General features: G+C 44.9%; 11 protein-coding genes and 1 long non-coding RNA gene across 20 annotated transcripts; 5 read left to right on the top strand and 7 right to left on the bottom strand.

Annotated features, from left to right (window-relative positions):
• Positions 1-2,691: 2,691 nt before the first annotated feature.
• On the bottom strand, positions 2,692-6,106 carry LOC119218906 (uncharacterized). Of its 2 annotated transcripts, XR_005120442.2 has the most exons (3): positions 5,470-6,106; positions 3,720-3,792; positions 2,692-3,304 (listed from the first exon to the last, which is right to left on the bottom strand). It is a non-coding gene; the product is annotated as an uncharacterized LOC119218906 (long non-coding RNA). The 2 variants fall into 2 exon arrangements; XR_009942682.1 differs by having other exon boundaries at positions 3,720-6,106.
• Positions 6,107-6,863: 757 nt separating this feature from the next.
• On the top strand, positions 6,864-37,367 carry cdk6 (cyclin dependent kinase 6). The gene is made up of 8 exons (XM_037473680.2): positions 6,864-7,075; positions 7,915-8,306; positions 11,530-11,665; positions 16,449-16,616; positions 27,473-27,582; positions 33,676-33,726; positions 33,964-34,099; positions 34,203-37,367. Exons 2-8 carry the CDS (start codon positions 8,083-8,085, stop codon positions 34,353-34,355), a joined length of 978 nt encoding a protein of 325 aa, XP_037329577.1. The 5' UTR covers positions 6,864-7,075; positions 7,915-8,082; the 3' UTR covers positions 34,356-37,367.
• Positions 37,368-37,698: 331 nt separating this feature from the next.
• fam133b (family with sequence similarity 133 member B) lies at positions 37,699-42,825 on the top strand. 2 transcript variants are annotated; one of them, XM_037473683.2, is made up of 11 exons: positions 37,699-37,855; positions 38,550-38,647; positions 39,042-39,120; positions 39,303-39,422; positions 39,523-39,555; positions 39,728-39,799; positions 40,146-40,244; positions 40,370-40,408; positions 40,871-40,963; positions 41,872-41,922; positions 42,131-42,825. In XM_037473683.2, the coding sequence occupies exons 1-11, from the start codon at positions 37,832-37,834 to the stop codon at positions 42,272-42,274; spliced, it is 852 nt and encodes a 283-aa protein (XP_037329580.1). In that variant the 5' UTR covers positions 37,699-37,831; the 3' UTR covers positions 42,275-42,825. The 2 variants fall into 2 exon arrangements, with proteins under 2 accessions (XP_037329580.1, XP_037329579.1); XM_037473682.2 differs by having other exon boundaries at positions 40,367-40,408.
• Positions 42,826-44,082: 1,257 nt separating this feature from the next.
• LOC119218904 (progranulin-like) lies at positions 44,083-46,274 on the top strand. Its single transcript, XM_037473681.2, has 6 exons — positions 44,083-44,192; positions 44,492-44,632; positions 44,730-45,026; positions 45,154-45,327; positions 45,807-45,950; positions 46,130-46,274. Exons 2-6 carry the CDS (start codon positions 44,492-44,494, stop codon positions 46,256-46,258), a joined length of 885 nt encoding a protein of 294 aa, XP_037329578.2. The 5' UTR covers positions 44,083-44,192; the 3' UTR covers positions 46,259-46,274.
• Positions 46,275-46,701: 427 nt separating this feature from the next.
• LOC119219690 (zinc finger protein 234-like) lies at positions 46,702-50,696 on the top strand. Of its 5 annotated transcripts, XR_009942656.1 has the most exons (8): positions 46,702-46,957; positions 47,490-47,548; positions 48,043-48,189; positions 48,563-48,715; positions 48,823-48,948; positions 49,138-49,170; positions 49,469-49,621; positions 49,709-50,696. XR_009942656.1 is itself a non-coding variant. In XM_062558627.1 (7 exons), exons 1-7 carry the CDS (start codon positions 46,768-46,770, stop codon positions 50,362-50,364), a joined length of 1,455 nt encoding a protein of 484 aa, XP_062414611.1. In that variant the 5' UTR covers positions 46,706-46,767; the 3' UTR covers positions 50,365-50,695. The 5 variants fall into 5 exon arrangements, 3 of the variants coding, with proteins under 3 accessions (XP_062414611.1, XP_062414612.1, XP_037330927.2); XR_009942655.1 differs by having other exon boundaries at positions 46,704-47,548; positions 49,709-50,695; XM_062558627.1 differs by lacking the exon at positions 47,490-47,548 and having other exon boundaries at positions 46,706-46,957; positions 48,046-48,189; positions 49,709-50,695.
• Positions 50,697-50,959: 263 nt separating this feature from the next.
• LOC119218860 (serine/threonine-protein phosphatase 6 regulatory ankyrin repeat subunit A) lies at positions 50,960-66,361 on the top strand. Of its 2 annotated transcripts, none has more exons than XM_037473588.2 (29): positions 50,960-51,106; positions 56,841-56,924; positions 57,643-57,721; positions 58,377-58,447; positions 59,169-59,369; positions 59,449-59,536; positions 59,713-59,855; positions 59,956-60,063; positions 60,157-60,261; positions 60,728-60,806; positions 60,878-60,992; positions 61,162-61,244; positions 61,327-61,390; positions 61,561-61,629; positions 61,738-61,878; positions 61,984-62,095; positions 62,205-62,231; positions 62,527-62,601; positions 62,728-62,929; positions 63,050-63,137; positions 63,256-63,373; positions 63,451-63,667; positions 63,764-63,851; positions 63,941-64,024; positions 64,115-64,263; positions 64,353-64,435; positions 64,725-64,807; positions 64,897-64,988; positions 65,180-66,361. In XM_037473588.2, exons 1-29 carry the CDS (start codon positions 51,080-51,082, stop codon positions 65,476-65,478), a joined length of 3,174 nt encoding a protein of 1,057 aa, XP_037329485.1. In that variant the 5' UTR covers positions 50,960-51,079; the 3' UTR covers positions 65,479-66,361. The 2 variants fall into 2 exon arrangements, with proteins under 2 accessions (XP_037329485.1, XP_037329484.1); XM_037473587.2 differs by lacking the exon at positions 50,960-51,106 and adding an exon at positions 54,691-55,361.
• On the bottom strand, positions 65,678-69,517 carry btd (biotinidase). Its single transcript, XM_037473590.2, has 7 exons — positions 69,299-69,517; positions 68,406-68,730; positions 68,037-68,186; positions 67,736-67,884; positions 67,481-67,658; positions 66,799-67,398; positions 65,678-66,720 (listed from the first exon to the last, which is right to left on the bottom strand). The coding sequence occupies exons 2-7, from the start codon at positions 68,649-68,651 to the stop codon at positions 66,448-66,450; spliced, it is 1,596 nt and encodes a 531-aa protein (XP_037329487.2). The 5' UTR covers positions 68,652-68,730; positions 69,299-69,517; the 3' UTR covers positions 65,678-66,447.
• A 448-nt stretch (positions 69,518-69,965) lies between these two features.
• snx13 (sorting nexin 13) lies at positions 69,966-87,594 on the bottom strand. Of its 2 annotated transcripts, none has more exons than XM_062558673.1 (25): positions 87,419-87,594; positions 80,808-80,920; positions 80,589-80,691; positions 80,379-80,468; positions 78,749-78,870; positions 78,528-78,646; positions 78,090-78,194; positions 77,876-77,964; positions 77,550-77,633; positions 77,271-77,409; positions 76,886-76,974; positions 76,569-76,668; positions 76,058-76,251; positions 75,863-75,967; positions 75,580-75,750; positions 75,395-75,464; positions 74,691-74,869; positions 74,459-74,566; positions 74,242-74,352; positions 73,915-74,076; positions 73,514-73,585; positions 73,270-73,415; positions 72,729-72,797; positions 72,529-72,641; positions 69,966-72,268 (listed from the first exon to the last, which is right to left on the bottom strand). In XM_062558673.1, exons 1-25 carry the CDS (start codon positions 87,428-87,430, stop codon positions 72,033-72,035), a joined length of 2,901 nt encoding a protein of 966 aa, XP_062414657.1. In that variant the 5' UTR covers positions 87,431-87,594; the 3' UTR covers positions 69,966-72,032. The 2 variants fall into 2 exon arrangements, with proteins under 2 accessions (XP_062414657.1, XP_037329486.1); XM_037473589.2 differs by having other exon boundaries at positions 74,691-74,833.
• Positions 87,595-97,577: 9,983 nt separating this feature from the next.
• Positions 97,578-99,520, bottom strand: twist1a (twist family bHLH transcription factor 1a). Its single transcript, XM_037474573.2, has 2 exons — positions 98,425-99,520; positions 97,578-98,056 (listed from the first exon to the last, which is right to left on the bottom strand). The coding sequence occupies exon 1, from the start codon at positions 99,004-99,006 to the stop codon at positions 98,452-98,454; it is 555 nt and encodes a 184-aa protein (XP_037330470.1). The 5' UTR covers positions 99,007-99,520; the 3' UTR covers positions 97,578-98,056; positions 98,425-98,451.
• Positions 99,521-100,589: 1,069 nt separating this feature from the next.
• LOC119219711 (fer3-like protein) lies at positions 100,590-101,792 on the bottom strand. The gene has a single exon (XM_037475076.2). It carries the CDS (start codon positions 101,363-101,365, stop codon positions 100,943-100,945), a length of 423 nt encoding a protein of 140 aa, XP_037330973.2. The 5' UTR covers positions 101,366-101,792; the 3' UTR covers positions 100,590-100,942.
• A 7,163-nt stretch (positions 101,793-108,955) lies between these two features.
• polr1f (RNA polymerase I subunit F) lies at positions 108,956-112,875 on the bottom strand. Its single transcript, XM_037475075.2, has 4 exons — positions 112,574-112,875; positions 112,122-112,263; positions 111,819-112,027; positions 108,956-110,133 (listed from the first exon to the last, which is right to left on the bottom strand). The coding sequence occupies exons 1-4, from the start codon at positions 112,831-112,833 to the stop codon at positions 109,731-109,733; spliced, it is 1,014 nt and encodes a 337-aa protein (XP_037330972.2). The 5' UTR covers positions 112,834-112,875; the 3' UTR covers positions 108,956-109,730.
• A 1,529-nt stretch (positions 112,876-114,404) lies between these two features.
• LOC119219692 (transmembrane protein 196) lies at positions 114,405-119,725 on the bottom strand. Its single transcript, XM_037475033.2, has 5 exons — positions 119,084-119,725; positions 117,404-117,460; positions 115,720-115,855; positions 115,239-115,357; positions 114,405-115,073 (listed from the first exon to the last, which is right to left on the bottom strand). Exons 1-5 carry the CDS (start codon positions 119,246-119,248, stop codon positions 115,002-115,004), a joined length of 549 nt encoding a protein of 182 aa, XP_037330930.1. The 5' UTR covers positions 119,249-119,725; the 3' UTR covers positions 114,405-115,001.
• Between the last annotated feature and the right edge of the window lie 3,312 nt (positions 119,726-123,037).

Below are 123,037 nucleotides of genomic sequence, written 5' to 3'. Positions count from 1 at the left end.
TATAAACCCTATTTGACTGACTGACTGACTGACTGGCTTAGTAACAGCCTCAAGTAACCTGAGAGGTAAAGGTGGCCTTCTGCGAGGTAATAACAAAAAAAGTATACTTTTACTTTCCTGAAAGCAGAGTTCGGTATTTTGGAATTGCCACGGGAGGCAGCAATAACACAATAATAACTTTTTTCATACGGCACTTTTAAAAACAAAGTTCACAAAGAGCTTTGATAGACAAAGCAGCAAAAGCATGGCCAGGAAGAGTCAAAACACGCGGCCCTCAACACACACACACACAAACCTTTGGTTCCAACAGAGACCACCTCACTGCCTCTTCTCCCGTCATGGAAGGTGGTAATATTTATATTCGCTCCCACAAAGTAATAAATGCTCATGTGTCTACCAGTGAACAGGGAATATATCAAAAACATTTTGACTTTATGATGTATCCTGCATCCCTGCTGTGACGCCCAACACCAGGTGGTGTCTCGCTCACTACCCTCAGGTAGTCACGGTAAAAATTCTCCCCGCCGGTGCATTGTAGAAGAATGACATTACAAAGTGGGTTATCAAATTTGAAGGAAGTTTTGGTGTGATACCCGTAGCCACCTGCAGTGGTGATGCAATCAGCCAGAGCTGTAAAATAAATCTAGAGAAGGTCACCTGTTGCATCATGTGTCCACTTCCACGGAAAGCGGACAATCTTAAGTGAGCAGGTACAATGGTGTGGCTGCAGGAAAAGTCTCACAACTCATAGAGCAGAGTCGGAGTGAGCAGACAAGTGGACCCTCACCCAGAGTGACTAAATGAGAGGACAATTGCTTAGCAACAGTGCAGTTTCAAGAATTATCACTGAGTTGTATCAACACATCCAAATGATGATCAAATGATAATTATCCACCCTTCCCTATTTACTCTTGTGTGTGTGTGTCGTTTACACTATTTTGACCACCCCTGTATGCAAAAACAACAAAAGTTGGAATGTAAAGTATGTGTTGACTTTTTGCAAAGACCATAAACAACGACAGTAAAAAAGACCCTCTAATTGAAAGCGGTGTGGAAAACAACCATCATGTTACCTGTAATTTGATCCCGCCCGTCTCCAAGGAGGTTTGGTACAGATACACTATGCTGTTAAGCAACACAGCCCTGTACTCCCACAGCATGCAAATACTGTATCTGTGAGCACTCAACTGATTACAGACAAGAAGGCCTAATCGTTGCCATGTGAAACAAATTCTTCACAATGCATAACGTGCAAATGCGGCGGTGCCTTCAGAGGGTCCAATTAAAGTCCACTCCCTGCGGAGAGATGAACCGACTTTGATTCTTTTTACTACGGAGGTTGTAAAGCAGGATAAAACAGTTCATTGTTCATTGTATTGTTTGTTTTGTATTCTTTTTTTTGTACTGAATGATGAGCACATGTGACTCCAAATATGAGTGAACAACAACATGAAGCCATCTGTCTATCGACTTTAAATTATAGACACAATTACACTCATCAGAAATATGAATGAAGAACCTTTTTTGTGGAAAAAATGGAACCTTACAAGAGCCATAAAAAGTCTGTTCCAACCTCAATTTCCAGATTAGTGATATAAAATATATGTTTACATCCTTACAAAAATGTAATTACATTTTATCTTGACGATGATTGTTCTTTTTTACAAATTCCATCTTTGATTGGTCACTCACTGTGTTCTAGTTTGGTGTCTTTCATCTCAACCATCAAGTTGCTGAGTCCACTTGATTCACATCCCTTAGTGACTAAGCGCAAACACAGCAAACATGGTGTGTACCCCCCTATCCCTCAAACACACACACACACACACACACATCTTCCGCTTCTCTAACTATTATTGCACAGGCTTGATATAATCCTTCCGGTCCACCCTTTAATCGCCGATCCATCTCTTCCAGAAAGAAGACAACAGAAATTTGTCAGATATTATTTATTTGCTTCTAGCTATTTTTTTTTATTTTTTTTCATTCTGCATCTGAAGTTCATTTTCTGTGGAATGTGAAAAGCAGCTGTCACTTATGCACATGAATATGGCCAGTTTAGTAGCTCGGAGGCATCGGAGTGGATCACAGAGGAGGAGGGACAGCTTGGCCCGAGGGGACAATAAGACTCTCAGTTAATCATTAATAACCTTAATGGACAGCAACCAGGAACTAGAGGTTCACTCACCAGTCTCTCCACAATATTCCGCCTCCGCAAACTGACTCTTGTTGATCGGGGCCTTCAAAGGGGCCACTGGGGCTCCGAGCTGCTGTCTGTTTGATGGAGTTTTATGCAGAATAGACGCTCGGCACCTCGTCGTGCTGCTGGCGTTTGTGCCAGATCAAAGTACTCAGAGCTCCCATTGCAAATATTTATTTTTTTATACGCTGGCCTCAGGCAAAAACTGGCGGACACGGCCCCTTAAGAGGTTCTCTGCAAAGCCGGGCTAGCTGCTTCCTTCTTATTCCAGTGTTTGTGCTAAGCTAAGCTAATCGCCTGTTGGCTCATCTTTGAAAGAATAAGGAAGATCCACATTTGTATTTTTATCGAGAGTTAAATGAGAAGATGAATAACCCCTCTCATGTGGTTAGCTTGGATTAGCTTAGCGTAATGACTGACAACAGCTCTGGTCAAAGGTAACTCTTTTTGTGTATATACAGTATGTGTATATAGAACATCATGAGCTCATCAATGACATATCTCCTTTATTCAATCCATAAACAAATACAATACATGTGTTGATTTGCAAGCTTTGGATGTGATGCTGGAAGTAAAAAAAATAATACAAAATCAAGATGTTAAAATAAGAAAAGATGAGTTTTGTAGCCCTAAACCATCAACCTTAATAATAATGGATTCTTTGTTCCCAAAATAAACCTTTCCTTGTTTTTTCACAGAACATGAGTTAAGAAAGCCACCAAACAACCTGATGCTGGAAGATAAATGAGTTTCTAAAAGGCAGCAGATGTTAGCTAAAGCTCTCCTTCGTTGCACTGATCCTCTGTTTGTGTGTGTGTGTGTGTCTGCATTGGTGACCACATGAATTTGTATGTAAGTGTGTGTCTGCCTGTGGCCAGGCCACCAGCCCAGCCCTCCCAGTCAGCGAAGGTGGCAGGTGTTCCTGTGTCCCCTAAAAGAGCAGGTTTTTATGTCGCCCCCCTCAAGTTAGTGGCTTGGTTTCCATGGCGATGCCCCAACAGAAAGAGGCTTGTGTCTGGAGGCCGGTGGCGGGGAGAAGAGGAGCGCAAGGGAAGAGGAGAGAAGGGGCTTTACTCGCACCACACACTCTGGACTTCAGTCCCGCTTGACGAGAGGGAGGAAGAAAGGAAATCAAGTCAGAGACACAAACAGGCTCGGATTGTCTTCTGGAACCAAGGCTGGTTCTGTGTTCCCCTCCCGAAATGTCGCTCGAATTTTAAGCCGCTGATGGGTGGATGAGACCCGACTATTGCACAATGCGGACTAAGTGACGCTTATATATCCTCACAATGGGTTTGGTAACTTAAAAAGGAATCTAATATCACACGTCCTATCAGGTTTCAGGTGGGACAGCTGTCTACCTAAAGACCTTCTGGCATGGACATCCCACTCTATTAAGCTGGGACGTGGTAGACAGGCCCACAATCAATCTCTCATTTCCTCTCTATGTGTGCGTGGGTCCTCTGCTGTGTGTGTGGGTGGGTGGGTGTAAGAAGATATGAGAGAGACTGAGACTCACCTGTCCCTTGTTGGCCTCTCTCTCGTCCTCCACAGGAGGGACATAATTCTCTCTTGGCTGGACTGATCAGCAGCTGCCACACACACACACACACACACACAGTATAGTAAGTATAATGAATGAGGCGTTCAGAGGCACCCAAAATCTTGTATCTTGCACCTTTTGTGTGGACAGCCAGACACAAGGACCAACAACAGAGAACAGCTGTCTGCTGGGTGACAGTCCTCTGTTTATTCGACCCATCCCAAGTGGGCTTTTCGGTCTTCAAACTATGTCATCGCACCCGTTTCACAGGCTGCTCAGCTTTACGTTTTAGTGTCTTTTAGCACATAGTTTGGGTAGATAGAATTTGGAGGAAACAATAGCAGGCCTTAAAGAGTGAGCCTCGGAGTTTGATTGTCGGGTGAACAGAAAAACGACTGCAAATTGGGTGCTGTTGTTTCTCAGCTGGACGTTTGACGTTTAACTTTGCTGCCAAATAAACTTTATTTAATGCGATGCGTCAATGATCCCATGACGGCTTGCTCCGCTGCTCCAAGTTAATACAAAATAATTGAATGTAGCTTGAGTCTACCAATTAAGTTCTGACTACTGCTGTTATGAAAGCCTATTTTTATAAGGGATCGAAAATTATTATTTCATTACAAAATCTCAACCAAGAGATGAATGAAATATTTTTTGCAAGATATGTTGAATATAAAAAAAGGATTTTCCTTTTCATGCTATTTATTTTTGACTGCATGTGTTTCAGAGGAAAACTATGCACTTTTTTTCACCTCATCTAGCTGAGCTTTTGTTTCTAGGTATTAAAAAACGATACACTGATAGAAAATAAACCAGTGACACTCACATAATAATAAAAATTAGAAAACCAAATATAAGACGAAATTTGTTAGCTCTAAATGATCTGATTTCCCCCATCAATCATTTTACCAACCCCAGATTTACTCAAGCGCAATGTTGCATTACGATAAATTCAGAAGCTAAAACTAGCTCCAATTTCTACATGTTTGTTTTACTGTTTATTGAAGTAATTTCTTCCACCACATCACCAAGGCATCTTATACAAAATGCCGTGATTGGGTAACACTTGCAGGTGCACGTGCAGAAAGTCAACCAGTCCACATGAGCTACTTGTGTCCAAAAATCAGGACGAACCAGTTGCTGTTCTCGGCCTGCTCTTTGTGGCCGCTTCTCGTAAAAGTTACAAAATAAGGTGTCGCTTTTTTTTAGGTCCACTAAAAGCTCATGGTGTAACATGAGCAAAAACAAGTATATAATAATTGTTTAATCTTGTGAGGTATTACTGTTCAAAGTGCACCTTCAAGAACTCAAGAAAACAACATTACATTTTGACCATATTGTTCCAGAACAGGATGTTCTTTGCGGATCGTGATCCCACAACTTGTCCTAAATTAAAAAGTGAACTCACGACAAACACAAACAGTGGAAACTTTTTTTGAGAGTATTTCCCGTCAAATACTGACAAATCAATGAGTGTTGCAGAATGTGTGTCTCTTTCATCTCTGTACCGCAGACAACACATCTAAGTGTGCATGCTAATGTATTCAATCCGAGCAATGGCTCTCAGAGCTGATTTCACAAGAACAATGATGATGAAAAGATGTAAATGGCCACATTTACAGTAATTGGTCTGGGAAAAGTAGCCTGCATTGTGTGTTTTGTGATGCAAATGGTTTAAATGTGGGGTTGCCTGAAAACTTGGGCAGGAGAGATGGTCATACTTTACCTTTTCAGTGGAAATCCGTGGATTCTACAGGCAGCTTGCAAGACAATTTTGTTCTGTTAATAATGGCGCCGGGGGGAATGTCCTTCCTCTGATCTTCTGTGCATCTCTAATGCAGCCTCCCAATGAGGTGGTGATAATGCAGCTTGGTTACACGCCTGTAATTGGCCATTCATTGGGATGATCTGACATCAAGTCTTGTCATGTCTACACACCGTGTCCAGCATTAAAGAGAAGAAATAATGTAAAATAACTAGTTCATGTCAGAGTTTAAAGAACTTTCAGGAGAAAGTGTGTACATCTAACATGGAATGAAAGTTAGCTAGATACAATTGTACATTTAAGAACAAAGAGGTTAAACTAAAAAAAAACTCAATTTTGAAATTTTAAAATCAGATGAATCAGTTAAAGGCCACAAATTCAAGTTTACCATTTCCACGCATTGATTTAAATGTAAAGTTTTAGGTTTTAAAAAATGTTATTTTTGTTTAAAACATTGAAAAAAACTGTTTTTGTTGCAATTATTATTCATATTACAACTGCATGTTGTTCATTGACCTGCATTGCACTGCACTGAAATTGACATTTGAAAATATACCCCTGAGATGAATGATTAGATGTTGATGCTCGGCAGACCTCGCTTTCGGCCCCGAGGTCTTGCTGACGACCACCCGAGCGGATGCCCCCACCCTCCCCCCCCAGCCCCCACCCACACTACCGAACACACCGATCAAGCCCCCGGGGCCTTGAACCTGACACCTTAGGACCATTGCATCCCCTCCGTGGCTCTGCAGGGAGACAGATAGCGTGGCCGTCCATCCAATAAAAACGGCCCCTCTCTCTCTCTCTCTCTCTCTCTCTCTCCCCTCTGCGACCCCCGCGGCGCTCCCAGTTTTGACACAGGAGACAAAACCCCGCGTGAGGGTGTGGGGGGGGGGGAAGACTGCTGAATGGCGAAGCACCCGAGGAGGCCGAGGGGAGAGCAAAGAGGAGGCGGTTCGCCTTTGTAGTCGGGGAGGAATGCGGAAATGTCCTCGCTCCGTGTCAAACCTCTCTGAAGGGGGTCAGGCCACATTCAGCCGGCGTGGGAAAGCCAGGCGGAGACGGAGCTCACACGGGCGAGCAGTGGGCTGCGGCGGCATTGAGGGCCCGTCCGGGGATATGCGGCAGGGAGGAAGAAAGAAAGGAGAAAATCCTAAGACGAGCGTTGGTTCTGGAGGGCCGTATCACGCTTTTGCCTTTGTCCTATGACCCCCCCCCCCCCCCACACACACACACACACACACATACACACACACGCGCGCGCACAGAAAGTGGCAGTGAGAGTGTGGGTGTGGGAGTTGTTTCGTACAGCCCTCCTCCTCCTCCTCCTCCGTCTCCTCCTCCCTCGTTTGAGCGTCACTGCCTGGGCTGCTTCAGTCTTAGGGATGGGGGATTAGTGCCTGCACCGTCCAACTACCTGTGTGGCCCCCGCATGGAGGACAGCGGACAGGGAGATGCGTTTGATGCAGGACACTTCTTCTGGTGTATTATCCGGGCGACGAATGCCTCCGCAGCATTTCCTCGGACATGCCGAAGTTACGACATTTTATTGACAACATATACCAAGGTAAACACCGAAAGTGGGGATATTTGTGCAGAATTGTATGCCAAAAAAAATATCGCCGTGCGGCTCGAAATGTAACTTTAGAATCTGTTTAAGAACTGAAAATAGACTTTTTTTCCGACGTGCCAGTTTTATTTCGCCCAATAGAGCACGCGCACAATTAAATTAGAAAAAAATGATAAGAAGCCGTTTAAGCTCATGAAAACATCGTGTAAACCTCGCCAGCGCGTGACTCTACACAGTTACGGTCGTTTGGCGTGTGAAATGTGCGTTTTCCTGTGTTTTAAATGGACTGTTGCTGTAGGAAGTCCAGACAATGCAATCAGTAGACAGCCACGTGCTCGCCGAGTTGGTGTCGCCTCAAACAGAAACTGATAAAAAAAAACGGCACAGAAGGAGCTCTTAAGCTGCAGACTGGGGGGCTGTGGGCTCTTATTTAGCTGCTTTGTTTGCGTGTTCCCTTGTTGTATTTGAATTAACGGAGTTTAGACAGCCCACGTGAACATAACTTTTTTTTTAACAACACTGCATGTGGGGAGGTGAAGCGCCTGACCCGCGAGGCTGTTTATTTGGTGTAAATTAAGCTTTAAAAAGAAGAAGAGGCTGATGTGGCTTATTTTAATTATTTGACATTGCTATTAGCGTTAGGGGGACATGGGTTGCTGTGCGTAATAGGAGGGGGGGGGAGTGGAGGTCGGGACGCAACGGGGCTCTCGTGTTGATAGTCGGAATAAAACATAATGACAGTCCTGTTATTGCCTACCTGGAGCACAGCGTGACCAAATCTGATGTTTGCCCCCCCCCCCCCCCCCCCCCCCCGTCTGTGTCTCCCTGTCATCCAGGCATCGCATGTGCCCACTTTTTTTTCTGTGAATGCGCCTTTATGAGAAACCCTCAGGCTCGTCACCCTGGCCGGGATTCCCCGCAGTAGTTTCAACAAGAGACGAGGAGAGACAAGACAGACACAACGCACGCACAGACACACACATTCACACACACTCTCTGCAAAAATGGACAAAGAAAGTACGGGTACTCAGTATGAACCCGTGGCCGAGATCGGCGAGGGCGCGTACGGGAAGGTGTACAAGGCGAGAGATCTGAAGAACGGAGGACGCTTCGTAGCCCTGAAGAGGGTTCGCGTCCAGACGGAGGAAGAAGGGATGCCTCTCTCCACCATCCGGGAGGTGGCGGTACTGAGGCAGCTGGAGGCATTCGACCACCCCAATGTTGTGAGGTAAGTGAGGGGTGGAGGTGGGTAGCCCCGTGTGTGTGTGTTTCAGAGGAGGCAAAGTGACGCGGAGGTTGGGTATAGTTCACGAATAGGAACGAAATGCTTCTTCCCCTTTTTTTAAACGGTCTGTGGTGGTCTCCGTGCTGCCTCGTGGGACACTCTTCTGGGCCAACACTCATTTTTTGGATGCCTTTTACTGCTGGCATTATGGGAACGTGGAGTTGCCTCACAAGTACCCTCCTGCAGCCACTGTTATCGTTATCGACACACCTGTCGGATGAGAAGTGTCTTCATTTCTGTGCTGCGTCCAGTTAGAAGCCAGGCCCCTTTATTCATCACCATTGGTCTTCTTCAATTTCGCCGATCCGCCACATGCTCCTTCCTGTAAAAAGTGTGACCGGGTTCATTTTTAGAAGTGACTCAGCTCCGGCCTCAAAGATACAACATCCAACATGTGGCTTTCCAACCCCTTGCTGCCAAGAAAAGTCATCGGGTGGGACGGTTTTAAAATAAATGCTCACTTGTGATTCATTGATGCTTGGAAAATCGATAATGTTATCAATAATACTAGTTGTTTACTGCAGATGAACTCTAATCCAGTTTCAGGGGGTGTTTCTAATATCAGGCCTTTCCCTTCCTGTTTGAACTAATTATAGTATTTGCCTTGTTATATTCTTAAAGTCTACCTTTAAATATTCTAAAATCAAGGTTAACTTCACGGTTGATACTGGCTGAAAATAATAAGTCATTCTTGTCTATTTTCTAAAGTGTTTTAAATAGTTTTATCTGTTATATGTTTCCGGGGGAAACATTTTTTTCCATTTAATAGGGATCACATTGAAATAATCATGAGCCGTACCCCCAAAGATATTTAAGAAAAGACAAATATACAGACACATACATTTAAAAAGCTACAACCAGGAAATTTGTATTTTGTTGTTGCTAACTGTTGATTTCAGTAATGCATCTTTAACTATTATAAGTGTCAGAGCAATATATATATATATATATATATATATATATAAGGCCCAAACACAGGTGCGAAGTTAACGTCAATGGTTGCACAAGTCTATATACGTGTCTGTAGTTTTCCTTAAATTCACTATGCGCGGTAGAATATGTACATTGTGATAGCTATACAACCGATTAAAAAGCATGGCACATACTAACATATTCCATGTTAGTATGTGCCCACCAACACTGATCTCTGCTGTCCTATTGTCCTGGACCAAGGCCCCGCCACTCCCCCCAGACTGTAAGTCGGTATCATGTGAATACAGCCATTTTAAACTACAGCCGCGCTGGTTGCTCTGCTCTGCACACAGAGGTCGTTTTCTCTCGGTTCGTGATGAATGGTTCCTCTCCGAGGCCGGATGCCGCGTCATCTGTTGGCAATGGGCAAGGTCTGACCTTGTACTGTTTTTTTATTATGGGATATTGAGTGCTTTTAGATTGAAGGGGAAGTTCTAAATGGATGTTTCAGAAGCTTTCCTCGGGCCATTGTGACTCTAACAATAATACCCCAGCGTATTAATGAATAATAAAGGATACGGGATAAGATTTTCTCTTAATGGGATCCCAATGGGGTTTTTTCTCCCTGTGAAACAAATGCTTAGTTTTATTTAGTGGTTTAACCCGTTCTATGTGCTGCTGTGGAAGCATCGGTTTAGATAATATGCAGTAGCATTTATTCCCATAAATCGGATTAAGAGGGCAAAGCAGCTCAGGCCAGGAAGGCTGCATTGTGGGCCTTCTGTGGGACTCCAGGCAACCCCTGGATGTTTGTAATGACGCCATTATTCATTCCATATGTTCAGTGTCTGCTGAGAGCCCCCATTGTAGCCCAACAATCGAGCCGTGAGAGGCGTTTAACCCCAGCGCTTCAAGAGGAGGGTGCCGTCTATTCTGTGACATCATGCGCAGTACTAATACCATGAGTGGATCGCTTCTCACTCACTGACTGCAGCCCACTGGGGCTGGCAAGGACGCATGATGCCCTTTTGGATAGGATTGAGTTTTTGGAGAGTAATTCTACTCCTGAGCTGATTTTAAAACGGCTTATGCAGATCAGCTTGTTTGATTTGAAGCAGTAAATACACTGCAATTATATCGAGTGGCAATTAACTAGATCATTAATAATCAGTTGTCAGATCCCATCAATCTTTACATTATTAGACAGAAAGAAGCTGTCAACTAGTAGTACCGTCAATCCTCCAACATGTCTGGAAAGCTTTGCAGGGCGCTTTTAAGGTTACCGGTCTGAACAGGGTTTATTACACATCGCTGTATCGGGTCAATAAAGAAATTGTAGTTGTTGAAATGGAAGCGCCAAAAGCGACTTTACAAATCAAATGTTTCGCTTCGTCGGCTCATTCACACCTACTTTAGGACAATGCACTTTAAAGCTAATGTGATCGCGGCAACCCATCAGTTTGTAACGCAACACGTCGGCTGCAGATCCATCACGCCCCCCCCCTTCGTGTTGTTGCAATGCGAGTTGATTCCCCTGCAGCTACAGCCGGCGTCCCTTCGCCTTCCCACCGAGCATCGGGAGTTGTCATAGTACCGGTGGAGGAATGCCGCTTGTGGTCCCCGAGCTCTTTTGATGAGGACATTCTGGATAGGTTTGTTTTTGTTCCAGCTTTTCACCAAAGCCCGCCTTGGCAGGTCTGCAGGCATAATCTGGATTCTTTGCCATAGTTTGTTGCCTAGTGAAACACAGCCGCTTACTCTGGTGTTTGGTGCCTTCATGGTCTTGAATTTTTACAAGCTTTGCATAGAGGTGGCTTTTGAGGGGTGACCTAAAAGACTGTTATCAGCTGGCCTTGTAGCAGATGAGAGTTCTGCCTCAGTATGTGCATTACCAGTTCCTGTAAAAAGCTGAAAGTCATAGGATTTATTATCCAAGAATGGATGAACGGAAAAGCTGATCAAACACAATGTGTCCAACTCTGGTCAGCTTCCACGGGATAATATTCCATTTCCATGAAAAGAATAATGCATGTTGCATTTTAAAGCTTCATCATTCATCAGTGCACCGTAGCTAAATATATAAGGGTGAATCAGTGAACAATGGAAAAATAAGTCTGCAAAACAATGCAGACACAATGACAAGGAGACATCCGCCTGCGTTAGTTGTAGGCGTAAGCTCTGCAGCATGCCGAGCAGTGAGGGGCACCATCCACTCCGACGTATTGATCTCCTCCGCCTGTTCCTCCCGCTCCAGGTTGTTTGACGTGTGTACGGTCTCGCGGACCGACAGAGAGACCAAGCTCACCCTGGTCTTTGAGCACGTGGATCAGGACCTGACCACCTACCTGGAGAAGGCCCCCGATCCCGGAGTACCACCCGAGACCATCAAGGTAACCACCGGCGTTTGTTATCTCGAGCGGTCGAGGAAGACGGATCCTGTTTGAGGTGTTTTTTAAAAGTACGTCACGCAACATGTAAAAACATTTTACACATCATTATTAAGTATTAAGCACATAGAGAGGTTTTTGCTGATACTCCGGCTTGAAAGCTTCAGGGCTACCGGAGCATTTCGAAGGGCAGCACATGTGGCAGATGGGCTCCAAATTAGAGATAGGTCTGTCACAATTGCTTAAAAAAACACATATATTCGAACATATTCGAATATCTGGTTGTGCATTAGGCACGTCAATATAAGACATGTTTTTTTACATTTAAATAATAATTTTCACCTTCGAAAATATCTGTTTTCACAACTATTCGAATATATATTCAGATGTAGAATACTCCTTGACAGTCTTTTCCCTCTGCCCCGTCTCCCTCTGAGTTTTATACTCTGCGCTACACACGAAGAGGAGAAGACGACACGTGTGAGAAACAGGATTTGAAAACCGTTCCCTTTTGTGTATAAAAAAACTAAGAACTTAATTTGATGCCAACGATTGTACTTTGCAGCAGTCCCACCTCAACAATTCCAGTAAGACGATTCAAACTAACTACAACCTATCGCGTTCTCAGAGTCATTAAACAAACCCGCCGAGTGTCCGTTTACACTTTGCCAAAAGGTCGGAAGCCAGTGTGGCTTCTCCTTTTTATTTTAGTCTTTCCCACACTAAAAATCTCCTCCTGTTTCACCCCAAGGTCCGTAGCAGTATCGCGTACGGCATTATAAAACGTCCGTCCCTATATCTGGAACATGGCGCTGCGGGTTTAAAGTGTCACGCACTTGAAAGGGAGAAGTGGTGGAAGCTTGAGACGCCGCTGGTTTTCACCCCCAGGGCCAGGCTTATGTCGGAAAGGTCTGTGCAGGGCAGTGATGTTGGTGCGACGCCGTGCAAGCGTAGACGAGTCGGGCGGATCGCACCCGAGGGTTTCCCAGGGCTCCCGGGTCCAAGTCCGGTACGGGGAGTGTTTCTAGGGACGTGGCGCTGCGGATCGACTCCACCAGGACGCTCTGCCCCAAATGCTCTACTTGGTTGAACTGCGATAGGGGCTGTCAACAATTTCACATTTTTGTCGTGCGATTATTACACCAACATTTATTGCGCATATTATTGCAATTTTCTGACCATTTTATGCCACTGATATCATAATGACAGTATAATAGCGTAGTACAGGGCCGGGTCTAGACAGGCATGTATGAGGGGGCAGCCACAAATCTTGAGGGATATTGTGCTTGGGCATTGTGCATTGTGTTTGAGGGGGCACAACATTTATTTGAGGGGGCCAGGCCCCCTCTTGCCCCTGCCTAGACCCGGCCCTGGCGTAGTAACACATGTACACGCTTTCAAAGAATGTTTTAATCGTCAGAATAGTTAGACATTAGAATCTGAATGTGAAAATAAATATCCTAAAGATATATCCTAAATGAATAAAACAAAAAAAAATAAGTGCAGGCGACACAAAGCGGGCAAAGCATGCGGCTTGGTGCGATGCGGTCGGGTTCGAGAAAATGGGAGGTTAACAATTGAGAAAGTAAGTAATCTTGGTTATAAGTCATTTGTTATTTGTAGAAATGTCATTGTTCATGCAAAATAGTTAAAATTAGGTGATTAAAACATTATCATTTGCTGAATTTGGCCGCCACATTGCTCAGACGTTTTTAGAGGCAGAAGTTTAAACGGCTGTTTTTGTCTGGACTTGATGGCAGGCGAGAAACTTGCTCTCATACAAAGTCACGTGTGAGGCTGTAAGCAGATTTTGTAAGTCTTGATAATGGGTCAAATGGGGATGGCGGCAAATACCAGGTAATAAAGATGTTAGTAATAGGGAAGACGTAATAAATTATGTGAGACTCGGGGAGAATTGGAATTATTTTAGAAAAAGGACGTTTATATGTGTCAAAGTTTCATAACCGAGGGATTAAAAGTAACAGTCCTGACATTAAAAAAAGTTTTGGAGAGCCGGTCACTAACGATTTTCAATCATTCAACTTACTTTTAAAGCATAGGGAGCCCCTTCAGCCCCCCCTCCTCCTGCTTTCTCCTAACATCCATACAGCTGGAGTCTTGAGGGGACAAAGGGACAATGTTGGAGTGACAAGATGACACAGGCACCATCCCAGTTATTTCTAGGACAGTGGACACTGCACAGTAACCCCTCCCATATCGCCCCCTTTCCTAGCAACTTAATCCCCCCCCCCCCGGCTATACCAGATGACACTAGATAAAGGATCACATTCTAGAAATCCACTCCTCATCCCACTCAGTTTTAACCTATTGAAGCGTTTCCCCCTTGAATACCTAAGAATCGAGAAAAAAAAAACGTTTAGCCTCCGTTGAAGGCCAGAAAAAAGAACCTCCATACTTTTCCTTAAAAACAATCTGCCCCCAGCATCAGACCACCCCACCCTGCCCCGGCCTGTCTATTTTAGCCCTCCTCCCTCCACCACCCACTCAGCCTTACTCAGACTCGAGACCCACCGCATGGTCATTGATGAAAGCGGCCCTCCTCCAGGAATCAAATGAGCTGGAAGGACATCAAGGAGCCGGGCCGCCCCGGCACCGCCGCTACTCAGCCGGGTGCAGCGCTTGGGTCTCACCCCACCCTCCTCCGCCTGGCACCGTCCAAGCCTCCGCAGCTCCATTATCTGGGCCCATAAAGGGGGGGGGAGGGAGGTTAATGAAGCATGGGGAAGGAATTACACCAACGCTAACCGGCAGATGTCCCATATTGTGCCGAGCTACAATAAACAATATGGCTGCCTCTGGTAGATTTGCATCAGAAAAGGAGGCACACTCAGAAAGCCATGTTTTGACTGCATCTTGCAGAGGGCTGACGACTTTTTTTCGGGGGTCAGTTCTGTTGCCAAATTTGTGTGATTTTGGCCTAGTACTTTTTGTAGATTTTTTTCTTCTTTTTTTTTTAGCGAGCGATGTGTGTTTGGCTTCCCGTTGCTGCTGAAATCCACTTTGTGTGACGAGATGGCACCACGGTAGCTTTCCGTGCCACATGTGGTCTTAAATTCTGTGTTTAGTGTGGTAAATTGGGCCCCTAATAATTTCCAAAATTGGTACGCCCCCCCCTTTTTGAAACTCAGCAAGTTATGCCCGTTGAACCTCATCTGAATCCTTGTCATCGCTCAGCTGTGCGGGTAATTGATACAACGTGATTGTTTGTGTGTTTATCCAAGAGTCACACTTCTGAGATAATTAGTGTTTACTGGGAAATGCTGCTGAAAGGAAGCACGGTGAAATGGCTATTTAAAGCAGAGAGGAACTGATGGAAGGAGGGAAGGATGGGAGGTGTGTGTGTGGGGGGGGGGTGCTATTGTGTCAGCCCCCCCCCCCCCACACACACACATATACACCAAATAACCAACTGCCCGCCTCTCTCCTATGGCCCTGTCTGCCTCCTGCCCTCCTCTGTGGGTCATGGATGGATGGAGATGTAGAAAGAAAGGTCTGTTTGTGCATCCTGCCTGCCCTTGGTCAGAGGGTACACACACACACACACACACTACGGCACCCTTGCTCAGTTTAAGGGGTGTACACACAAATGGAAATGCAGATACACACACATATTATGTTAACACAAACCTAAAGGCACATCCAGTTTGTGTGTCTACACACACACACACACACACACATCTCCACAGCATTGTGTGGGGCGTCCCGTCTCCTCCTCTGTGGTCACCACAGCAGCTAGCCCCACGCCGTTTGCTAATGTTTTCTGCTTGAGTGTGCAGACCCCTTTGACTCACTCACCAGCTGGTGGGCCGGTGAATAGAGCTGCGGGCTCAGCTCCATGTCACTTGTGAGGTCTTGGTGGAGGCTTTTTGGGGGGGTGTGCCGGGGTTAATGTGTGTGCGAGAGAGAGGGAGAGAGAGAGAGAGTGGGGAGGGGGCGGGGGGCAAGGGGGAGGCACTGTCCAGGATACAACACAACATCACGTCCACCTTGTCTTCTGTGATTTTCAGAGTTCATGATTGGGACCTAAACTTTTTGCTCACATAAATAAGCTGTTTAAATAAAACATGAAGTAGAACTGAGTTAAGAAATAGCTGCCTCGCCACAATCCTTTGTAAAGACTTTTTGTTGAGAGGTGTGTTTGAGACCTGTTGACCTGTTTGAGAGTTCTTCGCTTTGAAAGGAACAAGTCTAAGCTGGTTGAGATGTCGCTCCTCCGTGTTGCTTTTGTCAGCGTGTGACGGACGCCGCGTCTACGGCCATTTCTGGGATCCGCTTTTGGTCATAAGAGGGGAACAAGTGCCAATCAACTGGAGCGGGGCAGCTGCTGAGAAACAGCTCCTTGGTTGTACAGCACAGGGCCTCTTTTTCTGTGTGTGTGTGTGTGTGTGTGTCGTCAAACATCTGCCACAGTCAACAAGAAAAACACATGCCTCCTCCGGTGAACTCCCTCCAATGCCTCAGCCTTTGTGCTCCTCACCTCGTTCAGGCCTTGAGTTGCCTGGTTTGACGGAGAAATACAATGTGCTCAATGTCGAGGTTTGGGGTCTTGAAGCCGTCCGTTGCGTTTTTGAAAAAACAATTACGGCCGAACTACTTTTTGAAAATCTGATTCTTGATGAGATTCATCGTATAGAGCCACCTTCGAAACACTTCAACCATGTAGTCTGTGCTGAATTCCTCACTGTATCAATTCTGTGTCCTTGCCATGTTAACACTACCCCCCCCCCCCCACCCTCTTTGCTTGGTCTGTCTCGTTGTCTCTCAGTATATGATGTACCAGTTGCTCCAGGGACTGGACTTCCTGCACTCGCACCGAGTGGTACACCGCGACCTGAAGCCCCAGAACATCCTGGTGACCAGCGGAGGGCAGATCAAACTGGCCGACTTTGGTCTCGCCCGCATCTACAGCTTCCAGATGGCGCTCACCTCTGTGGTGAGTCGTGCTCTTCATACCTCTGAACTGAACCAATAGGGTGCCTCAAATTAAACACTGCCAGACGCCGCAGGCCTAAATCCTGACGAAGGTGGGTCACGGGATGTTTGAACTGGGTCATAGACACAAATAGACTCAGACGGGGGGGGGGGGGGGGGAGATATTACGTGATCTAATATGTTGGTGTGTGACGTCATATCTGCACCTGTTCACTTTAAGAACGGAGTACTACGGCGGCATCCTCATTTCTTTATTTCGCCACTCTCACTGCATATCATAAATGGTTTTTATTGGAGGAATATGCAAGGTTCAGGTAGGTTTGTATCTCACTCTTGAGTCAGCAGTCCCCCCTTTCTTCTTTTAAAGTGAACACACACAACATACACAAAGAAATGATCAATGTAAAAAAGAGGAAGTAACAACAACATCATGTGTCCTTTTCCCCACTGTTGTCCTCCCTTTATCAATGAACTGCTTCTTCTTTTACACTCATATATCCTCGTTTTTTTTAATTGACCGAAACAATAGATGTTGTGGGATCTTTTTTGAAGAGTCAACGCAGCGTGTGGATGTCTCTGCACCTTTCCCATGCTTTTATCGTTGCACTTTTACATTTTTGCCGTACTCAAACTTGCGCCAGCATTCTCATCAGGGCACACTTGCGCGCACACACACACACACACACACACACAAAAACACTGTCTACCCTCCTCGCATCTCCAGGGAGTTAGATAAAAGCGTCTGATGTGATGGAGCGGGCACTGGCGGGGCATCGGCCGCTAGCGCCGCAGCACTGAGCCAAGTGATAGGGTTTCTCTGTGTAAAGTGAGGAGGCGGAGGGCCCCCGCGGCCCGTCCCACCGACCCCTCTGTGGCCGTCGCACACACAGGGATGGGGCAGATGAGGGGGGGACAGACACCCCTCCCTTTCCACTGGCGGTGCTTTGATGTCCGACTGTTGAGCCCGGGGCTCTGATGACCAGATAAAATGGAGAGGGAGACTGAAAGGAGTCTTTGGAAGAGGGAGAGATGAGACTTTTTAGATTAAGGTAGTCCGCCACAGTAGCTGAGTAGCTTGTTGTGAAGGAGAAGGGTTTCTCACATTCACTCCCATGCATGCAGCCACGACTTTAGCGGCTATGCCAATCACACCGGTGTGGACCTCTCGGGTTCATTTGGGGTTTTGCATATTGTCAGTATGTAAAAAGAGGAATTTCAGCAGCAACCTTCTTGACAATTTCCAAACTATGTGAGTGTTTTTTTCTTAATTTGGAGGTTTCAAAGTGGTAGAGCACGTCACTATTTACACGAGACATTGAATGACTTAATAATGCTTCTAATAAACTGTCAGTTACGGTAACTCACCAAATCTCAGTCCATGGGAGTGATGGGACAAAGTTTACGAGAAGGCCACTTTATTTTATTATGCTGAGTTAGCAAAGCTCCTGGGAACTTGAGTCAGGCTCATCCAGCAGTGCAGCATCTGCCCATCTAAAGCAAATACAAACATCCTCTGGGAAAGAATGCAATGTTCCCAGTGTCTCCATTAAGCTGTCGGCATAAGATGGACACGTGCAACTGTGCTCTTCTCACCACACAACAAGGGATGAGCCGCCGGGCGGGTGGACAGGAGCAGGTGACCTTCCCTCTAATTTCCTATGGCTTTTGGGTCTGTTTGACAAAAATAGAAATATTATCGTAACTATGTTGTACTGATTAATTCATACTGACCACCGAGAAGACCCCCCCCCCCCCCCCCTCATCACTCCAAGCCTTGAGTGTTAGTGTGTGACCAGTGTGGCCTCCAAGCTGTAATTTCTCTTATATCATCAACAGTCATTTTTAATCTTCCGATAAAACTCTTCAGTATTTCCACTGGTTTATTTCCACCGTTTATCATTCAGATTGATAGTGATATACAGTTAACTATCAAAGAGGAAGACGGGCCTAACCGTAGAATTTACATAGTGTTACACAACATTTGGTGTGTATGTGTGGTTTCACTGGAGGTTTTCGTCTTCATGGCGACGTTGTACTTCATTTATGACTAAACGAGAACGCTTTCTGCCCAGGCTGAATACTTAACTTGGGAATTCACCTTTTTGGCAAATATTTAGTCCCTGAAACTAATCGTTGCATGCACAAGGACACTAAATGTGTTTGTGCACCCACTCACACGCTTATTTCCTTTCTTGGCTGTACAGATTGGGCCACAAAAATGTGCGTGTGCATGCGCTGGAGTGGAGGGCTGCAAAGGGAGCACAGGATATTTTGGTTCTAGATGAATGTTCCTGTCTCTGGAATCCCCCTATCAGTCCAACACACACACACACACACACACACACACAATCTCCATTCACCCATTCAGTGTTTCCTCTTGCTAATAAAAGCAGATAATCTACGCTGTATGCGGCGCACATGTGCACAAACGCCGTTTAAGAGGATCTTCCTCTTTGCCCAACCGAACAGCAGTTGCTTATTTAGTCACCTAACGCCACCGTTACTGGCAGATGGGCTTTGGAGAACCGCAGTTGCTTAAGCGAACAAGACACTTCTCTCTCACTTTGTAAGTGATTCATTTAGCACCTCGACAGACAAGATGGCCGAAGTTGTGCATTTGCATAAAGTCCTCAAAAAGAGTCCCTTTCTCCCTTTAAAAAAATAGTTCTTCCAGTGTCAACAACTGAAAGCAGCCACTGTTTCCAGATGACTTTTCAGTGTTGCTTGAACTTTCACTTTTGGTAATGAATTTGCTTTTTCACTCAGCAACTCGCTGGGTTATATATTTGTCAGGACCAAAAACGTGTGTGTGTGTGTGTGTGCGCGCATACACATGTGACTGATGGCCCCGTTGCCATCACCCACCTACCATGTTGCGCATATTTCACCCTCCCTGAGAGAGAGGGAGAGGGAGAGAGAGATGGAGGGAGACCACCCATTGGTTTGGTACCGGGGTCCAGATTAGGCTGCAGCCCCCGGGCAGTCCCTGGAGATCCGTTGCTTTGTTGATGGTTTTTTTAATGACCCCAATCTGGCTCTGGGCTCATTGTGCGCCTTTGAGTGACAGGCAGATGGGGAAAGCTGATGGGTTAATCTGACATTCCAGAAAAGAAACGGAGAGGGGGGGGGGACTTTTTTTATTTTTATCCATCTCATTGAGATCCCATTTCTACCAAAGCACTTTAGGGAGAGACCATTTCATGTTGAATTGCAGGGGGGGGGCAGAAATAAACAGCCAGAGTGCACTTTCATGTGATAAAATGTGACTTATTACCCTAAAAACATGTGTTTTTAATTTGGGCATGTTTGCAAGTTAAAGACAAACAGAAGATTATTTGTCATATGATTTCAAGAAGTTACGACTGCAGCGTTGTTACTCAGCATCGCCTCACATGCAAAAATGTACACTTTAAATTACAGTGTCACCATTTTCAGGACTGGTGTTTGAGAGACACAATATCTTGATAAAGCTTCTTTTTTAAAACTGCATTTAACTGTTTTTTTTCCCACCAATGATGGAACATATTGATATCTTTGTGCTTGTGTTTGATGACGTCCGTGCCGTCATCGTAGCGTTGTAGTCATGGAAAGAAAGAATGTTTACAAAATATTTAGTACTGGTGTTCTGTAAATGAACACAGATTAATTCAGGATAAGGATCCAATCAGTTAACAATCCGATTGTAATACCTGCATACTTGCATAATGAGAAATGCAGTTTGAAGTGAAGACAAATGAGGAATATCTCTGCCGTTTGTCGGCACTATTCATTACATTTAAATCGGTGTCATTCATGTGCAAATCGTGGAACCCTCATTATTCTGTTAACCAGCTACACTTCTGCAAGTAGCCGGACCTCCAACAATCATCGTTTTCTACAACGACCACAGAAACAGTTGAATGTTTATTCTACTCTAGTCTTGTCCTATAATCCTACGCCTGTCCTTCAAGACAAAGAAAAAGCTGTAAAGTGGACTGTTATCCTGAGCTTTGAAGTGGTGGAGATGTGTGGTTTTCACGGGAGAGTGACGCACTGTTGCTCCCCCCAAGAGGCAACAGTAGACCTCAGATTCAATGAGGACATGAAATCTAACTGAAGCCCTAACTTCCACTCGGCAGGACTGAGCCAAATATTGGCCTCGGGGTTGTGGTATCAGGCCGACTCGATGGTCCTATGAGACCCATTAGCTTCCAGTCGCGGGCATGTCAGACGCATGCTGTTGCCTGTCCAGCTGGATTTGGAGAACTAGGGGCAATTAGGGATGGGTATCGTTTCGTTCTTTTCAGATACCGTGCCTAAATCGTGCCAAAACAAGGCATTTTTTCCTCTTCAAATTGAACTATAGTATATTAACAGTTTAAAGAATACTGTAAATATGAATAAATAAATAAAAACACTTGGCTTCAAACTACAGCTTAGAACTTTTTAATTTCAAACTATGAACAATATATTAACTGTTTACAGTATACCAGTGTTTCCCCTCTCTAAGAGCTGGAAGTTTATCAGTTCATTGGAATCTGGGGGAAATTAATCATGTCATTTTAGATTTATGCTCATTGTGCCGGAACTGAAGATATGTAGCATATATTGAAAAGCAATTATGTTGTATTGACGCTCCTCGTTTGTCTCGTTTTATTTTGTAGCTGTAGCTACACAAGCTGTATGCTATCGTTAGCTGTTGTGAGGACGATGTCATCATTTTCAATTGGCTCAGGCAATGAAAGCAGACACCGAAACCTGCGTTGGGTTTGGGTACGGTAGGTACCGTAAGGGCCATATTGGTACCGGCTCTGGGTACCCAACCCTGAGGGGAAGGCCACCTTACCATGGTGTGGACACTCGTTGTCGAGCCCCATTGTTTCTTTTAGGGTTTTCTTCTTTATGATTAAAACCAAAATGAATGTAGGGGTTTCCGTAAGTCACAGTAGATGACGAGTTAAGCTTAATAGTGAAAATGTATCTTGTCTCTGAGCCTAAGTGAGTCTTTTATTGAGTAAAGGGAATTTTAGAACTGTTTGCTGGGGCCCTTTTCCAGTAAATGAGGTGACTTCAAATGACCCAATTTTTTTTACCATTATTGTTAGCTTTTTAAAAATAGAATCTCTCTCAGGGAGGAATGAAATTGTGACCTGATCAAAGGTAACTTCCCAATTCTTCCCCCTAGTCGCTCTGCTCGTAGCCCTCCCACTACGCTTACCCGAATTAGACACCCATATCTCAGACGACATTAAACAAATTGAAACCAGATTTCCTGCCCACGCTGAACCAGCAGAGCGGCTTTAACAATGCAGAGCTTTCAAGAGTTCACCATGAACGTATCTCATGTTTGGGCCCGTGTTTGACTACGAGCTAACATCTGTCGGACTGGGTTAGGGGGGGGGGGGGGGCTGTGGATTCTTACACGGTGTTGATGATAATGAAGATGAGCTGCCTGTAAGTCGGCAAACCGCATGTTTCTTGATGGGTTGTTTCGGTCGTTATTTTTACATTTACATTTTTTCAATGCAGCAATTTGAAGAAAAAAAATCCCTTCGCAAAAAACAAACACGCCGTCTCGGGGACTCACACACAGTCGGGGCGCTACGCTGCCATGCATCCAGGAGCTCACTGGTGCAACAGGCTGCAGGATAACTCAGATTGGACCGCCGTTTCCGCAAATCTCTTCTCTCACCAGAAAATCTGTTTCCACTCTGGACAGACGGAGCAGAGGAGGGCAGGCAGAGCGAGAGGGGGAAAACCCTCGCGCTGCACGCAGGAGAGCACGTGCAGCGCTCTCTGGGAATGTTTAGATATCTCCTCAAACCGCTCCGCATGGGGAAGAAAAAAAAAAGGAAAAGGAAAAGTCCTCCTCTATGCTTTGACTGCAGCCGGCTGGAGCAAAGGGGGCTGGCCTCAATATGACATAGGCAAACAAACACACACACATTCATGGTTCTCACACACACATATGAGAAGGGATTTACTGTGCATACAGGATGATTACATTGTTATTAATGTTTGCACGGCACATATCGTAGATGCATATTTCAAGTACACGGTGCAGGTTTTTTGTTTGGTTTTGCGTGTTTGTGTGTGTGTCTGTGTGTGTGTAATGCATGTGCGACCTCCCGCACACACCGGCATCTGAATATTAAAGCCTCGTCTGTACCAGCAACGGGAAGAGGAGGGGAGAGAAGAAGAAGAAGAAAAAAAAAAAGAGAAGAAAATTACAGCATATATCAGGAATTTTCCAGCTAATGATGTGCGGATGTGGTAGCACTGTGGAGAGAGAGCCCCTGACTGTGCTGTCTTTGTTTCGCTCGCCGAGGGCCCCATGCAGCATTCCTGTACACGGTGCATACTTTGGCAGCAGTTGTAGTGCCCCCTTTTTTTTCTGGTTTACTGTATACAGTTGGTGTGCTGCTCTTGCACTTTTCTCACTAGGCTGGTGGCTCTGTCTCCCTCCCTCAGCCTCTACTGCCCCCCCCCCCCCCCCCTCTCGTCTATTCTTTTTTTTAAAATCTTGTTTCTCCTCTTCCCTGTTTCCTTTCTGGGCCCGTCGCTGTGGAGCGTAAATTGTCCTTTTTTCGCAGCACGAGGGAAAGTGAGGGAGGAGTGAAATAATGGTGTTTACAACATGGCTGACTGCTAAAGCTTCGAATGGGCCTCTGTGGAGACACAGCCTCATCTCCACTGTCCTCTCCTCACAGTGCATAGTTTTGCTCATATTATCATTTCTATAACATCCGCTCCCTATTCTCCCACATGGGGCTTGCTTATACACTGCGGAGCCCTGCGGCCTTAGATTCACAGAGGAAGACTTTAATTTGTGACGGGTTGCTTTAGTCAATCTAATCGAATTCTAGCTTAAGATCTCAAAGCTCGAAAAAGCCGAGCCAAATCTAGAAGGAGTTAACTGCACTCAACATGTACTCCACTTTATTCCGAAAATTACCAAAACTTCCACTCCTGCTCTTAATTACCGTCATAATTTGGTCTACAAAGTTCTTGTCTGTTCCGTGTGCACATATTTGTAGTCGGTATGCGTCTTTGTGCGCACTGGTGCTCTTTCATCCTGGGCTTCATCAGTGAGAGGGAATGTAAACACGGGCCCCCGGCCAAGCTCCATCAGCCCCAGTACCTCTGGCCCAGCAGCCATAAGCCCCTGGCCTCATCCGCGTGGCATCAGGTCGCTTTCCGAAGTCCACGTGCAGAATGACACGACAACGTTTCAGCTAGGATGGAGGGATGAAGAATGGACCTAATTGTCCCATTTATTTACTCCGGTTTATTGCAACCTGAAATCATTTCGATGGGTAATATATTTATATAGGTGGCACATAATGCATGCACCCCATTGTGCATGCTCCGTGTGCTGTGGTGGTGCACATCCAGATGTTGAAAGGCTGGCAAGTTTGGAGGTTTGGCCCAAGAGGTCAGGAGGTCCTCAGGGGCAGGGGAAGCCATTTCCTCCTGAAGCAGAGCAGGGATCAGCAGTGAGGAGGAAGAGGAGGAGGAGGAGGAGGGTGGTGGTGCTGAGGGGGAGGATGCTCTCAGCAGAAAGGAATTCCCAGCATGTTGTCCTTATAATCTGGAGTCAGCTTCACACACTGTCGGTCTCTCTCTCGCGCTCTCTCTCTCTCTCTCTCTCTCTCTCTAACGCCTCCCTTATATTCCTCCCTTGGCTTTATCTGACCCCCTTTGGCTTTTCTGTTACCATGCGGAAGGGGAGAAGGGTGTTAGATAGGCAGAGAGACGGCTTGAAAATTCAAAGCAGCTGACCTAAGAGCAAAACACTGTATTGCACAGTTAAGGGCTGACTCACTCTCTCATGTGCGATTGTCCCACATACTGTATGTGTGTGTGTGTGTGTGTGTGTGTGTGTGTGTGTGTGCATGTGTGTGTTTATGCGGCCTGTACAGAAGAGGGAGAGCAGGAGTGGGTAATGAAGGGAGATGTGAAGCAGAACAGAGAATGAGAAGGGTGAGAAAGAGACTGAGGAAGAAGGAATGCAAATGTGGTCAGAAGGAGAGGAATGAAGGGGACAGAAGTTCAGAACCGCGTTGCAACAGGGGAAAGTTTCTTTTTACAACAATCAGAGCACAGACCTTTTCGTAGGAGCATTAGTTTTGACGCTAAGTAGAGTAGATTTGAGACTTCCTTGACACAGAGACAGCTAGAGTATTTTATGGAGATCGAAACTGTGTGTAAAAAAATGCATTCATGGATATAACAGGCTTTCCAACTGTTATATAAAGACTTTACTGCATTTAAGTGTTTTACAGACTCATGAGCTCGCAGAAAGAGAGGGAGTTAATAGAGATCGGCGGCGGAGTGTGTTTTTGTATTTTTTGTTGTTCAGTGGATTAGGTGGAACATTGCAAAAAATGAGAGTTTATATTTGTGGTCCTTATTTTTGTTTGTACACTCCGATCATACGGTCATTCAGAGCCGGTGACCAACAGAATAACTGTTAAAGTGCAATAACATAACTGTTCGGCATTAATTGAAAGCACAATACCGCATTAACTTGCTTAGTCCTAGTCTTAATGTTTTAAATTTTTTTAAATGCTTGTATAGATGCATGCTAAAAAAAAAAAACATTTCCTCCATTGCAAGTAGTTAATCTGCAGTTGCGGCCGGGTTTTCGAGTAACTGTGCCTTGGAGCGGGGCGGATGTACCCCAAGCTCTAGCTCTGTGGTTCTTCCTAGAAGGCTCTCTGTGTTCAACCCTGCCCTGACTTTTGATTCTGCAGGTCTGCTGACTGCATGCAGCTGACAGGAGTCGCATAGATTTGAGCCTGCAGCTGCACGTGTTAGAGGAGGATGTTGATGAGGGAACTTATGCATCCATCCATAATTTACAACATTTTACCGGCCGGTAGGCAGATGTCAAGCAGAAGAACCTGAAAGATCAAACAAAATTGACCGCAGTGCAGCCTTTTCCTACCTCGAAGAAACTGAAGCAACCCCTTTCGTCGGGCAGATCTGCATCTTTCATTCATACTTGCTCGATCCAATGACTGCCTGGGTCATTGGTTCAATCAGTTCATTCCGAGCATGTGTCTCATATCTGGTCACGTAGTTCAGCTGACACATCTCACCCGACCTGCCTCAACTTCCTTGCTGTTTCCACTGAAGCAGGAAGCAGGAGACAAGAAAGTATCACACATCTGCAAAATGCTGCCACGGCTCTATTAATAGTATCCTTCAGTTTAGAAGAAAGTAATGTGACCAGACTCTTTATTCCTCTTATCAGTCTCTGTCTACTGCCTTGCTGAAGAATTCTAACTCGAGGTGATGTTTGGGCAGTTTGCGTCAGATGCCCAAAACTTCCCTTCAAGCTGGAATTATGAATAATGCCCCTTTCTGTAATGGAGCTTTTCTTATGGGTGGATTATGAAGCATCGGCGAACTGAAATCAACTCTGTGAGGCTGCTCCACTGAGACATGTCGGTGCTCTGAGCTAAATGCTAACATCAGCATGCTATGGTGCTCACAGTTACAGTGTCAGGCAGCTGATATGCATGATAAGCAGAACGTTGGCGGATGGAATCATCATTCGTTTTGGAAATGTTTGGTCATAAAACAAATAGTCTGACAATAATAACTGTTGACCGGATGATGGCACTACCGAGAAAAAAAAAGTTAATGATTTATCATCTGGGTACCATGAACATCTGTGACGACATCCACGCTGGTTGTTTTTGATCCATCCGGGAACAAAGTGGTGGACCGACCGAAAGGACAGTCATTGATGCTCACTCTGCTGGCACAGCTACACAAACGAATGGAAATGACATTAGGCAGGGATGAACAAGTGCACTTACAGGGAGGAAGTGAAGGGAGGAAAATCACTGGGAGGTGTATTACTAAAATAGACCTCCCCCAGTGAAGGAAATCTTGTCCAAAAGTATACAAACCATGACTGCTTAGTCTTAAGTCATTTCTCAGAGGGCACTTGAGCACTAGTTCATATTTGGCTAGCTCCATCATTCCAAGATCATTACACACACACACACACGCCCGCGCACACACACACACACACACACACACAATCCTGTGGGCGACATCTAAAAGCCACGCGGCGTCCTCCCACGGAGAGTGCAATAAAGATATCTAGGTGACATCGCACTCGTTTCGCTTCCAAACGTTTGCCTCAGACTCTGAGATCCCGATAAGCACTCTGCAGGGCCTTCTGGGAGGAAGCGCGGCCAAAAGCTGTTGGAAAAATGTGGAGTTTAGGAAAGCACCTGGAACCAGTCCACTCGGGGTCACTGAGTTTTGTCTGGAGGCTTTCCGTACTGTAGCTGTTAACAATGCTGCTGCTTTCCTGCAGGCTATGGCTGCACACACACACACACACACACACACACACACACACACAGGCACACGCACACACTCCGAGCTCCCAGTAGAGTTACAGGGACACATTTGGAAACCAGGCTTGGTGTGAAGGGGCACAAAATGGCTGCTGTAATACCTCAGGTGGGTGCAGGGTTGCTTGATGCGAGACTGAAGGGGCGGTGTTAACACCTGACGTACGCGAGGCATCTGCCAGGTTTAATCCACTGAAAACATTGTATCGTTGGTTATTGTAACAAGTACCACTGACGGCTGGATTTCCGTGTAAAGATTGTGTGATGTGTGGGAGCTGGGAGATCTCTCCTGCCAGATATGACTTCATGTCTTATGTAAGCTTAAGATGAGGGTGGAGAAGTACTAACCCTGCGTGTGTGTGCATGCAAGCGGTGACATCTACTTAATGATACTGGCAGCTACCTGTGAAAAACAAGAGGCATTCGGATTGTTTCTTTTGGTTTTAATGTGTGTGTGTGTGTGTGCATATTTTAACCTCCTTGGTGCTGTGTGTTGTAGGTGGTGACACTGTGGTACAGAGCCCCAGAGGTGCTGCTCCAGTCCAGTTACGCCACACCGGTGGACCTGTGGAGCGTCGGCTGCATCTTCGCCGAGATGTTCAGGAGGAGGTGAGAGCCAAGAGCGTTTTGGCGATGAGGCCAGAAACACGACATAATAGCGCAAAATGAACATGACGGTTTCGGGGGAAATTATGTCTACATGCATGCACACATGAAAAAGCAATCGGATTAAGACGGTAGTATCAGTTCAGATGACAGTAGTTATTTCTCTAAAATGTCATGGTCATACGATTCCATGCAAGGATCATGAATGGTCACCATTCTCGCTGGTCCAAGGATGTCACATCAGCTAAATGAACGTTGTTTTCGAGGGTTCTTGTTTAGTCCGAAACCAAGCCGCGGATGGTAAAAATCCTGTCTTGACTTCATTTTAGTCGATTAAGAAATTGCAGAATCACCGTATTCCCACTTTTCTCACTTTGCGTTACGTTCCTCCTTCATTGTGCTGGTTTTGCATTGAAAACGCAACCAAAAGTGTATCGTACACGGAAACTGTTGCACACGGAAACATGCAACAGCACGAGATCTCTGCTACATACAGGCCAGCGCTGCCGAATATGGCTTTTTGTGCTCTAATCATAGCTCAAATCTTTGTCAGCTTGGTGTGAATTGTATTGCAATGGGTGTCACCATTCGTCTCAATTTTCTTGTTTGCAGAAAACACAATTCACAGCAGTGTAAATGTCTTTAAAACGTGCACCAGTAAAGTGTATAAAACTGAGGTCAGGTCTTACTCGCCACAGCATCACCGTTCAGGCCGTCATATGGATTATCAGACCCTTTACTGAGGGTTCTCCATGGTTACTGTTCAACGGATTATGAACAGTGACGTGTGTGATCTGTATACACACGTCTGCTCACCCGAGTCTCGGCACAGAGGCAACGCCATCTCCTCTCTCCTGTGAAGGGGTTTTACGGCCTTTATCTCGAGCTTCATCCCACGACCCAAAAATGTACATGCTGTCTTGTCTGCACATTCGGTTCCCTTTGTCACAAACAACAAATGAGCTTCTAGGGCCTTCCTACGACATCCTCTCCGCTTAGACCCTCGTCTCTCGGGGTTTGTACCTCTTTCCTCTTTCAATCTGCCACACCTCTGTAGAGAAGGATTATCCAAGCTGTAACTTCCATCACAGCGGGTTTAGATCACTGACCTACACGTCTTGATGTCACCACCCCCAGCACACAAAGAACTGGCTACAACAAACTGAAATAACATCTGCAGGAGCCTGAGTCTCTTCAGGGATGAACAATCCGCTCCGTATCGGAGTCCAGTCCAGATTGTTGTAGATACTAGGAGGCACGTGGGGTCCGTGAGTGTGACACCTTCCTCCTCACTTCCTCTCCCAGGATGGCAGCCGGGACAGAGAGCCTCCTTTTCCTCCGGTAGTCCACAAAAGCATTAGGTGTGCTGATGATGTGTCACAATAGGGAGTGCATATAAAGAAGTGGAGGCAGTCACCGTGATGTCACCCATTGTTGTTTTCCTCCGAAATGAAGTCGTAAAGCCTGGGATCACAATTGACATGAGCGCGTACAAATGAACAGGACGCTGGATAAGACATTTTCAAGTGATCTAAAATAATAAAAAAAGTCAAGGACTGAACAACACTGCAGTAGTGACCTGTCAATCACAAGATAGCCACGCCCAAAAGCATTCTCTGCTTTGGTCTGTTTGACTCTAAATTGAACCAGATCTTAATAAATTATAAAGTTAATGATCTCAATCACTAGTGTTATGAATAAATCAAGGCAAAAGTAGTTAGTTTCTCATAGAGAGTCGCCCCATGACAGTCATTTGAGAAAATACAATTTTAAAACACTTCACTTTCAACATTTTCTTCATTTATCGGAGCGGAAAGTTGCTGCCCGCATAAGACAAAGTTCTCCATCAGTTCTCTGTACTCCGCTTCATCACACAGCAATATAGTGATTACTTCCATTTTGCCCAGGAATGCATTTAATACTTTTTTTTAAATTAAATTCCTTCAAAGCCTTCACCACACAATGAGTGGGACCCGGCCACGATGGCGACGCCAAACTGCAGTTAAATGTTTAATCGACATCAACCTGCTGCCGTCGTTGGGGAATCAGTTATTTGGGTGTTTCTTAAACGTTCCAATGTTTGCACATAATGGCACCTGTCAGATGCGTTTTGAGCAGTGAGCAATCACATTTCGGTTGACTTATCAAACCATTACAGAAATGACAGGCCGGCTGCTGTGGTTGCAGCATGTAAGTCAAGATCCTGCTTCTTTGGTCTGGGTATTTTGTCAGTTTGTGGTCGAACGAACTGCACTGCAAACTAATAACGGGACCCTTTTCAAAAAAGAAAGAGAAATATGTTCAACTGCTTGTCTAGGGAAGGAACCGCTATTTCCACGTGGCATAAGGACACACTTGAGTTCACATTAATGTATTTATGTACAGCCGTGTCTTCTACGCCGCAGCACGCCCCGGGTGTAGTGGTGTGTCTCGGAGCAGATAAGAACAGTCTTCTTGAGGTAGGGCTGAGTGCCAGGAGGAGCAGCCCTGCCTGTAATTCATGCTTCCTTCCCCAACCGTCCTCACACCCCAGCATGCACTGCCTTCGCGCAACAACTCTGCACGTGGCACTTAGTGGGGATAGAAAGCCCCCCCCACCCCCCGGTGGCATATGGTGACTCGGGATGAAGCAACTGTGTAGACTTGTGAGAAATGCACAAGAGGGTTATATGGAAGGGAGAGGCTTCTACACAGGGAAGGGGGGGGGGGGCACTGAATGGTTTCATGATTGATTGACCGAGCTGCGTTCATTAGTCGCATTGGGACCGGGGAAGGGTTTGCTATGCCGTTACCCCATTGCGGACCGACATGTTGGATTCATTGATACCTTTTTTTAGATTTGGGGCTATTTAGCTTAAAATGTTTTGTTTTTCAGATAAATGAAGAAAAAAAACCTAACATGGGAGGGGTCTGCTTTATTCGTGGTGAGCTGGTTTTAAAAAGACCTTTTGATGTACGTTACTCTCATATTAACAATATTAGTAGTGTGACACCCGGGTGCAGCCTTTGACTCACTGAGGTGAACGGCAGTTGGATGTACTTAATGCTGAACTTGACAAGTGACGGCGCATTATGAGGCATCACAAATCCCAACATTTCATGGCTTTGTAAAGTGTTCAAACATGCACCAAAAGGACTTGTGGCAAATGACCATGTAATTGACCACGTTATCGCCTAAATAGGCAAGTACACGGATGATGTAACATGTACCATTATGCATTATGTGCAGAGGATATAGTGTTGCTTTAAGACAGAGCCCTATTAGATAGCAGTGAGGTGTGTGTGTGTGTGCACGTTGGCCAGGTTGAGGTACTCTTTACCTCCCCCCTGACACAATAAGCCGTAAAAAGCTTTAGTGTGTGGATATGTGTGTTTTCGCAATCTGGCACCTGTCCCACTTTGCCTAAAGGCGGAAGGCAGGGCAGAGCCCTTTGATACCAACCAACACAAAATACACTCGCTCGCTCTCTCCCTCTCTGGAGTTGATTAAGATGGCTTTTTAAAAGGCAACCTGTTAGAGATTAAAGGGCACCTGGGAGAAACGGTGAACGAAAGCTAAAGAAAACGTGTGATCGAGGGAAAGGGCGGAACCAGAGAGGATGAGAAAACACTGTTTGTTTCCACTGCTGATTTTAATTCCCTACACAAATGGTTGGCATCTAATTGTAATGTTTATCGTTCTGGGAATGAACGAATTTGGCCGCACAGTAAGTAGATTGATCCAGCGGTCGGTCCATTTTTAAATTATTTTTTTTAATCTTTGATGGTTGGCCACAAAACGAGCAGTCTGAGGACATTACCATGACAATTTGCTTTTTTCCCACTGGGAAGTGACTGCTCAACTCCCCCTATAACCTTGTGTTACAGGCCATAACAGTGCACATCCAACCTCCGAATATCTGCTTTATGGCTCATGGAACCTCAAAGCTTCTCCCCTCCAAAAGCCACCTCCTCTCTCCACTTTCATCAGCAAACATGCAATTGTAACAAAAGGAACCTACTTTAATGACTGAGAGGAGTTGGCAACTGGTTCTCTGAGGAATTTGAGCAAATATCATGCAAGTCTGCATCTGCGTGGCGGGCCCAGTCAGGGTGAGTCACGGTTCAAATGAATGGGGGAGAGAGCGCCTGCTTGTTGACATTCCTCCAATCGAAAAAGGTCGAACGCGTGGTGTGTTAATGGTCTGGGATCGGCCCCACATCCGTGTGGACTTTCTCACCGCGCTCACTCATCAGTCGATGAATCCTCAAAGAGACAAAACACACGCCCACCCGTTACAGGCGGTCCGTACCTCTTGGCGGGCGGACCGGTGTATTCGAGCAACCTTTCAGCGTGACAGACCTGAACGCCCCCCCCCCAGCACACACTTGTTCTCCCTGCGTCTCCCGCCCGGGTCAGAGGGGCGCTCTCTCACGTCCAAACGTGCACAAGCGCATTCGAGAGGCCGTTTCAGGTGGAATGTGGGACAGAGCCGTGCTGGCACTAAAGGAAGCGTGACTCGGCTGCCTGTCCCAACCCAGTCTCTGTCCACCCCCCCCCCACCCCCCCTTTCCGCCTCGTGTATTGGTTCAGGTACATTTGGGCACATATCTCGTCTTTGGGCCTTTCGTGCGCCCTTTTTCGTGTGGAGCAACTTGATTGTTGTGATGTGCTTGGATGACAGTAGTCAGCGCTATGAGTTATCCTCATGCAACAAGCCATTCCAGGTTTAAAAATGGACCTACTTGTTCTGGCACGATGACATTTTTTTTTCTTCTTTTACAACACTCAGAACTGGTTTGGTTTGATCTTGAATGGCTTTCAAGCCTCAGATTATCCTGACAGACCCACGCAGTGCGTTCCTCTTTCAGTTGGATTTCGTTTGAACCGAGGCTTCAAGAGAAGAGCAAAACTGAGACATCCATTGGTTCAGGATGCCAGTTGCGAATCGCTGAAACAAACGTGTATCTGGAGTCCCCTTCCGAACCAAATCATGTGACCGAGAGCCTGCAGGCACTGGAGAAATGTGCAAAATGCCCCGTGTGACTAACTTCCCAGTGTCTCGGTCCGTAGGAAAACGTGGGTGTTGAGCTATGCAAAGCTTCCTGCCAGCGGGAAAACCCAGGGAGCCCGTGGTGGCTGGCTATTGTTTTGACTCCAGTGAAGTGGGGCGCACTCGAAGCGCCTTTTGTGCCTTAATGCAGAATGCAAAACGCACCTTTGTGACAGTATGCTGCGCTACATTGACACCTGCTGGCGACGAGTCCTTTCAGACGAAGTCGAACGCGACGGAAGGAAAGCTCCTCCGACTGTGCCGCCTTTCATTCGGTAACTTTGGAAGCAACGCATTTAGAAAGTCGTCCCTGTCGCCGCGCACAACGCGAGGGGAAATTCTTCTCCCTGAAAGCGGCTCATTTCTCATTTCCTGTCGGAGGAACTTGGGGTCTCGCTCCCCATACGTCTCTCTGTTAGAACAACCCAGAGTTCTCTCCCTCCCACTTTCCGTCACACGTCTCACACACACACACACACCGAGAGAGCAAAAGCAGACGCACATGGGGGGATAAATAGACTTTCTCATGGTGCGGCGCGGCGGCTGGCCCGCTCGTGCTGACGACGGCTGCTGGAATTCCTGCGGGTGCCAGAGCAGGCGCGGCGGGCCCACGGGCCCCTCCGAAGAGGGCCCAAAAGCCGCAGGAACCACCGGCAGCCCTGCCGCCGCTCTCCTCCCCCGGACTTTCATCCTCCTCCTCCCCTCCACCCCCACCCCCCACCCTTTCAGTGGCACTACACAAACCCGGCTGCATGAGCTGGAGCCAGTGTGTGGCCGCTTCAAACGCTCACATCGGAGTCAAACATTCTTCGTTGCCTCGAGCCAATGGCTTTAAAAAAAAAAAAAAATCGTTCTCTGAGCCGCTCGTCTGCAGTATTTACCGTGGGATAGTGAGCACGCCGAAAGGTCAACAAGGAACATGATTAATGCCGGACGCATTTGGCCAACGTGCATTTAACCGTTTCCTGCATTCATGTTTTTGAGAGGCAACGCGATATTTGATCTCAGCGCTGCAACGGTCGAACTAAGCTTGTGTTTGTTTTCTTTCTCCCCCCCCCTGCAGACCGCTTTTTCGAGGAAACTCAGATGTTGATCAGCTGGGGAAGATTTTTGAGTAAGTATTTCAATTGTTTGGCCTGGTTATAAAGCAGGGTCTGCACACTTTCCTCTAATAAATGCAGGGCCTAACCAACGTGGCCCTGCAGCTCTGCTCGGGGGTGAATATTTTACCTACTTCACATCCCTCCAATGGTTGTCAAGACACGTCACCGGAGCGTAAAACACAAGTGTGCAGACAGCCAAGAACACAGGATCACGGCATTTAATGATGATGATGATCTCCCCCCTGCAGCGTTGTTGGGGTACCTTCAGTGGAGGACTGGCCCCAGGAAGTGGCTCTGCCACAGAGTGCGTTCACATCCCGGCACCCGAAGCCCATAGAGGACTTGGTCCCAGACATGGACGAGCAAGGACGGGCCCTCTTAATGGTGGGTGGAGCTATACATCCTAACCATACATCCTTCAGTTATACCTTCATCCATCAATCTTCTCACCCGGTCCTCTTTTTGTTTCCCCCTCTCCCATTTGCAGCAATTCCTCGCCTTCAACTCCTCCAGGAGGGTATCGGCCTTCGTCGCGCTCAGCCACCCCTACTTTCAAAGTGTGGACAGCCGCAGTAGGAGTGCGTACGCCGCGCAGCCGATCCCGAGCAACAAGCCCACTATGGAGGAGAGGACTGCCTGACTGTCCTCCTTCACCCTTAATCATCCGTGCATCGTCGATAAAAAGTATTCCGCGCACCCCGCCCTGGTGTGTTTTTCAAGTTTTATTGTTTTTACAACATTAAATCAAAGTGTGTTAATAAAGTTTTTTTTTTTGGCACTGATATACAGATAAATCTTAAATGTCCAATCGAGAATAAATAGTTTAGATGGATGTGATTTAAGTCCAAATGTAAAAAATTGATGCGTTTGTCACGTTGACATATAGACGCACCTTTGGCATCTTCTACAGGCTTGAATCTATATGATTAAATCTTTTCACATGCTTCTTTGCGTGAGGCCTTAAGCTGAGGTTGCATGGTGAGTGTAAGTGAACAGCAATTTTCAAGTTTCTTAAAGAAATTCTGTCTGGATTGGGATCTGGCCATTTGAGCGTTGGGATTTCAAAGGCGGGTGATGTGCAGCTTAAAAATATTTTATTTTCTCCCATCACGAATGAAAGATTCTTGCGTATTGTGCTGCCTTCATTCGACCCTCTGCCATCACTACGACACAATGCCATCAGCATCAGGCCTATGATTGAGTTTGTTGGTCAAAAAGCTCTATCTTGGCCTCATCCCACAGTGGAGCCTGCAAGGGAAAGCCTCCAGGCAGCAGTTTCTGTAGGGTCGGGGCCTCCCATCTCAGTGAGGGGACCTTGTACCTTCTTAAGTGACGTCATTGTGGCCTTTAGGCCTCTGCACACATAACCTTTAGTTTTTGAGGACGACCTGCTCTACACAGATGTATACACTATACTTAAGTGCCTTCTTTTTTTTACTGGTACCTTAACTCAAGTTTTCTTTATACCTTGTTGTAGATGGGGTTCAGCTCTGCAGAAACGTTTAAATCCATTTTTAGAGATTTGTTTTCTCTACATCTTTAAAAGCGACTTGTTTTTTTTACGATGATCAGTGTCAAAAAAGCTTAATCAACACAGATTTTGCATTCGACAACATGAACCAAGGGGGGCTATTTTTGTATAGCCAATGTACACAACTTTAGGAAAGCACTCCTGAAGAGAGGGCAACAACAGTGCCAAGAAAGACGACACCAGCGCGCCCACCCACTGAAAAATGCACAAAAGCTATCCTCTTTCCATGAACTGATGGATTGTAATTGCTGCTTTTAGGTTGTTAAATGTTGACTGTGTTAACAATGCAAAAAAAAAAAAAGAGACTTGCATCGTTGACGTAGTAGTGGGCGAGCAGACTGTAGAGGCCATGAAGCAGAGGCCTCCTCATGACCAGTGTTTAGACACCCCCACCCACCCCCACCCCCCGTTGACTGGGGGACCGGACCACACAGGACTCTGGGTGAACGGCCTGGATCTCACCTGCTTGCCGTGGGTGTGTGCGGAGAGCAGTACAAGATATGTACAAAATATTTTTAATGTGTGTGTGTGTGTGTGCACTACCACTGGCGTTGGCACGCTTATGTACACACCTACTTATCGAAACCTTGCTTGGCGTCACGAGCCAGCCCCTCACTGCCATGTTGTGTCTATGATTCCAGTCCAGAACGCGGCCCACAGTGGCGCCACCTTGAGGATGTCCCGAGTAGCCACAGACCAGTAGCAGGATTCTAATGGTTTCTGCACTCTCCTGGGAAATAACGGGCTGATATCGGTCCTGCCACTCACTAGTTTGCCATCATGGGTTTTATCGTTATAAGATACAATTATTTACTATTGGAATGTTACAGTAATGCACAGGCTTGCAATGGGTGGAGAAAGTCCCACCAGCACTATTTGACATGAATACATTTGGCACAGAATAGTGTCGCCAATCTTCTGTATTTAATTTAAATTTTATTGACAAGTCTTATGTGCTTGTTTTTAATCAAGTTGATACTTGATTGAAAGATGCTGTAGCATAGAATGTTATTACATCAACTAGAATGTGTGTAAGTAAGAATTGTTTTGACAGTGTAAGAAATGTAGGATTGGCAGTGGTACTGTACAGTGTAGAGAGCTAAACTTTTGATATGCGCATCGTCAGCCTATAGAAGGGTCATACAAATGGATAGATGTAGGGTAGAGAGGGTCTGTGGAATGTTGTTTGGCAAGAGTATTTTGGTCCAGTGAAAATCTTTTGTGGCCTCTGTGGGTGCTTGTTGCATTTCATTTGCTTTTAAGCTTTTGATCATGAAATAATGCACAAATATTTAGTGTACAGTTTTTGCAGATTTTCCAGTCATGTCCAGTTGCATTAAAGTTCAGTTATTTTTTACCAGAAAGGAAAAAGCAAGTAATGCAGAATTGTATTTTTGTATGTAGTAGTTCTTTACAGAACAGTAACATATTTTAACACTGGTTTACCTTTTCTTAACAGGTAGTGCTGCTGGCACAGACACACACACACACACACACATACAGACACACACTCTGACTTTCTCAGGTTTTCGGGCACAGTTTGCACATCTCTGGGCTTCTAACTGACCGCATCACAACTCCTTCAGGTTTTCTTTTCAAGCTGTTCCATGATCATGTCATTGATCACAGTCTACTGTCATTGCTATTTATCAATTATATGTTACTGTAGTCATTACTGTCTGAAGATAACTGCCTGTATCAACAGTTTTTTTTCCCCACCAGAATCTTGTAATTGCTAGATGGGGCATCACAGTGTTGGTTCATGTATAATTGTCTGCTTGACTAAGCACCGTGTGAAATGTTTGATAACGATTCACATCTGTTATCCGGGGGGGCGCACAGTGTATTATTGAAAACAATGACTGTTAACACATTTCAATCTCAGAACACCAGCTGAAGTCAGCTGTTGAGCTTTCAAACTTGAACGTTTTTGAAACCAACGTGGCTTCATCCATCGTATAACTCAAATTACACATTATGTTACTGTGACATATTTCTTATTAGCATACGGAAATGGCAACTGGGAACAACATAATGGTGGATTTATACTTGTGTATGAATGCAGGCATTGGTGTCTTGTTATTGTGTCGCACCAGTTGAATAAAAAACCAGCTTTTGTGAGTATTGTATGGTGTCTTTTGAAAGTGTGATTGACATTAATTGATTAGTTGTCCTTGTAAATGTATAGGTGATTATTTTTTTAAATGAGGGAACAGAGGCAACATGATTGTGGTTGCAATTTGTTAAACTGTTGAATAGTTGCATTCTGCCACACATTGTTTTGTCAACAACTTTTTATAAAAAATTATTCATTTTTGAAGTGTATTATCAATGTTATAACATGTATTTCAAAACTAGAACATTTACAGTGAAGGAGCATATATACATACTGGTAATACTATTTTGGTGAAACTCCGGACCAGCAGGTGGGAGTGTTTCACCATTTTCTTTGCTTGTCAAAAAATATCCAGAAGAAACAGTCGTCAGCTTCCATGAACGAAGTCTGATGTGGCTAGCTCAATGTTAGCAAGGTAGCAGTAATGGTTGCCCTCTCCCTTGGATATTTTCCCCATCACTAACGCAACATGGGCAAGAGAGACAACCGAGTGGTGAGTCCCGTTACACGATTTTGACAATCCGATTCAGCATTGATGCACCATCATTTAGAAAGATGCTAAGCTAAACACAACCTACGCCTGGCGTTAGCGAAGCGGCTAGCTCGGGCTAGCCGACGTTAACGTATCCCTCCGCCGGGTCTTCTGATGCTAGCTAGGCCCGCACATTGGTCTCTTAACGTTAACGCCAGGGTGAACGTAGCCTTAACGGTTTTGAAGAAGAAGAAAAAAAAACACACATCATGTTGTCGTTAAGAGTTTCTAGGTGTGAGTTGCTTGGTTCATCGCCCTGAAGCCGAGCCTCGATCCACTCGATCCTCAGTGGTCGCATAGCTTCTGAAGCTAACATTAGCTCCCTTTGCATCATGTCTTTTTCATGCGGTGATGCTTTTCGTGTGTAAAGTTTGTGTTGTCGTTGTTTCCGGAACTCTATATACGGACTGGACATACTAGCAGGGCGCTGTTAAATTACTGCGAGGTAACGTAATAACAATAACGATGTTGTGTGTACCTAAATCGTGCAAGTTGGACCGTACACATATTCGACAGCTTAACAGTAACTTAACATAAGTGTTGCTGCAAAATCGTGTTGCCGTGTGGCGTTTAACGGCGTGATTGCTCATCCCAATGCGGTCTCTAGTATCTGGATGGATTTCAAACAATCTCTAAAATGCGTTTCTCTGTTCAGGCTTACATTAACCCCATCGCTGCTTCACGTTCAAGGGGACCGGCCAATAACGCCGGACCAACCATACAAGATTACTTAAGCAGACCTCGACCAACATGGTGAGTATGAGGTCAAACCCCCTTTCATGTCCTCGCATCGATGTCTGAGGGACACGCGTGCCCGATGGATCTGATGCTCTGATGTGTGTAACCCGGGGTTCTGTATAAAAACACTAATGCAGTGATTGGACGTTATGAATATTCATCTGTCAACAGCATCATGTCACCTTTTTTTTTTTTACATGTAGATACACATTCCTTTGTTCACCCGTAAAACATTCCAGGCGTTTCTTTTTTGCAAGAAATAAACGGTCTAGGAATCCTTTTATTAAATAATTATTAATAATGAAGCATTAAGTGGTGACATGAAAAGCTGCAGTTTGCTAGACGCCGTCCTCTCAAATAAGTCTCAGTTATGAGTTCTGTTTCACCGGATGTATTGTCTGTTCTTCAGGGAAGAGTTAAAGGAGCAGCTGGAGAAGAAGAAGAAGGGCTCTCGAGCCTTGGCTGACTTTGAGGACAAAATGAACGTGGTATGTTTGTTTTATTGAGACGGAAATCTCCACCTTAATGATCCCCATGTTTTTCATTACTTTTCTTCCATCTTTTTAATGTCAATAATTGACTCGCGTTATCAAAGTGTTATACCACAAAAAACATTCTCTATGTTTGGATGAAGGTAGAGATGCAAATCTTAAATTTGTGCTGTTTTCAGAAATGGAGGAAAGAACTGGCAAAAAACAGAGAGAAGTTGTTAGCTGGAAGTGAGAAAGAGAAAGACAAAAAGACAACAGAAAAGGAGAAGGAAAAAGAGGAGAAGAAAGAGAAAAAAGAGGTACGGTATCTCGCCTTCACAGTGGATGCATCATCATCATCATCGTCTTTTTTTTTTTCTTCTTTTTTTTTACTCACTTTGTCTTCTCATTTGTTCTTAGAAAAAGAAGAGAGACAAGAAGAAATCCAACAGGGTGAGGAGAGACCTCCAGTACTTTGATGGCCAGCATTACTACCCCCCCCCCCCCCCACACACACACACACACACACACACTGCTTGTACTCTGAGATGGTCTCTCATTCTGTTTCAAACAAGCAAATAACCTCAAATCTAATGAACCCTGCTTTTATTGTGTTTTGGTCAAGCATTCTTCATCTTCCTCCTCCTCCTCATCGAGTTCTGATTCCCCTAGCAGCTTCCTCACAGAATCCGAAGAGGTAAGTCATTGCCTTCAAAATATACTAGATGGAGAAAAATACATTGCAGTTAAGAAACATGGGGCTCCTGAAACCAGCACAAAACGAGATGCTCCCCTGCTGCATGTCAGTAATTAAACTTGACTTGATGCATTTTGTTACTATTATCTGCTGTTTTTCTATTGAAGCTACACTCTAGTAACAGCAGTACAGAAAGATAGTGACTCTTTCAAGCTCAAGTTGATCAGTTTGAAAACAATTATCTGTTTCTTGAGCCTTTTTTGCATCATCGGCTCAACGTCATCATTAATAATAGATCTTTTTGGAGCACTGACCTGTTTGATTGTATTTGGACTCGTGTGTACAGGATGAGAAAAAGAGTGTGAAAAAAAAGCGGAAGAGAAAGAAGTCATCGGCGAGGAGAGCGTCGGACAGCTCCGAGGGAGAATCCGATGCTGAAATCAAGGTTTTTCTCTTGTTTTAACAGTCCTGTAGAATCAGGCACAAGTGTTGAGAAAATTGAAATTAAAACGTTTTTTTTTTATGGGATACCTGTGTTTAATCAAATTGTTGTTTTTTCCTCTCAAGAAGAAAAAGAAAAGAATAAAGGAAGAGGGGGACAAAGATAAGGTAATTTATTATAATTCTGCAAACCCACCTCAAGTTACTGTTAAGAACTTTAAATGGGGATGACCTACATAAATAAACAAAAACCATGTACGAGGACATTAGCTATTTCTATATAGGTCTTCTTAGTGCTCACCATTGGCACCGCCGGCGCGGATTCTGCCCGAATTTGCGCACTAATCGTGCAGATTGAGCCCGTACTCCCTTTTTAACTCGGAATCGGCCTTCGTGCCGCCTTCGGCCTGCAGATCCTCCCTCCTCCCTCGGATCGGCCTGTTGGAGGCCGAAGCCGCACGACTGGGTCCACTAGAGAGAAAGGAGAGAGAAATTTCTTTGATGTGTTAGTTGTTTTAAGAAACATGTGAGCCCATTTAAAAAAAAAAATCAATTTGAATCATTCAAATAAAATTGAGTAGAATGATTATTTTAAAGTTCATATTTGTGATGCAAATCTTTGTCTCTCAGGATGACACGGGTCGTAAAAGAAAAAGGAAGGCGGAGCGAAGTCATAAAGACTCCTCATCAGAGTCATCTGCAGATTCTGAGGGGGAAGAAGGAGTAAGTATTATTCTCATAGTCTTGGATCTAACACATCCCTTTCACCACTGTTGCAATTTTTATTTTTATGAATAAACAAGTCATTACAAAACCCTTCTGACTCAAAGTAGACCTTGAGTGGTAAACCTCTCGCCTACACTCCTTGTTCCTCTTTTAGTTCTTTATTCCTCTATTTCTATTAGGTGGAAGGAAATTCTCTTTACAATCACGCAGGTATCCGTGTGATACCTGGTGCAACAAGAGTCTGTTTATTAGTATCAGTTACATTTCTGGCAGCTTTTATCAACTTTTGTCAGTTAAGTCATAAATATATAACGTTTAGTATATCAGTACAGTTCTTTGGACAATCAAACATTGTTCACGGCGGTCATCTGATGTTGTTTATTTCCTGTTCTACACACTAGGCTTCTATATTGGATCCATCAGTACGAGACTAATAACAGATAAATCTCTGTCTCTCATTTTTGCAAGACTTCCTTTTGCAGAGTAGTTGTGTAAGCCCGGCGGCTTAAACATACACCTACACAGCGTTGTATTACGCAACTGCCAAGATTAAATCTATGCTTAACGAGTGCATGCTAGCTCACGCCCTCGTCCAGGTGTGCACGCTTTCTGTCTGTCACGTTTCATTGGGAGGTCTGATAAATAGTCATTTAAAACAACAACAAAAAGTAATATTAAGTATATATTAATATTGTTTTCCAAGCAGGTACGTAATTGAATCAAAATGTCAATTTGTTTTTCCTATTAAGCCTGTTATTGGATGATAATTTTTTGTAATTACTCCAAACGGCAGTTGCTTTGTACACTCCATAGTTGTGAAATAATATTGTTGCATCAAGGGACTTTTCATGGTGGGATGAGACTTCCCTCAATTCGTAATCTCATTTCAACTTTCCCACCGATAGGCAGACGCCAAGAAGAAAAAGAGAAGTAGTGAGGAAAAGGAGAAAATAACGGTGAGAGATCCACTTCTTTATAGTTGGTTATCTTCACGATGAAGATTGGGGTTCGAAGTCATAACAACAGGATGACTTCACATATTGATTAAGATCTAGCACGTAGTATCCTCTGAAAGAATACGTCTCAAAGTAACCCCCTGTATCTGATGCCTACTTTTGAAGAGAAATGACTTGGACACAAACATCCAATGTTTTACGTTCACAGGACAAATCCAAGAAGAAACGGAAAAAGAAGCACAAGAAGCACGGCAGGAGCAAGAAGAAGAAGGCGGCGTCTCAGTCGGACTCGGAGCCGGATAAACAGCCGCGGCGTTACGGGTCGCTCATCCTCCTGGCGGTCCACAAGTAGTGTTATTTGGCTTTTGAGCAGCATCCAGCGTTGCTCCTCTTGCTTCATCGAGAGGCAGACTGACCCCCGTGAGGCTGTGGTTCGGAGGGGGGAGTTCATTAGAGGGAGGCACCCGTCCCTCTAGGTGGAAACTACCGGTACATGTCTTCTGTTGATTTCTTCACCACCAATGCTTTTTTTTTCTTCTTTTTTTTTCATTTTTTAGTAATGGTTCCTTCTACCATGGGACTGCTATTAACTCCTTCACCCCTCACTTTTGAGATTACAATGTGAACGGCACCCGTCTTCGTGTTCACACGTGCTGGCCCTCTCGGAGTCGCTCACTCCGCTTAATTCCCAGTGTGCCGGATGAGTCCGCCTCGAGGCGTGCACGCAGACCAGATGACCTGATGTCTCGCCAGCCTCATATTGAAGTTGGACTTATGATAAGAAATGTGAGCTTCCACATTCAAACACGGGATAATTGTTTTCCGATAGACGAGATTGTTGCACTGCAGTGTAAATGTATAAACAATTTCATTAATAAAGTATTGTTTTAGCTTTCCGCGCTGTTAAGTAGTCAGAACCATTTATCTCGAGACTCTTAAGTTATGTTGTGTGTTTGTGTATATATGTGTATGAATGGTCACCCTGCCCACTTAATACAATCTGTTACAAATACGGGTATGCAGTGTTTCACTTCTTTCAACTTTAAGGATCGATCAATAATATAGTGCAACAATAACAATATATCAGTAGTTTTAGACTCAGTTGCCTTGTTATATTCAGTCTATTAAACAGATTACATAACAATTTGTATATCTAATGTACTTTATTAACACTGGATACCGTCTGCATTCATCAGTTAGTGAAGAAAGTACTCTGATCACTGCCATACAAGTGCATTTGTGTAACTTTGTGTAACATGTAACTAGATTGGTGTAAATTGTAAGGTCCTATTTTATTCCTCACATGTTTTCAGTAGAGTAATCCTAATACGATAATGGACACATCACAGTTTCTTTCCCGTTCTGAAGGCCGAATCCATTGCGTGTGCTACATTTGATTCGCTGAAAAAGATGAGACCTCTTGGAAGATTATTTCCAATGCGTCGAAAATAAAGCAGCGTCTTGATGTAGGTGACGAAGGTGGAGCTCACTTCAACGACTTGGCCTTGCAGGTGGAGGGTCATCAGCTGAGTGGAAACATCTGAGCTCCTCAGCAACCAGCCCACTGGCACTTCAAGCTGGCCTCTTATGATGCCTTTAAAAAAAAAAAAATTCTTCTTTGTCTGCTTGGCTGTGGGAACCTCACTCGTGTCATGGCCGTGCAAACTGGTTTGTGACAATAGCCGTTTTCTTTTCTGAGCTGATCATATCTATGTGATGTCTTAATCAGCACGATAAGTAACGTTACAGAGGGAAATAGGAGGCAAATGGAGATACTCAAAGTACTTGTTCCTATGCATTTTAAAGTTCTTTAGTTTGACTGGATTCTTTAACTGCATTGATGCAGAACATTGCTTAATGACTTGTTGAAAGTTGCTTGGCTTGCTCAATTCCTCATTGAGTGGATCTAAAGGTTTATGCGGTTTGAGACATTTAAAGTACCTCATTTTTTTAAATCCATCACCATGAATACCTCTTTGCGCTTTTACAGACGGGTCTCCTGAACAGTTGTTTGGTCTCAACGGTCACTTTGCGTCCTTCATTCTGGTGCACGGGTGTGTTTGCAGTATCATACAATGACATCATAAAACATACATTTTTAACTTCCCAAAACTGAACTGTGATCTGCCATCTACAGGACAGGGGGGGGCGTTTTGACTTCAGATTCAGTTCGGAGGGAGTGTCCGATCTGCCTTTTATAAAGCAGTGCATTCGTGGTTCAGTTCAGAGGAAGTTTGAGACGAAGGGCAGTGAATCACTTGACTTGCAAGGTAAGTGATTAAAATAACCAACGTGTCTTACCCTATATCATCAATCGGCACATAATTGTGCACATAATCATGTCATTGTTTATAATCAGCAACAACTTATGAGTACTTTTCTGTTGTGAGTGAAAGGAAGATCATTATTTAGGCAAAAATGAAACTGAAACTTGCAAAGAACAAGTGAGTTTCACAACCTGATTTTTAAACCGAAAAAATTCTGCAATTTGTTTTCCCCAAACCTAACATAATGTATCACATTACAACATATATATTTTTTAAATGAGCCACATGCTTGCATTTTGCAGATGTTGGGGGTGACTCTGTGGTTGTTGGGAGCGTTTTTTTGTGCCTCCTGTGCCATCACGTGTCCAGATGGGAGCACCTGCTCTAATATTTCCACCTGCTGTAAGACAAAACACGGGTACAGCTGCTGTCACTACCCAAACGTGAGTCTCTCGATAAGCATTTCATGGTATTCGATTTTAAGCCGATAACGTTATTCAACGTGTCGCAAATGCTCCACCTTTTCACCTCTGTCCGTAGGCCGTGTGTTGCTCTGACTTGACCCACTGCTGCCCTTCGGGGTTTCACTGTAACTCGGTTTCCCAAGTGTGTGAGCGAACGCCGTGGATGATGATCCCCGTGGTGAAGAAGCAGGCCGCAGAGGAACCTGGTTCTCTCGTCCTACCTGTTTCTCCCCTTCAGGAGCCCGTGAAAAAACAAGTGCCAGGCCAAAAAAAGAGCTCAGTTGTTCATTGTGACAACTATTACGCGTGTCCAGATGGCACGACTTGCTGCAGACACCCCAAAGGTGCTTGGTTCTGTTGCCTGTACTCTCCGGTGAGTATTTTGCAGTAACTGCTACGATCCACTTATAACATGACTGGCATAGCCCTCTAACCCATTTTTTTTGTCATGTAGCAGTTGATGGTGTAATAACTAACCTTCCAATTTTTGTAAAATGCAGGGATGGTGTTGTCTGGATGGCTTCCACTGTTGCCCTTATGGCTACGACTGTGACCTCACTTACACGCACTGTGTGAGACAAGGCCTGCGCTATCCCTTCAGCCCCAACAAAGGTTTGGACTCAGTGCCGGCCTCTCTCATTTTGCCTCCAGAGGAAAAAAGCAGCCTGCAAGAGGTAGGAAAAACTATAAATGTATACTGCAATTGGATGCCAGAATGCCCATTCAGTTTTAATTTAAAGTTTAATATATGGGATCAGTTATGAAAAACACATTTTTTTAAACGAGCATTTTGGCTGCATTTAGGAAGAGGGTTTTTCGCATCTTTCCACGCAGGAATTTAGCGTCTAAATCAAGATGTGACCTCAACAGCGGTGGGCTTGTTGGCTTGTCTTTGCATTCCTGACTATAACATTTAATCTAGCTACACGTACAAAGTGTTAAACTCTTAATGGATACAAATCTTAATACTTTCCCAATGCTGTAATAAAATATCTCTTAACAATTAATTGACTCTGTATATTAAAGTTCCCTCGTCGTGACAAATCTTTTTACTTGGATTACTTTTTCATCAGATATTTAAAAAAATTACTGTGTGTCAATGAATATATCGCGATCCAGGGAATAATGTTTGCAATATATTTACCTTTTGCAGACACCAGTGACCGCTCTGACCGACGCAAATGGTGTCAGCGCCGTGGATGGAGTCATTCGCTGTGATTCATCGTTCTACTGCGCAGCAGGAACAACTTGCTGCAGAGCACAGACAGGCCAATGGAACTGCTGTCCCTACCCACTGGTATGAACTGGCCATGAGTTTTTCAAGCCATCATAAAGTAATGGCGCATTGATGGGAAGTAGGACCATTTGATAAACGCTCTTAGACAAATTGGATTGTAGAGGCGGGGCGAGTTTGAAAATGTCTGCTTTTAAAAATGTATATTAATTTGTCTAACGTCAAGACTTGTTTTGATTCAGGGCCAGTGTTGTGCAGATGGACGACACTGCTGTATGTATGGCTATACGTGTGACTCCACCTCCCAGTCATGTACTAGCGGCTACTCTGAGATCCCCTCAGGAACACAAGAAGCTGCCAAAACCGACTGAGGTTTTTTTTTTTTTTCATTCTCATACTTTTCTCCAGATCAAATCTAATGCGTCATCAGTCCTAAATGAGTGAATGATGCGCTCAATAAACAATGGATCTCATGGTTGTGTGTGTGTGTGTTTTTTTTTAATGATGATGAATTTAGTGTTCTCTGAATTGGTTCTCACATGGGATGGGATTTACACATTTTTTATTTTTATTAAGCAGTGTAGCAACTTTCCATTCAGCAGGTTGAAGCCCAACCATTTCTTTGGTTAAGGAAATATGTTTAATTTTCTTTTGAGATTGAGAAGTCATGACAAACTATGTGCTGACCACGAACCATTTCTAATGCAAGCAGATGATGGCATTCTTTAATTTAAAAAAATCTGACTTTAAAAAAATACATACTTTATAAAAGAACAGACGGTACTTTTCTCATCACATCCGGCTGGACTACTTCCGTGGTTCGCGGCCCGTTCGCGTGTGGTTCCGGGTGGAGGTGAGGACTTTTCAAAACGGTGGGAAGATGAGCCAACTCGAAGAGCTCAAAGTGTTCGTCTCCGAGCGGCTTCACGCTGCCGCCTCTGAAATATTCGGTGCTGTTGAAAAAACGATAACCGACTACGAGGAGAAGTGCGCCCGTCTGAAGGAGGAGAACGACCGTAACCGGTCCCTGTTGGACATTATTCTCAAAACAAAATCGCAAAAGAAGGAAGGTGGGTTTTATGGCGGAGCGACTCGCAAGTGTTGACGTTAATTGGTGCCGATTAACGTCACGTGTCTTTCTGTGGAAGTAGAACGCTGCAAATAACGGTCAGCTGACGTAAATTCTTTATCTTTATAACGTTAGCTAAGGGTAGCTAAATTAACTCGCTAGCTAGCTAGCTTAATCGATTCCTAGTGCCGATTATTGGGCCTCATTGAATATACTAATTCAATAGGAAAGTTATAACGTTATTGTTCAAACCGGTATTCCTCCTTCGGGCCAAAACCATCACCGCTGTTCAGGTTATCTTCCACGATGCGGGTAGTGGTTGCTTATTAAATGTCGCATGCCGGCCGTGTCAACACCATGGAGTAATGAAAATGCCATGTTTAAAACGTAAGAACAATAAAGGTATTACTATTAAGCATATTTTAGGTTTCCACCTGGCTACAAATTGGCCTAAACTAACGTTGGGTTTCCATGTTATGACAATATTCTGTGTGTATGTTATTTTTATGAGGTCAGTGTTTTGCACTTTTTAGAAGTCCCACCTAAAGTAACGCACACCTCAACAATCCGGTCATCGTAACACTGCCTACAGGTGAGTGGGGCTGAGATACAAAGGGCGCACGGTTCAAACTGCCTCTTCACCCGGATGCAAATCCACTATTTTTTTCTAACTTTATTGAGATTTGAGCACAACACAGTGACATGGAAGTAGCACAGCCTCTTAAATAAATCCATCTATCTTCTTTTATTTCAGTACTTTCTTTCTGTGGCTAAATGCGAGGCTTTAGTTAAGACGATAAAAGGTTTCTCTATTTGTTCATGTAGCCCATAACTGGTCATTTGGCCAATGTTTTGTCAACCTACCACATCCAGTCTGACTAATCAATGGTAACAACGTATTTGTATGTCCTCTGACTTACTTTATTAAGCTGTCACTGGGAAGTGGGTCCTCAATTTATTTTTTAGCACGCACAACATACATGTCCCTCTCTATTGCTTCAGCCTTGACATCTTCTAATCACGACATGTTCTGATCGTATGAAATAATGTTTTTTGGTATTTTTTGTGCTTCTCTTTACTCTTCAGTAGCTCAACCTATCAAAAGCAGCCCGGCTCCTCCTGCTGCTACAACTACTGCTACAACGGCTGCTGCTGCTGCTGCTGCTGGTTTTCCAGGTGCATCACATTTAAGTCCTCCCCGCAAGGCCAGAGACCCACCCCGCAACTCCAGTGGTAGGATTCAAGTAACGTCAGTCTATTAAAGTCCTCTGTAACGCTGGGGGGTGGGGGGTGGGGGGGGGACAGGATTGGGTGAAGTTGTGTTTCAAACATGCACACCATTAACCACTGTTAGTCACTCAAGTGTAATGTGCAGTCATTATGTTGTAAAAACATGATATTACTGTTCAGTACAAGCTGGTTCACCATTACTAAAATTATATTGATGTAACGTCATACTGTCATCTGTCTTATGCCTCCATTGAAGGGAGAGGCCATTTCCGTCATTCTCTATAAGGACCTTGTTGAAATGTGTCATAACTAGTAATTTTATGAAATGCCAACTATCTTGTAAAGTATTTAGATGTTATTCTAATGTATTTTGCAGAATTTCAGTGCTCCTTTACCTCACGCACAGACTTACTAAAGTTTGCCACCGGTGGCGACTGTCGCTTCTGCTTGAAGAAAATTCCAGCCACTGAGAGACATTTGACAAAGAAACATTATCTATTAGCTGTGAAATTCACTGCAGGTGGCACTGGTAAGTTTCGTTACCATTGAAATTCAATTCTACATCAATACTCTGTGAAGCGTCGAGTCATTTTAAGTGTTGGCATCTAGTAAGTAGGTTATCTTTTCTCTTTTCAGACAGATTTGTTGTACCATGCACATGCACAGACTTGATCCAGGGAAGAAGTCACTGGCACTGCCCGTATTGCTCGAAGATCATTTATCGGAAATGTAACTTTGAGGTGCACATATCTAAACAACATGGTGCGTACGATTTCGAAAACAAAACAAGATTTTGTTTTAATCATTCCTTTCTTGTGTTGTAAAAATGTTTAAGTTCTGCTTTAGTGAAACGCTTCCAAAAAAGCTGTGTGATTCCACTAATAATAAGGGTAATTTTTATTTTTTGCACTGACACTATGTAGTTGACTACACTGTCTTTTCAATTTACAGGTCATGCAATACTGCCCCAAAACCGGGACAAAGGTTAGTTTACGAAATATCTGATAAAAAAATAAATGTTCCCCTTTGAGATTTAAAAATAATTATTTAAACAGTGTGACATCACTAATTGTTAATACTAGTTTATGGTAACAATGTTGGCCTAACTACTTCTGATTTAAAATACTTTGCATCGCCATGACAACGGTGTTTGTCCTACTGGGGAAATATTCTGGGCTTTCCTTAGTTTTCATTCACAGCAGCTCAGAAATGCATAGTTTGAATTATTCTCCAACAGTCAGCTGTCTTTGTAATAAAATACATTGTTCTGTCCTTCCTGTAGACATTGATCAGCCCTCTGTCTCTGCCATTGAAGAGGAGGTTCCCCTGAGTCCAGAACCCTGGTGTAAGCAGGAACTTTGCAGTCTGGACCACGAGGACCAGCGGGCTTCACTGTTGCGTGATGTTAAAGAAGAAAAGGAAATCTGCACACAAGGTCTGGTCGAAGAGCTTGTCAACCTGACTCTCACTGCGTGTACAAACTTGTGAACCAATTGAAATGTTGTTTTCCCTTTTTCCCCAGTGAGTCATCCTGGGTGGCAGAACTCAGGTGATCTGCAGATTGAAGGTAAGCAAGTACAAAGCACTCAAAGTTCAGAGGAACATCACGCTCAAGGCTCTGAATTCAGCATTGCCTTTGCGGACGGTTACGTTCAAGACCTCAGCGAAGTGAACAGTGTGGAAAAAAGCAAGGGACATCAGCTTCCTAATTCTTCAAATGAACCACTGGAACCACTACCTAATAGTGAGGTTGTGGGAATGGGCAAGCCAACTGGGGAATCTCAGCAAAGCACACCTTGTTTAAAGGCACATAGCATCAAGAGGAAACTGCGTGTGAAGACAAACAAATCTTTGGCCACCTTGGGTTTGAGTACAAAGACTCAGTGTGTCAGTCAGAATCCCACCGGTCCCTATTGTTGCAAAGCATGTGGAAAAGCTTTTTATTACATGTACACACTGAAGACACATGTGCGAACACATGCCGGGGATAAAATCCGTGTTTGTGGAATCTGTGGAAGACATCTGGACTCTATGGAGAGTTTAGCCCAGCACATTCAAAACCACACAAAGAGGAACAAATGTGGTATCTGTGGCAAACAATTTTCTAATAATTCCCGTCTGAAGTGCCATCTGCGGTTTCACAGACCAAGGGGTCTAAATATCATGTCGTTGACTTAAATACCATGTGACTAGGGCAGGAGATTCCGTCCAGGAATATAGCTATGGGATAGTTCAATCCTTGAGATGCCGTCTAGGAATGTACCTATGGGAGCTAGTTCAATCCTTGTTTTGTTGTTCATGGTATGTACCTAATGGGATAGTTCAATACTTGTTTTGTTGTTCATCATATGTACCTATGGGATAGTTCAATCCTTGTTTTGTTGTTCATTGATTCCTACAAAATTTTGTATCGCTATACCATTTTGTAGTCTTTAATAAAAATAAAAAAACATATTTGAAGTTGGTCATCAGTTTCAAAGTGAGAGACTGTCACTATTATACATTTTGGTGCTATAATAAATAAACTATTGTTTTAATATGCTGTTGCCTCTAAACTGATTATTAGAATCCCAACACTGTATTTTTAAATTATTTCGAATAGTTTGACAAACCTTTAATAATATTACAATAAATCGCAAAATGCATCAGCCTGCCTTTTTATATGACTTAACGTTATTATTTTATATCAATAACGTCATGTTCAATGAATAATGACCAATGCAAAGAAAAGTTCCGAGTTTTGGTTCCAACTCTCCGGTACCGAGTCCGTTACGCTGCAGGAAGGAGGCGGGAAGCTCGAGCGGACGGCCAGTTTCTCCCGGTGAATTTCCCGTTACTCCCGGTCGAGTTACTGTCAACGTTACTGCCTCCTTTCGGTCTCAAGCGGGTGAACATGGCCGTGTTGAAGATACAAGACCAGGTAACGTCAAGCCGCCGTTTAACGTGAACTCCTCGGAAAAACGCTGTCACTTTCTGTGGAAATGACCGACGTTAACGTCACGTTGCTCTGGTTGTGAGTGTTCGTCAATTAAACTTTATCCAACGCCAGCTTGGTGTTGGTTATTCTGAGTCATTTGCGTTTATTCGTGACGTGACGTACGAACGAGTCTAGTAAAGGGCTGTTAAGCTCGGATTCGTTCTTACGGTTAACGGTTACTCGTCAGCCTGACGTTAACGTTAGCTAACGTCAACTAGTACCGTTAGCTGTGAGCTAGGGTGAACTGCCGTGCTAACTTCACGTCACCTGTTGCCTTACGTTACGCCGCCTTGGTCCGGTTTTTAAAAAAAACAACCTCTCGCCTAAACGCGATGTTAAGGCGTCCTGTGTTGACGGTGTTTTTCGGTGCTTTCCAGCGGTGACGGACCGGGGTCAAACGCGGCTGGGAGGTTAACGGCGTGGCTAGCTCCATCGATCTGCTAATGCTAATGCTGAGATAAGAAACGCTGTCACACCAAGAAAAACAAAGCAGGGGGTGCGCGAGTCTAAACTCTCCAGCTGTGGTCGTGAATTAGAAGGGTTCTAAAGGTTCAATCAGTTCATGTCAACCCTGCTGTGACCCAAAAGGGAACCACGCAGGGGATACCTGAGTGGACAAATACATCCCTAACAATAGGAGGATTACAATGTTGTTGTTTCAGGGGGGTTTGATTCACCCCACCCCCCCAATCTCAGCTATTCACATTTGCAATGTTCATTAAGGAAGGAAAGGTTCAATTTGTTCATTGTCTACAGCTTTTTAATGATGACACTTTGCCTTGACATTTTCACATCATAGTAATGAAGGCAGATGTTTTGTGATTGTTAGTCCAATAGTCAAAGCAACGATGTCTGGCGACTTGAATACACATGTGACAATATTTGTTTTACACAAACTTATTCTTCAAATAATGAAACCTCAAATAACTAAATTTTAACAACTTTTATTTGCACTAAATTAACTCATCACAGTAAACAAATGCCCCGGAAACCCTGATGGTTCAGAATTGGCTTAAATGGTTATAGTAAGATAGTTTGGATTGCGCTAACGATATAAACTTCAGTCTAATTGGGGGCTGTGTGGTCTGACCAGCCTTCCTGACACGCCAGCAAAAGACGGAAGATTGTATATGATTAGATCCCCCTCTCTATTCCCCATTGTTCTCTGTAGGGCCTGTTGACAGAGAAATCCCCCAAGGGACAAAAATAGTCCCACTAAGACAGACAGGGGTGAGTGTCCCTTTTTGGAAAAAATTGTCTGTATATCCTCTAGAGGGCATCCTGTACCTTTTTTTTAAATCCCCAGTAGAGTCATTTAAGGAAACGCAATCCACAAAAGCAGAAGGTCAAGCACCCGGTGGCTCTTTGTGGTTTTGTTTGTGTACACTGGCCCAGGGCTCTTCCGATGTGTCCACATTGCGTACATCAGCTATACACAGGTAATGTGGGAAATCAGCCCAACACTGTTTTAAGGACAACGTAACAGCTTGCTGATGCACAAGGGAAATGTGCAAAGTATACATTGAACAACTGCACCTGGCTCTGGCTCAGGAGGTAGCGCAGGTCTTCCACCAATCAGCAGTTCAATCCACAGCTCCTCCAGTCATTATGCCGTAGTTTCCTCGGGAAAGATACCGAACCCGGCTGAGCTATGGTTGTGTGAGTGTGGATGAGCATTAGTTTACATCCTGATGAGCAGACTGGCACCACGTAGTGCGAGCTTCTGCCGTCAATGTTTAAACCTCTGTGTGAATGAGAGAATGTTGGCGTGTAGTTTACTCACACCATGTAACCTTGACACTCATCCTCTCTTCATAGCATATCATATAGTGCATGTGATACCGGGACCCTCATGATTTTAAAAGCTGTTTTACATCTAGGTGTGCCAGCATCTCATAAAAGCATGACACAAAGTGGATTTTTCAGGTTTTGTTGTCGGACCGACAAGTAGTTTGTGTCACTTTTTAGTGCAGGTGAACCCCCCCCCCCCCTCCCCCTTGCCTTTTCCACATGCTTGCCTTGCTTGACTATGCTCTTGAGTCCTGATTACAACAATAAACAGACACTCAGTTCCCACAAAGACTGTTTGGGATTGGAAACAAATCCGCTCTATAAACATCTAGCGGCTACGTTCCTGAAAGCGTCCCCTGTTCCAGCTCGACGGAACATAGGTTGTTTGTTTATATGCTTGGCTTCCCAAACATCATCCTTTGTTTGTCATCCTTTGAAGCAAGACCGTAGCGTCAACTCAGTGACTGTCGAAGCAGAGAGATGGTTGGCATGTGTTTCCTTTACAATTTGTAAAAATTGAGTCCATTAGATTCGAATGGAAGCCCGGAAAAAAGGCTTCATGGACTAAATCTCTCTCCCTGTGTTTTTCTTTCTCTGTCAGTCCCTTGCATCGTCCCTCCCTCTGAGTTAATGGGGTCCTGTGGGTTGGCAAGATTGCTCTTTTCTGAATCTGTGTGGAATATGAAGGAGACGGAGACAGACATGCACATACAGACGGGTCTTGTTAGCTACCCTCACATTCTCTGGCAAAGCCAGTTTGTTCCTGTTTTATAATGAGGAGATGGGGACTTTTGAAGCCATGCCAGTACACCAAAGAGGATACTGAAACACACACATATATACACATGTACACACACACACACACACCAATCTGGTGTCCATTTTATTTGATTCCCTCACATTTAAAGGGAAAGGCTACTTCTACTTTGGCACCAACTTTATGAAGACTAAACCACTAAAATCTTATTCAGCAAACTCTAAAAACAGCTTAACAGTGTTTGGCACATGGTTTGTTTTTTACCACGCTGCGTGGGTTACAGCTTTTTAGATTGCCTTAAGCTTAGCCATCCTGTGAAGTATGAGGAGACCATCGCTGCTTGGTTCACACAATTTGTTTAATGCAAAACAGCAAAGAAAAGGAGCTTTGTTGAGTGACTGGGGCTCCAAAATGAGAAAAAAAACAGAAAGTTACAATAAGGCAGCAGACATTCAGATATCGGAACAGTATTGAAGCTGTCAACAAACAACATGGCGTGTATCGCTGAACGTAGCCGTGCTTTCAATAAAGAATCAATAGTGCTGGCTCATCCTTCTCTTCAGTTTCGTTGGTACACTTAAATGAACTCCCAGAGGACTGGTGGATTGGCACTGGCCAGCCAGTGACCTGACAACAATCAGGCATCGAAAAACTCAGTATCGTCTAGTATTTCTCGCTTACTTTGTCATTTTTCATTACCATTTTCTGGTATGTTGTGTCCCCCCTTAATCCCTAACTCCTTATATTCTGTGTTTTAGGCCGCTTTGTTTCTAGGTCAACTTTCTGTCATCAGTTTTGCACCTATTGCCGTCCCTAGCACCCTCAATGTCCTTTGCCTCATTCTTTATATATCTTTGATATATTCTAGCTCTCTGCCCTCTTTCATATTCACTTTCACCATCTCCCTCCCTCTATCCCCTCCCCCTTCTCTCCCTCTCTCCCTCTCTTCTTTTGAAAGAGCTGGCTTCAGCAGTCTGCCTGAAACAAGCTACGCATGCCCACACATACACTGGCTGCTGCGGCCCCCGTCCGCGCTAATCACAGGGTCCCTGTGTGTGTCTGTGTGTGTGTGTGTTTGCATCGGACGTGTGTATGCGCGTGTGTTCCTGGCTGCGGTACAGCAGAGAGGATATGTAGCTTCCTGTGCGCTGCTAAGCAGCCCAAGCTCATTCTGCCGCATGCCGCTCGCCGCCACCATTACGCAGAGGAATTCCCTGCCGTCCCCGCGGCTGCTGCCGCTGCTCAGGGAGAGTGTGAGTGCTGGATGGCGAGAGAGAAGGAGAGGAGACGCGCTGAGAAGCAACATTGACAGATAGAGGACACGGCCGGCTTTTACATGAAGATGTGCAGCGTTCGTCTCTGAGGAAATCTACTCTGTTCATGGGATTTATTGCTGACTTTTGTCCACCTCCCAAATTGCGCTTGTATGTAAGAGGGAACACTGTGTATTTATGTGTGAGAGAGTGTGAGGGAGAGTGCGCGCGAGTGGTCCTGATGCGGTCAGAACGAGCAAGTCGTGTGTGTATTGTGGTGCTGGAGGAGGTGGAGGAGGATGAGCCCTCCTGTTCACCCCCGCCTCCTCGGCCCAAACCATCCCCTGATCGCAGATCCCACCTCGCCTCTCGAAAGGCTGCAGCTCAGGGAGACAAGGTGAGATGGGTGCTTCCTTTTTTGGTCCTTGATGGACTGAATTACAGTATTTTCACCTAGCAGAGGTTTTGCGTATCCTTCGCATATCCTTAGGTTCTACACTTTCTTCAGAGAACGACAGAATCACCCTGGGGTTCTGAACGGACCAATGTCACACCTGACAGGAGGTTGAAAGCGGTGCTTAAGGTCGTGGTTACACTTTGTATTGCATGGAAACACAATGGCGCTTGTCGTGCTGTGCTAAATAAAGCACCGACTACAATCACCAATATAGCCTGCCACGTGAGATGACGAGTGGTTTGTTTGGATTAGATCACTGAGGACCTGGCCTTTTGTAGTCTGCGGTGTTTGCTGTATAATGGACAAGCCTACAATCGAAACCTGGTACCATGTCCTTTCATCTCATGAAAGGTGCTCTTTGAAGTTCATGCTGAGAAGGGGGAAGGCCAGAGAGGACGCGGCCGCTTTGCCCTCTTAATCTTTGTCTACCTTCTCTGGTCTGTGACGTATTTGTGGTCGTCGTAATGGGCACGAGACAGAAGCCGACAGGTCTTACAAAGCGCAACTTCTTTTTAGTTGGGATCGAACGAGAGAGAGATGGGAGGCGGGGGACTGAGAGGAACTGAAGAGCAGGTCAACATCCTGATACTCGCGTAGTACTAAATGCCTCTACTTGGCAGCCCTGACTGGAGTAAACAGTGACAATATGTTCTATGAGACCCACAGCACTTCCAAAAACTTAAATTCTGGATCTTTCAGCAAAATCCATTGTATGTCCCAGTCATACTCATTACTACCAAAGATATTGAAACAAGGAAACTGTGATTAGCCGATAATAAAAGTAAACAGGCAGCAGTGTGATTATAGTGTCTATCTTTGTGACATATCGTGACTTATAATTGAGGTCACAGAAACTAGCAAGTTATTGTTGTGTGGTTTATTGTCCAGCAAAATATTGTAATTGCATATAGAAGCTTTGACTAAATGATGTCTGTACACAGACACAGTTTAAAGACGGTCCCGTAAAGTTGTACAGTAGTAAAGCTTTTTTAAGATGAAGGAAAAATGCAAAATCTGGACCAAAATGTTCTTTTGTAGATTATTTTTAACATCAAAGTTACCCAAGTTAAAATGAAAGTCCCAAAATCAAGAGTTTGATCTTACATTTAGGATTTGAAACTGTGAGCTTCCAATATTGTTGACTTTCATTTGAATGGCTCTTCTGTTGCCCACCCCAGTAGCTTTTGAGCGTTATCAAACCCAACACGTGTGGTCACATATTTGTTTACCGTCATAAAATAATTAGTGACGTAAAGCCATTTGTGAGCTATGGCTCTCTTCCAGCTCAGTACTATATTGTCTCTCTGTGAGACATTTGCAACTCTCATGACTCCCACTGATAACACAGTTGTCAGCATAGACAAATGGAGTTTGTATTGGTGTCCATCAGCATTCTCTCGTCTCCCCTTGTCCCTGCAGCCGTCTCTGTTAAGAGCCATCTTCAACGTCGACCCGGATGAAGTTCGCTCCCTCATATTCAAGAAAGAGGATGTCAACGTTCAGGTCGGTCACTCTCTTCTTGCTATTTTCTCCCATTGTAGAAGCCTTTTTGTTGCAACCCCACCCGTGTTTATTTGCTTTACACCCTCCGGAGGACACACAGACCATGATGGATAGAAAAACAAGCAAGGGCAGCAGCAGCAACCCGGCAGGTCACAATTGATCGATTGGCCCCCTCAGAGTGACTTCCGGCAGCTTCCTCATCATATAAAGCTGTCAATCAGAACAGGACATGTGAACCTGTTCACAGCACGGCCCTCTGCTATCATTTGAGAACATGATTTTCTACAGAAGGTGTCCTCAGTTTACACCACATTCTTTTCTCAGTTATTCCTCTCTGTATGTCCGCCCTCTGTGGGTCTATAGTGCTGGTTTCATCACACTGAGTGTCTTTGAGTCAGCAACACTGGCCCAAACCTATTGCAGTCACATGACCTCTGTTTAAAGCCCCAGTTTGTTGCTCGCTACTGCACTGAAGGAGCAGGTGGTGTAGCTGCAGCAGGGTGTGTGGAAGTGGTGGAGCAAAGTGCAGAATTCAAGTGAACACATGATGCACATTTTTCTCCTTGTGGCTGAAGTCTCATGTTTCCTGTGGTCTCAGATAGTGTGAGGTATATGGATTTTGTTTGGTGTGTGTGTGTGTGTGTGTGAGAGTGAGAAAAAGAGATATGATGCACATGCTTATATGAGTCTTTTTCTGTATATTGGGATCACTTTTCAGGACAATGAGAAGAGGACGCCTTTGCACGCTGCAGCCTACCTGGGAGACGCTGACATCATCGAACTGCTCATCCTCTCTGGTAAACACTGCGGCCCTTAGAGTAATTACCTAATTGTTTTCATTGCACAGTAAATTGGTTGGATGTGTATATATATAAGTAACTGCCTTATTTTAGGTTTTCTCCAAGGTCAGGCTAAATTTGAAAAAATGTATTGACTGTTTTTGTCTTTTTGTTTGAAACATGTAAGTCCTTACATTTCAGTCATAATACCAAAAAACTTGCCATACTTTCCTATTTAAAGTAATTTCCCCCCCACTGCTCACAGCTCTGTGGCTGTCTACCTCTCCTGGTGATTTCATGAGTTCTCAACCATCTGATAGGGTTGGTTTAACCGTCTGTGAAGTCAACTGAGCATTTTAGGAGGTGGGCCCAACCCTTTTAGAAGCATAGTATGGAAGTGTGTGTGTATGTCGGTGTGTATTTGTGTGCACTGTTTTGCAGTAATGCGGCAACAGGTGCAGCTTCAGGGCTATTTTAACCCCTAGCTGTGCCAAAGAGTTTTAAATCTTCCACGCTCACGGGAGCCTCTTCCTGTGAGGAAAAGTGGGAAAAGCCTCTCAAACTCCTCGTGTCTCTCACACTCTTGACTGTATCTATTTGTTTGCCTTGGCCGTGTCGCCCGTTGTTGACGTACCGGATTTCTCTCTCCCTCGCTCTCCTTCTCTCTTCCAAGGAGGCAGAGTTAATGCCAAAGATAACAAGTGGTTGACTCCTCTTCACCGAGCTGTCGCCTCTTGCAGTGAGGTAACACATTATTACTCAAACACGTGCAAATGTGTACTGACATGCCTCCCGTTATTCTGTGACTAACCGCATCCCTCAGTAGCTTTAAAACCTAACAATTAGGTACCGACAGCTTTTTAAAACAGTGACAGTGGACAGTGGGAAAACAGGTGTCTTTCCCACTGTCCATAACACTTCATCAGAAATGTAGGGTTATACACAGGGTTGTTGCGCCACGCTGAGTACTAACACTCCTGAACACACACTGAGACTCAGGGCAGCCAACATTCTTGCATTTGACATAAAGGCAAATGTTTATTTTCCATAGTGGCTCTCCTGCGTATAAAAGGGACTGGAACGAAAACACAGATCAGTGCAGCAAGACACTGTCCAGATAGAACATCTGGTAGCTTACCAGACCTTACAGGCGTGAGATGCAAGGAATTATTGCTGCTTCACACATTTGTAGAATCTGGCCTTAAAGGGGTAATATTACATAACCACTGCACCGTGTGTTGGTATTTGATAAATACAATTCTAGATCTCGCTACCATTTCTGAGTGATCCTGGGCACCATGCCTATACAAACACAGCCCCCCACGTTTGTTATCCTTCTCGGGGCTATTGTTGGCATGTAAGCCCCCTAAGAATAGCAAAGACTTTAATAACCACCACACACGTGTGTACACACACAAAAAAAAAAACACCTCCGTCTGCACACTCATGCTCCCTCTCCGCCCAGGACGCAGTGGCGGTGTTGCTGAAGCACAGCGCGGATGTCAACGCCCGGGACAAGAACTGGCAGACGCCGCTGCACGTGGCAGCCAGCAGCAAGGCGGTGCGCTGTGCCGAGGCTCTGGTCCCGCTGCTCAGCAACGTCAACGTGTCCGACCGCGCGGGTCGCACCGCCCTGCACCACGCCGCCTTCAGCGGACACGTAGAGGTGAGTCTCCCGTGGACCCGGCGCAGAGCCGCTCTCGCGCGCCACGTCGGCCTCCGGTTTATTTGCCTGTGTGCGACAGATGGTGAAGCTGCTGCTGTCCAGAGGAGCCAACATCAACGCATTCGACAAGAAGGACAGGAGAGCCATCCACTGGGCCGCCTACATGGGTGAGGCCGTTTTTATGGCACGGTTTTGAATGCAAGCATACTGTTTTGTTTTTTAATTGCGCGCTCTCTCTCTCTCTCTCGCTCTCTCGCTCTCGCTCTCACTCGCTCTTGCTCTTTAGTTGTCCTTTGACTGTAGATGTCTTGACTCGCTGGTCTGCCCCCCTCGTCCGTTTCAGGTCACCTGGAGGTGGTGAGGTTACTAGTGGCCAGTGGAGCAGAAGTTGACTGTAAGGACAAAAAAGCCTACACACCACTCCACGCAGCTGCCTCCAGTGGCATGAGCAGCACCGTGCACTACCTGCTCGGCCTGGGGGTCCACGTCAGTACACACACACACGCACGCGCACGCACAAGCAGTCTATTATGTGCGTAACACTTTGACCTGCTAAATCTTTAACTGGACTTCTCATCCTATGTAGGTTAACGAGGTGAACGGCTATGGCAACACTCCGTTGCATTTGGCCTGCTACAATGGGCAGGACGTGGTGGTCAGTGAGCTCCTGGAGGCAGGGGCCAACGTCAACCAGGTGTGTGTGTACTTTGTGTTACCTTGTGCGCGGTAGTATGTGGTTGTGTGTGTTAGAGTTTGATTTTTTTGTTTGTTTCATACCTTGCTTCAGGTGAACGAGAGGGGGTTTTCTGCTCTCCACTTTGCCTCCTCCTCACGCCAGGGGGCTCTGTGCCAGGAGCTGCTGCTGGCCCACGGCGCTCACATCAACATGCAGGTGTGTCCATATGAGGATGCACTAAAGCAGCCATATTTAGCTGATGAAAAGAGGGTATATTTGAGTGGAAAACCTCATCTTGGAGGCCGGTATATTACCCAAAGAGCAGCGATTGGAAGAATCTAGTAGAAAGTTGAAATTAAAGTGTTGTTTAGGCTTTTGGTGGCAGTGATGGAAACTGATTTTAGGTCCCCACAGCCTCGAGATGTAAGGCCATATGGAAGATGGTGGGGGAGGAGGGCAGCTCCCTGGGGCTGCAAGCTGCTCATGGAATATATCTGTGTGTTTGTGTGGTCCATAAGGGGGTCTGAGATTATAGGTCTGAGCTTCTGTTCATGCTGGGCTTTCGTCAGTAATTATTTTAGACTCATTGAAGCTAGACATGCACTGCAGAACTGGTAAACTATATAGGTATAAACTTCACAATCATATTGGTGGTCTTTGCACCTCTCTTCTTTCCGTCCAGAGTAAGGATGGTAAAACCCCCCTCCACATGGCAGCTACCCATGGAAGGTTCTCCTGCTCTCAGGCCCTTATTCAAAATGGTGAGTCTCTGTAATGTATCTGTCTACTTCACACAATACATATATAATACCCTTTTTGTATGTGTGCGCAGGAGCAGAAATTGATTGTGAGGACAAGAGCAGAAACACTGCCCTCCACATCTCTGCCCGCTATGGCCATGAGCTCATCATCACAGCACTCATCAAACAAGGAGCCAACACGGCCAAGTTAGCAACAATCAATATTTAACCATCTGTCTTCCCACTGATCATAACGACGAGGAGCAAAAATTACAGCAGAACAATTTGATGATATGAGAGGTTTTCTGTCATCATAAATGCAGCCATTCTCTCACTCCTTGATGGCCTGCCTTCTTTGCCTCAATGTTATTTTCAGGAGAGGGATTCATGGGATGTTTCCTCTACACCTGGCAGCTCTTAGCGGCTTCTCGGATTGCTGCAGGAAGCTGATGTCCTCAGGTACATTCTTGCTGACACCATTCTTGCCCCTGGATTTACTTAGTTGACATCCTAATTGATGCTGATAACATATTTTTTGCAGGGTTTGACATGGACACCCCTGACGACTTTGGAAGGACCTGCTTACATGCTGCTGCAGCTGGAGGGTGAGTCATCATTGCTGCTCAGTGCCTATTGTTTCTTCCTGAGCGTCTTTAAAGCTTTTCTTTGTTCCTAACTGTTCCTCATTTTTTTCTACTTCTCTGTTATGCACTGAAATATTCTCTTTAAACTTGATTATCATTATTATCTCTGTTTAATCTGTCCATCCAACCAGAAACCTGGAGTGTCTGAACCTGCTGTTAAACATTGGAGCGGACTTCAATAGGAAAGACAACTTTGGAAGGTGAGCCGAGACTGTAGCTGACAGTCTGACAACTGATGGAAACTTTTGAGCTCATTTTGGGGAGTACAGTATGAAGTCATCCTGATATTGACCATGTGACCCGTCCAGGACTCCTCTACACTATGCATCAGCCAACTGCAACTACCACTGTGTGTTCGCCCTGGTGGGCTCTGGGGCGAGCATCAATGAGCGGGACCAGAGGGGCTGCAGCCCCCTGCACTACGCCGCCGCAGCTGACACTGATGGAAAGTACGTTCCCGACTGTGTTTGACTGGCAACGTCTATAGTCCGCTATCAAAGTGCAACAAATGGTCCTCTGCGCCAGATGAAGGCTTGAACAGTATTGTTTGTCAGGTGTGTGGAGTACCTGTTGAGGAACGACGCCGATCCGGGAATGAGAGACAAACAGGGTTACAGCGGTGTGCACTATGCCTCAGCTTATGGACGCACACTCTGCCTGGAACTGGTGTGTACAACTACCACACACAGTGGCAGAATATGTAACTTTTTGAAGTATTGAACACAAGTACACGCACCATAGTATCATAAACAGCCTTTGTCTGTGTTCCTTTCAGATGGCAAGTGAGACGCCTCTTGATGTGGTGAGCCCTTACATTGATTGATTGATCAATTTATTTTTTTAACTAGCTCCCTCTGTTGAAAGAATGGGGAACAGAGTGAATATATCAGGAAAACAATTGTCGGGTCAATGCTGCGTGCATTTGGGAGGAAAACACTTTTTAACCAAAAACTGCACATACCTTTACAGAAACAATCCCAAATCTTTCCCTTTAATAAAATTGAACCAATAGCAGCAGTGTGGCCATTGACCTAACTTTGCTATGTCTGCAAAACTGGATTTAAATGAGTAAAGTGGGAGCCATTCCTCTATTTCAGTTAATGGAGACATCAGGGACCGACATCATGAGTGACTCCGAGAGCCACGCCCCCGTCAGTCCACTCCACCTAGCGGTGAGTTCAAGATGTGTGTCTGTGTTTGGTTGTTTGTCTCTCTCGCATACAGGACTTCACTGTCCCTGCCCTGTCAATCACCATAAGACAGACGTGTCCATTGGTTTGTGTCTCCTATTGCTCTAGGCCTACCATGGACACTGTGGAGCTTTAGAGGTTCTGTTATCGGCCCTGCTGGAAGTGGATGTTTGCAGCCCAGAGGGCCGAACCCCCCTCAGCCTGGCCTGCTCCAAGGGTCACCAGGAGTGTGTGTCTATGCTGCTGCACCATGGCTCCTCACCCATGACCCGCGATTATACACACAAAAGGACAGCCATACACGCCACAGGTACATACAGGACCCATTCAAAACCACAACATCCATCATTGAGATGTATTTTCTGGCTTGAAATAGAAACATGTTGTTGCTTTTAGAAATGAAGTCTGTGTGTGTGTGTGTGTGCCGTAGCTATGAATGGCCACCCGGAGTGTCTGCGCCTGCTCATGAGCACCAACGACCAACACATTAACGTGGATGTACAGGACACTAATGGACAGTGAGTGTACACTAGTTCTTCCTGAGATTATTGGACTTTTTGTTTGCTGTAATCTGTGTCATGAATCTGTAAATAAACAGAAGCACTCCGGTCTGTCTCATTTCCCCACTGTGTCCAGGACGCCTCTGATGTTGGCAGTGCTGAATGGACACACAGAGTGTGTGTACTCTCTACTCAGCCAAGGAGCCGGTGTGGACTATCAGGACCGCTGGGGGAGGACGGCACTCCACCGAGGGGTGAGACCTTCACATGCACAGTTAATACTACAACTCTAGATATTTTGTTTTTCCCACTGTCTTGTTATTCCACACAGGCGGTGACCGGCCAGGAGGAGAGCGTCGAGGCTCTCCTGCAGCGCGGGGCCAGCGTGTGTGTGAGAGACATCCTGGGCCGCTCCCCTCTTCACCTGGCGTCCGCCTGCGGCCGCGTGGGCATCCTGGGGGCCCTCCTGCAGGCCGGCGGCACCACCTCACTCACGCACCTCACCGACAACCAGGGCTACACACCGCTGCACTGGGCCTGCTACCACGGTGCGGGGGACGCACAGCGCGACACTCGAGAAACGCGCCGGTTCTGTGTGAGAGCTTCCCTTTGTACCTCCATGCTCTCTCTTCTCTTCTTCCTAGGATATGACGCCTGTGTGGAGGTGTTGTTAGGCCAAGAGCTGATCAAGAAGATTAAAGGCAACCCGTTCAGTCCTCTGCACTGTGCCGTGTAAGACCATGTGTGCGCGCCAATCAATGCGGTTATGCCGTCAGACATCGGTGCGAAGGCGAGTGACGGTGCGTGTTGTGTATTTTCAGTATGAGCGACAACGAGGGAGTGGCTGAGATGTTGATTGACGCCCTGGGCGCAGCCATCGTCAACGCCACTGACTCCAAGGGCAGGTGAGAGACGATGCAATGATGGCGAGAAGATGTTTAGAGGGAGCACAAGCTCTGCTGGTTGTTGTGTCAGCTGTGTTCGTTTCAACACAGGACGCCCCTTCACGCCGCGGCTTTTTCCGACCACGTGGAGTGCGTCTCCCTCCTGCTCAGCCAGGGAGCGCAGGCCAACGTAGTGGACACGCACATATGCAGCACCCCGCTGATGATGGCAGCTCTGAACGGACAGACCAACACTGTGGGTCAGTGGCGCCATCGACACTCTCGTGCACTGTTGGGCCTTTCATTGCTTGACCTTTGACACGTGACCTTTGGCATTTATGTGTTTCAGAGATGTTGGTGAGCAGCGCTAAAGCAGACTTCTCAGTACAGGATACAAACAGGAACACGGCACTGCATCTGGCTTGCAGCGAGGTAAACATTTACAGAGACAGGAAAAGGGTTTTTATTCAGTGGTCATGGTGAATTATTGATATCTTTGACCCAAAGTATAGACTCATCCTAACCCAGTCATTAATAGTAATAATAAACATCTGTCATTCATACATCCAAATAAAAAAAATAATCCTCAAAATGTTTTAATCAATAATAGAGGGATATGCCATGCGTACAGATGTACAAAAGGGACAAATGATTAGGGAGTCATTTCCGTAACGTGTTAGACTACATACTCATTTTTTATTCCTTTCTTTGTTCCTCTGAGGGTCATGAGACGAGTGCCCTGTTGATTCTGGAGAAGATCAGCAATAAGAACCTCATCAACTGCACCAACACGGCTCTGCAGACGTACGTGGCGTTGCTAGGCGCAGGCAAACATTTAGCTCTGTTCAGAATGGATGTATTTTAAAATGTTCCTCGCTGCGCTGGGTTTTCAGGCCTCTGCACGTAGCAGCCAAGAAAGGTTTGACCGTGGTGGTCCAGGAGCTGCTGAGGAAAGGAGCCAGCGTTTTAGCAGTGGACGAGAACGGTCAGTTTCTCACTATTCACTTGAGCTCATTGATGAACTCCTCTGAATTTGGGGGGGGGGTCAAAGGCCAAGGTTACCTTGAACTCACAAAACACATTTTTGTTAATTATGACAATTTTACCCAAGATCTATAAAACGATGACGATCCTGCTAGGACAGTTTTCACTGTCGTGCCCGTCTCTTGTCCTTAGGTTACACTCCTGCTCTGGCCTGCGCTCCCAACCGGGATGTGGCCGACTGCCTGGCGCTCATCCTCAACTCCATGATGCCCACCTCCCCCATGGTCACCATAGCAGCTTTGCCTGCGCACTCTCTAACTCAGACGGTCATTAACCACCACCCCGTCAGCAACCACGTCTCCAAAGGCGTGGCCTTTGACGCCCCGCCCTCTCTGAGGCCCGACCATGCTTCCTGCTGCAGACCAGTGAGGCCACAGACATCCATCGTTGGGGATGATGAACTGAATGACTCGGATTCAGAAACATACTGAGGACATAACTGAACCCCACAATACTGACAAGCTAGCCAGCCACTCAGGAGCCTTAATAGATCATTCAAAAATAGAACCAGTGTGCAGAATATTTTTAGATAAGCTTCTTCAAATCTAAAAATAACCTTTGTTTTAGAACCCGTTTCTTTCCTTAAGGTACATACTCATGGGGTGATCTAGAAGATAGAATAAGGTCACACACTGTTTATCATATTTATTATGTACAACATCACTGTATGGTCAGTAACATGGCCGGTGTATTTAATTTTCAAGCAATGTTTTCCTTTTTTAAACCAAGTACCTACTCTTTGTAGTGGTTTTAAGCCTTTTAACAGTTTTTCCTTTTCACAAACACTAAAAGAGCATCTACGAGAGAAACGCTCAATAGGACTTTTTTGGTCACTGTTGTATCAAGAAAAGAATGGTGGATAATGGTATGGGACCAGTAGGAGCTGTTTTCCCTATACTTAAGTTTTCACTGATGGCGGTCACATACGCACATTGCTAATGCTGCATCAGTGTTAGCCACTTTTTAATTCCTTGGAGAGGAAGCCATTATTTAATCTTGTGAATTTATTCCAAGTGGAGACTGAACCCACGGGAACCGATTAGGACAGCAGGTAACTGTCAGACCTGTGTACTTTATGATTGGATAAATGACCTGAATGAGCTGCTTAAGGAACCTTTAACTAGAAATGCTGTAACTACTCTGACTGTGTACTGCACACACGACTGGGGAAAGTGGCTGACACTGTGTGTGTGTGATTGATAAATATCGCCTTTTTTTAAAGGAAAAAGCAGCTTTCATGTGGAGGATGGATGCTACTGGTGATGTTTGTAAAGATAAAGTAATGATCAAATAAAGGGATTTGTTTTAGATTCATAGCGGTTTGTATTTGAAAGAAGAGAAATGTCCAACCCCTAACTTGTCTTTAGCAGAAGATTTGTTTTAAAACGTCTGTTAACAGATCATTCCTGGTCCAGGTGATACATCCGTCCGTACAGACAGGCAGTGACGAGCCCATCCGTCATCTTTGAGTGTTTCATTGTCACTCTTCCATCCGCAGAGGTTTCCAGATGCTCCGGCTGCTCCAGGACGAGTCCGTTGACCAAAACCGAAGGGTACACATATCTGGTCCCAAACCATCCCTCCAACAGGAAGTCCATTTTGGACTGTGCCTCCTCCACCTCCTGTCCACAGGAAGTGACCTCCAGCCCTGCACAGCGGACAAGTGCGCACACCTGCAGCAGACACGTATGGTGAATGGAACGAGAGCATAACGACGCGGTGCTAGATCACCCCTCCCTTCTCGTCCTTACCTGCAAGGCGTAACGTCCGTTCACCGTGTGCGTCCCGGCAAACGCCCCCAATGCGTAGAGCTCTCTGCTGCCGCCCGGCGATAACCGCCAGTACTGCAGGCGACAGCAAAAGGTGCCATTACAGACCCTCGCTTCGCCCTGTGTCTCGTTCAGGAGGACGAAGGTGTATGGGTCGTACATCATGGATGAGATGAAGGTGGTGGAGGAGGAGGAGGGAGGAACTGAAGAAGGGGTTTCAGGAGGCGCAGTTTCAAAACAGTTTTCTTCGTGACAGTATCCAGAGGCTGTAGATGATGTGGACTGACCCCAAACTACCTCCTCCTCCGTGATGCCTCCGTGCTCCATCCGCACAGGGTCTAAGACCGGCACCCGGACTACCAGCAGCCTGCCCTCTTCTGGGTCCCCCCTCTGGGCGTGGTGGTAAGTGGCAGACGTTGGGGTGTAGATACCACTTCCTGTCATAATCAATCGGTCACTACGAATGTTGGCCGCCAGCAGGGTGACGTTAGCGCCGGAGCTGAACGCCCTCTGGAACTGGATGGTGTCCAGGAGAGGGAGCTGGTTCATCCAGGCTGTGGGGAAGATCATCTGACGGACACCCTAAAAAGGGGTCCAAGGAGAGGAAGTGAGGAAAACAGAAGGTCCACCATGGGAACGTAGAGTTTGCGTGGCCATTTCCTACCTTCTCCAACAGAGTAAGTGTGGGCTCCTGGAATAGGATGTCAAAGCAAGTGATGAGACCAAATGTTCCAGCAAAAGGCGTATCAAACGTCGTGATCTCGGGTCGTGGCGGCTTGTCGAAGGCCTCCTCGAAGTAGAGGTTGTGTTTATGGTAGCGGGCCACCAGCAGGCCGTCTGACCTGTACCAAAGGAGACTCTTAACAGTTCCTATAGACTTCAGCTAAACTAATCTTATTTCAAGTTCTGCCCACGGTACCTGAAAACCACATTGGTATTGAACTGCCAGCGTCCATCCGATGGACAGGACGAGGGTCCGGTCTTCGGGGGGCAGAGCTGCAGGTCTGCCATGTTGGCCACAAGGTAGAGGTTGTAACGACGGGCCATGCAGCTCAAACGCTGGAGAACCTGTGAAACGCATCCGCACTGAAAATGAGATTCTAGTCACAGGCTAGCGCTGCACGTTGTGTTGGAACAGCCTGGTGGCGTGTTAAGTGCACGTTATCGCGTCAGAACATTTGTTCAACGGCGGCGTGAATTCTAAATGTGCGAGTGTGCACCTCGGTGTTGTTGTGTTTGCCTGGCTCTGTGCAGGGGTTCCAGCTCTCCTGCTTGGGGTCAGGGATGGTTTCTAGGTAGCCAGAGATGGAAGAACGGCTGAAGTTGAAGCCCTGAAGCCCATCTTCTGGAAACACAAGGATCTGGGCACCCTGAGGGGAAGATGGAGTGCAGAGTATAGAGCTTAATACTTTATGTGCTCTGACATCAAGCGTGCACCCTTCTGCACACATAAAATGCAATCTCTCCCGTTGACTGACTTCATTCTTACTCAATATTATACCTACTTAAGTGTAGATCACTTAAGAGCTGCCTGATACACAGCAGTCTTACTTATGACGTCATAACCATCTCTTCTGACGTGAACACACCTGCTGAGCGGCCAGAGCCGCCTGCTGTTCGTAGACTCGCAGGTTGTTGTGCATGTGCTGCAGGGCCGCAGGGCGGGACAGGGGGACCCGGGGCTCCGGGTTCAGGACCACGCTGTGCTCGTACACAGCGGCCACGAACCAGGACCCCGCGCCTGGTTCCGTCCGACCCGCCAACGACGACGTGGAAGCGAGGCCGGCGAAAACGACCACCAGGCGAAACATGGTTTGTTCTTCCACGGGAGACATGAACGTTGTTCTCCGGGCTCACTTGTTACAACGTGGCTTCTGAGGGGTCAGGAGTCCTTCTGGTGAGTCAGCTCCTTCTCTGGTTTAGAGGTGATAAAATAATCACTGGTAAAATGTTAATGCTTTACACTGTGCATCTTGATCCATGCCTTCCTTTTTATGTTTGTATATAACGTCACTTGCCACGTCCTGAACGGCTGACAATGGTATTAAACTGGTTGACTTTTATTTTGAAAAGAAAACAAGACCGGAAACACCAAGATAACCCGGAACTTCTTTACAAATCTAGTGATATTCCTACATCCAGCATGACCGGAACCCGAGATGACATTTACTTAATGTGAATTATTTACATTCAATAGTGATCCTGAGAAACGAGCGTACGTTTAGGGGTTATTTTACGTGTTTTTCTGACGTCTGCGTGCGCTTTTGTTCCAGGAAGTCTATTAGCATTAGCATTAGCTCCTTGGTACAATGTCAACAGCAACAGCGGCACCAACAAAAGGCGCAGACGCCCCCGTGTCGAAGACCAATCAGATGTTTAAAAGCTGCTGGAGCTGTCGGATGCTCTCGGGCGGAGGCCTGATCCTCTCCGGCGGGTACGTGTACAGTATCGCCCGCAGGGTGATGCGACAAGGTGGGCCTACCTCCATGGGGACGGTGGCGCAGATTACATTCGCTGCTTGTAAGTGATCAGGTAACGCGACTCGTTAATGCTGGCTCGTCTCTAGTGAGTCATTCACGCGCAACCGTGTTCTGTCCTTCAGGTTTGGCTGCGTGGGGAGTAGTCATAGTCACTGACCCGGTGGGGAGAGAGCTGAAGAGGACGTGAAAGCGGCGTGGAAACTCCACGAGCGCACTTTGAAACTGGCTGAAAGACTCACTGCCAAAGATGTTAATGGACAACATGACAGCCAGTCAGAAGGGTGCGGGGGGGGGGGGGGGTGTCCAAGGATCCTACAATAAGATTAGTTGAATTAAAAGATATGTAATCCAAAATAAAACTGTCATCATTGAAATTGTTTGCATACTAACACAATTAGTACGTCTATCTTCGTTTATTGCAGAAACCATCTCCTCCACACCAATAAGTGAATACGTACTGTTGGAATCATTATGACGGAGTAAATAACTGACCCTAGAACAAAAATATATATTGTTTAATAACTTGCTTTCCTCAACAAAAATATTAGTCATTAGTAGGAAAGACACATGTTCTTACAAAAATAAAAATCACATCTAAATAAGATTCTTAGTGTAAGCTCAGCACCTACAAATCCCAAATGCATCAAACAAACAGCGTAGCCCTGAAGGTCCTTTAGTTTGAGTTACCTTTTATTAGTGTTGTACTGCGACGAGCACAATAGCTCACAAGGAAGAGTTTGATAAGCACGATGCAAAAGAACACCCTAAAGCCATTTTCAGTCGCATTAATGATCATGACATTCTGATTCTTTTTTTTTTTTTAGGTTAACGAAAAATATGAAAATAGAGTTCACGGTACATTTAGGCACACTATTAACACAGACTGTACACAGATATGCACAATTTTTCATAATCATAGATTCATAAATACTGGGGTTAAAAAGACAAGCTTTCCTGTATGGAGCGATGTGCAGAAAGTTAGAAGTGACACCTCCTCCCGCGTGGGAACACAACATTCCCCTCCCAGTAAGTGATGCTCCAGTTCATGTCCTCCTCGGCCAATCAGAATCCTCCAGGGCTGCTCAATGTAAGCAAACCAGAGCAGGCGAAGGAGTTCTATCCAGCGCCTGCAGCAGAGCGGGGGCTCCGTCCCACACACGGTTGCTACGGTAAGTGCTCATTACAGGGCACGGGTCCCTCCAGCTGTCAGTTAATAACCACAAAGATCTGTTCCCACTCAACAGAACGGGCCAGAATGCACGTACGAGTTTAAAAAGAAGCCGGTAGGCGCCCCTGAACTAACTATAGCCCATTGAGCTAATCATCAGGCTGCTACACAGAAACCCGCCCGATTGAGGCCCAAAACAGAAGATTCTGTACAAGTGGGCCAGAGATGAGGGTAAAATACCCCCCAAAATCAAAAGAAACGCAGACTTATAAAACAAGTCTGTAAAATAAACATAGTACTTTTACAACAACGGAATGTTAAGTTGTTGGGATGAGAAAAATTACTTCTTTTTTTTTTTTTTTTTAAGTATACAATGATTCAAAATGCACATGCATTCAAGGGAAAAAATATATTGCACAAAATGAAAGACATTTGCTGGGTTTATCGGTATCTTGATTTCCTTGTTCAGTCAGGTGAAGGGGAGCTACCTCTAGTGTGCGCCTCTTGGTCAGTATATCGTTTTAAGGCTGGTTCACTAGCTCACACCGTTTCTGACTGAAGACTGAATCTTCAGACCAGCACAACCATTCTCTCTTCTTACACACAATTCTACATGAGCCAAATACACTCGACCAGAAGGTACATTCTTTGATGGTTCGCTTGGACGGCCGGAGCCGAGGCTCCCACAGCTGTGTCCTCACAGCGTTTATGTTGTTAAAAAGTTAAACTTTGCGTTCTTTCCTCATCCGATTAAGGACATCCTGAACACCAAAACAAATACGTGCACGCACACACACACACACACACACACAGGTTCTGACCCTTGCGTTAAAGGGGATGTGGTTCTATTCTTTGAGAATCATGGGTGGTACATTAGATGTCACACTTTGGTGAAAACCCCGGTGCCCCCAAAAATAAACCTTCCTTCTCAAGAGTCATTGAGGCTGGAAAAGATGCAGACAATGAAAATCGAAATCAGCTCTTTCAACCCATATTTGTTCAGTCACATTTTAAAATCGGCGCCTTTTTAACCCCATTGACGTATTTGGTTGCTATGAACAAAAAAAAGTGTGCAGCCTTTGTAGATAAAGTGTCTACAGCGAGAGGGAAGGTGTGACTAGAGCCGAGGAGCCCGGTCACAGAGATGAGTGATTCGGCCCAAAAGACAGAAGCGGGAAGGTAAGGCAAGGTGTGTGCTATGCTATCTACTCCTGCAGTTTAAAAACAATAGGTTTTGTGGGCCGCTCTCTGGACCAGGAGAAAGCAGCATTGACCGGCCCAGGATAAAGCTAAACACAACTAAAAAAAAAAAAGAAGTCCAAAAAGGAGGAGGAAAATATTGAAAAGACTCCCGTCTCGGTGCAAATTACAGGATTTGTGTTTGCGCACGTTAGTGTGTTGGTCATCCTTCACTTCTGTCTTGACAGAAATAATCAGCTGGATAATTGGAGTGTTTTTCACTGAAAAGAATGTGTGAGGGAAGTGGACGGGCAGAAATCGCACACCTCAACGTTCACATCAAGCCCCTCCCACCCCCACTCTCAAGTCTGTGTCTCTGTCCTCTCCTGTCACCTCTTGAGGGAGGAGGATTTGAGTTTTTGGCCGTATCTGTGGATTCGTGGCGAGCGGGAGTGCAGCTTGACAAAGAGCTCGGGAAATTTGTACTGGGGGAACATTGTCTCCAAGAAGCCCTCCAGGAAAACGTAGACCAGCCGACGGTTCATGGGTTGGTACTGAAACATGTCGAAGACGCGGAGTATGCCTTTCCTCGTGGTGTCCGCTCCGATGATGTGCTTCAGCTCGTCTGAGGGGAATATAGCGGTCAGGAGCGAGCACAGACAGATTAAATTAACAATTAAAGGTGAAATGGACAGATGAAAGACGGTTGCTGCAAAAGACTCAGCGTGTGTGTGTTTGATTCAGTCCGTCCAATTTGGGCTCAATCCGTTTCCCACCCCTATGTTTCAGCCGACGATTATAAGACAAAATATGTTCTAACAATGTTTTTGCCGTGGCAATGAAGAGTGCGTTATAATAAAAGATCACAAGATTAAGTGTGTGTACCTGGCATAATGCCCAGCAGACTGGTCTTGGCAGCTATTCGTGTCCTCATTCGGATGCTCTTGTCCCGGCGGGGTAGCGTCTCAGCCAGGATACCGTTGGGCCAGTAGGAATCCCTGTACGGAGGCGGAGCCACTGAGAGTCACTCGGAATTCTTCTGACCAATCAGTTATTTCAAAAAAGGAAAACGGTGGTCAACTTACCTGAACTTCTTGACGTAGTCTGCAACCTGCTCAGGGGACGTCAAGTAGTCCACGTGGTCCACTATTTTCCTAGAGTGACAAAGGAGGATTCAGGTTGTGCGCCGTGTGACGCCGTTTACTTCCCTTTATTCTGCGTTCAAGAGAGAGATGGTCTGAAGCTCTGCACAGGTGTTGAGCTGTGAAGGTGCAACTGATTCTGCAGGGAAGATGTTTGTGCATCTTAAGGGCCATGAATGTTTGTCAGAAATTCCGTATTTTGGGGGGATTATATCTGTTACCAAGGGTTAGGGTTAGGGGACAGCTGAACTCACTGCAAATAGGACGCAGATTTCAATTAAGTTCAAGTCCTGGATGACACAGGTTGTACAAAGATCCTCCTGAGGAAAATACTAGTTCAGCATCGTTCTAAAACCAGACATCGTTGACCGGTCTTGTTGAGATTTATAGACGCAGAAGATGTTTACTAGGCGCAGAAGACGATATAGATAAATAAAACCTTTTTCCATGTATATGTGTGTGTGTTCTATATTGTGTCTCTTACCGGTTGATGGTGTCTCCATACGTGGCCCGGATGAGCTGCTGTAGCAGGTTCTTGATGTTCCTGCGCAGCCACTGGTTTTTCTCCTTGAGGTCAAACACTTCGTCCATCAGCAGCAGCATTACCCTCAGCGGGATGTTATCGTCCACCTGCAAACACGGATAAACACACGGATGAACATTTAAACTTTTTTTTTTTAACAAAAAAGGAAACAAAAGCAAGAAAGCAAAAACCTGCCACGACTCACGTTGTCATCGAGCTGCGCGGAAACCCGACAGTGTTCAGGGTCGATTTCAGACTTTGGGAGGAGGGGAGGCACCTGGATAAAAAAACAGAAACATCAGACATCAGACCTCTTTCACATTTTCATTGAAGAAGATCAGCCATCACACAGATTTTGAGTCCCATAGGCCCAATGGCCTCGTCTGTTTGTAAACTACTAAATCAGTTTGGGTCCTGAGTAAATATCAGTCTGGATGCAACAGGTAGTGATTACATCGACTGCACTGCATCCACATTTGTAACTTCCAATGTAAATTGTAGTATGGTTTTTATTCTTTGGTCAGAAGACTACCCCTTGAGACAAAAAAATATATATAAACTGAAAAATATATTGTGATGATGAAATCAACCATGTGATGTCGTTACCTTCAGTATGGACTGTTTAATGTCCTGACCCAGCCTTTCTGACATGCGGCCCATATTATCAGAGACCTTGGTCATGCCTTCAGCCAGACTGTCTGGGAGGCCCTTTACCGCGTTGGACACATTTCTCATGGAGCTCCTCAGAGGATTTACTAATGTGTCTATCTGATGGTGGAAAAAAAAACATTAGAACACAAGACAAAAGGACAGCCAAACACATCTCTGATTAAATCAACGAGAATAATATGTCATACAGTAGTCAATATATCACATATATTGACAACGGACTTGTATAACTAAAAACCTGTTAAAAAATAAAAAAGTAGAAACCTTGCGTGCAAAATCTCCCTTGCCCTTGCTGTAGGCCTTGTTCTCTAGGAAGTCATACACATAGGGAATCAGCGTTGGACAGCCCTTCACCATCTCTGGGTTCAGCAGCAACTGGCACAAATACACAAAGTTACTGGTATGCACTCAATAAAATGACGTGAGCCAACAAAAGCATTACAAATTTAAACAGGTCAACACGAAGATGGAAAATGGTTACCTGTAGGTACGCATTTAGGTCTTTTTTTCTCTTCTCCAAGAAGTCCCTGTCCATGTTGTTGAATGTCTTCTTTCCCGGCAGCTTGAGGATCAACGCCAGGTTCTCAAACTAAAATAAAAATTCAGGCGCCACTTAAAAAGGGAGATAACTAAGTTCATGAGATGTTGCGCCGGGCTTAAATACTAAGGTCACTGCTACAGAAACACCATCTCTCACACACACACACACACACCTGTTCAGTGATCCTCATGTGGAAGTCGTGAAAGTCAGAGTAGCGGCGATAGGTCTTCCAGCAGTCCTCACTGCCGTCGTGGCTGCGTCGGAACACGGTGATCGCGTACAGCGCGTAGGTCTTACCGTGGTCGTTGCACACCCCTGCAGCACCCCAGAAGCCGGGGAGAGAAGCGTCAGCTACGGCGCCCGGAGATACATCCGAAAGCGGAATGGTGGGGAGGGGGAGGCGGATGAAAGCGGAAAAGAAAGAATGTGTGTGTTCAAAGCAAAAGAAAAAAGGGTGTGGAAATGTGACAAAATGACAGGAAAGGTAAGGAAGGGGGGAGGATGAAGGAAAACGGAAGAACAGAAAAACAGTGAAGGGGATAAAATGAGGAAAATAAAGAATACTGGAAAACAGTGTGAAGTGACAAAGCTGACAGATTGAATGAAGCTGGGAGACTAAAAGTTGATACATGCAGAAGGGACCAACAGGGGCTAAGACATATACATACAAGTACACAATATACACAACAAATACCATAAAACTGCACCCAAAATCCAAGTGAGAGTAAACATAGCATGTTGTCAGAATGTAGAATAAACTTAAGTTTTATTTACAACCATTTTTCTGAAAAAGTGCCTTAGTGTTTCAATCACTCTTTTAGATGTTATTGCGACAGTGAGCTCACAAAAGGAGTGGACGAGACTCTGTGCGTGTACCTGTGTCGGAGATGAAGGCATGAAGGTGTATAGTTTCATCGTGAAAGGAGTTGGACAAGTCGTCCAAAGACTGAAATCACAAGAAACAAGTCTTCATTAAACTATATAGTTTGCCAACGACGTTGGGTCAACAAAACAAATCCAGGTTTTTCAAAGCCCTGCAGCAGGAAGTGAAGGAGACTCACTAGGTTTATGCTTCCTGTTGGAGAGCCATTAAATGATTCACCATCGCCGTCATCAGACCCCCGGTAGCTTGGCTCTTTCAGCATGTCTAACTCTGCTAGCATGCGGACGTACAGAGGACTCTGCTTGAAGGACGGGTAGTAGCGCTCATCACGCAGCATCATGTCATACACCTGGGATAGATATGTGTGCAACAATTGGTAGAAGAAGAAAAAGATATATAGTCTCTTAGTATTGGCATGATTCATTATTTCCCTCATACACAGACAGCAAGAGATTTAGTACATTTCTCTGGATTTCATCGAATATCTCTGGCGTGGGGTCGTCTTTCTGTATCTTCTCCCCTAGCGTTAGCACAGATGCTTCGTCCACCTGAACCCTGGGAGACGCCTGTGAGTGAAGGAAAAAAATAACAAGATTGATGAGTACACAAGCTAAAGAATGATTTCAGTGTTTTTTCTTTTACGTGATCGCTCCCACCTTGTCCGAGAGGTATTGCTCGTAGACACCCAGCGCAGCGGCCTTCAGCAGCCCTTTGGTGGCGCTGGGCTGCTTCTTGCCATCCGTCTTCCAGGCCTGCATGGCCTCCAGCTGCTGCTGTGCAGTCACCCTGTAGCCCTCCACGGTGAGCCAGAAGAACAGCTCCGCCTGCGCGCCCGCCAGCTGCATGAAGTCTGGACAGACAGACAGACACACGGGTTGGTGTTCGTCGGCCATCGCACGCGCGTGCGTAGCTAGGATGCCGGCACAGGAATACACCGTACAATCTACCGTAATCTGATTTGTAAAGCGGACCTAAACCTTTAAAAATCTCTGACGAGGTCATCTGGGACCCAAAGGGGCAATGTGCCTAGTGAGACGGGTTTGGGTTATGAATTCTAGAGCAATGGAATAAGTTATGGATTAAAGAGATGATTAACAGAAATGTTCAGGATTAGGGCCTCGGGATAACTTCAGTGACGTTCATGTGATGATGCATTTCGAGTATTACCCATGAAGAACTGCAGGGCGATGTTGTGGATGAGGATGTGATCCAGTGGGATGACACACAGCTTGCCAAAGTTGGCTGCCAGCTTCAAGGCATCCACCTCCTACACAACATATTAAAAATGAGAAGTAAAGGCCGATGCAAAGCAGAAGAGTATTCTTTGCCTGACTCCACATGTTAGAACTTAACCAACAAACTGACTTTGAGCACAAGCATCTGGGACTAGCAGACAATGATTCACTATCACACTAACTATGAGAGAAGGATTTTTTTTAGCGACGCTCCTGTTAGCACAATACAGCGCCGCTGCAGTCTCTCACCTTGCCGGAGTGTAGTCTCTGGATCCTGGTCTCACACACCTTCTTCACAAACAGAAGACTGTTAATCTGGTTTTTGATCACATTGATGTCTGGAGGAAAGAGAAACAAGGGAGAAGTTGAAAGCAGTGCATTCATTTAGCCATACTTTAACTTTTCACATTCTTATTCCTGAGTCTGTGTTATGTCCCTTTGAGCTAATGTGTGAACAGTGACCGCAGGCGCGTTTGTTGTTTTTATCACGGCAAGAAGAGGGATCATTTACACAAAGATACCATCGAAAACGAGAAGGATGACAACGTCAGGGAGCTTCTGTCTGTGGACCATGTCCAGTTGCATGCTTTGGTTTAATATGTGCAGGTGTCTGTATGTCAGTGAGAGTTCCCACCATCTCCGGCAGTGTCCAGAGAGCGGAGGTACTGCAGCTCCTCCAACACCTTGTCTTTGACGGCCTCCAGCTCAGCCGCTTTGTCTGTGAGCTTCAGGATGTTCATAAAGGCTTCATAGTTACAGCTAGAGTCCCGGATCTGTTTATTAAAATAAAAATAAATAAGTTATTTAATTTGGCTGTTACTGGGATAGTTTTATTTTAATATAATGTAGGCACAGAAAGCCAGTTGGGATACTCTCTAATGGGTAGGAAGTATGCACAGGTGTCAACTCTCACCATCCAGATGACAAACTGGTTGATGTAATCTGGGTCACTGAGCTGGTTGATCAGAGGCAGCAGCACACCACGGGCCAGCACCTCCTTTAAAATAAACAACGACGTGCATTTTTAAAGTTTTTTAGACTGTTAGGGCAGTGTAGCCTATTCAGGAGCCAAAGAGAAAGCATTTGGCTGGCGGCTCAACCATGAGAGGAACGCAGGTTGTACAACATATTGTGTGACTTCGCGACTCATATTTGCATTGAAGACCAACAAAGTCACGCGAGTTGTTCTTTGGCAGACGGTGCGAGTGAGAGTTTCCATGACTGTTTGTGTGGACTTACCCGTAGGAAGTATCTCATGTTCTTGTTGTGGAAATCTCCAGGAGGTAGTAACAGATAGAGAAGCAACTCACACAAGTCCCGAAGAAAACCTGTCACACACACACACACACACACACGCACACACGTTCAGTGTTTACAGCGAATACGGTTTAGTTGGACAGCGATACATTTTTATACAGTGTAAGTTGTAAAGGCACGTTAGAAAGGCATTTACCTTCTTCATCTTTGTGTGAGGTGCATACGACGTCTCGACAAATTTTCCTTTCCATCTCCACCTCGGCCTCAAAGAAGGAGTCCACCAGCTCCTCTGTTATGTCCCCTGTTCACACATCACTCTGCGTCATTGTATGATGTAGGCCATGACCGACAAACTCAGAATAAACCATTTTTTTAAACATTAGTTAGCCACCTGCACAAGTCTGAGTGTTCAAAAAAATCATTTTTAGACAAAAAGCCTTTGTGCGTTCTGTTTGGGATTATTCTGTCCGGTTTGTGTGAGAGTTACACAAACGTTTTGGTTTGGTTAAAACAATGCCTCCATTTACTTCAATTCAAAAAGACTTTTCTGTATTTCGTGATCATCTGTTCACTGAGGAAGCGTGAAGTGAAACGTTAAGAACTGAAGGTGGAACGGAGGGCGTAGTTGCCTTACTCTGCTTGTCCTCTCTGTCAGCGAGTCGGTCCTGGGCTTTCCTGAAGACACGCAAATGGGTGGCAAAGTCGTCCACCAGGCGAGTGGTGAAGTAAGGCTGCCAGTCCACCTCTTTGGACCTTTGAGAATACATTTTTTTTTTTTAAACACAGAAATAATGCAGGATGTTACAACATTTACAAAACACACAATATCTAGATGGACAAAGGTGTTGCTGGTACCGTGTAGAGAACTGGACGAGGGCGTTCTGTAGCGTCTGTCTGATCTCCAATAAGAAGGAATCATCCTCGCTCAGAGTGTAGTACCAGTACTGGATGTAGTCTCTCAGAGCAAACTGGATCACCTAAAATGAGAAATAAAGAAATAGGAGGAGGAGCAGCATGGAAATTAAAGTTAGTCAAAACAACACAATGAGCTGGACTGAGAGGGGTGGGGATTGGAGTGTGAATGAGTATCAAGTACTTAATTTAGGGAAAATGCAATCTCTTTATTGTCAGTGTAAAGTTTTATACCGGAAAATAGTTTGCTGGGCTGTTAGGTCTTAGGAAACCTTGGTAAATCCATAATTCTGTTGTGCATAATGCATGTGGTAGAGATCGAGCAGAGTAGTAGAATTAAGATAAGGACTCAGTCAAAGGATGATTTACTGCATATGAGAAAAGACAAAAGAGGAAGCGCCAGAATAACCATCAAGACCACAGCCATCTCGCAGAGAACTTGGCGCCGATTTACACGACGTCACGTTTTGCTGTGCTGAAGATGTCACGGTTCAGATGCTGCTGAAATGATTAATGTGCATTCCCGGGGAGGAAGGGAGAAACCAGCTCACCATAGCAGAGCCGTCAGTGTCATCTGACCATCACAAAACTGTCGTGTCTGCACTTAATTCTGTCAGCCACACTGAGATTCGTTGTGTTGTAACCACAGGATAGGGTGGAAAGAAAAACTGGACGTCCAGACAAAAGCCTGTAAGCTCTTCTTGCACACTTGTAATGCGGACAGACAGCCTCACCATCATTTCGAGGATCTAGTTGCGAATGTGTTAAGCTTAAGGACATTCTGAGTCAATCACCAGCGGACTCACTGTCATAGATTAAAAGATGAGAAGAGCTTTGGTGGAACATTGACCGGGTAACAGTATAGAAACTTTCAGTTCCACTTTCTGTTGGGACGATCCGTCTGATTAGAAGGCCACATAATGCAACATTATCTTCTGACATGTAATTCTCAATACATTTTAATCTTGTTTTGTAGACATTGTAATGAAATATTTATAAAAAAACACCAAAGCTGTTTATTAACCATTTTAAAATCATACAAAACAATATGCATTACTTTCACTGGAGGTAGTCAAGTCAGTGTTGAAATTGATTTTAAAGACGAATGACAATTAATAAAAGTTTAAAAGCAGAGCTGAAATCAATTCCGTTTTTAATCGAGATTGGGAATATGTTTTGTAGTACCTATTATAATTGAATAAAGCTGCTATTTAATACACACATTTTATAATTCTAATTGGTGGAAAAACATAGTTTTGAGGGGTTAAGGCTTGAGGTTTGCACTGTTTGACAGTGTCGTCTCTGTCAGGCTGTGCATACTCTCTGGCTTCAGGCGTTGCTGAGCTAGTTAGGGACTTAAGTGGGCCACAGTAAAAATGTGTGGATTGCTGGTATTTAAAAGTCATAAGCATGTTATTTTGTGTGGGCTTCTTTCCTCAATCGTCATCGGTGCAGTGCTTTTTATTACCGGGCACCTCATTCTGATCAAAGGTAAAATCGTGGCGCTGGTGAACCTTAGACACAGGGCAAGTGTGCAGGAAGTATAATGGAACAGACTAAACACAACACACACCTGTTGTAGTGGTTCATCAATGAAACTGGATCCAGTCAGTCTCCTGTCAATTTTGATGGGTTTCATCTCCAGCTTCATCTCATCCAATGTCTAAAGGGGACAAAAATAAGTCAACCAATAAAGACCATTATGATCTATATGGCAAGCTGACTTCAGCAACATGACTAATTCATTAGTTTAAATAGATGAGGTCAAACAGCATCCTTTTACCTTCAGTATACCAATTTGTGTGGGCGGCAGGTAAGAATGCTCGCACTTTTCCAGGTGTTTCTCTGAGTTGATCTTCCCGTAGAGCAGAGTCACCGCAAAACCCCTGGAAAACCGAAGAGTGAATGAGAGAACAGCCACAGACCATCCATCAGGTGGTTAATGAGGGCGAGCAGGCTCATTTTAAGACGTGCTGGATAGTGTGATGGTCTTCCTTCTCACCCTCCAATGAAGCAGAAGACATAAAAGGCCAGGTAGAATATGGCAAAGGGTCCAAAGGTGACAAGGAACAGCACGACTCCAAGACCCCCCCATCCCCAGATGGACAGACTGGCCTTAAAAAAAAAACAGCACAAAACAAGTCTATTTACACTTCAGTTTATACTTTAACCAGTCTGTGGGTCGTTACAGAGTTGCAGACACTCTGGATTGCATTCGTTTACGATCATGTTTTAGTTCTTCTGGTGCTCGGTCACCTGGTCCCGATTAGGGACTGATCTGATCACTTCCCACTCAGTGAAGGAAAAGCAACAACAAATATCGAGCAAGTCAGGCGAGACAGACATTGTACAAGGATATCATTCATCGATAAAACCCCATCCTACACGTTAGATGTTGGAACAGGAGACACATTGTGGTGTGTTGCATTGTTCGAATCAGGCTGTGTGTGTGTTACATCCTATGGTTTTCCTGTTATTGTCAATGGAGGAAACCAAGCTCTCGTTTCCATCCAGCAGCTCGTTGTCCCAGTTCTCTACATTACTTTAGTAAAGTGGCCATTTCTAACATTCATCTTACAGAGTCACGAGTCAAAGAATACAAAATGCAGAGTTTTCAGTCTGTTACACGGCAGGAAAATCTCTAAGCCAGAAGCAGAGGAAGTTTTTTTTATTATGAACTGTCTATTAGTGAACACAAACATATTAACACAAGTATTAGTCACTGGACAATGTGAAAGTTGTGTCACAATTATCCTTCCCAAAATAATTATTCACTTTATTATCCCACTTATCAAAACATGCGTAAAATGGCACTAAAATATACTAGAATAATTTGATTGGGTATTTCATTCATAGGTAAATTGTGAATTTCTTTAAAGAAAACCTTTTAATGAAAAAAACTTCTGCAGTCTGTCAATGAGCTCCACAAACTTGTTTAAACCAGCGTGTGCAAGCCGTAATAATGAAACCAGGCCATGCAAACCACAGCTAGTTCATTAATACATTAATTAATATACCGTGTTATGGGGTATTGTGAGAAATACAGTTATGTAGGTTAATTGTTGACCTGTAAAAATAGTCTGCCACACTATATAAAAGCTACGTGTTGCCCGCAGAGCAATCACATGGACGGAGTGATGATCTTTGGCTTCCCGACATTCAGTGCTAGAGTTCCTTAGATAAGCAGCTCCTCCGATGGCGCCAGTTAGACACGGAAAGAATTTCCTCTGGACACCGAGACATTGTCCTCTCTGCCACAGCCAGCTGTGGACAATCGGATGACACACGGTGTAAACGGTGATGGCCAGCTTTTAAAGTATAGCATGACCACGACACACAGGGAGCCTATTGACGATCAATGCGAAGCTAACTACTGGCGAGGAACATGGTCAGGAGCTAAAACTTATTTATTCACAGAAAAAGCCCCCATAAAGTAGAGCGAGAAAGGACCACTGAACTGCAACAGAACATAAACCTAGCTAATTAAAAGCTAAGAACGGCTAATTATACTTTGATTACAAATAAATCAATATAAAAAAGAATTTAATAAAACAGCAATTTTAAACATCCCATGAAAACCTAGAGGCAATGCTGAGCTCATGCCAAAGAGGCATGCCTCATGACTAGGAAAACCTGATGACGTTTCATCGTTTCCACTTCCAATCTGTGTAATTTCATATTGAGTATATTCATAAAGTATCTGTATCCAATAAATCAGTTATTAGGCCACCAACTGATCAAAGTAGGACGGTGGGCGGGCTGCACGTGGTACATCACATAGGTATCCGTTTGCATAGGAGACTGTAGTATTACACCTCTGCAATTGGTTAGTGTTATTGACTTTGGTAAATCCAGAATAACCCTGATAACACAACAGTCCCACACCAACACACACAAACTGAGAACACAATCTTTGTTTATGAACCCGATTAATGAGATCATGGAACACATTGACAGGTAATGCAATTACTCTGAAACCCTCATTTTCATGTAACTAGTCAGTAATTAGTTCTCTTCCTTACCACATCTTGAACAAAAGCTAATTAATGTATTTAATATGAGGTGTTCTTCTTTGTTGAGTAAACTAATTTATGACAGTATAATAAAATGAGATTCTTCTGTACACAAGAAAAAGGTAATTACAAAAAGCAGACACATTCTGAAGGTGGGTTCACATTCACTCAGTCACAAACTGGTTCAACTAGCCCCTCTCTCAAGTCATGACTTGCTGGGACAGAGTCTGCAATAGTAGTGTTAGGACTCTAGGAAGAGCTTGGCTGGGCGTAAGAAGATGACTATCATTAAAGTTGAGCTGGGAGTGGTTAGGAAAACAAAAGGAATGCCGGTCACAGTGAAGATACATGGAGTTTACATCCTGCCACAAATGTTACGTTGCATTGTCCTGAACTCTGACGCTTCCAAGTATAGCAGTTTAAAAAAAAAAAACATTTAAGGATACCAAAGTAAATGCTAAGTCATGACTGTCCACCAAACCTGAAGAACTTGACCTGAAGTAACACATCCACCCTATTTACCTTTGACCCTCAGTCATCAGAGAGAAGGCAGTTGCTTCACAAGCTTCCGGTGAACGCACTGATCGCTTTACTTTTATTACCAGCACGCACACGCACACACACAAAATCTGGGGAGCAGAAACTAGTCAATAAACCTCTACAGTGAATGTAGTAATGTAGAAACAAGTGTCTAAGAGCACACTGACAGAGAGAGAATAAATTGTAAAAAAAGTTCAGAACGCACAACTTTCATCAGATTGCCTGACTGTTCCCACCACACAGCTTGCTGTCTTGTAAATGAAGTCTTAAGTTTTTCACACTGCATTGCTGATCGGACACAGTCTCAGACACTAAAAGACACCCCACCCACTTGGAGGAAACGCAAGACGAGCTCTCAAAACCAAATTTAGTCAGGAAAACAAACACACACACAAGAAGTGACACAGGCGACCCATGCTTGTTCACATTATCATTGGCACACATCCACCTGTTTCCACACTCCTTTACTATTTCCCCAATGCAGATCAGTCACCCCGTTATGTTTATTCATGCCGACACCCAATATTCCAGGTGCACCAGAAACTACTAGTATGTGCTGCCATTGTCCCCATTGTGACGCCTCAGACAGGTTTTTCCCCTCAATCGGTGCCACACACTCATTGGTTACAGCTTCCTGACGGGTCCTGGTAACTAGGCCGCCAGGTGTATCTGGAATGTGTGTGTGCAATGAACCGCTGCCTTCGAACAGTTGACACACAGTGCTCAAGCACCGACACGCAAGCTGTGAGCCAACGCTGGTTTCCCTACGATGCCGGGCTTTTGTGTGGGAGCTCCATTATTCTTCACAGAGTGTAAAATCACATCTAAAGTGTTGTAGTATGAACTAGACCTCCATCCCTGTAGCGGTTTAATACATACTCAGACAACAGACATACATACACAGACAAAAACAGCTTTTGTTTGTACAGTATTGATTGTTTAGTTGCATTTTTTCTGGGTGTGGAGGCAATTTTCAAACGAAAAAGAAATACTGGCCATCCTACCAAACGCAATCAATTCCTGAGAAAGTATTTCGAAGTTCGAATGTTTGAATGTATTCCCAAATGTCCAGTGTGACGTCAGCAGCGTATGTGGATGCAATCAGGGCGGCTGTGTGATGAGGCTGTGGAGGCTCGCCTCTGTAGGAAAGACGATAACCAAAATTCTTGAGTCATTGCAGCTTACGTAGGGTTTTAAACATGGACCATCTGCTCCAGTGATTAACACCCAAGGCCGGCGGGAACGCACACATCCAAACATTGAGACAACTCTTCCTTACGCAACCCACACTGAACAGACACACATAACACGTAATAAAAAGGGTAAAAAAAAAAACTGCATTGCTGTTTATATAATGACCAAGAAGTATTCATGTTATCTTATAACTTTACAAATTATTTGTTTTGAAACGCTAGTTTCATCTGTACGTTTCTCTTTCTGCCACATAGAAAAGTAAGGGAGCTTTTTCGATGCCCTTGACACACACACACACACACACACACACACACACACACACACACACACACACACACACACACACACACACACACACACACACACACACACACACACACACACACACACACACACACACACACACACACACACACACACACACACACACACACACACACTCTTATCTGTGCTTTGGAGATTATCATTTGCTGGCAAAAACAAATGGATACTGCTATTTCGGTGCTATGTGTGCACAAGTTACTGGTGCTTAGCTACAGTCCCGATGAGTTGGGTCATTGGGCGAGAGGTTAACTCAGCCCATTAAAGCTGTCCTGTGGGAGAACCACGGTTAATGCCTCAGAGCCTCAAACGAGTGGGGCTGACCGATCATGCTGCCCTAATCCACCAGGACCATTTGTGGAGTAACAAATACAGCTCGAGAGTAGAGATAAGCTGAACCATCTCATGATGACCACAGCACATCTTACCTCAAAAAACACAACTAACGAAATATTGCAGAAGCGAGCAGCTTCTCTGGCACGGAATATCTGGTTTAGGTAATTCACCCAAGATCCCAATCAACTGGTAGGAATCACGAGGCCGCGAGCATCTCACTTCTTACGTACACGCGTACACACAACGCACCTACTGGAAAGTGTACCGTTTGCAGTAGTTACCTTTGCCGCCCCACATTTATGGTTTTGTCGTGCGTAGCAGCTTTGGTGAAATCATACATAAAACTGATCCATGGAATGAAGTAAAATTCATCAACTGTTCACACAAGTCTAGCTGCGAACGCCACTCCTGTGTCTCAGCTTGACTTTCACCCACCATGGGCATATCTAGACACATGGCAGAACAGGGCTTGATATGCATCAGATTGGCAGTGTAACCGCTTCTATGTAGATAGTATACTTTACGTCTCTATTTAAGGAAGGCGCGACTGAGATGACAGGCAGGCCTGATGTGATCATGTGCTCGTCTGATGTCAACAGAGCTTTGATTAAGACACCTTAATGAGATTTTGCCTGGGATGAAAAGCAGATACAACTTTGTGTGCCTGAGGATGAACACTAAATGCACTCACATCCCCGTCATCAAACTAAATTGCTCTAAAAACATGTATTCATCAAGCTATGGGAGTAAAACAAAACGTTTAAAAAAAAAGGGTAAAATAAGTAGGTCACACAGAAATAAAGCATGTGCCAATGTTGAACAGAAATAAAAAAATACAGCAATAGGCATTTGCATAAACACACAGTGTAAAAACCTGCACTCAAATTGCATAAGAGGAGTCAAATGGACTAAAGCCAGCAGCTTTTTATCAACACAGAAAAACAGCCTCCAGTGAGCGATCTTGAAAGATTATGAGCTGCTGCATGCTCTGAAGTATCTCTGACCTCACTTATTTCCATAATTAAAAAAAAAAAAACATAGTACCAAGCTGGTGTGAAGCCCAAACCCATTCCAGAATGTTGTAAAAACAAGCCCCTCATTCACCCAAAGACTAAAGGTTAACATTATGCAAAAATCTGCCAGGCTATAGTTTACCATCCAACTGCACATTGCACAGAAACCAGTGCTCCCTGTCAGACATGCATAATAGGGCAGTGTGCCAAGTTAAAGCCTCATTACCAATGCTAAATCCGTGCTTAACACAGCTGGAGAGGTGCCTAAACGTGGCCGGGTCAAGTGCCTCACAGGCGAGGTGGAGAGTGCGTTGTGTTTGCTTGTGAACATACATCTAAAAAAAAAAAACAGCCCTGCACCGAGCAACGAGAAATAAAAAATAAGTAAGAACAACCGTGGCGAAACTACGACGTTATTAAGTCCCGCTGTCAAACCGGCTCGTCGGGCTGAGTGATCAGCCACTGACCGGCAACATGACGACCGCAGACTGAAAGACACCGGCGATCGGGCAGCTGTGTGCGTGTATAAACACACACACACACACACACACACACACACACACGTCCAAGATCTTCTCCCTAAGTGACAGTCAAACGAGAAGGAAATGGCCACAACGCGCTTGTCACCCGTGTGATGTCGTGCTCGTTGCCCAACAGGAACGTTAACGTATCATCACAGAAATCGGTTTAGAGAGCGAGCAACGTTAAAGTCAACAACTTGACTTTAAATCAACCTTGCTACCACGTAGCGTAACCCAACGTTACCTTACTTTCGCCTCCATTATTGGCCTGCCTTTCAGTTCCCCTAACCGTCGAAACGGCTAATTATACCCACCAGCTCACCTGTGTACGTTTTGATGAAGAAATTCGCTTTTGACGGACGTCACTCATAATCTAAATTTACTGCCGACATTGCCTGTGTCGAGCTAATTCCAGCGCGTTGTAGACAGCGAGCGGCTCATCGTATTAGCGAAAGGGTTAACCGTTTAATCCCGGGATGACCGCCTCTTTTAACGGGCAGCTTTCCCTTAAGGCACAGCGGCGATGTGTCGTCCTCTCCCCGGTCGGGGCTGTGTGTTTACCTGCGCCGCTTACGCTAACACTGCTAGCCGCTACGAGCTAACTAGCCGCGTCTATCATTGGAAAACAAACTACGGCGACGGCGCGCACGCCCGTTTTCCCAGGCGCTAACTTACCTCTGCGAACATTGTCCAAAAGACTGTGGTCGCGGTGGCTCTGGCTAACCCCACCACATTGTAACATGCGAAGAGGAGGTTAATGTCTGGGTTAAAAACGGTCGTATTTCCAATCTCCGTACCCTCCTCGGAGCGTCGCCATGTTTGCAAGATTTACGTCTCGGGTGCCCTGTTTCGGGACGTCGCCCAGCGATTGGCTGGGAAGCGATGACGCAAAAACACACCCGTGACTGATTGACGGGCACAAATGCAGTGCTAATGACACCGACTGACCCAAATATAAGAATCTGGTTTACCGCAAAAACAGAACTTTAAAAAGAAAGTCCAGGCAGATAGCAAATTATCTTCTATGTCTTGTTTTGAATAATGTTTACCTCAATAATATAATATAACTACGCTATATGCTGATGTAGGGGCAAACCAATCATAGCGATTCTTCAAAATATATTGTCACCTTGATATGGTTAATTCCATTTTAGGAATATGTTAAAACAAACTTTTGATCATGTTGATTGTAACTCTTTTATCCTGAGGAGACTAAACTCTCAAATACGGTACGTGGGATCTGTTAAAATTGAATCATCATAATGTAGTATATATCGTCATGATTGTTTGTATGCAACCACAGAACTTATTTTTCATGTGGAAAAATAAAATGCACTGACAATCAACGTCTGAGTTAAACACAATTCATCATTGCACAATTTTCTCACATCTCTTCATCCCATTACAATCCAGGTATCAAACAAGCTATACCAACATAGGCTCAATCACTAAATGTAACTTGTACTCCAATTCAACATCCATTTTTCCCAGAAAATAAATAAATGGTTTGTTCTTGTCACTAGCCCCTTGGGGAAAACAAGGTGCACTATATGAAGAATGCACAAAACCAGAGTACAGTAGTTTGATCACATGTTTGGCCAATGGCTACATGCAGACCTGGTGATATTACATAATTCATTGCCCCAGTGCAAAGTCTAGCTCTTCCATATCCAGAAGAGGGGAGCACACCCACCCGGGGACCGGCACATCAAGTTAACAGTGGCTTCTTGATTAACGAGTTCTGTGTGTGAGCTCATCATTGCACCAAAAGGACTTGTTTTTCATGCCATGTTGTCAAACCTTTGAATTGTACTTTATAAACGGTGTCAAACATATTTATTTAGACCAATGTGACCACTCCTAACCAGCAGTGTGATATCTTCACCCCTAGGTGTCAATATTTATCCATCACTCATGTAGGTGTGCGTGGTTGGCCCAAAGAGAAATCGGTGGAATGTCTCAAATGAATCCTGTTGTGCAATCAGAGTTTCACAAACAAGGAGCAATCCCTTGAAGAAGAGCACAAAAGCACAGCAGAGACACTTACGTAAACAATATACTGAAAGCGAGCTGTCTGCTATGTAATAAACATTTATTAATAATAGTGGGACAGCGATTTAAAAAAAGATTCCAAGGAAGAATCTTTTTGTCCTGCTACAATGTTTTGTGAAGTATAGACAAAGCGTCAACTTTCCAAATATTTTAAATAAAGCAAATATTGCACAGAGCAAAATTCTCACTTTTGTTTCAGCCCTCCATTTAATTGAACTGATTGAACTGGAATGATTTTTATACAGGTATTGACTGTATTAGGATCAAAATATCTTTGGAAAAACCTGAGTGCATTTTTGCACAGAACAAGGAAAGCCATTGTTTTTCCACCAGGAATAATCGAAGCATGCAGAAACGGATCACATATCACCTGATCATGGTTATAAGACGTCTGACATGTGGAGTTGTCAACCTGTAAATTTAATAAAAATGTGGCTGTAATGTTGTCCTTGTGTATATTCGCCTGCTCCGATTTGTACTTATTTTTGAATCCTCCATTAGTTCTTTTCTCTTAACTGAGACTCAGATCTTTTTTTTTTTTTTTTTTTTGTGGTACTGCACACTGCACCAGTGTGATTCAGCCAGACTGAAGGCCAGAGTTCTTGTGTGTGCCTTACCTGCTCAATCACTGTTAATGAGAAAGATTTTGGATTTTGTGTACATCTCCCATAGCACCACCTCAGGTACTTTTAATAACACTAAAGCTATCGGGGGCAATATTAGGATGCTGTGTTTGTTTGGATGTCCAACATAATATCAACATTTGTTTGCATTTGTTGGATAACGATGCGGCAAATTGAGTTGCTTAAAAACTAGAAATGTAATTAGCGGAGACTTATTTCCAGACGCTACGACTTCCTTTGCTCTGCTTAGTAAGCGGACAAGTGACCTGAGGCACAGTGTCCATTTTGGTTTTGCCTGGAGGAGGAGGACCTGCGTGTCATAGGTCAGAGGTCAGGAGGTGGAATGTGGCATCCAATGGTAATTCAATGACGAAGGAAATGGGTGTCATAGGTATATAACTTTGTTGATCTATCTCCAAAATGTCACCTTTGATGATAAAATAAAACCAGCCTTACCTCCAACTGCTGAGTCCTTTGACAGACTGTGACACTGAAAAGATGCACCACTTCATAAATGGATAATTACCTCACAGGGCTTAATGCACCACTTTTATGCAACAGTATCGCTCTGACACGTTCTAACAAGAAGTGTGTCAGTGTCTCCAGATTTTGGCAGAAATACAACCGTTTGGAACACAGTTTGAATTGTGCTTTGGAATTCTGACCACAGCCTCTGTTTTCTGTCAAGAAAGAAAACTGAAACCTTTTTACAACCACCCTTTGGGTGAGATTTTAATGCTGCGAGGTATAGTATTACTTTTACGCTTAAAAATAGCTCAGTGTTCGAGGGTTTTCAACCGACAGCCGTTGCAGAGATGAGATATTAATTTGTCAGCTGTTAATTGTGTGGCACAATGTGACCTCAGTTGCATGTTTGTGTGTGTTGCTGCTAAGCCCGCGGTGGCAGGGTGACACTGGCTAAATGTTTGCAGATGAAGGCCCCCAATATTTAATCACCACGGTAACAAGGGTCACCAGGGTAGGCCAGTGGGGCAAGCAGCCCAAGGCACTGGGGATATTGATGGGGCAAGATGTTTGCTTCAGAATCAACCGCTTAAAGGTATGTGTGTGTGTGCATGAGGTTGTGTGTGCGTGTGTGTGTGTGTGTGCGTGTGTGGGTGGGTTTGCCCCCCGATCGTCCCTTGACTACTTGCCTGAGGGGAAAGTGCGCTTGGCCGCTGCTCCACCAAACTCCACTTAACACAACCATCTCTCCCTGACCTCAGCTTGGTCCACACAGTCACCGTGTGACAGGAGGAGAGTGGACACTTCCTGGTGAAAAATGACTGTGTCATTGTGGCGCTGTGTGCACATCTCTGTGGTCACACACTAACCGCTGACACCGCTGACATATATATATATATATATATATATATATATATATATATATATATATATATATATATATATATATATATATATATATATATACATATACTGTATATATATATATCACCAGGAACAGGAATATGGCTATAGAGCCTTTACTGACTTCATGGACTTTTTACATTGCTCCATACAGACAATTAAAGGGATGGAAAGCTGCATTTAAAGTTAAAGAGTTTGGCAATTAGCTGCTAACTGTAGAAACATAATTTGTTGTCAAATGTTGAGCATGGACTTCACATGCATAGGCCGCATCAAACTTTTTTTTCATCCATTGTAAATGAACACGTGTTGATTCTGATGCGGTTAAAAACAATGAAAGTAAAAAGAACATGTGATTAATATTACTAGGAAAATAAATAATAACAAACTATCCTATATTTTATCACATAAGTCCTGCTTGTTTATAATCAAGGAATATACTACTTCTCACATGTTTGTGAGGACTTTCCTTTATCAATCAATCCAGGGATCAGGTATAATTGTGTATCATTCTAAACAAACACAAATCTATTTGCCATTCTGTTTGAATTGTGAATCGACTAAAACAAGTAGAGTAAAGTTGCTGGTTAAGTCAGCCCATTAATTCACTTTCTTTTCTTTATTGTCACGTTCAATTTTTTGTTGCTTTTTAAGAAAGTTAAGAGAAAGAAACTGGGGTGAAGTCACTGGAATGAGGTTTTATGGTGTTAATCGGCCACATTATGGGTGGTTTATTGTTTGTTCACTCTGTTCTCATAAAACCAGCACAACATTGTTGATTTTATTCCCTCCCTCAGTCTTTTCACAGTTGGGTTTGCACAGTAAAAGAATACAGCCACGGAAAGATAAGAAAGGTATATGTTTCACTTTTCAAAAGAGTTTGAATAAACCTGCTTTTCATCCATTTAGAAAATTCCACCAAAGCATTGTGGGGATCCTGTGGGCAGGAATACCGCAGGTCCTCGGGGAACACCACCGGAGAATATTTCCCGGAATTTGGGGCCTGTGCAACCGCAGCAGCAGCAGCAGCAGCAGCAGCTCGTTTTGTGTCTGAACGCAGCTCAGCTTGAGATAACGCAGGTAGCAGAGCTTTTTGTCTCCTTGACTGTTGCTCTCTGGAGGACGGACAATGAAAACAGTAGAGCGGAGGGGAGGGGGAGAAATATATAGGAGAGGGGAAAAAGGTGCATTTTTCAAATGGTGAATAATTAATCTGCCCTGACATGATGCTGCGCAGGACCGCTTCCTGTGGCTCAAGTTTCAGTGTGTGTGAGTGTAAACGTAGTATGGGGGGAGGGTTCACTTCCTGCCCTAACTCCTGATTTTGGGGGCCTTACATCTGTGACAAACTTAGAAAGAAGTTGAAGTGAAAGCAGAACTTAAGAACATATGCAAGTAAATCGATTAATTCTGGCTTTAGAGATTTGTGTATCGAAGTAATGAGTTGTAAAAGCGCACAGAGCAGTTACGGATTTGGGGGATGAGAATCCAGACATCTTTAATAATGAAGGGTCATGAAGGTTTTTTTAGCACCATGTGGGCATTTTATTTACTATGGGCAATGCAACCTGTATTATTTCAGTGCAAAACTGTTTTCGCTGCATATTTCTACCTTGATGCAGGTGCTGGTCACGCGTGTGGCCTCAGGAAGTGGTGCGCTGCCCCTTCCAACCCAAATAACCTACTTCCAACATTATGGTTCTCCTCCCTTTAAATCCAGGTCAGGCCCACCATGTCGATATCCCTGTGGTGCCCTTTTTTAATAACCCCCGTCTAACCTAAAATCTGTGGAGATCCACGAGTCAGATTGTGTTGTTGTGTGAGGCACCTCCTCACAATGCGACCCAGGGACCTGCACCAGTCAGATTCTGCTCAGCGTTCAGTTCAAACTCAGCGTAGCTACTGTGTCTTTCTTGTGCGACCAGGTTGTGGGGCAGTTACTGGTTTGAGGTTTGGTGGCTCCAGGTAGCGGACCTGTTCACTTATACACTGTTATGTAGTCCGGAAGATCCAACTATTTATAACTCTCCCACATGCGTGGTTGCACACACACACAGACACACACACATGCACACAAAGACACTGCCATGTTGTAATCCTGGCACCTCTCTTGTTACAATGCCATCATCTCTTCAAACTCGTTTTCTGGAAACACACACACAAACTTCTCTCTCTCTCTCTCTCTCTCTCTCTCTCTCTCTCTCTCTCACAATTTCTGCGTTTATGTGTCCTTCATTGCATTTATATGTGCTTTTGGTCCTTTTGGCTCTTTTTTTGATTTTTAAAATAGGTTGTGTTACTTTCCCCTGTGTGTGTGTGTGTGTGTGTGTGTGTGTGTATGTGTGTGTGTGTGCACGTGTGTGTGTGTGTCTCTCTGTGGGTTTGTGAAAGACTTTGAAAGTTGGCATTAACCCCCTCCAAGCAGCCTGGGGAAGAGAGTTATGAGGCATTTAGGACTTTTTTACAGGACCTGGGGAAAAAAAACAGGCAAACGGTTCATGTGCCACCAAACTCTAGCCTTATAAAATCCCACAACCAACACCTTCTGAGTGAGAAGAAAGGGACAAACAGGGGGAGAGAAACTGTCACTCCATTTAAAATGTTTTGCCTGGGAAAGAAAATCCACAAACACACATACACACACACACACACACACTGAATCAGTGGCTAGTGATAATCACTGCATCAGCAAGACTTTCTTACAGACCCGGCATCTTTCTTTTTGTCTCGGCCTGGTCTTCCTCCAAGTGCACACCCAATTTCTGGCGTTGCTCACACATTTTTGGCGAACGGCCTCAATAGTGAGGCACAATGAGTGGGTTTTTTTGTGTGTGGAGGTAAACAAAAAGGGGGAAAGGGGAGGGAGTTTGAAGAAGAGGAGGAAATGAGAAAGAAGAAATGTTAAACAATGAAAAGGAGACTGTATGATAGAGAAGAGGAGAGAGCGCAATGAAGAGGGAGATTAGGGATGATGGAAAAAACGGAACAACACAGACCACCTCAAAGTCGTGAGAGAAAATACGACGGAGAAATAAAGAAGGTGAAAAAAGAAATGGAGAGACCACACCAGAGTGAACACCAGAGGGAAGGCTGGAGATTTCAACGTCAATTTCTCTCCCAGCACAGCTCCCCTTAGACAATATGCTAGACTCACTTTTACTGCCAAGTCATCCCCAACTTTACCCATGTGTGTGTGTGTGTGTGTGAGTGTGTTTGAGTGCACATACTTGCTCATGACAGGGGCCCTCAGAATGCCAGTAAACTGCAGCTCTCTTTTGGTTATTGCTTTCAACAGAGAAGAGCTAAAACTTTATATAACCCAGTATGATGCAACACTGTGTGTGTGTGTGTGTGTGTGTGTGTGTGTGTTTGGGCCGAGTCGGAACAATTCTCTCTACTATTAACACAACAAGGAAACATACATTTCCCCACTGACAGCCACACTCCCGTCATTGTGAAGGAAACCTGTGTTCAGTCAAACAATGGCCTCTCTTTGTAGCAATAAGACACAGTGCGTTGTGCGTGACCTCAGGGCTCTTTTCACGCTGATAGTCTGTAGACGAATGCATGATAAGAGACCGCTGTGGTTATATAACGTAAACATGGAGGAAAGCTACTCAATCATCCTCAACAGACTCCCTAAAGTTCCCCATTTAAAGCCAGAATTAGAAGACTCCAAATCCAATAAAGGAACTTTGTATAAGGCGAGGTTAATTAAGTTAGGAGAAAGAGCCAATGTGTTTGAATGAGCCGTGCTGGTCTTTGATAAAGCGCGTATGTTTATATTCGTAAAAACGGGGTCACTGTGATATTGTGTGGTATGTGGAGAGTTATACGGGGCTTGCGCTTAACTCAATCTGCAAGATAAACAGCCTCGGGCGGGAGGGCTGGGCGGGATTCATATAAGTTGGGTCCCTCCCTCCTGACCCCTTTTCTCACGACGCTTCCTCTTTTTCTCACTTCTGCCTTCATTTTGAGACGATTCTCTCCACACCGTAGCTCCCCGCCATCCTCAGCCCACCTCCATCCATCCATCCATCTGAGAGGTATTAGCGATCTGAGTGGATGCTTTGTCGACGTGAATGTGGTGGCTCGGGGTCCAGCTGGGGGTCCCTGCAGTCTGGGGACGGGGTCAGTTTGAGAGGTCAAAGGTCAGGCGGGATGGGTGCAGTTGGCACCGACCCCAGGGAATGTGTGAGCACTCATTATGTTACTGGGCTGCTTTGCCCTCACTTCCTATCTGTCAGTCCTCTGTCACTCTCTTCCTTCCTGCTCGCTATCACACACCGGGTTACCGTAGCGGCCTCCAAAAGGCTTCTCTTATTGCTTCTCCTGCAAGTTGTTAACGAAGGAGGCCGTGTGCCGGTAAAGGGGTCCTCCAGGCTGTGCTGTCATCAAGAGGAGGGAGAGCTGTAGACTAGAGAAACATCATTGGGGAATTCCTCCCAGAATTAAAAAAAAGAAGGCAAATACAAAATGATTTAATGATTATGATTTAATATTTTGTATTCCTGTAATTGGCAACAATATACTTAATGGCATGCCAATAAAGCTTGATAAATTGAATCTATGTTTTATAACTAGGTTTGGTAATCTTAGCGTGAGTACGCTAGATTTTTAAAAAGTATTCAACTGATAAACTCATGCATATAGCCAAAAGTTGCAAAATCTAGCGAGAAAGTTTCTAACTGGGAAACACTGACAGTTATCCCTTCTGCCCTTTACCTGATCAACACCACAGAATCATTATTAGCGTGAATTTTTTCACCTTTTCTTTCAGAGCGAGAATGTGATCAGAAAGCAGCAGTCAAAAGCAGCAGAAAACAAATAAAAGAAGACTCCAGTGCATACACACTTACAGACAAACACACACACACACACACACACAGACTGCTTCAGGTTGAGATGAAACCACGATAATTAGCACTAATGGAAACCAGGCTTGCAAATCTATCTCTCACCCTCTCGTCTTGTTACCCCGTAAAGGGAGAGCTGTAGAGAGACATGGAAACATCAATCAACTAAAATAAGAAAAGGGAGAAGTTAAACAAGAAGCTCTATGTTCGTTTAGACGAGTCAACAAACATCAGGATGGTCCAAATGTCCGTATGCGGAGGCGTGGGGAGCCCCTTCTCACAAAGATGCACAGCGCCTGGTTTTTAAACACACACAGGCCTGCACCTCTGACTCTTAGATTGCATTAGACTGCACGCCAGATATAAACTGTGATTAATGAGCGGGACAGAGAGAGAGAGAGAGAGAGTGTCAGTCATCAAAGAGTTTATCATCCCAGACTTACAACCAGAGAGCCAGATGCCTTCACGCTGATAACCGGCGGTCGACCCAGTACCTTCGAACATCAAAGGTGGGCAGGAGCTCAGTTGCTCATCCCCCTCTTTCTGTCTGTGGAATGTATTTCCGTGTTTGGTAGGCGTGAGAAATCTCCATCGGTGTGTAAAACCTATATATACTGTATATACAATATATATATATATATATATATATGTATGTGTGTGTGTGTGCGTTTTGAGTGAGCGAGTGAGCCTCGAAACCTCAGAGGTGACATTCCTCTGCGTCAGAGCAACAACCTCAAGTTTAAGATAACACGGCAACGGTGATCTCAGGGTGGGAATCGATTCCCCTCGATGGCAGGCGAGGACCTCGGGTCAGAGCTGATGGCTTTACCTTCCGCACGCAACCCGTGAAGCAAAAACACATAAAAGGCTCCCAAAATCATCACTCAACAACCCTATGGAGAGATATGGAACGCAGTATGAAGTGTTTCTCAGTATCTTTCATAAATGACAGCTCCAAGTGCTCCTGGAACTATTCCTGCAGGACCTGGGTCGTCTTTAAACACGTATCACTGGACATTTATGGGAAGTAGACTTTTGGTAATGGGGCCCCATCTCGTCCAATAGCCCTTTTCAGATAATGTTACATTCCATGTAGGATTTACTTTAGTGCAGAAAATACATTCATATTTAGATTCATTTTTGTAAATAATGCAATGGTGATTAGGCCGAGCTTTGCTCAAGAAGACTTACTAAAGGTTGATTTCATGAACCCGTAATTAAGAGAGGAGGTATTGTTGATTAAAATCCTGGTTTCAGGCATTTTCATTTCAATGTAATGCATGTTGAAAATGAAATGAAAATGGATTGAATTTAATTGATTTCGAATTGATACACCAAACTCATAATGATTTAAAATGTGTCTTTTAATGATCATCTGGTTTTCTCATTCTATGCCTTTGTTGTTTTGATCACGGAGTTTGTATGTAAATAACTTCCTTTTTTTTCTTCAGTTATGTAACCATACAGGCATTCAGGTTGCTTTATGACCGTTAGAGCTCTGGTCTGCTGTAGCACCTGCAGGAGACTCCCATGCTGACCTGTAGCTTGTTGGACATCTGGGAATATCATGCATGCCTCGCACAGCTCTATAGTCACGCTGTTCAAACAGACCACCGGCTAATTATGGCTCCCCCAGATCCCTGAGCTCCAGAAATCACTACAGACTAAGACACGAGTACGAGATGTTTTCTTTTGCTCCCTCCACTGTGGTTTAGTTAACTGGCGATTCAGCAACAAACAATGAAAATAAACTCTCTACATTGGCTCAAAGTACTGAAAGGACATGAGTTTGTTGCCAAAAATGTTGGATATTTAAAACGTTTAAAACATATATCAGACATTTGGAGTGTTAAATAACCAACCTTGTTGTATTACTTTGTAACTCAGCTTATTGTTTTAGCTGAAAGCCTAAAGAATATTCAGACAATGGAGAAGTAAGAATGACACTTTTATTTCCTTTATTCAAGATATTACCAAATATTTACAACACTCAAAATGTGCAGACTCCTGATCCATTCAGCATCATGTGATATCCCCAAAATAAATAAGTTTCATTTGAGTGGGGAAAAGGAAATGCAAGCTTGTGTAGAAAAATAAATAAAAAATACTTCATTTACTGTGAAACGTTGTCACCAATAATGTGGAATGAATTGTCCTATTTTCCCCTCATGTTTCCAAACAGAGCAGTTTATCCGACATCATTTTGTTTTTACTACATTCATTGTCGCAGTGGTCTGTCTTTCTTCATATCCGTCTTGTCTGTTCTAAGTGCTCCCTTGCAAACATTAAAGTCCTTGCAATGGGAAATATGAAAAGGCCACTCTCCTCTGAGGCCTGAAGCACAGCGCTTGGTCCCTCGGCTCTTGTAAGATTGTTTCAGTCTGTCTCATCCCTGGTTCTTCACTCTGGATAATCTGTGAAAGAAATGCAAATCCAGTTAAGAATAAAATGCAATACATATAGTGTATACAATGGTAGGCTTTTTTACAGAGATGTATGGTTGTGACCGATGAGGAAGTCAAAAGCAATGCAAACACCTCTATGTATTCAGAATATGGCCCATCTCCGACTTTGTATATAGTCGCAGTTTAAGTTTAGTGAAATGTTGTGGCTACAAATCATGTGCGTATTATTTCTATACAGCGTAGAGCCACCCATGCTTTCCATTACGAAAACGAAGCAAACTATATTGGAACACAACACTACAATTCCTTTGAGTCGTTGTGCGTAAAATGTGCATTTTGGCACGGTTCGTCTCACTGCAGAAAGTCACTCATCATACCTTCATGCACCATCCACAGCAGGCCTGTTAGTGGGTCGTGGTGGACAAGGACCACGACCCCCCCATTCTCCAGACCGAGAACGCGTAGCTCAAGCGCTCGTGCGCCACGTAGCTGCAGCTGGTCCCCCGCGCGTCCAGCTCATCGCTCTCCAGCACTTGGCACAGGAAGTCGATGTACCGGGCCGCCAGCTTCAGCGTCTGGATCTTGCTGAGTTTGTCCGACGGGAGGGTGGGAATGATCTTACGTAACGACGTGAACGCCTCGTTGAGGGACTGCGTCCGTTGCCGCTCGCGGACGTTGGCCATGACGCGCTGCGTCTGGAGGTCGTCGAAAGAGGGCGCGGGGCTGCTGCTGGTTTCGCTGCCGCCGCTGCCCGCGCTTCCACCTCCAGCGTCACAGCTCTTTCTGCATTGCTTCTTCTCGGGGCTCGGAATCTCAATGTCCTCCTCCTCCTCCTCGTCGTCGTCCGCGCGCCTCCGAGTCGCCCGCCGCTTCCTTGCACCCCTGCGCGGCCGCTGACGGTCGTTCTCCTCCTCGCTGTTCCCTGCACTGTCCATTGGGGAGGAGTCCTCTTCCCGCATAGTCTCTTCCAAACAGTTTGTATTGTATGTGGGAGCGTAGTAACCCCTGACCCAAATTCAAAGAACTGGACACAACATCAACAGACGCGGCAGTTAATACGAACCGTGGCCTGCGAAGGAGAGTGGACACCACACAGAGGTTTCTGCTAGACTGAAAGGACCGGGGCTCTTATAGCGGGGATAGCGGGCAGGAGGATTTGGGGGAGTGCTGTGATTGGGCGAGGAGGGGTGTAACACAATACTGCAGGGGAAGGAAAGTTCTAGCTATAATATTGTGGAAGAATTGTGTTTAAGACTCCTTAAGGACGCATGCAAGGTTGCGTACGGGAGTGAATAGCGGTGTCATTGAATCGCAGGTGTATATTTTTGCATGAACATGAACTGGTTTTCTACCCCAAATGCATAATACTGTCTCTCAATCTTTGATTCATTTTAAATGTTGATAACCGTCAGGGATTTGACGTCGAATCCCCTTTCTATCTTTTTCCTTTTGGTAATAAATAATAATGTAACAGAGAACATAACATGAATCCCCCCACATGTAGTCCCCAAGCCTCCCGCTCCAGGTCTAGACACGGCCTGAGATGGGAGCAGCGGTGGCAGTGAAAGATATCAGACCTACTGGAACACAGGAGGTTGACCCAGCAGGAGGCCTCTGCTCGTATAAGCAGACCGAGGTGTTTATTTTCCCGTCAGCGGCCCCGCGTTGAGGTATGCGCTTAAACGGGTCGGACTCCCGCAGGGATCTGGACACCGCGGCTCAGGTTTAAAAGACGGGCCGTCCCAGGGAGCTCTGAGGGCGGATCCGTGCTCACAGCGGGGTCGCTAAAGGCGGTGCACGGCTGGAGCGCAAAGCAAACACTGGAGGTGATAAAGATGGACTAGGTAAGTGGAGGGAGGGAGAGAGAGAGAGAGAGAGAGAGAGAGAGAGAGAGAGAGAGAGAGAGAGAGAGAGAGTCTAAACACATGACCACCCAGTTTACCAATATACAATATCAGAAATCCAGCAGGGGTCCCTCTACATGTGGTTGAAACTAGATCTGGCAACTTCTGGAGGTGGTCTGTGGTGTGAATTATCCAAAGAGAGGCCTCGCCTCTTTTGAGGAGGTCGACGCACGAGGAGGTCCGCGGCAGTCCCGTTTATAGTTTCCTAACCTCCACAAGCGCCTTTCGGGCCTGGATCTCCCTGAAAAGACTCAATTAACACCACCGTGCTAAAGATAACATGCAGCGTCATGCAGTGAGCTTTGGTTATGACCTTCAAATCCGATGAATCTTTAGCCATTTGCACTTGACGCGGTTGTTAATGCTTTAAAAAAAAGCTAATAACAATTACGGATTTGTTCATTCTTTTGAGGGAACTGCAATCACCTGATCAACGTCTGACGTCAGGATAGGTGAGACTGTGCCGCTCTCCACGGTGCTGAAATAACACCTGGCGCTTCAGTCTTGACAAAATGTATAGATTAGCATATCCTCCAGAACAGCTGTTTCAAAACTTTACACTTTTAAAATAGCATTCAATGCAGAGGTATACTATACAAAAATAAACTAATATGGAGTAATAAAGTTATCGGGGAATTCACTGATCATAATCTGATGACATTGTACAGTACAAATTAAATGTACAGCAAAGAACACATTCGTTATTGTAGTAATTAGATTTATTTTAAGGCATAACATATCTTAGGTCACATATATTAAGTGAAATATTTAGAGGGTCGACTCTTGGATTTTTTTTAAGCCATGTCTATTAATTTATGTCGGTGGCAAAATTATTTTTCATACTTTTTTGTTTGATAGGGGGATTTGAAACTTCTGAAATTGACCCACATCACAGTTCGGATCATTTTGAACACTTCCTCACCACGAACAGTTAATTAATAAACGCAATACCATCTCCAAGGGAATAAAGTTCACAGAGGGCTACTCGCACTCAGGTGTTCTCCAGCAGGTCCGTCATGAAGGAAATGTAGACGATGGCCAGGCGCAGAGTGTCGATGCGGGACAGTCTCTTCTCGTAGGCGAATGTGGGAACTTTCCTCCTCAGTTCATCGAACGCCTCGTTGAGGCTAAACATCCGCTTCCTTTCCCGCACGTTGGCCGCCTGCCGCTGGACCACGGTTATGACGCGCCTCCGTTTGGACCTGCCGCGATGGCCGTGCTCCCCGCGGCTGCAGTACTTCGGCACGCCCCCCATCACGGCGCAGATGTCCGCGTCGTTTTCCAGGTCGCTCCATGGCGAGTCGCTCAGCCGCGTCCGGTCGTTCGGGCTGTGCGTGTCGTCAGCCGCCGGCTCCATCGGGTTCACGTCATTGACGAAATCGATTAACGTGGGGTCGACTAAGTGGCCCTGCATCTCCGCGTCCAGTCCCAGGGCGGCGGTCAGTCTGTCCGGGAACACGACACTTTTATAGCCCGTCTGCGATCTAGTCAAGCGCAAAAGTGACGCCAATCAAAGCGCTCAGGACAAAAACAGAGGAGCATCTCAACAAGCTCCAAATCCGGTCAGAGCACAACAGGGTGAGATCCTATTTGGCTCGAGTCCCAGTACCCTTCCTGCTGTTTTAATAAGTCACATACGCATCCTCACAGTGCGACATCTTTCATGTCCCTTCTACCTCTAAATCGGATCCATTTCTATCTATGGTCGGCCCGTGAGTGGGGTGAATCCGAGAAGAGAGGCTTAAAAAGGCAGAGAGGAGGCCGCAGGACCCTACCAATTGATGCGCTGTCCTCCTGGAGGCGCTTAATGAGCTTCTGAAGAACGGAGGCTCTTGACAGAGGGTCATACAGACTTGTTTGCACTCTCCCCTCTGCTTCAGAGGCTAAATAATGACACTTTTATCACTTAAACAGGCCGGGAGAAGACCAAATAGAACATTCCCTAACAGTCACTATACACCACGTGCTATTCTGTTGCAAATTAAAGCAAATAACTGTCCGTTTCCATGGCAGGACAGAGTCCACACTGCAGAGACTACTGAGAGAGACACTGGCTTAACTGTGGTGCAACTGTTTGGACACCATACTGCATTATTGGGAGCAACTTGTTATTTTTGCGGATGGTGATAGCGGTGATGACAAAGATGTCGAGAAAGAGTTGAGCCTGAACGTTTAAATCTGACTAAGACTACTTTGGGTTAAAGCTCAGTCACCTATTTCCATTATTCTCACTTCACTGAAAACCAGCAAAAATAGATACGTCCCTATGGACAGGGCACAGACTCAAATTGTATTTCATCAAGCTTAAATTAGGTAGTTGGTCTAAGAACACAAGTGCCGATGTGCGCATTAATTGAATAAGCAGCGAGAAGATCACATTTCATATAAACACAGGTTCGGTCCAGAACAAAAACACTCTCCAGACTTTTAGTCTCTTGGGGTTAGATGCGTTACTCAAAGGTAACGTAACTGGTTTAAGAGGAGAGACTGTACTGCTCTAGCAGTTTGTGTTTTAGGATTTAGTAGTTTAAATGTTACATTTATTAAAATAAATGTAACATTTGTTTTGCATTGCTTCGTGGATTTCAACACAAATATCACAAATCTCTTTGTGACTGCACAATGACGTGTATTTTAGTTCACATTCACTGTACAAAAGTAATGCATTATAATTTGTACACATCTCAATAAACTAATATGTAATCCAAGGCATCGTACAAGGGAGGTAACATAGTATAATGGCATTTTTTATATTTTTCTATATAGAACCTGCTTTCACAGCCATCATAAGAACATAGGACGCAAAAGCAACATAGATAAATATATATACACAAGCACACATGGAACCACATGACAATACATGCACACACGCTTTCATATGCAACAATTATTCCTTAGTTTAGGATGCTGCATTGCTATCATGCAGACATATCAATTAACATTTCAAAAAGTCCTGATATTTAATTAATAAACATTTAATTAAGTTATCATATATAAATGCTCTTGGTAGAGTGAACAAACTCTAACAGCAGTCACATTCCGGCAATAACTTTGTGTCTCATGCATTCTTGTGCGGTTATTGCATATACAAAGGAGTGTGAGAGCGTAAGTGTCTGCCTCGTATGCACACTCTAACCCAAGTGTATCTTCTCCATCTCCCAGTGCTGCCTCCTCTTCCTCTCCGATTTTCCCGTCAGGCGGATAAACATGATGGCACATTCCGCCGGTTGCCGTGGAAACACTTCGAAAGCACAGCTGGGTGGGAGAATATGAGGTAATCTCACCCTGGGGCTGCTGGGTAAATATTGGTCTTAAATAAGGAGTAAAACCCCAAAAGGGGCACACAAACACACGGAAGACACGCACACACCTAGAGGGGTTTATCGTCAGAGTGGAAACACAGGACAGACATTCTCTTAGAGACTCATAATGGGTCATTTCCTGCTCTACTCAGTTATTATTTGAGTTTACGAGTTTTTGTGGTGTCACTTAATGTTTGTGGAAGTAAACAAAGGAGCTTTGACATCAAAAACATCAGTGGTAAACAGAACGATTGTCAAGATGTCTGGATCTGGAATGGACTTAGAGAGAAATATTTATAAAACAATGTCGTGTCCCAAACTTCACAGAACTGGCTTAACTAAGTATTTGTTCACATGCATACTGTACAAATTAAATAAAATGGTCTTTTGGCTTGTCCCTCTGGGAGGTCAGAGGTTGAGGTCAGACCCAGAGCAATATACCTGTTACCCTTAACGGAGATTTCCATTTTAACTGAAGTCGTGGTTCATTCATGATGTTTGACGGGTCACCAAAAAGCACCTCGGCCCATAAGGTTGATGAGGAGAAAGACGATTTTGCCCTTAATCGCTTATGTATGTTGAGTTCATACATCGTCATAATACCAGCACAGGCGGCTCGGGAAGAACGGGTGTTGGGAAACCTCGTTTCTACTCTGTACTACTACACTCACGAAATCATTGAAGAAAACTGCGGACTATTGTAAGAACATGCTGCAGCGGTTGTCTTTTTTTTTCTTTATGTATAAAAATCGCCGGAGAACAACATGTATCCAGTGTGCTGCTCCAGATCAGCCAGTGTTCGCACTGAATAAATCTGTCTTCCCACTTCTCCTCTGGCTCCGTCCTCGTTGGGCCGCAGGCGCACTGCCAAATCTCTCCCACCGCCACTGTAAATCTGAAACGAGACACTCCTCTCCCGTTCCCTCTTTCTCTCTCTTTTCCTGACCCCTTTTCTCCTTCATTTTCATCTCCAGGCTTTCGTACAGCACAACATCGGAGAGAACAACCGGTGTGACTGTAAGCCTTGAGTGTTGCGAATCAACCAAATTTGTAGTTGAAAATGCGAGAGGGAGGGAGTCGCCGAGGGAGTGAGGGAGATGAGTTTAACTCCTGACCCGCCTCCATCTTCTTCATTGTGTCACTGGGAAATCCCTCTGCCTTTCTTTCCTCTCTCCCTCTGCACCCAGACGCTGACTCATTGGTTCACTTGTCCCACCTGCCTCTACATCCCGCCCTCCGATTAGCTGGACACTTTGGCCCGACGGGGTGTCATGTGGTGTTCCCCCCGCCCCCCCCCCCCCCCCGCCCCCACCTTTTTCTCCACACCTCCCACTCACCCAAAACCGCTGCAAAGGCCTCAACTCCTCCTTTCCAAGTGAACCTCTTTCTCTCAATCCAGCCTTCTCAGCTCTACCTCTCCACTGCCACACTGAAAAGGGAGGCTCCCCCCCCCCCTTCCCCCCCCCCCCTTCCCCCCACACCCCCCACCGTCACCCATGTCAGCACCTTGCCTCAGCTCACGTCAACCGCCCCCCCCTCTCCAGTCTGTGAGTAATGTCTGTGTTTATTTTCTAAAAGAAGGTCACCCACTCTCGGCTGTGTATTTTAAGGGTGCCATGTTTCATTTGTGTTAACGCTCATATTCAGAACTGTGGTGGGTGTTTGGAAGAATGAGGAAACTGAAGACACCACCTGATGAGGATGATGATGATGATGATGATGATATTGTTGATGACAGGGTAGAGGGGCAGCGTGCTTAAACCACGTTGTCGTTTCAGGTTTTCTCATGCTGCCATAGAGGTTTATTACTATTTATTTATGTATTTCTCCGTTTTTTCTCTTCACAGATTGTAAAAAATATGTTACTACGTAACTCCGCGACAAGGTGCCACAACAGCTCAGGAGCGGAGAGAAAAAAATCATAAATTCTCATACAAACAATTAAACTTTCCAGCTGGAATAAGGCACCATCCTGCATTAAACTCATGATGGAATCCCAATACATTTCCTCTTATATATTGTAACCAATTTAACATGACGCTACAAAGAAAAGTGTTTGTGGTCACGTTTACTGTTTGAAGTGATGACTCAGTACAATCAGCTCAGCTCGAGGATTCTTGGTATTCTTACTCATCACTCGTAAGCAAACAGAAATATTTTATTCTGTCTGCATATAAATTCTTTTGAGAAGTCACGTAATGATTAAAAGCTCATTTCTCTGACACAACTTGAAAAATAAACGTTTATATAAAAACAAAGAGCCACAGAGGATCCCTTTTAAATAATTGCAAGACTCATAGAGCTCATGTTCACACTGACATCAGATCACCAGACCGTACAGATGATTGTGGTAATAATGGTTATAAACCTTGGCCCTGGTTGATTACTTTCGACGCTGAACAGCAATCAGTTAAAGCCTTTTCCCTCTAGCTTTTATTTTACCAGCGTGACGAAGCTGCTGCTGCACCACTGTTGAATCCTTCTGACTCAGTTTGAACATAGAGGACTTCTGTGGGAGCTGCTCTCTTCGGCATCTCATCGGAACATCTCCGTCTCTCTCTCTCTGTCACATGTGCGGTCTGTTGTTATTAACGTCATCCTGTTAGCCAGAGTTGGCGGACGGTTCACTGAAAATGGGACTTTCTTTCATCCTCACGTCGATGACTTTATAAGCGTTTTTCCAGCAATCAGCTCTAACGTACACTTAATAAGCCACCCAGGATTTGCTCTTTTTTTTTTTACTTCTTCTTCTCTCTCACTCTCTCTTTCCCAAAACGGACCTTCAGTCATAAAATTAACATGGATTTAGTCGTGTCCTGGGTATTGTTGTGTAAAGCTACAGGACTAAACATGAGGTCATTTTTTCCAGACGCATTCGTTTTCTTTTTCTACCTCTTCTGGCTCATTTACTTTCCTGTGGTTTTGGAGGAGGTTGCGACTGAAAGTCTGATGATATCCCGTGTGTGTTCCTCTTCTTACCCCTCCCCTCTTTACTCCACTCCACATTTCTGCCCCCCCCCCCCCCTCCTCCTCCTCCTCCTCAATTAATACGCAAGAGGAACAGAGAGCAGTTTTTACGTTTGCTCGTTGTTCCACAGTAAATCACAATGTTGACTTTCACACTTATGTGCAAATGTTCTTTTGATTTAGCCTCAGTCTTTCAATGCAAACTCGGTCCCTGTGGATGATATTAATGTCACAATGGCTGCATACAGTTAAGATTAAAATCTTTTTTGTTTTACCTTTTGTCCTTCCCATATTTCCCCAGCGTTTTGGGTGTAGGAGTTATGGTTGGGTCTGAACACTGTCTAGACGTCTGTGAGCCTCCCATTAACTGCTGATTACATTGAGCCCTATTAATCTTACCGGACGGGGCAGTCACGCACACACACACAAAATTAAAATTAAAACTAAAAACAATCATTTAAACTGACAACAAATGAAGCCGGTTTTGTTTCCCTTCATTGAGTCCTCAGGCTAAACTAAGCTAAACGGCGACGTCTTTGTAAGTTGCCAGTATGCTTCATCAGACGTGTTTTTCTTTCGCCCCTCATGTGGACAAGTGCAACACTATGAATGTCTTTCAGGAGAGACTGTTTGTACTATCAGCCACTTTTCACTGCCAAATATACACACATTTGATTTCCAAGTTGGTGAGGCTCCAACCTCTTGTGGCAAAAAAACCTGAAAAAGAATATTCAACAATAAGCGATAACTAAAAAAAATGATGAAGTATCACGATAGAGAAACACAGAGAGAAGAGGTCGGATGATCAAACCTTCAGATACCTGATGTAGGACAACAGCCGCTTGAAATTGGACAAACTCGCACATGCACACACAAGCTAGTGAAATGATGTCACAACAAACACCCGTGCATCGTTGCCATGGTGCCTGAGGGCAGGACTGTGGGTGTCGGGTACCAAGGAAACAAACTTAACTATGGGAATCCAACTCTCCAACCAATGCAATGTTTACTTTTGGGGTTAGCTGTGTGTGTCCGTGTGTGCACGAGCTCGTGTGTGCCTGTGTGTGAACTCTGATCCCTTGGGAAAGGGAGTTTAATGGCGGAGCCGGTCTGACTCTGTGTGAGCTTACCTGTGGGAGCATTAAAAAAAAAGAAAGAAAAAGAGATGCAAAACAGAAGTGCCAAAAATCCCCCAGAAATGCCTTTGAAAACGCCGTAAAGAGATTTCGTGGATGTCAGCGGGCCCGTGAGAGATGGGCCTGGGTACGAGTCAGGCCTGGCCCGGGCCGCGGCGGAGGATATACGGCCTCAGCTGCACGGCCCCGACTGGTGGAATACTTAACGTTTTATGACCTGCTGCCATTTGGGGCTCAGGGACAGAGCAGAGTGCCGACCACATAACTAATTAGGCTTGGCCAACGGGGGTGTGCATGGACGGGGATTTGTGGACGCGCAGTGTCTGCATGGGTGAGCCAGTGTGTGTGTGGCATGGGTTGTTACGAGATTGTGTGTGAGTGTGTCTCTGTGGTTGTGTGTCCTGAACCTGAAGCATTGCGTAAGTGAGCCGATTGTTCTCCATAAAGACCTCTGGGCTTCTCTCATGTACGACAGGGTTGGAAAAGTTGACAGAGGAGATAGTGTCACGCAGCCAATCCACACACATTAACACTCGCGCACATCAGAGGCCGCTCCTCCAGAGGCAGCCAGAGGTGAATGAACAGATCGTCTGGCCCGCTTAACGAAAACAACACTCCTCCTATTGTCCCCACTCTCTCAACTTCTTCTTGTAATCTCCAGTGGAGGATCATGAAGATGAATGGCCGAGCATAGATATGAGTCCAGTGGCGAGGAAGGGGGGGGGGGGGGGGGGGGGCGCTGCAGGAGTGGAATGTGTGTGAACTGCACACCGCCTCCTATAAATCAGGGAGACAAGTAGGAGGAAGAGAGAAAGCAGGGCAGGGGCAGAGGGGGAGTCAGCGCGAGGGAGTGATAGAAGGCACGACAACATGAATGAGTGGTGATGGAGGGAGGGGGTACAGGTGCACATGGGCTGGGCTGGATTTGGGCAAAAGACTGATAAAGACAAGAGAGGGGGGGTCATGCGAGGACACGCGGTATCAAACATTTAGAGTACACTTTAAAGATGACTGTTCTTAAATGTCTTAAGTTTCACACAGCTGAATCAGCACAAGTTGAGGTCGTTGACAGCGTTCTGGAAGCGATTTGTAAAGTCTTTGTGGTCATAAGTACTGTGGAGAGTTAGTCTTCTAAAGTCTAAATTTGTGGAAACATTACTTGATTTGTGTATTTTGTGTGTGTTAGTTCACCAAGAGCTCAAAACATTTGAAGTACTTAGTTTGTAACTGGGTCTTAATAAATGGTCAATTGTTGGTAAAAATGGTCAAACGTACTATTTAAAATCATGACATGTTAAACACTGGACCGAGGCCAAGCTTGCTGTTTCTGGTCTTAATGCTAAGCTAAAGGCAGCTTCACAGCAAACATATACAAATATATATTAATCTCATTTAATAAATATTTGTGGGCTTCATGAACTGTTAAGTCTGCATTTATGTCAAAGGTTTTAAATTGCAAAAGCTTAGATCCAGCGGGACAGATAAAGATGAGCAAAGTTAATTGCAGCTTCTTATCAGTCCTCTTTAGGCGGATCCCGATAAGCTCTCCAGCTCTTAGCACCTTACAACTAATGAGACTCCCCTCTGAAGGCAGGCTGTGTGTGTGTGTGGGAGAAAACACTAAGATCTCCAGGTCGTCTCTCAGCGCTTTATCAGCCGACACCAACTGGTCAGCATGAAAGAGTTTGTTGTGGGAGGGAATATGTGACAAAGAACAGGAAATCTTTGTATTAAAAACATTACAGGGGTAATTTCTTCTAACAGATCTGTCACTGGAGAACTTGCAGACCCAGCTTGTCTTCAGTTATTTTGAATAAACAAATGATTGGTCTTAAGAAATATCTCTGGAAGCACTCATTAAAAAATGCGCATGTTAATTGGGATAAGAACTGATTGTTTAATGTCCATTTCTGTTTGTTTCAAAGACATTTGTGTGAAAAGCAACACTGAAGAGATCACAAATTAATCTAAAATACTTCAACTGCAGCTACTTTACAAAACAATTGTTTCAAAAGAGTTGTTACAGAGAAGTAATATCAACTTGGACTCAACACGTTGTTTAAAAAATGAGGTTCACATGGTTTCATTCCGGTGTTTTAAAGGCTTTGAAGATGTTTTGCTCCCCCCACAGGCAGCAAAAGAGAGCTGCAGTCCAACACCGGCTGGTTCCATCGAGTCATGTGCTTTTGCACAACATTCTTCTGCAGGCCTGAATCAAGTGACTTTAGGGGAGCTCAGAAGCTCCTGCTCGCTAAAAGAAGGACGTTTAGTTGTCATGTCACATCTGCATTTTCCTCCAGAGCCATAATTTTCATTTCTATGGTGTCTGACACACACACACACCATTTTCCAAAGAGAAGATCTTTTTTTTTCTTCACTTCAAATCACTTTTCCTCTTTTTTTTGGACTTTGGTGGCTCTGGAGCCGCATTTAAACTTAAGTTCCCTGCTGAACTAGTTTCACGACTTCTCTTTTTGCTTGGCTTGTCACTGAGGTACCCGCTGGAGTCACTGCAGTGAACCGCCATAGTGGAGAGCTCACCCTCCTCCTCTTCTTCTTCTTCTTCTTCCTTTATGTGTTTCTGCTTCTTCTTCTTCTTTTTATTTTTCTCACCAGCTTCATTGCCATTCTCTTCAATATTTGCTCCGTTCACCTGTGGTGTTGTGCTGCCCTCTTTGACTTTGCGGATGGCACTCTTCTTTTTGGGGGTGTTTTTGGGAGACTCTTCAGTGGATCCTGACTCTGAGCCCTCGCTCATAGCCAGCAGCTCTTGCACCCTGAAAACCACAGAAAAAAAAAAAACACTGATCAATCAAGAGTTTACACACAGCTTTGAAAACATTAAACAGCCAGCTCAGACGACGAAAACTGGCGAGACCAAGAAAAGCACCAATAAAAGAGTTAATGTTGGGCTGCAACAACGAACCGCTGAAATTGATCAAATTTGATTTTAAAAGTGTTCGATCGATTCGTTGTGCCACTCAAAGATGCGCCGGGAGGAACAAAAAAAAAGAAAAAGAGCCGAGCCGACGTTGAGGAAACGGCAGCCAGCGGGACAATAGTTGTTGTCACATGACGCAGGCAAAGACATGTCGGGAGTAGGGTTGTCACAATACCAAAATTATGACTTAGATACCATACCTGCAAAAATATTACGATACCACAAATACAATACTGGAATATTTATCTATGAGAGTAATAAATAAAACATCTATAAAAGGTTCCCTGTTTTCCAGCTTGTTCCTGCCCAGCTTTTTGAACACTTAACTAATTATTCATATTAGTATTAACCCACAGCAAAATATTGATGAAAACGACATGGTAAAATCATAGCATTGATTATACACGCTATGTAGGCCTATTATCCATATCTGAATAGGACTACATAAGTATGACTATATAAGTATGAATTACATAATTTTATAGATGAAAAACTAAAAAACTAAAGCTATGTGGGTTGGGTACATTAAAGATGGACACATAATTAAAGGGCAATTTCTCCCCTTTATTGAAAAACAATGAAAATTGCATCGTGTATTATTTAGTACAATTCTGTGTGCATTCTGACCTCATGATCATAGGCCCACATGACTGAAATTGTAAGTTACTTTGCATGTTTATATTTCTGCTGGACTATTCAGTAACTTATTTGCTGTCTTGCTTTGTCTTGTGTTGCACTTGATGTTTGACTGTTAGGAAAGTTGTTGTCACGCCAACACAGCTACAGGGCTGCCATCTCTCACGGGTTTCCCTGTGTGACACATGCGCTTTTGCATGTTTTCACACGCCACACATCCGATTTCTTACGCTAAAAAAAACACCTGGTCGATGGCGCATCTGTGACTATTCGCTGCACGTTGACTTGCTAGTTTGTCATTAAGTGATTATGACAGGTTTTCACTAAGTTTAGCCGCTAGGAAGACACCTTGTTAGCAAGCTTGATTTGTGTTTATTTGTGTCTCAGATTTTTATTGACTTAATGAAAGTGATCACCACGAGCAAGCTGTACAACAATGTAAAGAATATGGCGTCTGTCACCATCTACCTCCTTCAGTTGGACACTGCCTGGAGTAGCTGTCAGAGCAGTAGCGGAGATGTTCCAATCCAAGGAGCAGACGTGATCAATACGGCTGCTTCTCTGGAGAATTACCGTGCGCGGAACTTTAGCGAGGGAAAAAAAAAAGGGGACCAGATGTTTTGAGGCAAGTCAAAAACCCGCTAACCCGCTGCAACAGGTGAACCACTCGCTTCCCGTGGGAAATGACGAACTGATCTGCCTACAGTACCTTTATTTGTTCACTCCATTTAGGATAAGCTAAGGTTCTGTAGTCCGAGTCTTTTTCAAGTAGTTCCAGCGGAGTCTGTAACCTGCCCGGCGAGTTGCATTGTTGTAACAAAAGGGAACCCAGATTAGTCTTGTCCCCCCCCCCCCCTCTGTCCAACCACCACCGCCCACACCCACCTGGTCCTGTTCATCCGCCCTCTGATCAGCAGCACCCCGGCAGTGTCAGCGTCCAGAGCCGTCACCTCAAACTCCATCTCCGATCCGATCCTCGGCCCCGCGTCCCGCCAGGTCGGCACGGAAACCAGGTTGGGTCTGGGGATGCTGGCGTTGAAGCAGCCGTGCACCAGGCAGCCCACGTGGCCGACTCCCAGTTTATTCACTCTACCCTGGGAAATAAACACAGAAGGGATTTAAGTAGGTGTCGCAAAAGGGGTCCACAAATAAACAACACAAATGAAATGAAAAAACAGTAAAGCCCACCACCAGTTTCTGTCCTTTCAGGGGCTCAAAGATGATGAAGTTGGCTTCTATGTCCATGTGGATGTAGCCGCTGTCGTCGTAGATGTTTCCATGGTGACCCACTATCCTGATGTTTTCATAAGCCACGGGAACTCCTTGTAGTCTGAAGAGTCAAACAAGCCAAGTTGAATTAGTTTCATAGAGAGCGTGATCAATTGTCACTGTTCAAAGGTAAAATAAGACATGCAAATAAGACGGCTGCACTTAGAATTAGGCTGCAGACACAGTAACCAATCATAATAATACAAATATATGTTAGTATTACCCGTAAAGCTTTATTTTGTATACTTGTATTTAGGTAGTAGAGTATTACCCGTAAAGCTTTATTTTGTATACTTGCATTTAGGTAGTAGTGAATTAACCTTTCTCCACCACTCAACCTAAAAAAAAAAAGAAAAATCAACTGACGTCACCTTTGGGAGAACTTGAGCAGCTCGGCTTCCAGCTCCTCCTGAATGCCGGTCCTCTTCTTGTTGAGGTACACCGGCGGCAGGGCGACGTGTCTCCGGTGCGCGCTCATGACCAGGCACGAGTACGGCGCCGACATCAGCTCGGAGGCGGCCGCGAACGACGGGATGCAGGAGGCGAAGGCGCCCGGCGCAACGGACGTTTCGGTCACCGCGGACATGCTCGCGTGTTTTGGGTCGTCTTCGGCGTGCTCGAAGTTCGCCATGCTGTTCAGGGAGACCGGAAAACGGAAGACGCGCTAAATTCCGGTTTGAAGGAAGGCGCAGCAGCTGTAAATATATACAAAAAGACTTGTTTATACTGCCGCCTTCTGGTCAGGAGGGGAACTACAGTCAACAATATAATTAAATCCCAGTGAGGCTCCAGCATGTGGAGGAAAAAAAATGACTTAAGTATAGATCGATTTACCTAATAAATACCAGTTATATTGCGTATTAAATCAACACTACTTCAACTCAAGGATAAACAGCCATGTTATGTCATAATGACATTCTTTTTTTTAAAAGCAACTGATGATTGCAACCGACTATATTGAAATATTGTTCAAGGTTTTGTTTGTCAAATCTTAATCCATCACGCTGCCTTCCAAATGTTGTGAAATGAAAATTATCAGAACCAATGACTTAGAATTGTATCTACCTACTAAAGGTTTGCATCAAGGCAAAAACACAGTTCCCTTCAGCCAGCAAAGCAAAGCATGCGACTGCCTTGAGGCCCTGCAGAGGCCGCTGAATGCCCCGGATTTCACAGACAATTTTTCTTACTCAATACATACAATCAAACTAAATTGTGTTTAATCAGACAGAATATCTGGGGGCCTTACTAATCCATCATGGTGACATTGTACACACTGCACAGGGAATAGGTGGAAGACAGGGGCCCAGCAGGGGCCCAGCAGGGCCCACCCAGGAGGTAAAACCGGTGATTAACCCAGTACAGTCACTGCCATACGAAACATTCACAGACAAAAAAACTTCTCATACACGGTTTTAACTGAAAGTGTTTTGAAGTGAAATGATGGGACAGTAAATTCATGAATGACATGAATCCTTCCTGTTATCTAAGGCACTGATAGTGCCCTTTGATAACTGCAGGATGGGCACCAAGGATGCTGCAAAGCTGTTCATCTGATAAGTAACACTCATTGATTCTGTATCCTGTTCTCACCTACGGTGGCACATTAAGATCATTAGGGTGACCTGAGGGGTCATTTAGAGCAACTAATGCATGCACACACACTCTCTCTCTCTCTCTCTCTCTCTCTCTCTCTCTCTCTCTCTCTCTCTCTCTCTCTCTCTCTCTCTCTCTCTCTCTCTCTCTCTCTCTCTCTCTCTCTCTCTCTCTCTCTCTCTCTCTCTCTCTCTCTCTCTCTCTCTCTCTCTCTCTCTCTCTCTCTCTCTCTCTCTCTCTCTCTCTCTCTCTCTCTCACACACACACACACACACAGGCTAATATAGTGTTACTGCTTTCTGACAGAGCAGCACCACAGGAAGTCACACGCACACAAACACGCACAATGTAGTGCAGATATGGCGCTCTTTTAGGCGCCATGGCCCACTCCTAACTGTTGTCACGGTGATACATTGTGACATGGTTTCTGAGTCAGCAGGAGCTACCAGTGGCTTCTGCATCTGTTAGAGTTAGTTGTCAGAGTAATTGTAAATCTTCTTCAGAGGTCACAGCTGTGTTTCTGTCTGTGTGCGTGCATGAAAGTTGGCTTTGTTGTTTACTGTTGGTAGAAAGGTGGTTCGAAAGCAGCTATAAAACAGGTTATTTGCCATTTTTTCATTTCTAATACGTTTAATTAAATTCATTTTATAAGAAGCATTTATAAAAATATCTTTTCTCTATAGGTACGGCTATTCTCCTGATATACAAGCATGGATATACAATACAGGACATTGCGCATCACTGTATTTCATATCAAACCATTCCAATATTGGGTAATACATATGTTAGGCTATCTCAGGATATGCATTCCATAAACCCATAACAAAAAGTATAGACAAGGGGACTAAATAAAGTGAAACTGAAATTACTCATTACTTTGAGGCATCTCGCTGGAAAAAAAACTTTCCTTCAACACAGATGTTTGACATCTGAATTACGCCCCAAAAGGCAGCTCTCCATCCCGACATTTGTCTGAGTATATCTTGGATATCTTAGAGGTTTGAACCTGTGTTTGCATAATCATTCAGAAGCACAAACGCCTCCATATTGCTGTCAAAATGTCCTTCTTTTCATCCAGCGGTAAGTGGTCCCAAGCCGAGAGACCTGGTCTTCGCTCTCTGCACCCAGGATATAGTAACTATATAAGACATTTGTGAACTGTCTATCTTTCAATGTGTGCAAGACGCCCCCGGTGGCACTTTGTCATGGTGATGCTGTGGCGTGTCCGTTGTAGGAGATCTGAGGAATGCCGTTGCTGGAGTTGTCCAAGATCTCCTATTGAGGGGACACACACACACACACACACACAAATACACTTACCTTAACACACGATCCCCAAACACAAACTTCAAAATGATCTGAGGTGTTGAAAGACACATTTTCATTCAAATATTAGCGTAAAGGCCACACTGTTGACAAGCTCCTGCTGCTGTCTCCTACCTTCTCGGTCATCTCATGCGAGTGGTGTAGCGAGTGTTCCCGCTCAAGGAACATCCTCTGCTGCTCGGAGCTCGCCAGGCGACAGGTGAGCCACGTGGATAAGGTACAGGAGGAGATCCCTGGAAGAGACAGGAGAAGGGAAAGTTCCTTATTTTAAGGAAACAGTGGGCTGTCTGATGTTAGCATTTAGCTAACTCTTGTCAAAAGACACAAGGTGTAGGTAAGGGGTCTAAAAAAAAGTATAATTGAGGAGCATTTGTCCTCTGTGTCTTCTAGAAGTGGAGCTTTGATGTGGGACTCACAGTAATAGGTTGGGGGTAATTAACAGTAAAGAGCTGCTTTACTTTTAATTCAAACATTTGTATGTAACTATTCTCTTCAAAAACTTGACAAAAACATGTTTCTAATAAAACATGCCACATGCTTAACGTGTGTGCTCAGCTGTGTTGCATTTCACGTCCCTTTGTAGTGTCATGTTTACCCAGACAGGCCAAAGTCATGGCAGCCAGATGGATGGAGTGCATGGAGTCTGGTCGTTTGTTCAGCGCCCGGACAAACTGGAAGTTGAGAATCCCACCAATCAGACCACAGATACAGCAGGCCGAAAACAGTATCATCTGACAGAGACAGAGGGAACGATTGAAGTTGATGCAACCGGCAGAATTTAAATCTTATCAACACACCTGCAAACTTTCTGTCAAAATGTGGGGACAAAAACTATAAAGCTTCCGCCTCCATCAATCTAGTGTTTTGGATGACGGCTACTCGGGTGAGTAATGCGTATCAGTCTAAATAAATCTCCTTTACTATTTAAAAGTTGGATCGCTCTCAGAACCTCCTGTCTCCTTCAGAAATACTGCACTGCTTGCAAATATGCTGGCATCACTCTGCTTGTTTGTGTGTTAGATGGTTGGGGAGATTTTCCTTTCAGCATTTGAATGAATCACATTTTACGGTCTACCTCCTTAGAACAATAAAAAGCAACTGGAAAACAATTACCCAGTGTGAAATTTTCCCCAGCAGGATCTGATGGCAAAATCACCACGGTTCCGTTACTCCTCAATCAGAATAATAAAATACAATCAATTTAATTCAACTCTGCGTCTATTGTACATGCATATGTGTGTGTGTGTCGTGTCAGGGGTTCGGGTTCTCGCTTATTGCTGTAAAGATGCCTTTAGTGCCTACAACTCCTACTATATGGAAAGGGGCTTCTCCAATTTCAGTCATTACCCGGGGAAGTGTGGAACGCGGCTGGCAGGACTCCGGAGCCAAACCAACCTAATGCAATCATCACCCCTCAGGCAAACAAGGAAAGAGGGGATGGAAATAGATGAGGAGAGGGAGATGGAGAGAGTCAGAGCATCGAAGCGACTGTGGAGGATTAGATTCAACAGAGAAGGATGAGAAAGAGGAAAAAAGGGAGAGGGGCGAGGTTGAGGATGGCGACACGGGCGACAGATGGGGATGGATACGGTGAGACGGAGGGAGAGAAAGGTTGAGGGATGTCTCTGTTACAGCAGAATGTGCTGACATCGATCCGTCGTCAGTGCCCTCCCTCCCTGCAGGACGCAGAGGGAGTTTGAGAGAAACACGAGGACTCGGACACAGAGAGACTGCGACGCGAGCGCCGAGGCAGAGGAAGACGGAAAGAACAACAGAGGGAGAAGAGGAGAGGTGACTGCGAGTCTCCTCCGGTTTCCCTCAGATGTCTTTCTCGGGGCCCGCTGTAAGCACCTGCAGGCCCCCGAACACACACACACACACACACACACACACACACACAGTTTGGGGTGACAGGTTTTCCAGGCACATGTAATCTTCCAGCCAGCAGGCAGTTATCCTTGACTTAAAGGCTGCAGGAAGAAGATGAGAGCAAAGCTCCAGCAACACTTACAGTTCATAGGACAACTATATCAAGTACCTTCTTAATGCACATTAAATGTAAGGAACATTTTCCCTAGAAACCCCTGTTTCATATTTGGTATCAAACTATGAATTCATTCCTTTAAAAATGTTTCACTCCCCAATGTTTCATATAACTGCAGGGTCTCTCTTGTGTTTGCTGGAGCAGGAAAATGAAATAGAATGAGACCATGAACCAATACTAAAGGGCAATAAAGAATAGCCAGTGGGAACCAGAGGACCTAAATACATGCACTCACAATAAGACCTGTCCTCTTGCGAGCACACAGCAATCCGCACATCCCACAGACCAGAAACTGGAAGGAGAGAGAGAGAACAAAAAACAAGTAAACAAGCAGTTTCAAAAGTTGTTTGTCTTAGGAAAATTACTGGTTAGGAAATATTGAATTGAAAGTATTTGTATTCCTTCCCAAGCTAACAGCCGGAAAAGGGTAAACGTATTCTTTACAGATGCAACTTTCCCCCTCTAAAAATAGAGTGTGTCTTCTAGCAGGAAGCCATGTTGTCCTGGATGTCAATGATTCAGACTGAACGGGAACAACGCCGCAGCGTATTACGATGGCAGAATAAGCCGGGGCCGTTTAATGAGATGCAAGCCGCATTGTTTTGCTGAAAGTTTCTGCAAGAGAATTCAATCTTGACTCCAATTACTTTTGCTTTTAAGTTGGATTCTTGATGTTTTTAATAAATGTATTAGATATTTGAAGCAACCTAAAATCAGCTTTAGTTAAGAGCAAGGTGCACTTACTAAACAGAGTTTTCTGTCCTATCTCATGGCCTTGTTCATTGGATGAAATTTAATAGATCAAGTCTAGACAAAAGAAATCCATGAATGGAACTATTTTTGTCCAGTTACTAAATTTCTAAAATGACATTGTTACACGTAAATGACTAATCACGTGGAGGATTTCAGTTTCTCAGTATCACTTCTAAATCGTTTGTTTGATTCCTGTACCTGTGTGTAAAAAATAAATAAAAGCATGTGATACATATAGTATAAAACACAATAAACCATGCCTGAGTTGTTACATGTTAAAGATTTTGTCTTTTAATTAAAGAAATTATTAGTAAGTAATTCAGTTCGGTACATTTAAGTATAAAAAAATTCTGGACAAATTTAAGATGTGAGCGAGGATCCCTTTCCAGAAGAACATTTCTAATCGGCCAACGGTGTAAATTACCAGTTTTGGAAAAAGTCACATGGTTAAAGAAACAGTATGCAGCAGTGAGGTTACACACAAAGCCTGTCATGGTGCACAACAGCTTTGCTGACACACTCACACAAACATGGACTCCAACATATCTGCAATTTTTCCCTCCATAGATTTCCCACACCACAGGGTTCTTTGAGATACTTTGCTGAAATCATGTTTCTCTATGATTCATATTTCCTGAGCTGCAGGCCCATAGTGTAACCCCCAGAAATAAAATATACTGCCTTACCTCATAATGAAATAAGGTTATGAGAATTGTGAGAGTCTTTTCATTGCATAACCAAGACAATGAGCCAGAGAGAGAAACGAAAACTTCCAGTTAGTGATTAATATTAGATAAAGCACCAGTATGAACAGAAATCAACTCACCTTTTTCCTGTGCTTTCTCGTACACTCAAAAATGTAGATATATAGCTTAACAGAGTCTAAGCCTGAATTATTGTTGAATTATGATTTTACGGACGTATATGAAACACAAAGTTAATATCTTACATTCAGAAACATAACAAAACAACAGTAAACCTTAGCCAGTGATTTAGGATACAGCCTGCCGAGGGATGCTTTTGAGATATTCAAAGGTGGGTGGTAGATAATTCCCTTGAGTTGTATCGTTGCCTTTACTCTTAGCCGTCACGCTAAGAGATACTCATCCACCCTGTAAGTAAACAAAGCAAACTTAGGCCAAAGGTTTCTCCCGCGACGTACACAGAGTCCGCTCCACACCGGGGACGCGTCGCCCTGCTGCGGCTTGTGGTGGCCCCGGACCCAGCTGATGCCAACGGCCCCGAGGACGATGCTCGCCACGCCGAGTCCCACCTCCACCACGGACAGCAGGAGCAGGCTCCACAGGATCTTGCGGCTGGAGCACATTCTGCCTCGGGCATCTCTCCAGCTGCAACAGGAGGCGGGCGGATGGGCGAGAGGGGAGCCCCCTTCCCGGTCCTCCGGCGGCGGCTCTGCTGCTTTGTTATGCCCGACTGGAAAATAGGAGTTATCCGAAAAAAAAGGTCCGAAATGGAGTCCACAAAGCCGGAGGAGGGAAAGCTTGTTCTGCGGTTGCGATTTGGTTTTTAAAGAGAAAGTCCCTCTGCTTGCTTAAGTGCGTCTGCCTTTCCCGGCGCTGTCCAAGGTACTTAACCATCACTGCAAACACACACACACACACGCGCGCGCGCGCGCGCGCGCACACACACACGCACACACGCACGTAGACACATGGGGATCCAAGAGACCAGGAGTCTCAGCCTCCGCCCACATGTGGAACCAATCAAACTCCATAGAGCCGAAAGTCTTCAATGTTAAATGGATCAACGTTGTAACTTAAAGTGAGCACTGAAACGGGTTAGTTGATAATAGAACATACACCTGATGCAAATAATCAAAAAAGAGTGTCGAAATCAAGCTCAAATTGACCAAAACTATATATATATTGAGTAATGTGAATGACAACTTTTCTGGGAGTTTGGAGCTACAAACTGAGTGGATATCATAACACTGAATTGGGAATATAAATATTTTGTTTAATGAGCTTACCAGCGATTTTCCAGAGTGTACCGTCTCGTGTTTTGACCCGTTTCTGTCTACCCGTTAATCTTTGCCCGCCGATTTGAATTGATCCGCGTGCTATGTCTGACTACCTGTGTACCGAACCCTGAAGTAAATACATTGTCTATGCACCTGACTACCTCGCCTTGAGTCTGTTTTGAGTCCAGGTTCTTGTGGCCCCAGCTCTTCTACCAATCCACTTTCTACCATTCCAGAATAGAGTCCTCATTTTCTAACCCCAAAAAACTCTTTTCTATTTTCTCCAACCTCCTTGGCAACCCACCAGTCCTCCTCCACCCTTCTTCCTAGAGACTTTGTCAGCTATTTTACCAAAGAAATAGCTACTCTCCTGTGTCCCACCGACTACACCTCTATCGCCCTTGCTTCCCTCTTTCACCCCCCGTCTCCTAACCAAGTTCTTACCTTAGTAACCTCTGCCCGTCCGACCACCTGCCCTCTTGACCCCATTCCATCCCATATTCTATCGCTCCTGACATTCTTCCTTTCATCCTCTGTCTCATTAACAATTCTCTGTTATCTGGCTGTTTTCCCAACTCTCCGAAGGAGGCAAAACTTAACCCATTCCTGAGGAAACCCACCCTCAAACCTTCTGAAGAAAACAACTATAAATCGGTCTCTCTTCTTCCCTTTCTGTCTAAAAGTATTGAACATGCAATCTTTAACCAACTCTCCTCCTATCTCCACCGTAACAACCTCCTTGACCCCGACCAGTCAGGCTTCAAGGCGGGCCATTTCACAGAGACTGCTCTCCTCGCTGTCTCAGAGCAACTCCACGCTGCTAGATCTGCCTCTCTCTCCTCTGTTCTCATCCTTCTGGACCTTTCTACAGCATTTGACACCACCAGATCCTTTTCTGAACAAGCTCTCTGATGACATCACGACCACAGATAGCGTTTGCATCTTCCGCCGCAAACTAAAGACACAACATCTTCTGAGTGTACCTCGACTAAGATGAAATTGTACTTGGTTATTTCTTGCTCTTCTGAGTTTGTATCCTTATTGTTGAAATGTACTTATTATTTGGATAAAAGCATCAGCTAAATGACATGTAAAATAGGTTGATTTTCCTGTTCCGTCTATCCAGTAGTCGACTGGATTTCCCTGTGCTTGAGCAAAGCAACATAGAAGTCTGCTAGAGGGAGACACCGCACCTCAAACTGAATGAAAAAAAGGTAAAAAATTGGTTTATTAATTGATGAAATGATTGGGTGAGACTATAAACAAACCCGGGGGGTAAAATAGAGCTCAGTGGTGGATCTGGAACGCAAAAGTTACACAGAAGACGACCAGTATTCCTCTGAATAGATACTGATTTGTGTTGTAAAACAGTTGTAAGGAACTATTCATCAATAACAGTGTTACAATAAAAGCCACTTCTACAGATCAGGTACAACTCTGTAATTATTGTAAATGCCGACGTGAAAACAAGCCTGGCAGATAGCGTGAGCATTTACTAGGACGGCATGTGACTGCGGAAACGAAACGGCCACTAGCTGCAGTTGGTTACATAGGAGAAAGCAAGACGGCAGCTCAAGATGGAGTAAGCTTTTTGCATTGGAAGTAAAACAAACAGAGGCGCGACATACAGCGGAGAACTGTGCAGAGGAATGCCTCCACGTGTCAAACAGAAGGGGGGTGAGTGGCAAACAGATCACTTAAAGCACCGCTATGCTAAGCTAGCTGGAAGAGTTGCTAGTTCAACATGTTCCCCCCCGTGGAATTCTCCCTCCAAGATAATCAAATGTTTTGTGTTAAAATAACATTAACACGCCAAGACGACGCCGGAGCCGCACTGCTCGGCGCCCCACGCCAAGACGACGCCGGAGCCGCACTGCTCGGCGCCCCACGCCAAGACGACGCCGGAGCCGCACAGCTCGGCGCCCCACGCCAAGACGACGCCGGAGCCGCACTGCTCGGCGCCCCACGCCAAGACGACGCCGGAGCCGCACTGCTCGGCGCCCCACGCCAAGACGACGCCGGAGCCGCACAGCTCGGCGCCCCACGCCTCGACGACGCCGGAGCCGCACAGCTCGGCGCCCCACGCCAAGACGACGCCGGAGCCGCACAGCTCGGCGCCCCACGCCAAGACGACGCCGGAGCCGCACAGCTCGGCGCCCCACGCCAAGACGACGCCGGAGCCGCACAGCTCGGCGCCCCACGCCAAGACGACGCCCCCCGAGACCCTGAGGCCCGGTCGCCGACCCGGCAGACCCCCCGAGACCCCGAGGCCCGGTCGCCGACCCGGCAGACCCCCTGAGCACCCCACGCCCGGCCGCCGCCCCGGCAGGCCGCCGGACCATAGCTGTCGGGCCCCCACCCTCCCGCCCCTTGTCTGAGTTTCATGGTTCTGCCCCCCTTTAGGACCGTCTGGAATTCGGTCCTTGAGGGGGGGGGTTCTGTCACGGTTTGGTTCTGCTATGTCTTATTTTGTAGTTTTCATGTCTCTTGTGTTCCTGGGTAACTTCACTTCCTGCCTTGTCCCGTGATTGCCTGAGTGTTTCCACCTGTGTCCAATCACCTGCACCTCCCTTGTGTATTTAAGCCCTGTGTGCCAGTTGTCCTTTGTCGTGTCATTGTCCATGTTACTCCTCGTTGGTGCATGTCCGTTGGCTTTTGTTGGTTTTTGTGCAGAATAAAAAGCACATTCTGAAGATCCTGCGTCTGAGTCCTGCCTGCTTCCGCCTGCACCAGCACGTTCCCTGTGACACAAACATGTATTAAAAACAAACATGTATTAAAACTAACAATTAATCAAGATTAATGAATTTCAAAATGTGCGATTAATTAGTTAATTATTTTGGATCTAATGACAGCCCCAGTATTTACTGAAAAAAAACACTTCAGTAGCAGGTAACTACCAACATATTAAATATCCTAAAAAATATTGAGACACGAGTGTAATGGAATTAATTCCACAGGTAAATTCAATGAAGACATTCCCTTTCAGCTGTATTGATTTTTGATATATTTCTTAATTGGATCAAACATGGATGAAATGTAAGATGGTGTCCATAATATAAAGCTACAGGGTCCTTGTATTATTGAGGACACCAAGGATAATATTTGACAAAACATTCAATGAATAATGAAAGA

The sequence above is a fragment of the Pungitius pungitius genome, chromosome 17 (genome assembly GCF_949316345.1).
Source record: "Pungitius pungitius chromosome 17, fPunPun2.1, whole genome shotgun sequence".
Lineage (NCBI taxonomy): Eukaryota > Metazoa > Chordata > Actinopteri > Perciformes > Gasterosteidae > Pungitius > Pungitius pungitius.
This window is presented reverse-complemented; position numbering and strand designations above follow the sequence as displayed.

What these genes read in the sequence shown, in the direction of transcription:
- LOC119218904 (XM_037473681.2), top strand. Translation starts at nt 44,492, where the DNA reads ATGTTGGGGGTGACTCTGTGGTTGTTGGGAGCGTTTTTTTGTGCCTCC. An exon ending in GCTGCTGTCACTACCCAAAC is followed by an intron (nt 44,633 to 44,729) that starts GTGAGTCTCTCG and finishes CTCTGTCCGTAG; the next exon opens with GCCGTGTGTTGCTCTGACTT. An exon ending in AAAAAAGCAGCCTGCAAGAG is followed by an intron (nt 45,328 to 45,806) that starts GTAGGAAAAACT and finishes TACCTTTTGCAG; the next exon opens with ACACCAGTGACCGCTCTGAC.
- btd (XM_037473590.2), bottom strand. Translation starts at nt 68,651, where the DNA reads ATGTCTCCCGTGGAAGAACAAACCATGTTTCGCCTGGTGGTCGTTTTC. An exon ending in CGGCTCTGGCCGCTCAGCAG is followed by an intron (nt 68,187 to 68,405) that starts GTGTGTTCACGT and finishes TCTTCCCCTCAG; the next exon opens with GGTGCCCAGATCCTTGTGTT. An exon ending in GCAAACACAACAACACCGAG is followed by an intron (nt 67,885 to 68,036) that starts GTGCACACTCGC and finishes TGCGTTTCACAG; the next exon opens with GTTCTCCAGCGTTTGAGCTG.
- LOC119218860 (XM_037473587.2), top strand. Translation starts at nt 55,092, where the DNA reads ATGGGATTTATTGCTGACTTTTGTCCACCTCCCAAATTGCGCTTGTAT. An exon ending in GACAGCCATACACGCCACAG is followed by an intron (nt 62,930 to 63,049) that starts GTACATACAGGA and finishes TGTGTGCCGTAG; the next exon opens with CTATGAATGGCCACCCGGAG. An exon ending in CGGACAGACCAACACTGTGG is followed by an intron (nt 64,264 to 64,352) that starts GTCAGTGGCGCC and finishes TATGTGTTTCAG; the next exon opens with AGATGTTGGTGAGCAGCGCT.
- LOC119219692 (XM_037475033.2), bottom strand. Translation starts at nt 119,248, where the DNA reads ATGTGCTCCAGCCGCAAGATCCTGTGGAGCCTGCTCCTGCTGTCCGTG. An exon ending in GCAAGAGGACAGGTCTTATT is followed by an intron (nt 115,856 to 117,403) that starts GTGAGTGCATGT and finishes TGTCTCTGTCAG; the next exon opens with ATGATACTGTTTTCGGCCTG. An exon ending in CATGACTTTGGCCTGTCTGG is followed by an intron (nt 115,358 to 115,719) that starts GTAAACATGACA and finishes TGTCTCTTCCAG; the next exon opens with GGATCTCCTCCTGTACCTTA.
- snx13 (XM_062558673.1), bottom strand. An exon ending in TGACAGAGAGGACAAGCAGA is followed by an intron (nt 78,195 to 78,527) that starts GTAAGGCAACTA and finishes ATGTGTGAACAG; the next exon opens with GGGACATAACAGAGGAGCTG. An exon ending in TCTGGACACTGCCGGAGATG is followed by an intron (nt 76,975 to 77,270) that starts GTGGGAACTCTC and finishes TCTTTCCTCCAG; the next exon opens with ACATCAATGTGATCAAAAAC.
- LOC119219711 (XM_037475076.2), bottom strand. Translation starts at nt 101,365, where the DNA reads ATGCAGGGCCACTTAGTCGACCCCACGTTAATCGATTTCGTCAATGAC.
- cdk6 (XM_037473680.2), top strand. Translation starts at nt 8,083, where the DNA reads ATGGACAAAGAAAGTACGGGTACTCAGTATGAACCCGTGGCCGAGATC. An exon ending in GCCGAGATGTTCAGGAGGAG is followed by an intron (nt 27,583 to 33,675) that starts GTGAGAGCCAAG and finishes CCCCCCCTGCAG; the next exon opens with ACCGCTTTTTCGAGGAAACT. An exon ending in CAGCTGGGGAAGATTTTTGA is followed by an intron (nt 33,727 to 33,963) that starts GTAAGTATTTCA and finishes TCCCCCCTGCAG; the next exon opens with CGTTGTTGGGGTACCTTCAG.
- LOC119219690 (XM_037475030.2), top strand. Translation starts at nt 46,768, where the DNA reads ATGAGCCAACTCGAAGAGCTCAAAGTGTTCGTCTCCGAGCGGCTTCAC. An exon ending in AAAATCGCAAAAGAAGGAAG is followed by an intron (nt 46,958 to 48,042) that starts GTGGGTTTTATG and finishes TTTACTCTTCAG; the next exon opens with TAGCTCAACCTATCAAAAGC. An exon ending in GCACATATCTAAACAACATG is followed by an intron (nt 48,949 to 49,137) that starts GTGCGTACGATT and finishes TTCAATTTACAG; the next exon opens with GTCATGCAATACTGCCCCAA.
- twist1a (XM_037474573.2), bottom strand. Translation starts at nt 99,006, where the DNA reads ATGCGGGAAGAGGACTCCTCCCCAATGGACAGTGCAGGGAACAGCGAG.
- fam133b (XM_037473682.2), top strand. Translation starts at nt 37,832, where the DNA reads ATGGGCAAGAGAGACAACCGAGTG. An exon ending in GCAAGAGAGACAACCGAGTG is followed by an intron (nt 37,856 to 38,549) that starts GTGAGTCCCGTT and finishes TTCTCTGTTCAG; the next exon opens with GCTTACATTAACCCCATCGC. An exon ending in ACAAGAAGAAATCCAACAGG is followed by an intron (nt 39,556 to 39,727) that starts GTGAGGAGAGAC and finishes GTTTTGGTCAAG; the next exon opens with CATTCTTCATCTTCCTCCTC.
- polr1f (XM_037475075.2), bottom strand. Translation starts at nt 112,833, where the DNA reads ATGGCGAACTTCGAGCACGCCGAAGACGACCCAAAACACGCGAGCATG. An exon ending in CTGCTCAAGTTCTCCCAAAG is followed by an intron (nt 112,264 to 112,573) that starts GTGACGTCAGTT and finishes TTGACTCTTCAG; the next exon opens with ACTACAAGGAGTTCCCGTGG. An exon ending in TGAAAGGACAGAAACTGGTG is followed by an intron (nt 112,028 to 112,121) that starts GTGGGCTTTACT and finishes TTTATTTCCCAG; the next exon opens with GGTAGAGTGAATAAACTGGG.